The sequence below is a fragment of the Lotus japonicus genome, chromosome 2, assembly GCF_012489685.1.
Source record: "Lotus japonicus ecotype B-129 chromosome 2, LjGifu_v1.2".
Taxonomy (NCBI): domain Eukaryota; kingdom Viridiplantae; phylum Streptophyta; class Magnoliopsida; order Fabales; family Fabaceae; genus Lotus; species Lotus japonicus.
The window spans coordinates 77367378-77507609 of record NC_080042.1 but is presented as its reverse complement, the minus strand read 5'-3'; the positions used below and the strand labels follow the sequence as shown (position 1 = coordinate 77507609).

Genomic DNA, 140232 nt, shown 5'->3' with positions numbered 1-140232 from the left:
CATCCTACGTGGCGTGACACGTCATTAAAAGAAAATCAGAACTTGGTAAAAGGAGGTGGGAGGATTTGAACCCATGACCTTGAATTAGCAAAACACAGACTTTACCAGTTAAGCTACTCAATCAAATGTTGAAATTATGACCAACGTTTTATTTATAGCATACTTATTCATCAAAATGTAATGAACTTGAACCCAGATAATTCTCATCATTTCGTTCCCTTCATCTTCATCCATGAACTTCTTCTTTATCCTGATCCACATACAACATTCTCTCCTTCTCCTTCACTCAATAACCGAAAGCAACAACTCCATCATCCCAAAAACCTCTTTCTTCTCCTAATCTCCATTTTCATCTTCAAATCAGAGCCCAAACCCATGACCCATAACCAGAAAGAAAAGGAAGATCAAAGAAATCCTCATCCCTGCCAATCATCAACAAACCCAGATACTGAGCCGCGTGACCACCATATTCTTCGTCGGGTCATCTTCACGCTGTCGTGGAGCCTCCTCGATCTCGCCTTGTACTATTGCTCAATTTCTCTCCTCCTCCCCTTCAGGTCTCAATTTGGTCTCTCTCTCTCTCTCTCGTAAACCCACATGATGGTGGCGGGTTTGCAATGAACGGAGGGTGGAGGCTTTTGAGTTCTGACGATGGGGGTTTCAGTTGTTGGTTATGATAGTGGCTGGGGCGAAGGTTGGTGTGGCTCTGGATGGTTGGGTTTGTGCGGTTGGAGGTTCTGGGTTCAATTTATTCAGGTGTTGGAGAATGGTTATGGTGATTGGGAATGGTTGTGGTGATTTCCGTTTTCTGATTTCTGAGATTTTGGGTTGTTGTTCTGGTAGTTTTGGTGGCTGTTGGTGATTATTTTGGCGAGGTTCTGGGCGATGGAAGAAGGTGGTTCAATTCGGTGGTGAAGGTTTTCAGGATGCAGGGGAGTTGTGGTTAAAGGATGAGAGGTTTTGTGATGATGAAGGATGAGGTTATGACATGGTACAGCTTTGTGATTTCCATAGATTAAAGGGAAGGAAACAGTGTTGATTCTCGTAAACCCAACAAGGGTTTTGTTGTTCGAAATCGGAATCAGATGGGGGTACTCGGATTTTGGGGTGAGAAGCTTCATGGGGTAGTTTGCTGAATTGATGTGTATAGGTTTAAAGGAGGGTAGATAATATAAATAATATTGTGTTGTTAGATATTACAATTATCTATCTAGTTCAGTTGGTTAAGTGTTGTTTTTGACACTTGCATGGCCTGGGTTCGAATCTCACTTGCCCTTTTTTCTCAATTTTAAACGTAATTTCCACGTGACAGGTAAAAAAAAATTAAAAAAAAACCACATCAGCCCCTTCCGTTAATTTTTTAACGTCAATGTGACAGAGGGGTACTCACTACACCTTTCAGTATCATTAAGGCTTCGTTTGGATTGGGGGAAGGGGATGGAGTGGAGCGGAAGGGAGAGAGGGGTTTGAAAGATCCGTTGTTTGTGTAATTAAAAAAAGGATGGAATCAGATGGAAACCAATGGTATCAATTCCATTACTTTCCCTCACTTTTGCTCCCTCCCAATTTGGGAGGAATGGAATGGAGCAAAAGAACTGATGTCTTGTAAAATTATAAAAATACTAATATACCCCTCATTAACCCACTCTCCCACGTTAAAAATAACCCCTTTCCCACGTTCTGCTATCTGCTACTTACCTGCTAAGTTTTTTTTGGCCTTTTTTTTGTTATTTAGTTGTTCGCTCTCATTATCTGTCTTGCTCTTCTATTTTATTTTTTTTACATTAATTCATCTAAATCTTGTTTATTAATATTGGAGTATAAACAACCATAAGAAATGAACACCTAATCGTAAAATTGGGATGGTTCTAAATAAGAAAATAAGGGTGTCACTATTTCTACTCGGAAAAAAGAAAAGATGAGTGAAGATATTTTTTTTGAAATAGAGCAATTAATAGTTAATAGTTTTATAGTAAGGATAATATAGGAAAAATAATAATAATAACTTGTACCACTCTGTCCATAACCCAAACAATAGAGTGGTAATTTTCCTCCGCTCCATCATAAAATACCCAAACAATGGAATAAGAAATTTACTCCGTTCCATTCCACTTCATTCCGTTGCTTCGTGTTCCATTCCGCTCCGTTCCATTATGTTCCATCAATCCAAACATACCCTAAGGGTACAAACATGGACGAAAATAGATGGGGGGTGTCAGTTGCACAAACCTGAAACATCAGGGGCAACAAATGCTTTTAAGCCAAAACTTTTATTCACTTGTGAGAACCTGAACAAAATAACTTCCGAGCAAATCCAACTCCAAAGATGACAGCAAATAGATGACAATAAAATAAAATGGAGACACAGAAAATTTTAACGTGGAAAAACCTCAATAAGGCACGAGCTAGAAAAGTAATTCACTGTAGAAAAATAATGATTACAAAATAATGTCTCATGTCATCAAAATCTTCACCCAAAAAGCTGGAAATAAACCCCCAAACAAAAAGGGAAAAACTACACCAAATAAAGGTGGAAATCGGAGATAGAAAAGAAACCACAACAAAAGGGTAAACCACCCAAACAGTAGAGAAGATAAAATCCCAAATAAAAAGGGTTAGAATAAAGAACTCACAGACATGAAGGACATACTAAAGTCTTACCCAAAACGGAGAACAAACGATGTACCAGAAAATCTGTCAATGACTTACAAAATCCTTCTATATCGTAGGAAAAAACCAATGCTTTTTTATTTTTCTTCTAAATGATGGTTCAATTTCTAATTTGATAGTCCAAAAATGTATTTGATATGCTTGTCTTAAGTTGAATATGACATATGACAAGATTAAAGAAACAAAGTTAGGAGCATTTAGAAGAAAAATAAAAACTTCTAAGAAGAGGAGAATTAAAACAATGCTTGTCTTAAGTAAATTTTTTTTCTGATTTTTTTTTTTAAGATTATTTATATAGAAGAGGAGTATTAAAACAATTTTTTTTTCCTATTTTGTATTTGTATTTCAATTCCAAGGTCGGAGTAACGCTGAAGGATGGAGAAGGCCCGAAATCAAAAAACAACAAGAAAAAACTCCTAAACTTGATATGTTTGGGTTAAGGCTTCTTATTTATTTTTGTGTATCACAAGGACGTCATCCCTTCGAGGAGATGTCGTCTCTTGACACATGTCAAGGGAATATTGACCGAAGGACAACGTCTCTTAGTAAGAGTGAGTCTTCTTAATAAGAATATAAGTGTTGAAGCTAAAGATTTAGTTACTCATCTATTAAAGGTTGATCCGAAACAAAGGTCATTATCATTCTCCTTCTTCTCATTGATTGATGTTGAAACTATAATTTGTTATTTGTCACTATTAGGTACGCTTATTTGTGTGTTTGTTGTGTAGGCAGGATGTATCCGTTGTTGTCTCTCATCCTTTCTTCAGGACTCCAGAGATGATATTAAACTTTTACGCAGAAGTTGCAAACAAACTGAACTCAACTCTAGCCCACAACAAAGCACTAGAGAAAAAAAAAAAAGCGTGATTGTCAACTTGACCAATACTCATGGACTGTACATTTCGATATCAATCACAGTCATTACCTCGAAGAGTTCAACGAGAAGCAACGGAAAAATATTTTTGTCCATTGGTCTATGATTTGGATAATGAACTTGTGATGCCACTTGTTGGGAATTGAGTGGCGTAGTGGAAAAATAAGAAGCACAAAAACTTCTATTCAGTTGTGAGAACCTGGACAAAATAACTCCAGAGCAAATCCAACTCCACGATGACAACAAATAGATGACAATAAAATAAAATAGAGACACAGAAAATTTTAACGTGGAAAAACCTTCTCAATATGAGAAGTAAACAACCACGAGCACGAGCTAGAAAAGTAATCCACTATAGAAAAATAATGATTACAAAATAATGTATCATGACATCAAAATATTCACCCAAAAATGTGGAAACAAACACCCAAACAAAAAGGGAAAAACTACACCAAATAAAGATGGAAATAGAAGGCAGAAAAGAACCCACAACACAAGGGTAAACCATCCAAACAGTAAAGAAGATAAAGTACCAAATAAAAAAAGGTTAAAATAAAGAGCTCACGGACATGAAGGACATACTAAAGTTTTAGCCAAAACGGAGAACAAACGACGTAGCAGAAAATCTGTAAGAAAAAAACCAATGCTTTTTATTTTTCTTCTAAATGATGGTTCAATTTCTAATTTGATAGTCCAAAAATGTATTTACTTTGCTTGTCTTAAGTTGAATATGACATATGACAAGATTAAAGAAACAAAGTTAGCAGCATTTAGAAGAAAAATTAAAAACTTTGCTTCCTGAACCAGTGTGAATCTTGTTAGCTTCTTTTGTTGAGCGAGATTGCTGTTACTATGCCTTCTTCTCTGTCAATTGATAGTAATTTTGTTGGTCATTGCCTTAGTTTTTTTATACATACTATTTGTAACACATTTGATACATATTATTTGGGCTTTATACCCAAGCTCGTGCAAGCCTAGGCATAAGAGATGGCTTGTTGGTTTGTCGTGAGAGGCCTAGTGTCTACTGTAAATCATCGAGTCGTCACTCAGATTGTTACTGACCCCTTGATTAATCAGTGGATAAGGGATACCTACGTTTGATTAATCTTGTGGCCAAGACCCCTCTGTGTGACTAGGGTAATCTGCAGACCAAAGTTTAGAGGTCAAAATGTCCTTCATCATCTACTTGCATGATTTAAAATTAATAATATCTTTTGTAATTTAACATTTTCAACATATTTGCATGTTTTCTTGTGCCTAATTCAATAACATTTTTTTCTTAAGTAAACTCAAAACGAACATGTGCTCAAGTTTTTGACACAAATGTTATCATACAATGTTATCCTTATCCCCTATTAGGACGAAACCTACTTCTTCTCACAAATTCATTTAAATTGTCTCATCATCTACTTGTATGATTTAAAATTAATATACTATCTTTTGTTATTAAACATTTCCAACATACTTGTATGTTTTCTTGCGCCTAATTCAATAACTTTTTTTCTTAAGTAAACTTATTTATTTATAATAATAAAAACAGTGAATCCCATAACTGAAAGCGACGTGCTCAAGTTTTTGACACATAATGTTACTCCCTCCGTTTCTTATTATAAGTCATTTTCTATTCTCTAGGAAACATTAAATATTTTTTTTCAAATCCACTCTCATATTTTATATGAAAGAGATGATGAACTTTCGAAATATTAATATGGAGAGAGAAAATCATAAGAAAGTAAATAAGGGTAATCTAGGAAAGTTAAGCATTTCCTTTACAAATTTATTACTATTAACTACTTTTTTTTTTAATATAAGAGAATTAGTTATTTGTTATTTATATATAAGAGCCGAGGGAGTATCATATAATGTTACCATTATGCAAACCATGCTTGCACATTCAATAACTTTTTTTTTCTTAAGTAAACTTATTTATTTCTAATAATAAAAATAATGAATCCCATAACTGAAAACAAACACTTGCTCAAGTTTTTATGCATACCATGCATAACACCATTCTTAGGTAAATTTATTTCTAATGTGAATCCCATAACTCAAAACGAACGCGTACTCAAGTTTTTGACACATAATGTTGCATCATTATGCATACCATGCATTTGCACCCTATTTTGCTTCATCTTTCTCATTCACGTGTTCCTCTCTTCCCTTTCGTTCATAGCTTGAGGTGATGGACAACAACAAACTTGTTAAAGGTACTTTGATTGCCACTACTCGTCAAGTCGATAGTTACGGTGGAGTGTGGAAAGGCAGAAATGTAGTATTCAAGTGCCCCCGAAATACAAGCAAGGTTACTGAAGAAATAAATTGTTACATAGACAACGATTATTATCGGACTATAGTTCTTCTACATGATTATGTAGAAAATGATGGTAAATTGGAGCTTATTCTAGAAAAGTCAACTTGTACTCTTATGGAACTATTCTCGTTTCTTTGAGAAGAAGGCCAACTTCCTTAACAACCTCGGAAAAAATCTTCTGTGGGAAAACAATTGGGAAATAGATGGGAAAGAAAAATATTTAGGTAACCCATCTCCCAAATTACTTAGTATAATAAGGTAATAAATTAACCTATATTTAATCAAATTATAGAATTGTTTATTTTTTTATTCAATTTCTTGTTTTTAAAACAGAGATATAGTTGATGCGGTGGTCTACTTGCATCGTGAGAAACCAGGGCTTCGTCCAAATTTTGAGCCAAATCATATTTTTATTTTTGATGATATGCGAGCCAAACTTTCAATGAGTAAATTTTTTTTTTCTGAATTTTGTTTTTTTTTTAAGATTATCTATATAGAAGATGAGTATTAAAACAACTTTTTTTCCTATTTTGTATTTGTATTTCAATTCCAAGGTCGGAGTGACGCTGAAGGATGGAGAAGGCCCGATATAAAAAAAACAACAAGAAAAAACTCCCAAACTTGATATGTTTGGGTTAGGGCTTCTTATTTATTTTTGTGTATCACAAGGACGTCATCCCTTCGAGGAGATCTCGTCTCTTGACACATGTGAAGGGAATATTGACCGAAGGACAACGTCTCTTAGTAAGAGTCTCTTAATAAGAATATAAGTGTTGAAGCTAAAGATTTAGTCACTCATCTATTAAAGGTTGATCCGAAACAAAGGTCATTATCGTTCTCCTTGTTTTAATTCTCCTTCTTCTCATTGATTGATGTTGAAACTATTATTTGTTATTTGTCACTGTTAGGAGCGCTTATTTGTGTGTTTGTTGTGTAGGCCGGATGTATCCGTTGTTGTCTCTCATCTTTTTTTCTGGACTCCAGAGATGAGATTAAACTTTTACGCAGAAGTTGCAAACAAACTGAACTCAACTCTAGCCCACAACAAAGCACTAGAGAAAAAAAAGCGTGATTGTCAACTTGACCAATACTCCTGGACTGTCCATTTCGATATCAATCACGGTCATTACCTCGAAGAGTTCAACGAGAAGCAGCGGAAAAATATTTTTGTCCATTAGTCCATGATTTGGATAATGAACTTGTGATGCCACTTGTTGGGAATTGAGTGGCGTCGTGTAAAAATAAGAAACACAAAAACTTCTATTCAGTTGTGAGAACCTGGATAAAATAACTCCAGAGCAAATCCAACTCCAACGATGACAACAAATAGATGACAATAAAATAAAATAGAGACACATAAAATTTTAACGTGGAAAAACCTTCTCAATATGAGAAGTAAACAACCACGAGCACGAGCTAGAAAAGTAATCCACTATAGAAAAATAATGATTACAAAATAATGTGTCATGACATCAAAATATTCACCCAAAAAGGTGGAAACAAACCCCCAAACAAAAAGGGAAAAACTACACCAAATAAAGATTGAAATAGGAGGCAGAAAAGAACCCACAACACAAGGGTAAACCATCCAAACAGTAAAGAAGATAAAATCCCAAATAAAAAAGGTTAAAATAAAGAACTCACGAACATGAAGGACATACTAAAGTTTTAGCCAAAATGGAGAACAAACGACGTAGCAGAAAATCTGTAAGAAAAAAACCAATGCTTTTTATTTTTCTTCTAAATGATGGTTCAATTTCTAATTTGATAGTCCAAAAATGTATTTGCTTTGCTTGTCTTACAAGATTAAAGAAACAAAGTTAGCAGCATTTAGAAGAAATAAATTGTTACATAGACAATGATTATTATCGGACTATAGTTCTTCTACATGATTATGTAGAAAATGATGGTAAATTGGAGCTTATTCTAGAAAAGTCAACTTGTACTCTTATGGAACTATTCTCGTTTCTCTCTGGGGTGACCTGTCAAATCATCAAGAAAATGTACCTGCCCCTTTCTTTGAGAAGAATGCCAACTTCCTTAACAACCTCGGAAAAAATCTTATGTGGGAAAACAATTGGGAAATAGATGGGAAAGAAAAATATTTGGTAACCCATCTCCCAAATTACTTAGTATAATAAGGTAATAAATTAACCTATATTTAATCAAATGATAGAATTGTTTATTTTTTTATTCAATTTCTTGTTTTAAAAGCAGGGATATAATTGATGCGGTGGTCTACTTGCATCGTGAGAAACCAGGGCTCCGTCCAAATTTTGAGCCAAATTATATTTTTATTTTTGATGATATGCGAGCCAAACTTTCAATGAGTAAAATTTTTTTCTGATTTTTTTTTTTTAAGATTATCTATATAGAAGAGGAGTGTTAAAACAATTTTTTTTTCCTATTTTGTATTTGTATTTCAATTCCAAGGTCGGAGTGACGCTGAAGGATGGAGAAGGCCCGAAATCAAAAAACAACAAGAAAAAACTCCCAAACTTGATATGTTTGGGTTAGGGCTTCTTATTTATTTTTGTGTATCACAAGGACGTCATCCCTTCGAGGAGATCTCGTCTCTTGACACATGTCAAGGGAATATTGACCGAAGGACAACGTCTCTTAGTAAGAGTGTTCTTACTAAGAGTCTTCTTAATAAGAATATAAGTGCTGAAGCTAAAGATTTAGTCACTCATCTATTAAAGGTTGATCCGAAAGAAAGGTCATTCTCATTCTCCTTGTTCTCATTGATTGATGTTGAAACTATTATTTGTTATTTGTCACTGTTAGGTACGCTTATTTGTGTGTTTGTTGTGTAGGCCGGATGTATCCTTTGTTGTCTCTCATCCGTTCTTCTGGACTCCAGAGATGAGATTAAACTTTTATGCAGAAGTTGCAAACCAACTGAACTCAATTCCAACCCACAACAAACCACTAGAGAGAAAAAAAAGCGCGATTGTCAACTTGACCAATACTCATGGACTGTCCATTTCGATATCAATCACGGTCATTACCTCGAAGACTTCAACGAGAAGCAGCGGAAAAATATTTTTGTCCATTGGTCTATGATTTGGATAATGAACGTGTGATGCCACTTGTTGGGAATTGAGTGGCGTAGCAGAAAAATAATAAGCACAAAAACTTCTTCTCAGTCGTGAGAACCTGGACAAAATAACTTCCGAGCAAATCCAACTCCAACGATGACAGCAAATAGATGACAATAAAATAAAATAAAGACACAGAAAATTTTAACGTGGAAAAATCTTCTCAATATGAGAAGTAAACAACCACGAGCACGAGCTAGAAAAGTAATCCACTATAGAAAAATAATGATTACAAAATAATGTCTCATGACATCAAAATATTCACCCAAAAAGGTGGAAACAAACCCCCAAACAAAAAGGCAAAACTACACCAAATAAAGATGGAAATATGAGGCAGAAAAGAACCCATAACAAAAGGGTAAACCATCCAAACAGTAAAGAAGATAAAATCCCAAATAAAAATGGTTAAAATAAAGAGCTCACAGACATGAAGGACGTACTAAAGTCTTAACCAAAACGGAGAACAAACGATGTAGCAGAAAATCTGTTAATGACTCACAAAATCTTTATATACTGTAGGAAAAAAAACCAATGCTTTTTATTTTTCTTCTAAATGATGGTTCAATTTCTAATTTGATAGTCCAAAAATGTATTTGCTTTGCTTGTCTTAAGTTGAATATGACATATGACAAGATTAAAGAAACAAAGATAGCAGCATTTAGAAGAAAAATGAAAAACTTTGCTTCTTGAACCAGTGTGAATCTTGTTAGCTTCTTTTGTTGAGCGAGCTTGCTGTTACTATGCCTTCTTCTTTGTCAATTGATAGTAATTTTGTTGGTCATTGCCTTAGTTTTTTTTTTATACATACTATTTGTGACACATTTGATACATATTATTTGGGCTTTATACCCAAGCCCGTGCAAGCCTAGGCATAAGAGATGGCTCGTTGGTTTGTCGTGAGAGGCCTAGTGTCTACTGTCAATCATCGAGTCATCACCCAGATTATTACTGACCCCTTGATTAATCAGTGGATAGGGGATACCTACGTTTGATTAATCTTGTGGCCAAGACCCCTCTGTGTGACTGAGGTAATCTGCGGACCAAAGTTTAGAGGTCAAAATGTCCTTCATCATCTACTTGCACAATTTAAAATTAATAATATCTTTTGTAATTTAATATTTCCAACATATTTGCATGTTTTCTTGCGCCTAATTCAATAACATTTTTTCTTATGTAAACTTTTTTATTTATTTCTAATAATAAAAAACAGTGAATCCCATAACTCAAAACGAACACGTGCTCAATTTTTTGACACATAATGTTATCATACAATGTTATCCTTATGGGCCCCTATTAGGACGGAACCTACTTCTTCTCACAAATTTATTTAAATTGTCCTTCATCATCTACTTGCATGATTTAAAATTAATATACTATCCTTTGTAATTAAACATTTCCAACATACTTGCATGTTTTCTTGCGCCTAATTCAATAACTTTTTTTCTTAAGTAAACTTATTTATTTATAATAATAAAAACAATGAATCCCATGACTGAAAACGACGTCCTTAAGTTTTTGACACATAATGTTACTCCCTCTGTTCCTTATATTTTATATGAAAGAGATGATGAACTTTTGGAATATTAATATGAAAAGAGAAAATCATAGGAAAGTAAATAAGGGTAATCTTGGAAAGTTAATCATTTCCTTTACATATTTATTACTATTAACTACTTTTTTTAATCTAAAAGAATTAATTATTTGTGATTTATATATAAGAACCGATGGAGTATCATATAATGTTACCATTATGCATACCATGCTTGCACATTCAATAACTTTTTTTTCTTAAGTAAACTTATTTATTTCTAATAATAAAAGTAATGAATCGCATAACTTAAAACAAACACTTGCTCAAGTTTGTATGCTTACCATGCATAACACCATTCTTAAGTAAATTTATTTCTAATGTGAATCCCATAACTCAAATCGAACGCGTTCTCAAGTTTTTTACACATAATGTTGCATCATTATGCACACCATGCATTTGCACCCTATTTTGCTTCATCTTTCTCCTTCACGTGTTTCTCTCTTCCCTTTCGTTCATAACTTGAAGAGATGGACAACTACAAACCTTAAAGGTACTTTGATTGCCGCTACTCGTCAAGTCGATATTTACGATGGAGTGTGGAAAGGCATAAATGTAGTATTCAAGTGCCCCCGAGATGCAAGCAAGGCTACTGAAAAAATAAATTGTTAAATAGACAACGATGATTATCGGACTATAGTCCGTCTACATGATTATGTAGAAAATGATGGTAAATTGGAGCTTATTCTAGAAAAGTCAACTTGTACTCTTATGGAACTATTCTCGTTTCTCCCCTGGGGTGACATGCCAAATCATCAAGAAAATGTACCTACACCTTTCTTTGAGAAGAAGGTCAACTTCCTTAACAACCTCGGAAAAAATCTAAATGTGGGAAAACAATTGGGGAGAAATTGAAGGTGGGTGGCGGAGCATGAGGAAGAGAAAACTTACGATCTCGACCGCCACAGACGCCGCCTCTTGTTGGATGATACATGGTGTTGTTGTTGTCGATGGCCCAACTTCACGATTGCGAAGAGAAAATTCTGAAGACTTTGCTTTTGTATGTTGCTTGTTCAAGTATATTCATGCATAAGGGCTTCTTGGATTTTTGTATTTATTTTAAATAACCACTTATATAAATTGTGGAAATTTTTTGTGTCTGTTATGATAAAAATAGTTTGATATAGCTGATTTGTGCGATGATTTGTCATCACCACGAAACTCTAGCACAACTGTTAGATAACTTGACTCCTTAAACATTCGGTCCAAGATTCGATCCTTAACGGCGGGAATGAAGAATGATTAATCTTAGAGTCTCGGTATGATTAGTCTCATGGATTTTTCTAGTTACGTATGGAAGATTAAACAAAACTAAGCAAGAACGTCCTAACAAAGCAGGGGCACAACGCTCATAGGCAGAAGTTTCCAAATTTACTAGCAACACCTAACACTAGTTGTATATTTATTTAACTCCTCTGCAACCTTGTTACACTCGTGTGGAAGATAGTCCACAGACACTTGCCAATTGCGTTGTAACACCTCCTGAACTTGTTGAATCACGACCCTATGCTAGTATTGCCCCACATCCTGAGCTCCCACCACCACCTCCACCACTTCAGCACAATTCGAAAAAGACGACACCTTACGAAAGTTAAGCTCCCACACATGTCATAAGCCCTCATAGAGAGCTCACAACTCAGCTAAAAACGCATCGCCAACACCGCAAACCTCGATAACCATCTTCATCATATCAGAAATTGAGTAGTTAGCTTAATTAAAATAAAAAATAATGTAATAGTCTGTCGCCTTGTGATCATATCATAATTTGATTTGTTAGGTTAATTAAAATAAAAAATAGCATACCTAGTCATGAAATATTATGGTCTTATATGCCATAAAACAATTGGATATCCTCATTGTGTAAGATTAATTTAACACATCTCAGTTAACGCATTAATTAAGTGGTAAGAGATGGTCAATGGACTTTTTTCATTCACAAGAACTATATAAAAACTATACTCAATGTCAAATTTTTAAAAAATAACAATTTAAAGTAGCTTTCAGTTTGACTGAAATATAGTTTTTTTTTAGTGTTGTTGAGTGTCAATTTGATTCCTTGGATGCGGTGACCTTGATGAACTTTGTTCCGTCATCGGGACATGCCTATGTTTCTCTAATTTGGGATATCAAATATTTGATGGGTCGTTCTTAACATGTTATTCTGCATCACACTAGAGAATGTGTTGCGGGCTTCTTGGCCGCACAACAGGACGATGCTCTTGTGGTTATTGATCACTCTCTACAGGACGATGCTCTTGTGGTTATTGATCACTCTCTTGAGAGGATGAGTCCTCTGGTGTTGGCGGATGCCATGGGTACATTCTCTGTGAAACCTTAGTAAGGGGGCCGTCTTTCTTTATAAATGGTAAAAAAAAGCTTTTATCTATTTATTTTAAAGATTTGACTGTAATTGTTATGATTTTATTAGTTTTGATCAGTCAACAACTTTTGAATAAAATTTTGCGACTCAATTAGTATAAATTAATTTTCTCTTAATGTCCTTTAAAAACAATAAATGTTTACCTATTACATTATAAAATAATTTTAATACATAGAATTTAAAATAAGCCCCAAATAAAACATTACCAAACTTAATAATTTACCCATAGTCAATTTTGTTAATCTGCTTAAAGAAAAAATAAAACAACCAACATGAAATAAACCATCTTCAATATACTACAATCACCACTGTTTGAAGCCATTTGCTAATCTGAATTTGTTATTCTTCTCAGCACACAATCATGTTTGGATTAAACCCACAACCCCATTTGCCAATTCTCCTTCTAGTTCTTGGATTGCTTTCACATTATTCAGTTCAATCCTTGAGGTTTGAAGTGAAATCTGGTGAAGTCAAATGCATCCATGAAGACATAAGGAAAAATTCCATGTCAATAGGCAACTACAGCATCGTCAATCCCAACGAGGGTCAACCCTTACCTGAATCCCACAAACTCATCGTTCGGGTACCTATCTACATCATTTGAAACAGAGAAAAAAAATCCAAACTGTTTTTAATGTCCATTTGTTCATTTTTTGTGCATAGATATAGGGAATTTGGATATGTTGGTTCCTATGGTCACAAACGGTTAAGATTCGCACTTCCAGAACATCAGCGTCTGAAATTGAAATTACCTTCCGCAAGTGCAAATCTTGATTGCAGTGACGGCTGAAACTAATGACTATAGTGAATTCATATCCGAATATTGAAGCGATGAATTTAATTTTCGGTTAAAATTTTTTTTTTTGGTACATCGGAAAATTATTTTCGGTTAATAATTTGATTTGTTGTTAGGTGGATACGCCTAGTAAGATGTCGAGTCACTTTGCAAATCATGTTGAGTCAGGACAGTTTAAATTCGAGACAACGGAGGAAGGTAATTACGTAGCATGTTTTTGGGGTGTGGAACACCATCCCAAGATAACTCTCTCCGTTGATTTTGAATGGGGGACGGGTGTGGCAGTGGCTGCCAAAACTGGGTTCAATAATGTTGCTAAGAGAAGGAACGTTGATGTAAGTCAATTTACATATGAACTATATTTTGAAGCTTATTTGAATAACTTTGTTTGTTGAATAAACTTTTGAATATATGATTATGTGATATATCTAAGTGAATGGTTAGATTGATTCTTAAAAATGTTGGTAGCTCACAAGTTTGTATAGAAGAAAGAAATATCTTTGCAGTTCTTTATTGTGTAAAATGTTGATTAAGTTAGTTTATGCAAAACTAACTAACTTGATTGATATTTTATACAATTAAGGACTGCAAGATGTATTGAAACAAATTTGCTAGTGCCAACACTTCAATAACCAATTTAACCATTCATTGATGAACATTTTACTATAAGTACTTAGTTAATGAAGTTATTAGTTTGCTTGTACTCAATGGAAGAAAACTATTTGTAGATCCTTGTTGTTGGTTTTTTCTGGTTTAGCTGGTTTACCTTTATGTTACTGAACTATATTTTTCTTTGTCTTTGTCTTGCTTTCTCTCTTTTTATTGTATGAGGGATTGAAGTACCTCTTGCACTCCTATTCTTAATTCATTTTGTATTATTAAAAAAAGTGAAAGAAAAATATTCTTCAATGATTTGTTTCACGTGTGTGACAGGCAATGACAGTAAGTTTATTCAATTTGGTGGAAACTGTCACTTCCATTCATGAAGAGATGACTTACATTCGAAATCGGTAAGCTATCTCACATTTGTTGGTGTCTTTTAATTAATCTAGTTTTCAAGTGCATTACTCTTATAATTATTATCATGAACCATTTTTTCTTTCAGAGAATTTGAAGATCTAGAGTTCACCTGGGCAACCAACACCAGAATGGCCTGGTTGGGTTTGCTATCATTTTTTGTCTGCTTCTCAGTAGCAGGGTTGCAGCTATGGCACTTGAAGACCTTTTTCGAGAAAAAGAAAATCATATAATTTTTTGTGATAGTTTATACACCTTTCTCATGTGCCCCTGTAACATATACGGTCGCCAATTTATAAGGATATGCTATGGGGTTCTCTAAATTATCTAGGACTATTCCCTTTTTATTAATGGAAAAGCAGTTTTTGTGGCAAATAAATTGAAAGGACTGTTAATGTTTTTTTAACTGAGAAATTGTCGTATATCCCTCCTAATTTTTATGTGATTCAAATTCGTGCTATCATCAGTAAGAGTTTAGTTTACTAACGTCTTGTTGGTAATTATTAATATAGTTAAACACATAACTATTTTGTAGCTTTTTTGGTACAAGAGGATAAAAACATAAATACAAAACACTCAAGACAACTAAGTACCGGAAAACTAGTTCCTATAACATCCGTCAAGAGATGAGGAGCAAGATTCGCCGGATCCTATACTAGAACAAAGCCACCGCCTTGACGAGCCCTGACTTTGACCAAAAAATCGGCACACACATTGCCCTCCCGTAGAGAATGGGCAACCTGAACGTCCAATTGTTTATCAATGAGGACTACACACATATGGAAGTTCGTGGGTGGAGTCCCGATTAAAGATATAACAAAAAGGAAATCTGAGTAGCAAATGACCATTATGTAGCCTTGATCACAAGCCACGGAAAATGCCCCAACACTCCATATGAAGAATATCATCATAACCACTAGCTCCCATGAAGCCAATGATCCACTCCCAAGGCCGTTGCGAAATTGTTTTTAGTTTGTTTTAAAAAGTTAAACAAAATTGAAATAAAAAATAAAAAGTGATGGCAATTTAAAACTGTTTTTTTTTAAAGAAAAAAGAAGAAGCTGTTTTTATAGTTTGACTGTACTATAGCTTTTATCAATTTATTTTGAAGATTTAATTGTAAATGTTATGATGATTAATGTGAAGTTTTGACTTTTGATGGATCAATAACTTACCCTTTTACCTACATTCAAATTTGTTAAACTGCTTATAAAGAAAGAAATGAATGCCAAACCAAACGAATCAAATTTGTTAAGCGTTATGTATCATATTATCAAAATATACGCGATTCACTTCCTTTTCATTCTTCTTCTTGTCAGCACACAATCATGTTTAGCTTAAACCCACAACCCCATTTGCTAATTTTCCTTCTAGTTCTGGTACTGTTTTCACATTCATCAGTTCAATCCCTGAGGTTTGAAGTGCAATCTGGTGGAGCCAGATGCATCTCCGAAGACATGAGGCCCAATTCCATGACAGTGGGAAACTATAGCATTGCCAATCCCAATGAGGGTCACCCCTTACCTGAATCACACAAACTCATTGTTCGGGTACCAAAAATTCTAAACTCTTTGTTCAATTTATGTGCTTGAATATTGGAGTTGTGAATTTAAATTTGATTTGTTGTTAATTGTTAGTTGGTTTCGCCTGGTGAGGAATTGGGTCACTTTGGAGATCATGTTCAATCAGGGCAATTTGCATTTGAGGCAGTGGAGACTGGTAACTACATTATATGTTTTTGGGGTGCAGATCACAATCCCAAGGTAACTTTCTCTGTTGATTTTGAATGGAGGTCGGGTGTGCCAACCAAGGATTGGAATGTTGCTAAGAAAACCAACATTGATGTAAGTCAAATGATTGCAATTTTTAGTTCAATAAGGAATCTAGCATAATTTAACATGTGCCTTAGCTTTTGTTAGTGCATATGTGGTGCTCTGTCCTATTGTTTTCATTAGAGTTTGATTGCCATTGATTTGTATGTGTCGTGTGATTTGGTATTTCTTCCGATGTACCTAAAAAGAAACCAATAATTTGATATCTAATTTCCATTAACAAAAACAATCAGATAAACAGCATGTAGTATGTTTTGAGTTTTTCTATTGATTGTGTTTGTAAAATAATAGTCCAACTCACTCTCAGTTGGTCCCAACTTAATCGAATTTTATAAGTTTAGTTTATAGGATAAGACTTATACACGTGTTTGTGTAATTGGATGAGAATAGATTATGACTTAATTATAAGTTGTTTTGAACTTATATTCATAAATACCTACCCTAAGTTGTCAATATCGGCGGGATGTCGAGGGATCCCGAGTTCCCATCTCAGCCATGCCTTGGGATGAATTTTTCAATCCCTGCTTAGTTCATTGTCCCCGCCATCCAGCTGGGATCCCGACCTCCTGTCAGGATGGTGAAGGCCCCAATATTCCAAAAATATGCAAACGTTGGAGGTTTTATTTAGAGGTATTTTTTTTGTTTTCGCAACGGAAAAAACCCTAGCAATTTGATTTTGTTCAATATTTTCCTCTCTTCTACCCACTTCAACCCTCTTCTCCTATGCTCTACCTTTGCGCCTTCTCTCTCTTCGACCCATAACCGACCGACAACGACCACGATAAGACCTTTGACCTTTCTCCAATGAGTGTCACTTCTATACTACCAACTTCGACTCTCTTCTCCTATGTTCTATCATGTATTTATCATTGATTTAGTATGTATATATGGTACAACTAATATAAAACATAGATTAACTTTCACTATCCTGACCATCCCGCTTTCTGGGATCCCTCTATCCCAGTTTTGAAGTCAATCGCAACGAGCTGAGAATTGGGATTGACAACATAGTACCTACCTATGTGTTACTTTGAGCTTTTTTAATTTCACCGAGCTTGTCAATTAAACTTATGAATAAATGTTATGTAATCAGCGTTATTACCATAAACACTTACTTCAATCCAAACGCACCATTTGTAGATGTATTGGTAATCTTTGCTAAATGCGTGTTCAATGAAAGAAAAAGATATTCTTAAACCATTTGTCTCACATGTGTTACAGGCAATGACATCAAGTGTAATGGATTTGCAGAACACGGTCTCTTCCATTCATGAAGAGATGTTTTATCTTCGACTTCGGTAAGCTATCACATTTGTTTGTGTCTTCTTAATTCAGTTTTCAAGTGCAGTGTTCTTAAATGTACAATTTTTCTTTCAGACAAGATGAAAATCAAGAGTTCAACTGGGCAACCAACACCAGAATGTTCTGGTTGAGTTTGCTCTCACTTTTTGTCTGCTTCTCAGTAGCAGGGTTGCAACTATGGCACTTGAAGACCTTTTTTGAGAAAAAGAAAATCATATAATTTTTTTTTGTCATACACTATGGGGGCCTCTAAATTATCTAGGAAGACTAGGATTATTCCTTTTTATTATTGGAAAAATGGTTTCCATAGCAAATAAATTTTAAGGATTGTTAATGTTCTCTTAAAAAACAAGTTAAAATCAACAAATATCCCCTGATAGATTATTTTGATGCCCTCAAGTGCAATTCAGCCACGCATTTAATTTCCATTGGCAGCATTCTGATCCCATATGCATGTTTGGATTTATTTTTTAAACTCAAAATGGATTATAAAACCTAAAAGCTACAAAGGTGAAATGTGGGGAAGAGTTTATGGATTTTTTTTTGTAATTGATGATTTTCTAGGTTTATTGAAGAATTTCTTGGTTTTTTAATGATTTTTGTGTGTGTTGTGTGTTTGTGAAGATGATAGCTTATAATGTCATTTTAATTTTTTTTATTTTGGTTCCTCTCCAAGTAAGAATTATTGGTATCGGCGCCTGAATAAAATTCATATCACTAGAAATATATATAAGAGAGAAGATAAAAAAGGCTTTAATTGGTATAACCAAACACAAATTATTAAAAATATGCAAAGAAATTCAATTTTTAGACCATTAAAAATTATTTTTTTAATCTGAAACAAATGCACTCTAATTAATTTTTTAATTAGAAAAAAAGTAATCAATTTGATATATATTTTTAAATGTAGAAATTTAGAATATAGATTTTATCTACTTATTGTAATTTGAAAAACGATAACAATTTAAAGCTGCTTTTAGTTTTACTGGACTATAGCTTTTAAGTTTTATCTTTTTTTTCGATGCATCGGAAAACTCTTTTAAGTTTTATCTATTCATTTTAAAAATTTGATTTGTAATCTTTATGATTTTATTAGTTCTGATCGGTTAGTTAGTGCAAATAATTTTTCTATTAGTTCAAATAATTTTTTCTTTTTGTTATTTCAGTACAAATAAATTTTCTCCAGGATTTCCTTTTTACTTAAAATCAGAAAATGAATAAATGTTTACCTATAAATATAAATTAATACACGTAATTTAAAATGAGAACCACATAAAAACATTTCCTAAGTAATTTCTCATGTTTCAAAAAAAAAAGTAATTTGCCCATATTACCGTCAAAATAAAAAAATAATTTACACATAGTCAAATTTGTTAAACCTGTTTAAAGAAAGAAATGAATGCTCCAAGCCTCCAACAATCAACAGGAAGGAAAAATGAAAGAAGCATTACGTGCATGTTCCAATGAAAAACAACCACGTAACAATCAAATTTGGACATAATTATAACCATCTTCATCAAATCAAATATTTGTACCACTCTTACCAGTTTGAAGCCAAACGAATCAGAAACACACTTGTTTCAATTCTTCTCAGCACACAATCATGTTTGGATTAAACCCTGAACCCCATTTGCTATTTCTCCTTCTAGTTTTGGGATTGCTTTCACATTCAGTTCAATCCATAAGGTTCGAAGTGCAATCTGATCATTTCAAATGCATCACCGAAGACATAAGGTCCAAATCCTTGACAGTGGGAAACTACAGCATCGCCAATCCCAATCAGGGTCAACCCTTACCTGAATCCCACAAACTCATCGTTCGGGTACCATGTTCGATCTACATCACTTGAAAGAAGAAAAAAATAATCCAATCTTTTTTAATGCCCATTGTTCAATTTTTGTGCTTGATTATTGTAGTGATAAATTTGATTCTAGGGTTGTGAATTTTGATTTGTTGTTATGTTAGGTGCTTTCTCCAAGTGGGAAAGTGAATCACCTTGGGGATCATATTCAATCTGGGCAGTTTGCATTCCAGACAGTGGAAGCTGGTAACTACATAGCATGTTTTATAGTTGCCGAGGATAAAGATAAACACGATCCCCATATAACTCTCTCCGTTGATTTTGATTGGAAGTCGGGTGTGGCTGCTAGGGAATGGACCAATGTTGCTAAGAAAACAAATGTTGATGTAAGTTAAATACTAGTACTGAATTATATGAATCATGATAAGAAATAGGATGAATTCCTCAAGCTCTTTACTAGCAATTCTTACCTGCATAACATAGTCAATTTAACCTTAAAAAATGCAATTTCTAGGTCAATGGCCATGTAACTCTTCCCTCCCCTTCATTTCACCACACATGTGTGGTGCTTTCTCATATTGCTCTTATTAGGGTTTGATTACACTTGATTGTAGGTGTCCTTTGGCATGACTTCTGCATCTAATTTATGTTAGAAATATAACTAATCATATTTTCACTACCCAACAACTTAAGCTTTTGGAATAATTAGTTCATGACATGGTATTATAGCCTTTATGATTAAGGGCTAAAGAGTTCAATCATTACTGCCTCTAATTCTTCATGACATGTATGAGTAGTCTTTGCCAACTTCGTGTTCAATGAAAGAGGAAAAATATTCTTAAATGATGTCTCATATGTGTGACAGGCAATGGCATCAAGTGTAATGAATTTGCTGGAAACTGCCTCTTCCATTCATGCAGAGATGTCTTACCTTCGATATCGGTAAGCCATCATATTTCTTCGTGTCTTCTTAATTCAATTTTCAAGTGCAGTATTCTTATTATTATTATTATGAACCATTTTTCTTTCAGAGAAGATGAAAACCAAATGTTCAGCTGGGAAACCAACACCAGAATGTTCTGGTTGAGTTTGGTCTCACTTGTTGTTAGCTTCTCAGTAGCAGGGTTGCAGCTATGGCACTTGAAGACCTTTTTTGAGAAAAATAAAATCATAATTTTTTTCTGATAGTTTATGCACCCCTGTAAAATATACTGACATCAATTTATAAGATACTCTATGGGGGATTTTAAATTCTCTAGGATCATTCCCTTTTATTAATGGCAAAAGAGTTTCCATGGAAAATAAATTTTACATAATGGATGATTTGAGGGGAATGGAGGAGAGGGGAGATATTTTTTTAAACTTATCTGGTATTTCTGGATATTCTAATGCTCCAGGAATTTATGAATTGAACAAGCTCCAGTGATGATCTGAAGGTAAATTTTCTTTGATCTTTTCAAGCCGTTTAAGGATATCTATGAAGGAAGGTCTTTGATTCATGTCAGCATCCCAACATTGCTCTGTTAACCTATGAACATGTGAGGTCAGAGTCCATAAGACAACTCATATGATTATAGATAACAAACCTAACCCTGACCTGATACACATATAAAAGAAATACTTATTGAACTGAACTTGAACTTCTAACAGCCTAATTTGCAAATCATCCAGAACCTATTCATAAGTGATCTCAAAATGAGAGATGTCATATTTATTTATACTGGTCAATTATGCTCGAAAGTGGATGTACCAAGTAGCTAGAGTAAGCTAAGTTTTATAATGTTCTTCCATGTATATACTGAAGAAATAAAAACATAAACATCCCTCATATTCTATTAATCTCGTTCATAATGAATCAGATCATAAACGACTTAAACATACGGTTCACACACATACATATAGAAAGTACAAGAAAAAGAGGAAAATGGATGCTTAAGATATTTGGTTCAAGATAAGAATGATGTTCTCAAACAATTAACAAACACATAGGAGAGCAGACAGGTAAAGGACACAAAAAACAAAGGGAAAATGGATGGAGGGAAAAGAATCATACTCTCGTAGTTCAGGGATATAACCCTTTGCCCTAAAATTAGGCCTGTGTCCTTCTGCTACACATTTGGCTCCCTCATAAGGTTCATAATTTGCAAAAGGTGGTTCACCTTCAAGCATCTGTGCCAAATAAGGATTTTTATTGATTATGAATTAGTTAGAAGTTAGAACTAGCTTCAAATTTGATCACACAAAATGCTAAATCTTGAGCAACAAGAATTACCTCATAGAGAATCATTGCAAAGGAGAAGACATCAACTTTCTTATCATATCTCCGGTGTTTGAAGACTTCAGGAGCCATATACCGGTCTATTAATTTTTTCAAATAAAGGAAACAAACTAGAGATTATCATTCGTATTAATCAACATGCAATGTGATGCTTGATTATAACTTTAATTAGTAAACAAAGGGGTCTATTAGTAAATTTTCGGAAGTTAAGGACTTCATTCCAACTTGAAACTTCAAGGTGGATATTTCAAGATAAGGTTAAAGTTCATGGCAATGGCACGTCTATGCATTTTTAGATAAATGATAGCAACACTCTCTTTCCTGGACACTCTTATTGGTTGAAATTCAAGCATAACTCACTAGCTCATATGGGTTCCACTCCTTATTTAGTAGGACCCACATGAATTTTAACTAGTAAGAGAGACTGTGTTGGAAAAAGAGTGTTGCTAGTGCTCCTCTTTCCCTTATTAACTTGAAGGATCCTCTGATACTTACAGCTTCCAGTTTCACCCGTCATCTTGTATATATCATGTGAACTTTCGACCTTAATAAGCTTACTTAGTCCAAAATCCCCAACTTTCAAATGGTCAGCACTAGAATTGACTAAAAGAACATTCCTGAAATTTCAGGGACGAAAAATGACATTAAAACATGCAATGCATACACATAAATTCCACCTAGATGTTCTAGATGACATTAAATATATATTTTTTATATCTAGAAGAAAGAAAATCATGGAATAGTATGTGGCATGTCATCCATATCAGGATAACATATATAGGATACAGACAAAGATCTGACCTAGGTTTTAGGTCTCGATGAATTACAACATTCGGTTCATTGTGAAGATAGGCCATCCCTCTACAAACAATATCACAAAATATATATGTTAGCATAATGATTAGATTCAATGAAGCTTCATGCTTGCAGATGTTTTCAGATTACCAATGCTGTTTTCTCAATGTCAAAAAATTACAGGATGCTCTGAGATTGGCTCAGTTATACATCAAGAAACATTTTTGAGGGAATCCTCCTACCCCCCCCCCCCCTCCATCAACCGCCTCCAAAAAAACTAATCAGTTTCCTGAAGTGAGAAATAACGAGAATTTCAATCCCTTTTTAAGTCAATTTGTGAATTCAGTTCATAGCCATTGTAGCTTGATTCATGCTTATTTTCAAACAAACAAAAAGTCGGGGTTAGCTTTTTAGGTACTATTAATACATTATACATACAAACTATGACAACAAAGAAACAAATATCATATAAGATTATGTACTTATGTATGTATCTAGGGTCATATGTCTTAACTTTTCATACTTTTACATTTTTAGAGATACTGTTATTAATTATTAAATCCTCCAACTTAACTGTTTTCTATCCTAGCTATCGACTTTGTTTCTTCAATGACCTGCCAAAAAATGAAAATTCAAAATCCTTACACAGGAAAATTTGGTTGATGCATGAAATAGCAGAAAAGGAAACAACTTCATGGATTTTCACAAGGTCATTTTCATTGTCGTGAATGCAAGTGTGAGTTTGTGGGACTCTAAATTCATACTTGAATTCACAACAAGCTCAACAAACTACATCCTAGTTCCTAACAAATATCTCAGTAATTTCTTTTTTGTTTTATTACGTTTTTAGCAGAGAAGAAAGTACATCTATGGGGATTAGGGAGTGTAATATATGGTCCAAAAGAAGAGGAAAAAAGACCATAGAGCATGGGAAAATTCAGAAAAGCTTCTCAATCTGTATGCATATCTGAAATGATAAACCCTTTGATCTGTCCATAACCAGAGAACCAAAGAAATGCCATAAACACAATCCAATTAAAATGAGTTCAGGGAAAGAGAGAGACACCCATAAACATGCAAGATTTTTACAAGGTCATGGATGGTTGTTCACAGTAACCTACAGCAATTACGTCACAAAGCAAGAGGCTCAGACACTATTTTTATCTCAATGTTTGTTTTATTTGATTTCAGAGTTCAGATAGTCATTTTTCAAATTAGATTATGAGGTTGCTTTGCAGCTTTAAAATGGCTTTTGAATTTTTTTAGAAGCAGGTTGGTCATCCTTCGCAGAACATATTTCGTCCATCTAGTCAGCAGCAATGGAAGATTCAAAAGTGTAGGGTCCTTTGTAGGAGTTCTTTCCTTGTGATCTCAGATCAGGACAGGATAGACTAGATTCTCAGTAACTGTCCTGTTATAATTATATCCATTTTAGAGGGAGATCATATAACAGATTCACGAAGAGATTGAAGAGCTTTTAAGAGCAAATGTTCCTTTTCATTTTGTGATTTTCGGTCTGTTCTCTTTATTTATGAATTTAAAAAGAAAAATGGTTTCTGTTTGTTCTCTTTGTAATGAAAAAAAGGAAACAGAATGTTACCATACCTGGCAATGTCCAAGCCAAAGTTTATGGCTGTTGAAGGACTTAGCGAACCTTTATCCTTGAGGTGCTTATAAAGATCACCCTAATAATGGCATGAGATAGCAATTTAGTAAAGTTTAATCTTAAAGCACAAGATTGCATAAGTCCAGTGCATCAGAACCTAAGTGTCTAGTGCTAAGTTGGGAGGATTTAGATGCATTCACATACTCCTCTTAGATACTCCGTAATTAACATAAGGGGCTTCCTGTGAGTAACAGCTCCGAGAAACTGAACAATATTAGGGTGACGAAGCTTCACAAGTAAATTAACCTCATGCCTGAAGTCTTGACTGTATTAAAAAGCAACAGAAAAATTAAATGATAAGTGATTAAGGCATGACATGGCAGAAAAATCCAAGATAGGAAAATGTGGTTTACTTATGAAAATTACAGCTCAATCGGAAGTCCATATGCCCTTCCCCCCACCACCTCCTTTAGTTTTGATTATTCATTGATAAACAAGAATACTTATACATGTTTTAGAATAAATTATTTTTGCCCAAAAGAGGAAGTAAGTTCAAGCAGAATAAAATATTATCATCAGAAACAGATCAACTACAGAAATGATGGAGCCATTGGAAGATTGTGACAGGTCACAGTAAGAAAAAATTAGTTTGGAACAGCCAAGTTAAAAGAATTTGAAAAAGAAAACCCATGTAAAAGCCAAGTTTTAAAAAAAATAAACTGAAAAACTGTTGGGATCATGCTCCCCTTCTCTGGCACCAAGAGGAGCCACCCTGCCTGCATCTTCATGTAAGGCTTGACAGGGGACGGGATAAAAGTTCATCATAAGTTTAAGCAGATTCACAAATGACATGCAATAAGAAGATTTCTACATCACACATCGTCTTGAAACTCATAGCAAACAAATTGAGAGAAATCCTAGAATTAAATAAAGAACATTACATCACCAATCTATCATCTGAAAGAGATGGAAGAATGCGTTTGACAGCAACAGGTGTTCCACGCCAATGGGCTATTATAATCTCACCAAAAGATCCCTTCAGGAAACATATCCACAATAATGCCAAACATAATATGCAGATTTAGTCCATCGACTGTGCAAATGCAAAGTATAAGTAAAATCATATGAGCAGCAAAGTAATCACACAAAATCATGGCATGAAGCACTGTGTGTACAGAAAGCAAATTAAGACCCCGTTTGGATACCGGCATATTAGAGTTTATTGGAGCTTATTTACTAAAAAAAAGCACTAAATAAGTTCCAATAAGTGCTTTTTTGTTTGCATCCAAATGGACTCTAAGCTAGAGCAGAAAAATGTGTAAAGATATTTCTTTTAGTGAGATCATCATCCATCAATGAAAAATAAAGAAAGACAGCAATTAAAGCAAATTCAGAAGCAAGATTTTACTATAAAGACTGACGGTGGCAGACTCACGATCAATAAATTTGTAAGCCAAGGACCCCAAGCATTATAGCATTAATCTCAGAGTGATACATATCTAAATGAGATAAGATACAAATCTAGAACCACTAGTCTTCAGAATGAACAGCTGACCACAACACAGTGCAATGCAACTATTTAGAATTTGTTGGAAAGATCTTAATATGCTAATGCCAATGATATCCAGAAAATGCAGAAATGTAGAAAAGACCTTTCCAATACCAACTGACTTCGAGAAGTCCAGCTCGGAAGGATCAACTTCCCAATCACACTTGTTAGGCACCGGGGGCGCAATAGGATTTTGATCAGAATGGCTTCCACTTTGGCCCTGTATCATCAAAGATCAGTTCAGAGCACACAACAGTGAAAAAAACAAAATTCATCAGCACTTAAAAATGCTTAATGAAGCACTCTTGGTTAAACTTGCATTATCATTTATATAATGTTAAACCACTGAAATCTTCAGAAAAATGATTGACATAATAGAATTAACTTGTTAAATTATTGAAAAAAATTAAAAGGCTTACATAAGAGGAGCCACCATGTGATTTCAAAAGCTCAATCACTGCAGTTCTTTTAGCTCCTTCTGCATCTGCCAGAGGCTTTCCACAATAAACAAACAACAATGAATTTCAGAGCAAACAGAAAAGAAAAGAAAAACTCAATTGATCAATCAATCACAGAATGGAAACGAAGAGAGAGTGTGAGTTCGTGTACAGTGTTTTTCCAACGATCCTGGGCGTTGACGTCAGCGCCAAATTCAACCAAGCATTTGGCGACGGCGAGCCAGCCGTGGAGGGAAGCGACGTGGAGCGGCGTGCGTTTGTCGTAATCAGTGGCCTTCACCAGCGACGGATCCTCCTCCAGTAGCTTCCGCACCGCCGCCGCGTCGTTCTGGTGCGTGTGCCACAGTATCAGTGATGTCCGGCTCACCCTCGCCTTCTCCGCCGAGCCTCCGCTGCTGCTGCTCATCGCCGATCGTTTCTACACTGGTTTCCACTTCTTTGGAATCCAAATGCAAATGGAATAGGATTTGTGGCGTTCTTTCTAGTTACTAAGTGTGGTATCTGAATGTCATTGTGAAGTTTTGTTTGTTCTCTACGTAACAGCTATTCTGCTTTGAATAATTCAACATCATTTTCTTCTTCTTCTCCCGGATGTTTTAATTATCAAATAACCAATTAGATTTTCAATCCAATTTTATATAATCCACGGATTAATCAATTCAACTATGTCCAAAATCAATTATAAGCTTCTCAATACCATTTTATATGCTTGAAATTGTGTCGATAGTTAATAGATAGCTGAGCTTCTTAAATATGTAGTTTATTGTTCAATTTCTATTCTCGCACAAAACAATAAGATTTACGTATACTTTTTCTTTGTTAAATTAGTTAGTTGTAATGTAATGTGTAGACCATAGACATCGTTTGTTGGAAATTATGGCCTTGTTTAGAAGAATTTATTTGATCTTATTTGATAATATAAGCTCTTATACCAATGTTTGGGAGAACTTATGCAAACAGCTTAATCTTATGGCCTACCATAAGCTGTTTTGAGCTTATTTTCATAAGCTACTCAAGATAGCTTATGAAAAAGAATTTATGCTTATATATAACTTATTTTCAACTTATTTCAATAAAAAAATTAAAATAGCTTAAGAATAAGAGCTTATGACCAGAAGGGCTTAATTGAATTGTGTTTCCAAACGGGGCCTTATGTCCATGTTGGGTTAAGAAATTGTTCGTGTTAATGCTAAAGTGGATAAGATTTACTGATTTAGGTATTCATTTTATCAGATTATCACTTCCTCAAATTACAATCGGATATTCCATGTTCCAATAGGTGAGCAACACCTTTGACATTTTATGGATGCAATGTGGATTTATATTGGATTTCATAGTCCACTTTCCATAGGTGGCATCAAATTCTCAATGAAAAGTCGGAAATTTTGAACACGAGAATGGAGAACACTATATATACATGCTATATTCTTTTTTCTTTTACTATACTGATGAATGAATATGTAATCATTATGTATATTTGTGTTTCTTTTGAGGGCTAGCCAAATTACTATATTAACATACAGTAGCTTCCCTCCCATTGCAAGGGAATTGAATTTCATATCAAATCATCTTGGTCTTCAAGGGACCGCTTTCGAGCTCGCAGATTGAGCTTAAGACTTTCAGGTAGAGGAGGTGTCCTCCCTCTGCGGAATATAACTGCAAGAGCCCTCATTTTCTTGCAGAGATCAAATACCTGCAAGACAAAATGCAAGTATTATGCTTTAAGGCTTATAGTTTTCGAACAACCATGATAAGTGGCAATTAATTGGCTAGTTATTTACCGATGAGGCTTCTATCTCAGCAACACCCTCACAACCTTGACCTCCTCCTTCTAGCAAGTCACAATACTTCACTGCCTCATTTTCATCTTCAAATACCTGCAACCATATTGTCAAATTAAGTGGTTAAATTGTGCGTATGGAAAAAAAATTTACAATCAACCATGAGGTATGTTATAGACCAGATTGTTCGAGTATAATCCAGGAATTTATAGGTTCCATCATAGCACATTTAACAAAAGCAATCAGATTCCAATTGCGTTCAAGTAAAATGGAAGTGAACAAACTTCAGTACTTCGATATTTTCTGATGTATTTCACGTTAAAAATATTTGAATGATACTGAATGAACAAAGAGTTTAGACACAATTTCATGTGTGTGTGTCTAATAGAATACATACCAGCACTCCATCCCTAATATCTTCTACAAGCATTTGAAACTTTGTCCCTTCCCTCACTTTTTTGGATTGATTTCCAATTCCAGATCTCCAGCTGCCTCCTTTGGGAAACAATAAGCCAAGCTCTCTTTCAACTTCACTGTTACAGAAGAAAGAAGTCAGGTATAAGAAATTCCAAATATTACTTGCAGTTGCAGGGCACAAAAAAAATAACAGAATAAAATGAATCATACCTTATATTTCTCCGGGTTTTCATTGTGCACAATTGATTTTCCTTTTGAGTGAGGACATACACAGGCTTCGAAGTTTCTCTCCAAGGATTGTCATCTAAAACTGGTGAAACGGAAAGGATAAGAAACGATAAATCAATAATGCTTTAATTCCGGCATTCCTTTCTACCCATTACCATGAAAACTGCTTATATTACTAAAACCCTTAAAGGAGAAGAACTGGGGAGGGGAGTGGGGGGGGGGGTGGGGGGGGGGGGGGCTTGGAAATGAGCAATATAAGCAGTTTTCATGATAATGGGTAGAAAGGAATGCCGGAATTTTCAAGAACGAATTCTTGCCACTGCCTCCCTGTGGGAGTGGTTTTCTTAGCCTCTTTATGTTGCTCAGCTAATGGATGCTACTGATGATACAAATATGGAAATCGGAAAAAAAAGGAATACGGATAATACAATTTTATTGATATAGCACTTACCCTTATTTATACTAAATTACTAATGGTAGACACAGACTTTTACTCCTAGTCCCATAGGGAAACTAACTAAGACTCCTAAACCCTAATTAAACAAGGAAGTAAAACAACATAAATAATAAAATAAAGAAACCAAACCCAAACAATAATATCCTAAATTTCTCTAATTATTAGTCAACATATTGTAAGATATTTGTTTATATTCTAACTATAACAAGGGGTTACTTTGTTGAACGGGCAAAGAGTTTAGCTAGCTAGCTTAATTTAGTTGATGAGCTGGCTTCTCTTGTTTGCTCTTTCTTTTAGAGAGGATTCTTATCTTGTGCTCTTTCACTTCTTTCTTTCTCCCTCAGAGGAAACCACTAATGAGAAGAAGAAGCATGTAGCTCAAGAGAAGGAAACCCTTAGTTAGCAGTTAATTAGATACTCCCAACTCAGCCACTAGCTTCTGTTAGTTAGTTAGCTCATCGGTAGCTACTATTCACTCAAATATATAATATACCAGAAGCTTCATATATATAAGCTATCTGCATATTTAGAGTACTCAATCAATGAGAATATGAGCACAACAAGTTACTCTCTCTCTCTCTCTCTCTCTCTCTCTCTCTCTCTCTCTCTCTCTCTCTCTCTATTCTTTATCAATTCAATTTGCTTATGCTTAGACTCTCATTTAACATTATTGTCTTCTCTCTTATCCAAAAAGCACAAACAGATATCAAGAACCAAATATGCTACACAATCATGTAACATGAATCAATCTAGTATCAAATAATCTAAACATACACACATCTCTTCTAAGTTGTAGCCAATAATATAGACCGACCTAAGGCCTTATTCACAAAGGGAAAACCAGCAATTTCGACTTTGACAGACATCAATCAAATTCAATTCATAAACGAAAGTTCAAGGTTTCAACAGAATCATACAAATTCAGTTAATTAGGGCAGGCAACGTATCGCGTCAAAAGGGGGGAAAAGAAGATACCGTCGTAGCTGCTGGTATCGAAGGACTGATGGAGGTGCCTGCGCATGTCATAAGCGCGAGAGGAAACGCGTTTGAGGAACTCGTCGGAGTTGCCGGGAATCGCACCGTCCATGTGAAGAGCCCTCTCCACCTCCTCCTCCTCGTCATCGCTCTTTCCTGCGCCGAGGCTGCTGCAGGAGATTTCGTTCGTCCTTCTCCTCCACGTTCCGGGTGCGGAGGCGAGCCTCGGAGGAAGACGGTGGTGGCGGGAGAAGAAAGCGAGGCGGCGGGTATGGCGGTGGAAAGGGTTAGTGGGAGGAAGAACCATGGAGGGTGAGACCGAAGGAAGCGAGTCCATGGTGAAAAGAGAAGAAGAAGAAGTTGGTTTGGTTGGTAAGCTGCCGAGTGGAAAATAAACGGGAACAAGCAAAGGAAAGGGAAAATGGAAGGAAGTTGAGTTCGTGAATGCAAATGAAATGAGGAGGATTTTTTCTGTCTAAGGTGCGTGGGGTCCACGTGAATCTTGTTTGATTCTCACCACTATAGTTTCCTTTCCTTTCATTTTCACCGTAGCACTTCCGGTACATAGTTGAACTCCTTAAGTACTCACTGCTTAACGTAATTTCAAAGTCTCGAGGAATCATAGCTACTGGATGTGAGAATACCTTGGGGGGAAAAAGTTTTCTTTCATTTCATTTAGACATGGCATACCGCATACGTATATTGCATTCATTCCGTGCAAATTATATTAGAGTGAGAAATGAAAAAAAAAAGTGATTGATGTGATATGTGATTAATATAATAAAAAGATAATAATAGAGAAAGAATATTCGTGGAGTGTTTAACTGTTTGAATACATTAAGCATTAGTTTCCATCACATTTCACGACTAAGTTAGGCTTGCCTTAAATTGAATCGGCTGCTAATTTACTAGTCAGACTAACCCGATCAGTCTGGCTCGTTCATGCTTGCCCATTCCGATTATTTTCCTAGTCTGCCCCATTTTGCTTGGCTCAAGCCGTTCATCCAGCCCGTTTTGCGTATTATGGCCTGGCACCAACTCGCTCGTTTCGCTAGGTTTGGCCCGCTCGTTTTGCTCGGCCCGACTAGTTCGTTCCGATTTCAACGCCTACGCATCGGCTTGGCCTGACGTCGTCCTGCTCTCCCCAACATCGACTAGTACAGTTGGGCTCATTCATGTCGTCGTTGAGCCGCCTATATTTCTTGACTTGGTCGGGGCCACTCGTTGTTTTGACCGGCCTGGCCCATTTGCTCGTTCATCTCAAACACATTTTTTAGGTCGCTTCCGCCTAAGTTTGGATTGACACGGCTGCCATTTATATCTCTCTTAATTATTATAAAAGAATGTAGGAGTAGGAATTGCTCTCTGATTACGGTTTCTTCCAAAGTTTAGACTGTGGCTCACCAATCAAGAAGCTTGTTTCATTTTGGCATCAACTCAACTTCGTGATCATCTTGTACATCACTTACTTATACCACTCAACTATTCATTCGTATCACTCAATACTTCATTCCTTATTCAACGGTTTGTATCACTAGTTCGTGGTTGATGGATCATTTTATAAATAGAAAATTAAATGAAATAGACATAAACAGGAGGACATGGAAAGTTGGGAACCTTTATAACAAGTACAAAAAAGTTACATATTCAGTTTTTTTAGGCAATTCAGCCTGATTCAATAGAGATTAATAAATGAGCCAGGCGCTAGCATAGCACTAAAAATTGGAAATTATTAACTTTCAAAAATGCTAGCAGCCTAGCAATGCATCATGTCAAAAAACTGAGTACACACGTGAACTTAACGCTCTTCCAGTTCAAATGGAAAGCAAGATATCAAAGGAAACTTCACCAATCATAAGAATAACCATGAAGAAACAATTGCAGGGTTGTGACCAACATCACATATAATTCCTATATACAACCAATCACATACAAGTATAAAACATTGCTTGAATCCTGTCGTATCTTGCCCCGATTAGCTAATGGGATAGCTTGTAAAATAGAATCACAACTATAGCTAAAACAAGAGCTCCAATCACAGATGCAAGGATCCATTTGTGTCTAGTTATTCTGCGAGACATGGTGGTTAAAACCTTCTTACTCTTGTCAATAGCATCATCTACCCCATGAAGCTGCAAGCGATAGAAAAATTACCATCACACAACAATTATCACCATTTCAACATTGCACTCCTTATGCTTAAGGCTTGCAATCTTATTCTCCAAGGAAAAAGTATCATTTTCGATTTTAATACTTCTCGCCCTAGAGAATAAGATCATCCCATGATTCCTTCCTAGTCCTAGTAAATGAAATGATGACCCAAACTAAAGTTGAGATAAGCAGAACCATTATAAAACATAGCATTCACATATCAACCTACCCTTTTATGGGAGCTCAGGAGAGTCTCACGCTGCTGGTGTAAATCTTGGAGGATCGAGACGCCGAGTTCTTCAGTCTCCAGAATGGTTCTTCGGCTCTCCCTAATTCTCTCACTCGAATCATTTATTCTCTCCACCGACATAGTTAATCTTTCTCTCTGATCAGCAGAAGCCTGCAATATTTTCCACATTTACCCAATATATTAGCATCAGATCAAGTGCACTACTTGCCTTACAAGTGCTTAAAACTAGAAAACCTCCTAATTTCAAAACTCAGAAAACAAAAACATGGGGATAGGCCTAACATAGAACCAGATATGCATTTGCAACAGAAATACTATTATGACAAGTATATCCAATTTCAAAAACCTATTAATTTCAAAATTCAAAAAACAAAATACGAAGACATTCTAAACAGAGCCCGATATACACATGTGCAGACATCTGCAACCTTATATACAAGAAACAACCAGTCTCATTCTCTTTATGGGCATAGCACTGCCACTATCAAACATAATATATATGCCGTGTTTAATAATCATTATAATCATAATTCACAGACAGCAGATGGAATGGAAAACACAACTATTCTACAATAAATGGATAACATAGACACTAGTAAATTAGTAATTAGAAATAGTGTGAGAAACTAAGGAAATATCAAATATCGATCAAGAAAAAGGTCACTTCTCTTAATGGTAGTTACTCTGATTAACAGGTCAAGATATAATCACTCACGATCCCATGAAGGAGTAATAGAAGTGAAGAAAACATTTTTCACAGACAAATAAGAAGGAACATAATCACAACTAGAAACAGAACTTTTCCCCAAGTTGGAGCTCTCTAACCAAGAAAGTTACTAGCTTCCTACTTTCCTTTTTTAAAGAAAAATATGCTATTAAGTAATACAAACAAGAGTTAAAGGTATACCAAATGTGCATCTGCCATTCCAGCCTCCAGCAAATCTTCACGGGCAGCCTGATCAGCACTAGGAGATGTTAACCTTTTAAATTCTTTTTTCAACTTGGTTAGATCGGATTTGTATTCCCTCAACTTTGCAAGAAGCATTGCTTTTACACTCGGCTGCAAACTTCTCGCCTCGAGGTCCATCTTCCGAATCTGAAGAGAGAGAAGAGGGAAATAAGCAACAAATTCAAAGATAACACCAATCAAAATAAAGCATGGAGTTGTAGGAAAAATATTTCAAATACCAGAACATCGGCATCATCTAGTCCAGCTTTGATCTCAGAAAGCTTTTGTTGCTTCTGTTCTGAAATTAGGAGTGATCAAAATTAAATTCTCTACCATTATTTACTGTGAAATTAAAGGACAAGCCATCGTACATCCTCAAGTACAGAAGCAATTTCAAGAGAACATTTGACACCCGACAAAGTAAATATCCTTAGGTTATCCAGAAACTTTGGTTAAGATTAAAACAAAGAAATACATGACCAAATATGTGTGACTAGCCGACTAGGGATGGCATCAAATTGCAAAGAAGCAACAGTCAAGCATCAAGTCAAGTCTAAGAACATGCATAGTCCAAAGTAATTTAAACAACTCAGCTGCTAAGTAACTAATGATATAGGAGACTTCAAGCCCATTAGAGTACAAGCTTCTTGGAGCTTATATCCTAGAAAGAACACTGAATAAACTCCAATAAGTGCTCTTTGATTTGCTTTCAAACTGGTTGCTTCATCAAATCATTAAGCAATAGTAGCACAAAATTATTCAATAACACAAACTTATGATTTTTTAATTGTATTGGCAAACTTTTAATTGTCTCTCTCGCTCATATCCAATACAACAAATCTAACATAACCAATCATCAGATCAATGAAGCTTCAGTAGAAAAAAACAGCACCCAGAGGCCAGAAAACACAAAGGGCAGTTCAAGACATCAAAGAACAGCACAAAAAAACAGGTAAACGACAAGGAAGACGTGGAAAAACGAAAAAGGGGTTCTCAGAAACGACAATTTTGGAGGTAGCAAACCTACCCAGGTCAGAAACAAGAGACGCGGAGCTGCATTTGCGGGAGAGATTAGCAGAGAGGTCGCAGTACTGGCGCTCATACCCTTCGAAAACCTCGCTCATGTTGTTTGTTTGGAACTGAAAAATTGGAAAAATCAGAAACAAATACCAACATGTTGTGCTAGTGTGAGTTTTGAGGATGATTGATCTTCCCTTACCTTGGATCGATCGAAACTGAACAATATTGAGATTTGGTTGATGATTCTGGTACTTTTCTTCAGGAGCAGAGGAAAATGGAAACAACAGTGCGTGCGGTTGGGATTTTGGTCTTGTGGGTTAATCAACAGCGGTTGCCGGTAGCAGATTGCAATTGTTGACCTGTGTCTGAGGTGGGAACAGTACAAAGTCAACAGTCAAATTTTCTTTTTAACTTTTTACCACCATTTACTAATTACTAATTCAGTTTATCAGCTCATGGAAATGGAAAGTCAACCCAAATTCACCTTCTTTCCGGAGGAATTTAGCATACACAAATAGAAGCTTGTGTAAGGTTACACAAGTGCCTTTTGACCTATGGTAGCAGGTTCAGCAGGTTTTTTTAAAAAAAAATCAAAAAACTTAAAAATTAGTAAATTAGTTAATGAGGATTAGGTTAATTATTATTCAATATTTCAAAAAAAAAAAAGAATTTAGGGTTAAAAATCCGTTGAGGATCTTATTCTTCCCTGAAATCTCTCCTAATTCACTCATCATCAAACCTTTCCTTTTTCCTTCAAAATAAATTTAGGGTTAAAATTACAACCTAATCTCTTATTCTGGAGAGATCTCAGGGGAAGATTTCCACAACCAAAATCAGATCTGTTTCTTCTTCTTCTTCACTTCTTTCTCTTCTTACCCAGAAAACCAACTTCTCCTCTGTTAATCAAAATTCAAAATTTCTGTGTTTTGCTTCCATCTCCTTCCACCAACATCAAAGTTTTTATTTTTACCCAGATCCACACCCTCAGTAATAACATTTCCAGACCTTCAAACCATTTGGACATATCATAAAATTTGTAAACAGAGAAAAAGAAGAACTGTAGCCTTGGATGAATTCATGTTGAAGCTTCCCTTCCTCTTACAATCCTGAATGAACAAACGAACACACACAACATGCTTCTCAAAGCTGTTGTTGTCGTTCCTTCATCCACCTTCAACGCCGAGCGTTTGATTCCATTCAGCCGCAACAATGGGAGTGCGTTGGTGGTTTGCGCCGCCATCAAAGGGTGAGGAAGATGGAGTCGGGAAAGGAGATCTGGCTTCTCCGAACGAACCAGATCTGGGAAAAGCGTTTGGGTGGACGAGATCTAGGAAGCCGGCAAGAAAATGGGTTGATCAGAAGCTTCCATGGCCGCACATCCTGTCACCGGCAACTGCTCCGCCGCCGGGAACCCCAATGACACTGGCAGAATGGAGATGCAGAGAGAAGGGAAAAGGTACAGAGATAAGGAAAAAGGGTTATTTTGTGATGAGGTGGTGGGGATGAGTTTTGGGGTTGAAGTACAGCTGGTGGTGGAGTTTTCCGGCACGGAGGTGTTGAAGAGAGACATGTCTGAGATTGATAGAAATTTGAATCTGGTGTTGAAGAGAGAAGAGGTGAAGAAGGTAGAGAGAAGAGGAACATATTAAGGATATATGTTTTTTTTTTTGAAATTAATTAAAGATAAATATTTAATTAAGAAAATATGTTTTTTGATTTTTTTTTAAAAAAACTTGTTATAATGGGTCAAAAGCCTATTGTGTAACCTTGCACCCTTCTTTCCACCCTTGTTTTTAGATACTTCAATTTTTGCACTCATTTTGTATTACTACTTTACATTTATTTTATTTTCTGGTTTTCCTTGTATGATTTACATCATTTGTCACTACTTTTTTTCACCTTTTGTTTTGTTACACCCAAAAATTGTGAATTTTTTTTATTAGGTAAAATGATTGTGTGTTCATCAATGTTTAGAAAATTGGATCATGTCGAACATTTCGATTGATCGGATTGAGAATCAGGCCTATAATTGTTTGGGAGTATTGTTGGTTATCTGTAAAGTCACATATTATGTAATTTCAATTAATATTATTTGGACTTTATTTTTATTATATATTATATTATATTTGTATTAAATTTGATGTAGCTGCGTTATCATGTATACTTTTGAAAATTATTGCATATATTTATGTATTTTCACATATAATTTAACTTTTAAAAAATTTAATGACATTTCAGCTTTCCATGGGGACTTGTGGGGAGGTTGGGAACAAGGATGAAGTAAATTTCACCCACCATGGAGATGGGGATGAGAATAGGGACAGAGGAGAGATGCGAGGACAGGGACCGAGCGTCATCCTAACTATTTTCCCTTCGCCACCATCAATTGTTTCTATTATCGTTCGTCCCTCATCAGAACATGTTCTACTACCACCCATTAAACCCCTACCACCACTCCCCTACCTTCCCCACATCCACTTGTTGTGCAACTCACTTCCACTTCCACCATTGGCAACGACAACTCAACCACCACAAACATCGTTGAACTACCCTAACAAAAGGCACCACCTCTTTCTAACTTTCAACCAACAGCAAACCAAACACCATCGAAGCGACCTCCACCTACTCACCACAACAATTAAAAGTTCAAACATTTCAAAAATTGGGTATCCACCACTCGTAACAAGGCACAATGGTCAAAGAATGAAAAGGATGATTACCATTGTGGTAAGAAATGAGAAAGCTAATGACTTGTCATCTTGCTCAGATGCCTCATGTGAGGAAATATTCCAAACTTGCACGAACATGACAACAATGGTGGGTCAAAGATTAGAGGTACCTTGCTAAAATGATACAATGCAGTGGTCGTCCATAGTTGGACGATGTAGTGATGCTTCTGACGAAGGTGATGGTTGGAGATTAGAAGGGATGGTAAAGTTGTGGTTGCTGGAAAAAGGATCGAGCAAGAAAGAAATATGTGAAGTTAAGCTCATGGTGGTGGCGACAAGTGTTAATTCATTTAGAGCGATGATGTGGGTTGAAAGGGGATTGGGTTTCAAGGGTGGTAGGGAGTGCTTAGGAAGTGGAGATTTGACGGGGATCCAACGTTTTTAGGGTTGAATGTAATGGAAGAGAATGACATATTAGTAATTTAACCTCTTAATTCACAATTCCCAAGACAAGTGTTTTAAATTTTCTTAATGCATATCACTAGATCGCTTAAAAATTTATTCATCGGCGTGCCTTTGAATTTTTGTGAAACTCCGATTCACATCTTTATTTCTCTATTGAGACGTGTATTTTTAATGTTGAGGGAAATAAGATTTCAAAAACATTATCCATAATCAAACTTCTGTCTTTGACTTTGAGGGCGATCGCGGATGCAACTCCTGCTTCTGGTTTAGCAGCTAATGTGAGGTGGGTGTCACCATCTCAAGGGAGGTTCAGAGTTAACTTTGATGTTGCGTACAATGAGGATGGTATTGCTGGTTTGACCTTCGTGGCTAGAGATAGTGAAGGTTTTTCGTTGGCTATGGGTTACGGGTTGTTGATGTGAGCTTCCTCCCCCCATGACAAAGGCTTTGTCTTTCAGGTGGGTGCTTGGTATTGCTACATAGTTGAGTTTTATGAGTGTTCTTTTTTAGACAAATTGTCAAGCCCTATTCAAGGCTTGACATGAGTTAGACTCCAGTGTGTCTTACTTGCCTACTATTTTGTGGGATTGTCAATTGTTAGTGTCTTCTTTTGATATTTTTAAGGTGATTTGTGTAAAGAGAATCACCAATCAGACAACTAGTTTTAGTTCAAAATTAGTTTTTTGAAAATGTTTTCCTGAAACTATTTACTTTTCTTCAAGCGAATGTAGGGAAGCCCCGGGTTCTTTCGTAAAATATAATTTCGTTGCATTTCTAAAAAAATCGAAATAATGTCATTTAAAATTATAAATTTATTTTACTTTATTTCCCTAAATTGGCAAGCTTCATGTTGGGTAGCAGCGCGAGCTAGCTAACTGTTAGAGACTGATAGTTGGGGACTTGGAAGCCGTTTGCTAGCTAACTGCTATAACAACCTTTCTACTCCATCCAAAAAAATATATATATTATTAAATCAAACATAAAAAGTGGTCGACATGAATTTGAACCCATCTGCTGATTCTCTAGAGCTTTGTTAGTTTGGAATATTTCCACATACCAACATGTTCTAGGTTCAAATCCTCCTAGCTATATATCAATTTTATCGGAGAAGATAATATTAAAATATAAGTTATTGAAAATAATTGCAAAATTCAAAACATTAACAACTTCAAATACTACATGTTATCACAATCTTAAAATTTCAAAAAAAAGTTTATTATCTCTCAATGCTTTGCTTGAACAGTTGACCCTTCTCTTTGCTTCTGAGCAGGGAAATGCGATATTCTGAGTATTCAGCCACAACCACAGTCTTCTCGAAGCTACACACAAACGAGGAACGGGTAATCATTCTTCTCTTTCTCTGTTTTGGAGCCACTGGGTGTTCTTACTCTCTACTCCACATTGCAAAATTGGCCTCATGATATCAATTTATCTTATGTTTCTTACAGTAGCTGAGTCATATAATTTTCTGGGTTCCTGAGAAACATGATTGTGTCTGCTCTTCTGACATCTGTTGGGATCAATACTGCTCTATGTGTGTTGTTCTTTACATTGTATTCTATATTGAGGAAACAACCAAGCAATTATGAAGTTTATGTACCGCGCCTGCTGGCAGAAGGAACTTCTAAGAGGAGAAGTCGTTTCAACTTAGAAAGACTAATACCTTCTCCAGGTTGGGTTGCTAAAGCCTGGAGCCTTTCTGAGGAGGAACTGTTATCATTGTCAGGGTTAGATACTGTGGTTTTTATGCGTATTATAACCTTCAGGTATATATACCTTTCCATTTCATGGTTTTTTAAATTTGTGCATGAACCTTTTCCATATCCATCCCTTCCAAAACAACAAAAAAAGGGAAGCAGGTAATTAAGCATTTTTAGACTAAATTCTTGTATTTATTGTATGCAGTTTGAAAATATTTACTTTTGCTGGGACTATTGGAATCCTAGTGATTCTTCCAGTCAACTGCTGGGCAGATCAGCTACAAGATTTTGATGGTGCAGATTTCACCAACAGCTCCTTGGATGTGTTCACTATATCAAATGTAAACAGTGGCTCTAACTGGTAAATACTACCTCTATATTTGATTGTTCTAGTTGAGCTATGCCTAGAGAACCCATGGGGGAGTTTCTATTCAGCATTTATCTTTTTTAGCTTCTGGCATGAGATTATTATCCTCTATGATATTTGTTTCAGGTTATGGGTCCACTTCAGTGCCGTATATATTGTCACTGGTTTCATATGTGTACTTCTTTTTTATGTAAGTATATTTTGTCTAACTGGTTCAGCAATGAGCAATCCCCATAGTTTTATGCCTTTTACATTGAACTTAATTATGGTGTTTTAAGATGAATATGGAATATAAATAATTAAATATCTATTATAGCTTCGGCCGGTATAGTTAGACTAATTAGAAGGATAAAAATTACCTCTAAATTCTACAGAGGTTGATAACAAGGGGTTTCCTTTCTTTTTAGTAATTTTCTCTTTATCTTTACTAATTGAGCTATAGCTTATGCAAGAGCCAACATACTTACTCATTTCTCAATATGATTTTAATCTTCAGGAGTATAAACACATATCTTCTAGAAGAATTTCTTATTTTTATTCATCGGAACCGCAACCTCATCAGTTCACCATTTTAGTTCACAGCATTCCAACTTCCAACTCTTGCAGCATCAGTGACAGTATTGATAGCTTCTTTAAAGAGCTTTACCCTTCTACATATCTATCACATGTGGTTATTCGCCGTACAAGCAAAATCGGAAGTCTCCTAGTAAGAATTGTATTGAAGTTTAGAGTTCTTTCTTGTTAATTTATTTTCTCATCTATATTTTATATTTCCTTGGAAACTTGTAGCCTTCTAAAAGGCTGTATAATTCTGTAGGTTTGTGCATTGTTCTCCATATTTTTGCTTTTAATTTCAAAATTTAAGCACCAAGATATGTCATTTAGAGTTTAAGGACATAGATACCCATACATAAGTACCCATTGAGTATGAGTGTAAACACTGAAGTTGATACTGATGTAATTTTCGATTAGCGAGTCTTTATCTTAAATCCAAGTACGAATGTCGACACTTTAATACCCTTGTCATGTATGTCATTTTCATTTTCCAGAGAGAGAGAGAGAGAGAGAGAGAGAGAGAGTTATTTGTGCTCAGAAGCTGTATCTGAGTTCCAGAGGGAGCCAGCCTTGAGCTGAGTTTCATGGCCAGGCTTAGAGTATGTGGGAGGTTGAGAGTTGTTGTATCACAGAGACTCAGAGTATAGGTGAGGCCAGATATAGAGAGAGTGATGTAATCTGTTTGTCAGATAAATGAAAACACAACTTCTCCGTGGATGTAGGCATTTAGGCCGAACCACGTTAAATCTTGGTCTCTGTATTTTTCCTCTTCTCATTCCTATCCTAATACTTAAACAGAAGATGGATTTATTACCCAGAAAGTCTTCTGAAATGTTCCATTACACGTAACCTGACTAACACAAACCAAGCCTGATACCACATGACCAGAAAATTCAGAATTCATAAAGTACTTCTAGGATTGGAAGTATGAAACTGTGCAGTTAAATGACAACTTTCTAATGTTAGTAGGTAGTAATTTTAAATAATTTTAATCTTTTTGGACCTATTAAGTTTTATTACAATTAGCCCAATAATCATAAATACACCAATATTCAAGTCTTTTGGCCTTTAAAAACATTGGCTCACTAGATGCTAGTATGTCCTGCATTAGCCGTCCTCTTGCCTTTGTATACATCAGATTATACAAAGTTGATTGAAGTTGGGCTCTTAAAGAATTTTCCCTGCATGAAGTTTAACAAGCCTGTTAATACATATTACTTCTCACTGACAGCCCGGGGAACATTTTCAATTTTTCTTATTTGATTAAAATCTTCAAAGCGCTTGCTTTTGTGCTACATGAATTCCTATACTAAAATTCCATAATTTTGCAATTGCAAAAAGTTTGTGATATTGCCCAAATTGAAGTTTGCTGTTGATATAACATAAAGGGTTAAGTCAGCACCAACTAAGAGAGTGAGGATGGTCATATTTCTCTGTGCCTTCTTGATCTATATGCATTCTTGATCATAGTTCCTTTGACTGTACATAATTGGCACTGACTAATTAGCAGGAGCTAATGATCTGAACTGTGTGTAAAACAATCTACCTATTTGCTTTCCATACTGGAGTGATTAAAACATATTTGGCCAGATGTTACTATTTTTTTGTTTTGTTTTACCTTCTCAAATACTTTTAATATTTAAGCATCACAATGTTGTGAGAGGTTCCCTTTTGAAGATGATTTAAAATGTAAATGAGATATTCCATTGAGAAAATATTGTTCCTAAAGGAAAATTCCATGAGACAATCTTAAATAATCAGTATTAATTTTAACATACACTCTAGTAATCCAACTATCATTTCAATAATATGTATAAAGTGGCAGGCTGCTATGTTCTTGATCATTTAAGTGTTTTGATAGACTGCTTCTTTTTCACTTTTTAAGAGTTTGCAACTTATTTCCCTATCTTTCCATTTGTTTAATCTAGAATGAAGCAAAGAATTTGTATAAAAAGGTTACTCAATTACGATCAGACCCCATTCAGCAAAAACATAAGCATGGTGGTTTTCTTGGACTATTTGGCAAAAAAATAAATAAACATATAGAGCATTATGAAAAGAAGTTAGAGGACATTGAGGTGAATGTAAAATTGCAGCAGTCAGAGGCTTCATTGGCAGGTGAAGTATGTGGTAATCTTTGTAGTCTTTTCCTGAAAAAATAAGCATTTTAAAAGTAGTTTTAATCTTGTTGAACTATTTTTATTTTTCTTGTCTCTGTTGGTATAAAGTGCATGCTAATAATCTCCATTCTTTTTCAATATTCAAGGAGGCTCGAGCTGCCTTCGTATTCTTCAAGGCTCGGTATGCTGCTGCTACAGCTTTACATTTGCAGCAATCAGTCGATCCTACCCAGTGGGTTACTGAGTTAGCTCCAGAACCTCATGATGTTTACTGGCCTTTCTTCTCTAAATCATTCATGAGAAGATGGATTTCGAAGTTGGTGGTTGTAGTTTTGTGCATTGTTTTCACTATTATGTTCCTTTTACCTGTCGTATTGGTTCAGGGGCTTACCAACTTAAGTCAATTGGAAACTTTGTTTCCATTCTTGACAAGTATCCTAACCATGTAAGTTAACTTGGTTTATTTATTTATTTATATGTTAATGCCTAACCCCTCTCTCTATTTTATGGTATCTTGCATCTCTTGTGCTCCTCATGGCCTCATTATCCTAGCTAGGAGTTATTTTCAAAAGAAAAACTTTCAGAGTTGCATGGGAATTAGGTCAAAATGATTATTTTGCGTTTCTGAAATATATGCTTTCAATCATTGAATAGGCCTCCACTTGGTGTGCTGGTTTTTATGTTGCCTTGATCATTTGTACAGTCAATTATGAAATATCCATTAGTTCAGAGGAGGATAAACCCAGGAAGCTGTAAATATAGTTTAAGGGTGTGTCTGATGCACATCGAGGAACATCACAGGTAGAACTACAAAGTGCAAGTAGTTGAGTTACAGCATGATTTTTTAGGGTTGTCTTGTATATGGTGATCGGTGTGCAAAAAAAAAATAGTTGAGAGAGAAAAGGGGAAGAAAAGATAGAGGAGGAGGGTTGAGCGAGGGAAGGGAACTCAGGGAAGAGGGCTGTTGATGAGAAAAGGAAAGAGTTGGATATTTGTCTTTTGATGTTGTTGTGTGGGGAATAAAAGATTGTGTTATGGTTTGTTGAGTAACAAGTTTAAAACTTTGTCTTATACTTCATCTTTTTTTTTTGTAATGTCCAATGACCATTTTTTAAATCAAACACGGAACAAGTATTTTCGTGCTGTCCTTTCCTTCATTTTTTAGAATACAAAAACACTCTAAAGCATAAACCAAATTAAGAAAACAAACTCGGTGGTCAGGTTTCAGAATTGTGGTGCCATTTATTGGTTGTAAGAAAAAAGTTTCATGGATGTCTATACTTACTGCAATCAGATTTCTTGTGTGCTGCATACCCATAGCATTTTTGTTATACCTGCTTAAGTATGGTTTTGCAATCGATAAAGGAATGGTTACTAGAAGATCATTGTAGTTGTTATAGAAGCCAGATTTACTCAATGTTCCAATTTCTTTCTGCTACAATGTTTCAGTGTTTCCAATTTGTTTCTCATAAAATATCTGCATGTAATTTTATCTTTCCAGTATAGTCAAATTCATTCTAACTATCCAATTCGGTTACTTATGATGCTATATCTCTTCTCCTCCCTGTTCAATGTACCGGGTCGAAATCCCTATTACTTCATATCAATATATTTGGTCTTTACAAAAAAGAAGAAGCTTTATCTCCTTAATTAGGTTGACATGCTAGCTTTAGCTTTATGTTTTATTTTTCAATTGTTAATGCAAAATCTCTAAGCCTTTTGTGAATCTGCTTGCAGAAAATTTGTCAGTCAAATAATTACAGGATACCTTCCCAGCCTTATTCTTCAGCTGTTTCTGAAACTGGTTCCACCTGCCATGGAGTTCCTTTCCTCTATTCAAGGATATATCTCACGCAGTGCTATAGAAAAGAGCGCATGTACTAAAGTGTTGTGGTTCACTATATGGAATGTTTTTTTCGCGACTGTATTTTCCGGGTCATTTTTATCTATGATATTTATCATCCTCGATCCCAAAGGCATTCCTGAGAAACTGGCAATTGCAGTTCCTGCACAGGTTAGACAATGTTTCTCTCCATTGTAACCTTTCTGATAGCATATTTTTTAAGGATACAAAAATACTGCTGATGGTAAGAACTTTTCCCCCCCTAGTCAAATTTCTCTTAATGAGGCCTACAAAAATAATGGGTAAGGCTTGAACCATGTTGGTGGAACTGAATCATGCTTCATGTTCCATAAGTTAATCTGATCTCTACATTTCTTCTTGTTGAGATTCCATATTGACTAGAGATATGGCCAAAGTAGTTTCTGCTAAGGTTGGCCAATCCCCATACTTAAGCTAGTTTTTAAGGGTAGAGTTAGACCTAGACCCCAGTTTTTAAGATGGTATCAGGAACCCCGAAACGCATGTGGTTCGACTCCGAAATAGGTCATACGTGATCGTCTCAGGAAACCTGTGATTTTGACATTCTGTCCACTTCTTTAAGATCTGGCCAAACGCATGTGGTTCGACTCCGAAATACCTCATACGGGATCGTGTCAGGAGACCTGTGATTTCAACATTCTGTCAACTTCTTTAAGATCTGGCCACTGAAAAAATTGTTGACCCTCCAACACACACACATAACCCTAATAATAACTCATAGCAACTCAAATTATCTACAAAAATACAAGTCTAATAATAGGAATTTATGGCAAATTATGAGTATAATATGCCAAAGAAAAAACCTCTACAGAAGAAACATACCCCAGCTAAATGTCCTCCCAAAATTTTATACAAGCACACATCATCATTTATTCAATCACTTTAAACTTATTATCAAGTAAAAAATCTGCATGCCAATTCTTAATAAAACAATTTTTTATTTCTGCTGGAAAGCATCTCGGATTTAGGGAAAATGTCATCTATTTAGGATGTGTTATGTGTATATATTCTGATATAATTCTGACTTGATTTGTATAGTTTCCATATTTCCTTGTTTCCTAATATATGCGCTCTCCTATTATCCGTGATTGTAATATTTGTTTAAATAATGGATCTTTGCTGAGGTTAATCCTCAATCAATTCAGTAAATCATATGTCAATCTCAAGAATTTCTATCTTTTTGATGCAGTTAACTTTGGTTTGATTGTAGGCATCATTTTTTATTACTTATGTTGTCACGTCAGGATGGACAAGTACATCATCAGAACTCTTCCGTATAATGCCTTTCATTCTCAGTTTGATAACACGACTTTTCACAAGTCCAGACGATGAATTTGAAGTTCCATCCATTCCATACTACAATGATATTCCAAGGATCCTTTTCTTTGGACTTCTAGGCCTTACATATTTCTTCCTAGCACCACTAATTTTACCGTTCTTGTTGGCCTACTTTTGTCTTGCATACATCATTTATCGAAACCAGGTAAGCATTTATCTGGATCCTATTTTGAAATATATTCTAGGAGTGTTTAATTTTCTGAGCTTATATTATGTCATGCTTGCGTTTCTACCCTGCTTCTACCTATAAAATTGAGGGAGAACTATGACATTGGAACTCCTGACAAAATATTTCCTATGTAGGAAGTGTTCAAGATACAGAACCATTTCTGGGCCTCTATCTATTGGGCTAAATTAATATGGTACCAAAGCTTCTATGACTAAATGATAAGAAGTTATATCCTTGTTACCCCTATTCCTTATAATTAAATTAAAGTACCAAGTAAAGTGGGAATGATTTCCATGCTTCAATTCAAAAGGGCTCTCAGTGAGTGGACATGTGGTGATATAATTGTTCCTGTGTCCCCACCTAACAACTAATTTCCCAATGTTGGCTAATTTTTTTCATTAATTGAAAATGTGTTCAACAGGAATTCCTAAATTTGGGAAGATCTGCATGATGTAGCTTAAGAAGAATATTTGTAATCAAATAATAGAACTAAATAGATGCCTTAATTTTTTTGGGGTGTCATAGTGTGGATATATGGTTTCCAAAAGTTACTATGTAATTAAGCCTTTTATGTTATGGAGAAAGTTTTGCAAAGTGATCATGGCTAGATTACTATGTTAAGGAAAAGTTACATTGTTAATCTATCCAAATAGAACTAAATAGATGCAATTTGGGAAGATCTGCATGATGTAGCTTAAGAAAAATATTTTTAATGCTCTCTTGAAATTTTAAAACTGACAGATAGATAGGAACAATAACAATCTCAAAATAGTGATAGAGCGGATGGAGTAATATTGATTGCTGATTTCGTACAAGGATTACTTTCTTTTGGTTGACTCTAGAATTAAAGTAATTTTATCTATGAAAATGTGAGACCCTTAAAAAACATCTTTTTAATTGACTTGCACTGATGCCTCTCCTTTGTATTATGCAGTTTATGAATGTATATGCACCAAAGTATGAAACTGCTGGGAAATTTTGGCCCGTTGTGCACAATTCAATGATATTTTCTCTAGTACTCATGCACATCATTGCAGTGGGAATATTCGCATTGAAAAAACTCTCCCTAGCATCTACCTTGACGCTTCCTCTACCAGTTGTCACGCTTTTATTTAACGAGTACTGCAGAAAACGGTTCCTACCCATATTTGTTGCATACTCTGCAGAGGTATATTTCAAATCCAGAAAGTGACCAAAACCTGAGTGTTCAAATGTTCAATTGAGAAGGCAACAATTCTCTCTGAAAGAATAGAATAGAGTTGTTGCATGTTTAATTCAATTCATGAGCTCTGATTTTTATTTGGTTTTTTGTTTCAGACTTTGATAAGGAAAGATAGGGAAGACCAGAATGATGCTGCAATGACTGAGTTTTATGACAATTTGGTTAATGCTTATGAAGACCCTGCTTTGCTTCCAATTCAATCTTCATCAAACACTGACAATCTTTCCAGTCCTCTTATATCTGAAGCTTAAAGTTGATGCAGTGTTATTCAATATTAGACCTGTTGTTTTGGCTCTTTCCTGCATGTGATTGAAGATTCATATTTCAAGAGCAATGGGATGCAGAACGTGCTTGTATTAGACCAATTATTTGTTATTTTTATTGTATTGTAATATTAATTAATACATATTGTATATATTGAGTTACATATAAGTTGTGAAAAAAATGGACTCTGAGAATATTATGAAAATTAACTACCTAATATGATAATTTCAAAATATTAGATCCATTGATATAATTTAAAGTAAATGATTTAAATTTAATATACTTATATTATGAAATAATTAATGTAACTTAGAGATTTCATTTTACGTGAATTTAAAAATTACCATATTTTATGATGTAATTTAAAATGAATAATTTTAATTTTAATTGAAAATATTAGAAGATAATAAGTATAAGTAACAGATGTCATTTGAAAGTAACTGTGAATTTGATAAATTTGTGCGTGTGTGTGTATTAAAAATGGTGAAATTTCCTCTCATTAAAACTAAGGGACTAAAAATTCACTTTAAGAAATTTAAACTAAGACAGGTAGACAAACGACAAATAGGTAGCACTATAGATTTTCTTTTATTTTCTAGGGCCCTCAAATATCTGACTTTGGACTGGAACTTCAACTAAATTCTATAAAATGCAAATGCTCTCTTGCACATAAAAAAGCAAATCTAAGCCTTTTGGATTGTGAGATGGTCAAAAGAAGAAAAGGAAAAGGAAGAGAAGGTGAACAAGGGGAAAACAATAGTGAGGGAAAAATTCAATGGACCAGCTACCATTAGGAAGAGGTAGCAGCTAATGCCATCTTCAACTGTAGTTTGTAATGTAGTACTAACTTTTAGCAGCAATTTAATTTGAACAACTGTTAAAGGATGTAAATGAAATTGTTCAGTAAATGCTCAGTTCTAATAATAGCATGCAACTGTAAATGTGATTTTCAATCAAGTCAAGTGCTACATAACAAAGTAAAACAAAGATAATAATAAAATATATGGACTAGCCGGATTTTATAACCTCCAGCATAAACACATCAATTCTATGGAGATCACTAGTGTTTCAGATTTTTTGTTTTTTAAATATCTTGTCCATGTATGTCTATCAGTGATGATCGCGACTTTCGTACGTCTAACAGACATTACTGTATGAAAAATTATAAAATTTATTTGAACAACTCATGAAAGTTGTTATGTTCGAGATGTTTTGACACCAAGACAAATTTTGGACACTGTCAACTTTCTGATACCATTCCAACCCCTTCTGGCTCTACTTCTGTGGTTAACGTTTTCTTACCAACCAACATGAGCAAGAAATGAAGTAGAGCAAGAACCCAAATTATATCACTGAATAGAAGAAGCCCACATTGGATATTTTCTAGGTAATTAATTAAGAGCAGAATGGGATAGTTGCAAAAAGTTAAGGAAGCTATAGCTTAGTTATGGCTATGACTATATTTGGATACACATTGACTGATGCAGATAAGGGCAAAGGAGAAATTGAAGGCTCATTGGCTTCCCGTTAATGGAGATAATGTGTGATCAATTTTTTACTTTTCTTTATTGAGATGCAATGGGGGATGGTGGGGTCAATAAGAAGATTATGATGTAAATGAGTCAGCATTAATTAAAAAACCTCTCAGGATGAAGTGTGATTATTAATGGAAAATGCTCTGGGGCACGACCTTGGGGCTCGTGCACCACGCACGAAGCATTTTCTGGCGGTTAGAAACCGCCAGAAACCGTAGCTTTTCTTTTTATTTTGACAGTTGTAATTTTGTGGCGGTTTTGAACCGCCAGAAATAGTAGGTTTGCTTTTTTTTTGACAGTTGTAATTTTCTCTCGTGCATTCTTCGTACGTGCCCTCTCGTACTATATAGCATTGCTCAGATTTTTGGCTAAAGATTGAATCAGAAAATCCATAAGGATTAGAAAAGTTTTGAATTATTTATGCTTGTGAGTTATCTTCTTGATTTTCCTTCTAATTTAGCAGAAATCAATTGAATATTTGTGTAAACAAATTTTACGCTGACAGTGCACCGCTCTTTTATTCGCTAATAAATTGGAATTGCATAGATTAGTCCAAAGTTTGGCATCTGTCCCATGTTTCCTCTCTTCAAGACTTTCATAATTTAAACCACAGTTGTTTTTCTATATAAAAATTAGCAATGGTTTTGTCTTCTAATTCTTGTTTGGTTTACAGGTACAACCAAAACTATAAACAACTGCACTTGAACTGGTACTTATGACAACCATCACTACTTATTTCACCTATCAATTATTGACATCGATTTTTGTACAATTGGGAATCCATTATCCGACAAAAAACACGAGGGGAGTTTATTTATGATTCCCAATACTACTCCTTTTCAAAACAGAATTATGGGCAATGAATTCAAACATGTCATGAGCAATGAATAAGAGAAGTGACTAGTAGAAACAAAATTCAGCTCGCAATCACTTGGATGCCAATCTGGAATTTTTTTTGTTCTTATCTCAATGTATGCATCACCATTTTGAAAACTGATGAAATGTCCTATGAAGCAGAATATTGATGCTTGCTTTAGAACCATGGAAAACTAATCGGATAAGGATTTCAGAATTTCATATAAATGTTTTACATATATGGTAACAGAGATAAACACATTTAGACTACCAAACAGAACACCAACGACATGTTGGGAAGGCAGGCGCTGATTAACCTGCGAGGGTTGCCCACCAAATATATTTAGATTCAAAATTTGTTTTCTACTTTCCTATTAGTTTTTCAGCTTTCTTAAAAAAGAGAGAGCACCCTTCAGTGCCTTCACCTGGCTAGATGTATTTAAGGTAGAGAGAATAAGACAAAAAAATGGAATGTATATTTCTTCAATTTTCTTAGAGGAAATGCTATCAAGCAACAACTCACCTAATAAAACCAATGACCATCATACTATCTCCTTTTTTTTCTTCATTAAAAATCATGACTAACTTCATTTCATGTGAGCTGTGTGTGTGGGCATGACACAAACTACCAATTCCTAGCTGTGTGGCAGGATAGTAATTAACATATACTTAAGTACTCAAAATGACCAATACAAGATCACAAATTATAACATTATTAAATTTTCGTTATTTTCGTTGAACTCAACATAAATTTACGGTAAAGTCAACGTGTAAATTTATATTTTGTGAATCTACATTAAATTTAAGGCGGTAACTTCTAACTTCTTTACTGATGTATGAAGATACATAAAATCACGTTAGTGTTGATAATTTTGAAATTTATTCTACAATTTATTCTAAAACTAAATCAATTATAAATAAAAGTTTACGTGACTTTCGTGTATCCGTATTGATTCTACGATGAAATAAGTGAATCCAAACCTGCTTTAAAAATATCTACCAAAATTGCATTAAAAGATTTAAGATTGCCCATAAAAATTCACATTGAGAAACATCATTCTGGACTGGTAGCTTAGAAATTTAGTTGAAATCACAATATGATGCCTTAATTTGTGGGACAATAGTTTGAGTTTATTTTATTGAAAGAGGCACCTTCATCCCCAGCAGCAGTGATATTAAATTGCTTCCCTATTACTGAAGGTTAATCCTAGCTACAAACTACGAAAGAAAGGAATCTTGTATGTGGTGTGGTGATTCTGGGAATTTGCAATGAATTTGGCAGACACAAAACCATGAAAAGGGAGGGATTCCTCATGCTGTATCTTTCATGGCAGGCACATCACAAGTACGTTAACAATAAATTAAAGTTTTGAAATTTGTGGGGTTATGCTTATGCCTGCAGTAGTGGAGTGGACTCTGATCTCACTTTTCACAAACTATATCTTATATTCATATTCCATCGAATGTACAGAAGAGTAGTAGTCATCAACTGTAACAGTTGAATCAGTAATAGAGCCAGCAATGGATCAGCATCCAAAATCACTTTTGGGTTAAAAAAATTCGAAAAGATAAACTACATGCAACCTTTTAAAAAAGTAAGCTGTGTATTTGGTTTTGCATTTAATGTTGTTATATACTTTGTAACTTTTAATTAAAAGTCATTTTAAAGCATTTCGTATATGTGGGGTTTGAATGCGATAGACAGTTGGTAGTCATTCGTAATCAAAGAGATCCTTTGACGCTCGAACATACCACTAGAGCAGGTCTATGCTTGCCTCCAAAGGGTAATAGATGAGACAATTCTCTTTTGTTGAAGAATTGTAATTTCTAACATAGAAAATCAATTGTTTTGAGATTTTTAACTTAAAACTCAGATGCATTGTGAATGTGAAGCTAATTCCATCCCTAAGTTTGAATGCGTTGGAATTTGAAGTAGGGTGACATTCCTACTTAAAGAGATACTTTAACGCTCAAGTATGCCACTATTTATCTGCCTCCACAAGGATAATAGAGGAGGATCTCTTCTATTGGAGGATTGTAATTTCTAACCTGGAAAATCAGTTATTCCACTATTGGAATTCCTTGACTTAAAACCAAGATGCATTGTGAATGTGGAATTAATCAAGTTAAATTATTTAGTAAAAGAAAAGTAAAATTATTTATCAAAACTGACAGTTTAATTAAAAACTAACAATTACTCATACTTCCAAAAATTTGAAATTATTAATATGAGTTTATTTTCTGATTTGGCAACCCATCATTGGATGTTTGTGTAAAAATTGTTTACATTAACAATGCATTATCATTAAATTCTATTAATATTAATATTCATGCTGGTACTATTAATTATGAATTTCATATCTTATTATTTAAATTACATTTGTCATTTCTGAATATAAAATTAGTAAAAAGCGAAATTAAAGGCAGAATTTTTCAAAAGCCATATAGTAGGGAATACGTTGACAAAGAGCAACCATCATCACAAATTTAGGGCTGGCTAGATTAAAGTCTGTGACTTTCACCATCTGCGCCTCCCTAGGATGCACGGGTACCGGTACGGTACCCGGTACGGGTGCGGTACCGGGTACGTGGTACGGCAATTTCAAAAAATCCTAGGTGCGGGTACGCCTGGGTACGTTAATGTAGATATATGTATATTTATGTATATAGTGAAGTAAAAATAGAAAATATAGGCTATATCAAACCTCTAACATAGACAATAGCACAAAATGAGAAATAGCTCATAAACAACCCCTAACATTGAGCTTTAAACAAGAGACAATAACACCAATTAAAATAACATTCAAGAGACATAAGATATAGATACAACAATTTTACAGCATGGATTATGATAACACTCAACAAATTGATTGCATTAGAAGGCAAGAGAGAAGAGGAGAAGAGAGGTAGCTGTAGAGAACTTACGTGTTTCTGAGAGAGAAGAGGAGAACAAAGGTTGAGCATAAGAAAGGGGCTTAAATATGTTGGAGGCCCCTATAAAATAGGGTTCCTTTGGTTTAAGCCCCTACAAAATTTTTTCTTGGGAATAAGCTCCTAATGAGAAAATAATATATAGTGATAAGCCCCTGCCGTCAACTTCCGTTAAAAAATATATGAGTCAGCAAACGGAGCTGACGTGGACCTTTGCCACCTCATCAAGTGGGCCCACAAGCTGTTGACGTGGAAATGAGAAGAGAAATATGAAAATGTCAAATGTGGGATTTGAACCCAAGACCTAGAGCATAATGGGCAACATCCTTCCCACTAGGCTACAAGCTGCATCTTTAATACAAGTGCAAAATTTGATATATATCTCATTTAAACTAACAATTTTTTTTAAAAACACCATAATCAGGATTCGAACACCATAAATGGAGGATCATACTCAATGTCCTTACAATTGAGCCACTGGCTCATTTTGTTATTCATGCGCACAACAATATATATATATATATATATATATATATTATGTAAAAAAAAGAACAAGAATTCAACCCCACTTAAATCATAAAAAACTATTATTTTGTTCTTTCAGTATATATACTCATTAGTACTTAAAAAAAGTCAATATATGAACTCTAATAAATTTGTAAGATTTAACTTTTTTACGTTTTAAAGTTTTGTAAATATGTTTTTCTATTTACATTTAATATTTTATTTTGTTTCAAATTGATACATTATATAAGAGCGTCTAAGAGCCTAAAAATGTAATTTTTAGATCTACCACATCAAATTTATTTAGCATTATCAGTTTGTTTTTAAATATATATTTAGTTTTGCGCTAAAAATACATGCATAAATTAGGCATTGACTTAGTGGTTAGAGCCTCCTCCATGAACCTCTATGTTTTGGGTTCAAATCATGCTTAGGACATTTTTAAATTTTTGGTTGAAATATTAGCAGCTTCAGTTTAAATAAGATATATATTAAATTTTGCACTTATACTAATGATGCAGCTTGTAGCCTAGTGGGAAGGATGTTGCCCATTATGTTCTAGGTCTTGGGTTCAAATCCCACATTTGGCATTTTCATATTTCTCTTCTCATTTCCACGTCAGCAGCTTGTGGGCCCACTTGATGAGGTGGCAAAGGTCCACGTCAGCTCCGTTTGCTGACTCATATATTTTTTAACGGAAGTTGACGGCAGGGGCTTATCACTATATATTATTTTCTCATTAGGGGCTTATTCCCAAGAAAAAATTTTGTAGGGGCTTAAACCAAAGGACCCCTATTTTATAGGGGCCCCCAACATATTTAAGCCTAAGAAAGGAGAAGAGCGGCGTCAAGTGGAGGAGAGGGTAACAATTGTGAACGTGAGAGTAAATTAGGTTTAGTTACTAACTTACTATCTGTGGGAAAATATTTTTGAATTATTTAATTAGTAAAAAAATCAATTTTTTACACTGAAGTACCCAGCGGCCGCACCGCTGACGCACCGCCGACGCACCCAATTGCCCGCGACGTACCCAGAGATTTTCGGTGCGCACCGGAGCGCACCCAAGGCGTACCCGCACCCGGTGCCGGTACGGAAGCCAATTTGGCGTACCCGTGCTTCACAGGCGCCTCCTCAACATCATTACAATAAAGAGATGCATACAGTGAACTGTAGGTTTTACTGCATATCAACCTGTAGTTCAAATAAAAAAGTTCTCTTTGTAACAGCAAGTGATTCAGATCAATTCAAATGAAATCATTTCACATATCAAGTGTCCCAGTAAATTCCGTTATGCTGGAAACTCAAACCACATAATAATATGTTGTTTATTCAATTTAGTTTTCAGAAACTATGAATGTGTTATGGTTTTATTATTATCTAGGATGCACGGGTACCGGTACGGTACCCGGTACGGGTGCGGTACCGGGTACGTGGTACGGCAATTTCAAAAAATCCTAGGTGCGGGTACGCCTGGGTACGTTAATGTAGATATATGTATATTTATGTATATAGTGAAGTAAAAATAGAAAATATAGGCTATATCAAACCTCTAACATAGACAATAGCACAAAATGAGAAATAGCTCATAAACAACCCCTAACATTGAGCTTTAAACAAGAGACAATAACACCAATTAAAATAACATTCAAGAGACATAAGATATAGATACAACAATTTTACAGCATGGATTATGATAACACTCAACAAATTGATTGCATTAGAAGGCAAGAGAGAAGAGGAGAAGAGAGGTAGCTGTAGAGAACTTACGTGTTTCTGAGAGAGAAGAGGAGAACAAAGGTTGAGCATAAGAAAGGAGAAGAGCGGCGTCAAGTGGAGGAGAGGGTAACAATTGTGAACGTGAGAGTAAATTAGGTTTAGTTACTAACTTACTATCTGTGGGAAAATATTTTTGAATTATTTAATTAGTAAAAAAATCAATTTTTTACACTGAAGTACCCAGCGGCCGCACCGCTGACGCACCGCCGACGCACCCAATTGCCCGCGACGTACCCAGAGATTTTCGGTGCGCACCGGAGCGCACCCAAGGCGTACCCGCACCCGGTGCGCACCCGGTGCCGGTACGGAAGCCAATTTGGCGTACCCGTGCTTCACAGATTATTATTAATATGATTAACATGTGATTTCGAAAAGAGGAAAAAAAAATGTAAGGATAATGATTGCTTTAGTGTATTTGGACCAGGGTAGCATAATTTATTATGAACATAATTGATTCTACTAAAATTGTGTATGGTAAAAGTAAGTTATACCTTTGTTAAAAAATGATTATTATAGAGTAATATGAAATTTCTCCGCAATCACATACTCTCCATCATGAAATGGAGGATGAAGTCAAAATCTTCGATGATGCTTTCATCTCATGGGGATCTGAACACGAAGAAGGGGGAGAGCGGAAGAATGGGCTGAATGCGAAGAATGAGGGGAGAATGGACATGTGGGATGGAAGGGGAAAAGGGAGAAGAAGGAGGCCATATGCTCGAAGCTTCAATTTCTTCATAATAGAAAGAATTAGGGTTGGGAAAAAATTAGATCAGTGTATTTTGGGATTGAATTAGGGTTACTTAATTTATAGATTAAATATTTAATTAAATGATGTGTAATTCATTTAAACCCACATAGATGCTATTTAAAGTCGTAAACTAAGTGTATGTTTGGGTCAGCATTTTCACCCTACCAACACATATTTTTCTAGAAGTATTGCACTGGTCCATTCCAATATATCGCGCCTTCTCCCCCTCCCACACCAAACCAAACCCACCCTAAAGAGTTACTTCAGTAAATATAGACAATATTTATAACAAAGAAAATTAGTGTAAACAGCACTAAACCAATGAAGATTAGAGGAGTTATGTGGTATGATCAGATCGAACTAAATATATCTGAAAGCTCCACACATATAATATTGTCTCATCATCACATTCAATTGATGTTTACCTTACAAAGTGCATGAAATGACCCTTACCGCCTTACCGTCCCACCACCACTGATCATGCAGACTAAAGATGGGGCAAAAGTAAAAATTAAAGATGGGATCAAACTAAATTATTATGAAAGGGAAACTGGAAAGAGATAAGCTAGTTTATGTTCTTTGTATAGAGCTATTTATCTTTTTTTCAGTTATGATTATAAGTCCTCATGAAAGATCTCACACTACTTCTTGAATAGACCAGGGGTTGGACCGCTGAGACAATTTTGCTTTCCATTGTTACATGCACTGAACCAAAGCTTCATCCAGGGGAGTTGAATCGAAAGGGAAAGAAAATCATGTCTCATAGACAAGAAATTATAAACATTGACTTTGGTTATATAGGCTTATAGCATCTTTGGATCCTCTTTTTACTTTTTTTCAGAACTAATTATGAAATCTGTAAGCTACTCATAGAATTGATTATGTTTCGAATTGGTTCTGTTTTTATGTTTTAGATGGATCTCTTTCAAAACTCATAAACTACTCATAAAAATTTGAAACTAGGTTCTGCTTCAGAATTGATTGTGTTTGAAAAATTTCTTTAATTTTCTAAGGTATCCACCACCTATAGTCATGAGAGTAATTCCATTAAAGCTTGAAGATCATATTAATTGAGTTTGGAGCCAAAATCAATTATGGATTATGGGGAAAAAGAAAGTGATACAAACCTACTAGTATTTGGATTTCCAAAATGAACTGTGAGCTTCTTTTGTAATTTATTTTCTGCATGTGTGCTTGAGGCTGAACATTCTCATGTTTCCCATTGCAAAAGCTATGTTTGAAAAATAAATAACTCAAAATGGGTAATTTTCAACACAGCAATTTTCAGGCTAGCAAAATGGTCCCAATTATCTGAAATATATCTCTTTGTTCTGTTGAGGAATGAGGATTTTGAAGAATCAGGGTGCTAATGACGAAACAAGAGCAAAGACTTGATAAATGACAAGCAGGAAATTCAATGTGTGAAGTTGATGGAAGCCTGCAGAAAATAGACAAGAATAGTGACATAACAAAGGGATGATGATGTTTGAGAATTTTGGTTCATAGTGAAAATAATGCTGCTAAAGAGAGACAAAGTGTGAACTCAAATTGATTGGAAGGTGAAACCTCAATCCCCATAAGCATAATAAATGTAAGTTCCAATAAAATAATTGAGGTAAATAAAAAGGAGGGAGAGGGCTTGTTTGGTCCTTTTGACCTAATTTGACTTCCAATGGTAAATGCTAGGTCAGTCTTGTGTGGAAGACAGAGTCAAGGACAATGTAAGATGATATTAATGCCTCTAACACACAAGATACTCTTATACAGACAGATTGCAAACTGCATACAGACAATACCTCTTTTGTGAATGGCATTTTCTACGCCCCCATTTAATGCAACTCAAATGTGCCTGCCAATTCTCTTTTTAATTTATTTTTTTCTATTGAAGTATACTGCCACGCATCTAAGAAAGAGTACTTCAAAACAAACAGATGATTAGTTCAGTTTGTAAGTAACTACATATTTGAATACTCGGTCAAAAATTGGGGTAAAATCATAATCATAATTTTTGTCTAACAGTCTTTGTTATCATGTATCTAAACATGCATTAAGATTTTAAGTTTTAGTTTGTGAATGAAGAAAACTCATTAACCTTGAAAGAGCTCATCTATATATGATATAGATATTTACGAGTTGATTACACATATAAAACATACATGTATTAAAAAAAGTGAATAGCAAAAAAAACTGCCAAAAAATAATAATGCATATTTGATTCCACTTTCAAAATTCACATTAGTCCTCAAAATCACATGAAACTATAAACTACAACGTTAAACTAGAATCTACAACTTGTGACTTTCCAAACATGTTTGTGTGGAACACACATCCGAACACAACATAAGAGTGTGGATAAAAAAAGTTTACTAAAAAATAAAATAAGAAAAGTGAGATAATATTTTATGTGAATTAATTAATATGAGAAAAATTGAAAGCATAAGCTTTATACTTTCAATTCCTTTTTATCTCAACCAAACATAGTATAAGTTTTAATTACCTCACCTTCTTCCCACTTCTCACTAACCTTTGGTTTGCTCTTTCTTCCTATTCTGTCTCTCTTTGAACAGTTCTCTAGTTTCTTGTTGTGGCATCTTCAACCTTGTATTCAAGGCATAGAATCCAAACCAACCCCATCTTCTCATATTCTCTTATTCTCTCAAAACTCCCAATCAAATAATGGAAGAGACAGAGGATTCCACCAATGCTACCCAGAAACTCACCACAAAAACAAGAAGCTTCATCAATGGAGCCAACTCTCATGAGCATCACCACTATCATCAGCATCATCATCTGCTACAGTACTCAGCTCAGGTTGGCTTCTGCAACAACAACAACCAGAACAAGTATCAGAGGTACTACCCAGCACTTCTTCCTCTACCTTCTCTTATACCTCTTCAACAACTACCTCTGATTCCACCCTTCCCTCAAAACCAGAGCATCAATTCAAAAACCCATTTGCAGAAACCTCCATGCAAACTCAATAGTTCTCCTTCTTCGGATTACAAGCTCTCTGAACCAGCTCTTGCTCCTGGTAAGTAGGAGCATTTTCCCTTCCATTTCAAACTCACCCTTTTGTTTGCAATCTTGTTTTGTTAGTAGAGAAGTTAAGAATTTGTTCTTTAGGCTTGCTTGTTTGGTTTACCTGGAAAAAAAGTTTCCTAATTTTCTTGAACTTCTCAGAGAAAAACTACTTCCTGGTTGTATCATATAGAAAGGAACATTGCATTTAGGTTGTAATTTATCTCTGAAGTTCAATGATGTTCGATTTGATCCAGATTTTGTTTTTATTTTGCTGCTTTTAATGTGAAGGTTTGCATGAGGACTCTGTTTTTCAAACAATAACAAGGCCTAACTACATTAGTAACTATGAATCTTTATTTACTCTCCTCTATATTGATGCTACCATTTTTTTGAAGCTTTAAGTGTGTGTTTGATTGAGCATTCTCAACCTTGAGCTTACCTATTGAATTGATTTTGGTTAAAAGTGAGATTTTAAGTGAAATGATTTATTTTTTGATACCTCTGGCTTTTTGTGATTGTGAAGAGTGATAATTTCTAAACTTGTTGATGCCAAAATAATTTGTAGTTGTTTCTTAGCAAACTAAGTTGTGGCTTAAATCAATTTTGAGCTAATATGTAAACCCAACTACTGCATGAGGAGAAGTAAGTTTGAGCATTTCAATCCAGATTAGCTTAGTGAAACATACATCGAAACATAGGTCCCAAATTTCTGTGAATTCACCAAGTGTTTGAAGTGCTCAGCTTAGGTTCCAAAATCCACACTTCAAACACTTGGTCAAGTTCTCAGAATTTGGAGAGAATAGTAATGATTAACTTGTGAATATTGGAGCATGAGAAAAGTTTATACAATCTAAAGGAAATTCTTTTAATAAAAGATTGTTTCTAAACACACAAACAACACAATGTTATGTAACTATAATTTATTAGAAAAATTTATCACCTCAACTTTTCTAGGTATTTTGTACTTTCTGTGGAAGCAAAATAAATTGGAAAAATGATGAACCATCTTGTTTCACATACAGATTCAGCCCCAAAGGAACTTCAGCGGCAAACTAAGGAATCCTTTAAAGGAGATGATGGGAGGAAACTCATTCCAACAAGGAAGCAACAGGACTTAATTGTTGCAAGGAGGCCAGACTCAGGTGGAAAAGAAGGTTCTGTGATCTCTCTCCTTGCCAACCACTTTTTGGTGCAGTTTGATCCATCCCAAAAAATTTATCATTACAATGTTGAAATTACTCCTCATCCCTCCAAGGATGTGGCAAGGGAAATCAAACAGAAATTGGTAAATAACAATTCTGCTATGCTCTCGGGTGCTCTGCCGGCATATGATGGGAGACAGAATCTTTACAGTTCAATTGAATTCCAAAACGATAAGCTTGAGTTCTACATTAGCCTCCTAATCCCAACAAGCAAACTGACTTCACCTTATGGAGAAATGTATGACTTGAAGGAGAAGAAAGAACAGCATAAACTGTTCCGGATAAATATCAAACTAGTCTCAAAGATTGATGGGAAGGAGTTAACTAACTACTTGAGCAAAGAGGGTGATGAATGGATTCCACTTCCACAGGATTATCTACATGCTTTGGATGTAGTTCTGAGGGAAAGCCCGACTGAGAAATGCATACCTGTAGGGAGATCATTCTACTCAAATTCAATGGGAAGAAGCAAAGACATTGGGGGAGGAGCTGTGGGATTGAGGGGATTCTTTCAGAGTCTTCGACCGACCCAACAAGGACTTGCTCTCAATCTCGATTTCTCAGTAACTGCATTCCATGAGAGTATAGGAGTGATTTCATACTTGCAGAAACGCCTCGAGTTTCTTCGAGACCTTTCTCAAAGGAAGACAACTCAATTAACTTGTGAAGAAAGGAAGGAAGTGGAGAAGGCACTGAAGAACATCAGGGTCTTTGTTTGCCACAGAGAAACAGTTCAGAGATACCGTGTCTACGGCTTAACTGAGGAGGCTACTGAAAATCTTTGGTTTGCTGACAGGGATGGACAGAATCTGAGGCTTGTGAATTACTTCAAAGATCACTATAACTACGACATACAATTCCGAAAATTGCCATGCTTGCAGATTAGTAGGAGTAAACCTTGTTATCTTCCTATGGAGCTTTGTGTGATCTGCGAAGGCCAGAAATTCCTCGGGAAACTGTCGGATGATCAGACAGCAAGAATACTCAAGATGGGCTGCCAAAGACCAGGAGAACGAAAAACCATCATCGAAGGAGTCATGAGAGGAAATGTTGGGTCTACCAGGTAACAAGATACAATAGTTGTTTCACTTTATTGAACATTGTGTATAATCTTGTACATTATTACTATGGAGCATTTGCTTTCTTTCTTTTTCATGTTTATGTTGTTTTGGTTTCTAATGCCTTAAAAGTAAAATCCTTTTGACAGTGGTGAGCAGGAAAGAGAATTCAAACTCCAAGTCTCAAGAGAAATGACAAAGTTGACTGGGAGAATTCTTCACCCTCCCAAACTAAAGCTTGGAGATGGAGGTCATGTGAGAAACCTTACTCCTTCACGCCATGACCGTCAGTGGAACCTTCTAGATGGCAATGTCTTTGAAGGAACTACAATTGAAAGGTGGGCACTTGTAAGCTTTGGGGGCACCCCTGAGCAGAAGTCTAATATCCCTAGATTCATAAACCAATTATGTCAAAGGTGTGAACAACTGGGCATTTTTCTTAATAAGAACACAGTTATGAGTCCCCAGTTTGAATCAAGCCAGGTTCTTAACAATGTCACACTTTTGGAATCTAAGCTCAAGAGAATCCAGAGGACTGCCTCAAACAATCTCCAGCTTCTTATTTGTGTAATGGAGAGAAAACACAAAGGGTATGCAGACTTGAAACGGATTGCTGAGACAAGTATCGGTCTCATAAGCCAATGCTGCCTGTACCCAAATCTGTGCAAGTTAAGTTCACAGTTCTTGGCAAATTTGGCCCTCAAAATCAATGCCAAAGTTGGTGGATGCACAGTTGCCCTCTACAACTCACTGCCTTCTCAATTACCACGCCTCTTTCACATCGATGAGCCCGTGATATTCATGGGAGCCGATGTGACTCATCCTCATCCTCTTGATGATTCCAGTCCATCTGTTGCTGCTGTTGTTGGTAGCATGAATTGGCCAACAGCAAACAAGTACATTTCAAGAATAAGGTCCCAAACACACAGACAAGAAATTATCCAGGATCTTGGTCCAATGGTGGGGGAATTGCTTGATGATTTTTATCAGGAGGTAGAGAAACTCCCCAACCGAATAGTTTTCTTTAGAGACGGAGTTAGCGAAACACAATTTCACAAAGTGATGCAAGAGGAACTGCAATCCATAAGACACGCATGTGAAAGGTTTCCTGATTATAAACCTCTCATTACCTTTGCAGTTGTGCAGAAGAGGCATCACACAAGGTTGTTTCCCTTTCCCGGTGAAACTGATCCGTCTTCCCCTCAGAATAACTTTTTATACGAAAACATTCCTCCCGGGACCGTGGTCGATTCAGTGATTACTCATCCGAAGGAATTTGATTTCTATCTCTGTAGTCATTGGGGTGTGAAAGGAACAAGCAGACCAACTCATTACCATGTCTTGTGGGATGAAAACCAGTTTACTTCTGATGAGCTTCAGAAGCTGGTTTACAATTTGTGCTACACTTTTGTTAGGTGTACAAAGCCAATTTCTTTGGTGCCTCCTGCATATTATGCACATTTAGCTGCATACAGAGGAAGACTTTACCTTGAGCGATCAGAGTCCTTAGGTTTGTTCAGAAACACATCTACATTATCAAGAGCTGCTCCTCCAAAGACAGCACCACTTCCTAAACTTAGTGAAAACATCAAGAAGCTCATGTTCTACTGCTAGTGATAACTCTTCTGGACATGCCATTTGATTTTTAGATAGTGTTAATTACATGACCAGCCTTTAGTTTGTGCAGGATAAAATATCAGTGGAGTATAAGAAATTGAAGAATATGTAATCTTTTCTTTGTCAAGGCCAATGATTCAAGTTGTTCAGAATGCATTTCTAACTGTTCATTTATTTTCTTGTTTAATTTTTACATTCATAAGATAATTAGTACTAATTTACATTTGATGTTGAAAGTTGAAACTGAATTACATCTGAACCATCTTTACACATCTGTGAACAAGATATTAGTGACACATGTATTCTGATTATTCTCATTTATTTAAACTTAAATTCTTCGATCGATCAACATCAAATATAAAGAAATATTTATATATTTTTGTTAAATTATTTCTAGCAAAAAAAAATGAAATGGCAGTGTCATAAAGCTCTGTCATGTGTGAGGTTTAAGGAAGGACTGAATCTACTTTATGAATCTAATGTTATCAATTTTACCTTGTATTTTTTGATGAATTTTATTATACTTTTTGAACATGTATCATAAAGTCATTTGATAGTAACCTTACTACTGATCGATGTAAAATTTGTATATGAAATGTCTAAGATATTCATATTCCTTATTTTTTTCTACTTCACAAAATATCTGCACAATTCTCTAGATAGTTGATAGAAGAAATAGAGAATCTTCAAATCAATCTCCACGTTCAGGTAGTTAAGCATCCAATCGATTATCGATGCATGTGGCTTGTCCATGCAGCTTTAACTTGTGAAACTAACCAAACATGGAACCACCATGGTACAACTAGTATTTGACATCACTGTAAAGACTAAAGACGGCTTCATCTAACTAAAATTATTAATGAACAGCAATGTCATGTCAAATAGAGGTAGATATGATGCTTTAATTTGCATAAATTTAAAACTAACTGGACCATTTTTTTCACCATGTCATGCAACCATCAAAGTGTAAATGGCAGAGACAAAGAATCCAAATATCCAAGCAAAAAGACAAACAAAGTTTATGGGTTTGCTGAAAAACCAAGTGTGTAAAAGAGTGTGGTAGGGTCCCACATGGAATGGTGGTACAGAAGCTCAGCTACAGACACGGCAAGTGCCAGCCCAATTTTATAATTAGAGATGCATTGTTAGAAGACCAGAAGAAGAAAAGATGTGCGTCATTTTAACTTAAGCAGAAATCTTGAGTTTAAGTCACTGTGAACTGTGAACGGTAATGGAGATGCGATAAATACTTTTGTGTAAAAAGCATAAAAGTTATATCAGACTCAAACATAATTTTGATTTAGTGAATGATACCATGTGATTTAAATAAAAGAAATAAAATTTTTTGGAGGGATAAAACAAAACAAGAGAGAGGAAATTAAAGAAGGGTTTGAAAAGGTGTTGGAGTTCCCTTTTTGTCCCTTGGAGCTTTCTCTCTTAACCTCTGAATTTGGGTCAGATGCTTTTCAGCACTGCACGTCCATGCAATGCAAGGGAAGGGACAGAAAGACTGGTAAAAAAATGAATATGGTTTCTGGCACTGACACAATGCATTGGCATTACTGAGATCCTATCACACTAGGAGGCTACTGGAGCAGTACATTACAAAGGGTTTGGGGGACCCCCTATGTACGGCACATAGATTCTTAAATAATGTTGCCCAATTTATTTTATTTGAAAAATAGGATTAGTGATAGTCGTATGAGTTACGTTGGCTAAAAATATGTTATGATTATCTAATCGAGTAATTAGGCATTAGGTTTATAAATGATGGGTTAACTTAAATGTATTCATTCATTAACAATGAGTTATTAAATGTATTCAAAAAATGATTATGATTTAAAAATAATCCAAACAAATCTAAAATGCATAACAATTATTTATAAATGATATAAATTGAAGTGCTGGTCTGCTTCTTCTTTTACAAAAAGAGGTTTGAACCCTAAAATTCTACCGTTCATGTGTAAAGAATTTGATTAAAATAATTAATCACTAGGCTTCAACAGTACGTAAAGTAAGCAAAAGAGAAGCATGAGAAAGAAAAAAAAGAAACAAAAGATACAGAGTGTAGTGTAGTGTTGGTGAAGGAATCAATGTTGATGCTTGTGTTACATCAGATGCTGCGATGCACAACAACCCATAAAAAGCAGCAACAGCCTTATGATCAGATATGATAGCATCAACCAAATGCAAAGAAAACCAGTGAGACAGATAAGCTAAGATATGACGTTGCTGCGCTCTATGCATTTGCATTTGTATTTTTAGTTCCCATCAATATCCTTCCATCCAATATCTCATGAATAAGTGATATAATATGTGATGTGACATAAAATATAGAAAAATAAAAAGAAAAAAGAGTGAAAACCGAAATGAAAGAAAAAGTGAAGTGTGAATAAATCATTACTCTATATCTCACTCCAATAACTCCTAGTAGAGCTACATTTATTTTAACCAGTTTCTTGGATGTCACTTTGAATGGTATATCTGTTTGGGTGTGGAGGGAGGAAAGGAAAAGGAAAGAAAGTCACATGATTGTTTAGATAGTTTGATAATTTTTTTTTGGTTACATGTGAAGTAATTAGATATATAGTTTGATATGAGAGGAGTATAAAGAAAAACGAAAAGAAAAAAATTAGTTGAAAAAAATTATAGTTTTGAAATAGAAAATTAAAAATATTTTTTATTAGTATGAATAATATTTAATTAAATTCTTATTTTTAGTAAGATTTTTTAATTTTAATGTAAAAATATAATCTAAGGGATTTTTGTCTAATCACATCAAAGGACCCTTCCTTCACCACTTGTGTCTCGATTAGAGTAGATTACTTCTATTGTGGGTAGGGATGAAAATAGGCTAGATTTTGCTTAAATAGGCTGACTTGTTTCAAAAATCTAAGGCCTAATTTGGACTTGTTATCTCTTATAAGCTTTTTTTTTCGGTCTAAGTCTTGATCTGTTAAATGTCTGGTCTGACCTGGTAGCCTATATAAGGACCTGATTTAAACATATGACATTAAGTATACCAACAATTCTATTTGTAAACATGTCAACAAACTTATAGCTAATGAGAAAAAATATAATAATATCATTATATCGTCTAAGTCAAAGTTATCAGTCTCTATCTATAGTGGTTTATATGGTTAAATAATTTTATAGTCTAACATGCTTAAACATATAAATAAGTCAATGAGGGGGGCGTATCAAGTGAGAGCAATGTTTATTGTGAAATATGAGATCATCAAATCGTGATCATTAAATTTAACATGAATGATCAAGATTAAAATATAAAGTCACATGACTTTTTAAAAATGTATGATCATTAAATGACATTAAATCTCAATCATTCGTATATAATTGTACGATCACGATTTGATGCTCTCATCTCTCACTATAAACATTACTCTCACTTGATACACTCTCAGACAATAAGTATATAATTTTGAGATATTATAATAGAAATTCGATGTAAAAATAATAAAATAAAATTATTTTTTTAAATAGGCCGGCCTATTAGGCTTATAATTTATAAGGCTTTTTGAGTGGCCTAAGCCTTACATGTTTAACTAAAAAAAACTTTTCAAAAAGCCTGAGTCTTGTCTATTTATTAATTTGGTCTGGCCTGACCTGGACCTGATGTAGGCTATAGGTCATAGACTCTTGTCGACGGCCTGACCTACTTCTATCCCAAGTTGTGGGTCCCCTAGAAATTATGCCCTCCTTCTCTTACTTTGAGCTCAGTTTGGTATTCTGAGGCCCAAAAAACTGAACTTTTCTTCACTCTTTTTTTTTGTGAGACAAGAGTTTTGAAAACTTGCCTCTAAACCTTATCAATATATTGACAAACATATTGACAATGGTATGTCATTGGATCACCTTTGGGCCCATTATTATTATGTTACCTTACTTCGATAAAAAAAAAACTTGTCTCATAATGATAATTTGGATTTGACCCAAAAAAACAAGAATGATAAATAGGATATTAACAAACATGCTCTTTCTCTACTAGCGGGGAATAAGGAACGGGTTATGACGAATTTTAGTTGTCTTTCATCCGATCCTAAATATTCACCAGACCAATTTATAGACCGTAATCCATTCACCCAAAACAATCGTTAATGTTAGAGTTTAACTAATACCTGTCAAAGTAAGATGATACCGGATTCGCTTGAATGGCACTAAAAAGAAAAAAAGTTATTTGACAAATTTTACCCTAAAACTTGCGATAATTACATTAAACCAACCATTTCACTGCTTTAGTAAGAAGTAATGCTAAGAAATATACCTCTACAAACTTAACAACACTGTACAAAGGCCATAGAAAGAGACGCAATCTTTCACAATCACAATTTTACACACTTGCATATCTCATTTTCAAATTGCAACTGACTAGAAAAGACTTACATAATGGGTACTGATCAACTATCAAAATATCCGTTATGTTCTAACCTAAAAATATACTTATAATAATTTAAAATAAAATTGAGTTACGGGCTATAGCGTTCACACTTCAGTTAAATTTTGGTCACATAATACTAAATTTGCCACATTAATCATAATATGAAGTGTCACTCTTACTTTGCTTTCCAAATTCTCTCGGAAGCACAATTCTATAATCTATCTCTTCATGAAAAAATATTCATAATTGTTATTCTAAATTAAGTTCAAAATAACAATTACACATTAAAATAATTTTATTCCTAATATAACATGAAAGAACTCATACTCTAGAAGAAAATTACTAACCAGGTTGGGAAAGCTTCATTCACAAGAAGAAAAAAAAGCATCAACCCAATCTCCAATCAACACAGATTTTGACAAGGAAAACCAACACAAAACCTAGATGAGGAAACACTATTCACAGAACAAAGGAAGCGCCAAGGCTGCAAAAAATTATGGATAAGGTTTGGCTTAAAAGGCACTACTACATAAAAGCTTCACCTCTTAGCGTATTGATATCACATTTAATATACAAGATGGAGGAGGAAAAATGGAGATTTGAACACGGATGTTTCAAGAGGAAAAACCAAGGACATATTAGCACATGAACCTTAAGCCACTCTCCCTCACAATGGCAAAACAGAATAATAACAAAAAGATATATGCAACAAAAAAGCACAGTATAGTAGAAGAAACTATTGTGTAATGTATGTGTCATAGATACAAGCAAGATAGGAAAACCTACTAAAGAAAATATCAACACTATGCTGGATGGTGAACAAATTCAAAGTAACAACTATTGCATAGAGAAAACATTCACAAGTAACAAAATAAATATAACTTAAAATGGGCTTGGTATGTATCAAAACAATCTCATTTTTCGGACACACAAATAATGACGACACCTTGTATACATCATAATTTTCATTTATCTCTAACTATCATACCTATTCATGTTCCTTCTTTGGGTGTCCACGCCCACTTCAGGTGCTAATCTTACTTTCTCATGTATGAAAAGTACAAGGAGAGATCGAATCCACAATTTGAAATAATATTGATAAACCAGAAACAATAATAAAAATTGGCTCTTTTTAAGATTTTCAAGAACTCTGAAAATGACATGAACAAGAACATTAGTAATGATGAAAAAAGAAAGAGAAAAGAACAATCTGAATGATTAAAGTGCTAAAGACAATGATAATGCAGAAAGAAAAACAAACAAAAGTATGATAATAGAAGGAAAAGGGAGCTAAATGCAAGGTCTCGGGGTTCCCTTTTGGAAGACAATCAAAACCATCTAAAACCAAAAAGAAACAACACACTCTTCGTCAGCACAATTTTTTTCTTTGCCAGATGTGAGCGAGCGCAACTAAACCAAAACACCAAAATAACTCAGATGCAGATAAACTAGAGCAACAAAGTAGGGGCACCAAGCTAACATAATGAACCATGCACAACTAAGTAAAAATGAACTGCATGACAGTTTAAGCATAGACAAATAAGTGGGGAGCAATAGCATTCGTTGATGTCTCATAAACTTCAACGATTTTTGAAGTCAACAATTGCATGAGGTTCAGTGGTCCTTTTGGTACCAAACCAATGTTCTTTTATAGTTAAGAACAAGAATGAGAGATAAACATTCAATGATTTCTGTAATCCAGTTCCCCTGGCTTTCCTGGTATTTAGCAAAGTAAGAGCAACTTACAAACCAAGTAACTCACAAATTATCAGAGTAAAGGTTACACAATCTGACTTAGAAGTATGTCTGAAGCATATCAATATTCTAATCAGATGGTAATTGATATAAAGGTTATTATCAAGATACAATACACTGCTTAAAATGCAGGCCATTGGTCTGTCCATCAATCCATAATCCCCTCTCATTAAATTATTTCTAGATACCAAACAAACCAGTCTAAGATATAAATGGAAGAAAACTTTATAGTTTCAAACAAAAGGCATTCAAGGATCCTTAACTAGTATTGAAGAGAAATAGGATAACTGGCATATTGTCACAATAGCTTTGGTATGAAATATAAGAAAAAAAACATATAATTCACTTTGTGTCTTCCCAGCTAGTATCAACTTCCTTGCTGTCACATCTTCCACTACTCTTGGTCATCACAAAAAATATACTTCAGAAATGAGTTCCCACTGTCCCACCTGAAAAATACTTGAAAATTCATAACAGAAGCTCCTAGTCAGTTACTAGTAATTACAAAGTGCAAACAAGTACCTCTAGAGGTAGATATTTGTGTAGAATTTCTGGCGAAAGGATACAATAAGAAACACAAGAAGATGGCATGAAGAAAGGGACTTTTTGTGTAAAAATTTATTTTGACAGCAGAACAAATTTTATTGAATGAAAGAATGATGGGAACAAACTCTCCCATCTAAGACGCCAACCACACCCTTACCAAAACAACATAACCCAAATACAACACAAACAACAACCACAGTAAAAGATGTTTCAATCAACTGAAAGGTGTATGTCTATTTTAGTGATTCAAAAACACCAAACAAGTTCTCATGGTATTATTATGAACTTATGCCCAAAAAGGAAAAAAAAAAAAACTATATCATAGGCTCATTAAGAATTATGTGCATGATAAGATTTAGTTTGTTTAGTGCATAATGTATTATGCAAGATTTGAAGCAAAAATGAATTTTGTGAGCAGTTAAGTGACATTTAAATAAGCATACTAGTGACTTGGCATCACATCCAGATCTTATTCCAATTTGAGAAAACTAAATTGACCACCTAATGAAATGCATGATTTCAATAAACAATGATCAAAATAATTAGAACAAACATGAAATGAAAACATGTAAGGTACTAAGAACCAGTTCATGGATCGAAGGATTCTTCAGACATACCATTTTACATCCCAATATCAAAAGCAAGGTGATATCAAACTTTCTACATAGGCCCCTGAGAACAGAGAAATACAACCATCTGGAATTTGTATTTGGAGACTTTTCAAAGTGCCATCTCTGGAATTGTAAAGAAATAACTCTGAACAGAACTTCACCACCAGTACTTGATCATCCTCAGAAATATGAATTGCACGAAGTCCTTTGTAATGGGGCAATAGTTCCGTCGCAACACTGAATAGTTTAGTCCAAGAGTTCTGATTTCCATACTCCTTCATAAGCCAAACATTCCAAACCAGGGCATCTCCACACAGGACGCACAAGCAATCCTTCAACACCCCCAAAAAATTCTCAGGCTCATTTCCATCATCAGGAGGCAAAATCTTTTGATAACTCTCTTTCCCCAAATTAAGAGAATTAATAAACCAATTGGACTCATGAGAAACCAACCAATTAAGAGTGCCATTCAGAAATTTTCCTGTTCCAGTGAAAGGGACACATGAAGGGAAGTCTTGAATCTCCCTCCAAGCATGAGTACCTAAAGTATGAACCTGGACTTGTGTTCTGTAAAACTCAGCATCAGTTTTGTTTTTCTTGTAACCCCCAGTATCAGAATCAGTTTCATAGCAGAGAACAGCAACTACTTTGTATCTATCAGCAAGATTATCGTAACCAAACCCGTATGTTATGAAAGTACCTACTAGGGGTCGATTTCTCAAACGCGGCAACTCTTTGAATATCCGAGTAGAAGGGTTCCATAGAAGAATACATCTCTTATAATTGAAGCACACCATGATGATGCCATGGCAAAAATCCATGACGAAATTGAAAATGTTACTCAGAGGGTAACCTAGCTCTGTGGCGGGGGCAGGCATGGCGGCGTTGAAAACGGAGAGGAGCGGGTAATCCTTGAGAAGGAATTTGAATCTGTCGCCTGGGAGGGTGTTGTAGCTTAAGAAGAGGCGGTGGCGGGTGAAGTCCGTCGACGAACAGCGGAGGTGGTTTTTGGCGAATTTGGGATCGGAGATTAGCGATTTCCAGGACTTGCAAACGCAGCGGAGTTGCAACAGCGATTTCACTGGGAGCCTGCATAGGATTTCCACTCCAAGTTCGAACGGAAGAGTTGGAAACGGCGGCGAGTCACCGGGAGGGTTGGAAGAGGAAGGAAGTAACCGCGGTCGTGTCCGTATTCGCGCCATTGATGAGCGGCGGCAGCAACAGCTAGATGAATGAAGACGCGGTTGCAGCAAAATCAATTTATATGCACTTTTGTGGTCTGGATAAAGGAGACATGATTAGGATTACACAGTGTAATCGTCACATAACACAATCATGTCTCTTATCTTATCTTATCCATTTATGTGTAAAAGTTATACTGATGAGGAGTTGAGTCAAAACTAATATTGACGGGATAATATGACATTTTGTTATTCTGTTTTAGAAAACTAATTTATGTAATATACTAATTGTATATAATTTATAGTAATATTAATGACTAATAAATATATAAAAAAATGATTTTAGTAATATACTAATTTCATTAAATAGTAATTAATAAATAATAAAATTAGTATATTACTAAAATTATTTTTTTATATATTTATTAGTCATTAATATTATTATAAATTATATACAATTAGTATATTACATAAATTAGTTTTCTAAAAAAAATAACAAAATGTCATCTTATCCTGTCTGTATTAGTTCTGACTCAACTCCTCGTCAGCATAACTTTTACACATAAATGGATAAGATAAGATTAGAGACATGATAAAATAAGAGACATGTTGGTGGTACTCTTTTTTCTTGCTAGGTTTTTATCCCAATGGGTTTTTCCTAACAAGGTTTTAATGATGCCCCTTCATGGGATACGTTAGAGGCCTTTCCGTGGGTTGGTGGTGGGTTTTGTGCACTGTTCAGTGTTGCACTTTGTTCTCTTTTTCCTTGATAAGATTGTACTTTACTCCAGTCTTGAGCTGTATTTTGGTTCAGACTTTCATTATAATAATATTCATTTCGTTTTCAAAAAAAATTAATTACTAGCTGTTATTGCTAAGATAAAACTATTTAATTAGTTACTCATAAATATAATTAAAAATAAAATAAGTTATAAGCGGTGAAAATATTGAATTTACTCATTAAAAATAATTTTTTATTATCATTTGCTGCTACTTAGCTATCATTATATTCGATATTTCTATTACAATAACAATAAATAAAATGGTTTAAAAAAACAATAAATAAAATAATTCTTCAATAACAGTAAAATAAACTATTTTATACCATTTAAAATTATTTATCTACTTATATAATAATTTATGATATAAGTTTGGAGGTTGGGGGGTCCTCTTCGTTAATTCAAGGATCGAACGAGTTAGAGGGCCCTTTGGCAGTGGATGAGGGATCTACTTTGGATTCAGATTTGGCCTCTTCTTCATCTTCATCGCTGGATTCGGGCACCGTTAGTGGGGGGGGGGGGTTTCTTCACGCGATCGAAGAAGGCGTGGCTTCTCGGTAAGGTTGTGGATTTAGTGTACGAAAGGAGCGACATGGATGTTATACGAGGTCTTGAAAAGGTTCTTGAGGAACATTTCATGCCATGATATGCTCTATTGGGGTATGCAGCTCTGCTGCTAGCACCTTTGAGGGTTTTTTGTGAGTTCCCTGCGGAGGTCGTTTCCCTTTTTTAGGGGTTGTTCTGTTGAGCGGGTGTTTGTTGTTCTTTGTTTGCTGGATTTTCTCGCTCTTTTTTGACCTTGGGGGTTCTGTCGTTAAAGGTTTTTTTGTGTGGATAATAATACAATCCCTTATTTTTCAAAAAAAAAATCTTTGAAAAAATAATACTTTTAAACCACGAGAAGGAGTCCTTAAAATAAAATTAACACGGGCTGGTCGGGGAGAGATGGCCAAGGCTATGGTACGGTGGTTAGGGATCATGTAGGGGAATGTGTCTTTGCAGTTTCCAGTTTCTCACCAACACGCACAGACCCAATGATTGGAAAAGCGGGGGCTTTGCAGATGGCATAGAGATTGGAGGTGGAACACCATGACTTTGTTAGCTGATGTAAAAAACCACCACTATGAAAAGTTGATATATATATATATATATTTGGGACCACCATGGACCACTACCACCAAGTGAAAATTAAAACATTCAAAATGAAATAGCCCCATTTTACTAAAATGTCCCTCTCTTCAACCTCTTCTTTCGAACTCATTTCTCTTGGCCAAATCTCCTCTTTAACGGAGACGGAAGATCACGTTAAGTGGGTAAGACCATTTCCAACAAAATGCTTCTCCATACGCATGACTCAGGGATTGAACCCTTGACTAGATGCTTAAAGAAGTTCAACTATCTATCGGGTGTGCTACACCTTATTGGTAAGAATACACTAATCTTGATAGTAAATTAAGTGTCTTATCTTACCTATTTTTTCAACGATAACAAGCATTTGAAACATGAAACAAAACAATCACAGAAATTATGGTCACAGAAATTATGCTTTACACTTCAAAGATGTTTTTTAGACACGAAACCAATCACACACTTAGCAAGTTCTGGTCAAAAGTAATTATGGATAGGGCCCCTAACTATACAATGCACTGCTTAAAATGCAGGCCATTTCAATCCACAATTCCCACTCAAAAAGTCATTTCTAGATACCGAATAAAACAGTCTGAGATAAAACAAATGAGTTCCCACCGTCCCCCCTGAAAAAGAATTGAAAAGTCAGAACATAAGCTCCTGGTCAGTTACTAATTTCTACAAATACAAAGTGCAAACAATTACCTATGGAGGTAGATACTATTGATGTAGTATTTCTGCATAATTATTGAACTTGTGCCTCATTGAACAATACAGTCTAAATTATTTAGGAAAATACACTAACAGAGTAAAATATGTTTCAATCAACTGAAAATATATATTTACTTACTTTAGTGATCCAAAAACCAATGAAACAAGTTCTCATGCAATTATTTTGAACTTGTGCCAAAACAAATCACCACTTCATTAAAAACCATGTGCATGATAAGATTTAATTAGTTTAGTGCATAATACGTGAAACTTGTGCAGCAATTAGGAGACATTTAAATAGTTAAGCTCACTAGTGACTAGGCATGATCCTGATCATAATTCTCATTATAGAAACATAAACCATTGACCACCTAATGCAATTCATGATTTCAATTCACAATGATCAAAAGTACAGAAATAACACATAAATAGTCCGGGGAGAGAGATCTGGAGGCGACGACATGGAGGTTCGATCTGGTTTGCACTTGCCAGTGCTTCCAACCACGTCCAGAGAAGAAGATGAACACGGCAGAGAAGATGATGATATACGGTGGAGGAGAGGAGGAAGGATTAAGTTAATAGATTTGCCCCAAATCAGCTTGAAATATTTAAAATTACTTTTAATATAGGTTAAAATCAATTCAAAAACCATAAAATAAATATTTTTGAAAAAATACTGTATTTTTATCATGTTGTAAAATTTATAATATAAATAGTTGGAGTCCCAATTTAAGAATTTTATAAGTTAAGATGACATGGAATAAACCTCCACTTGGCATCCATTTATTGGATATGAGAGAAACATCATTATAACCATCCTTCACCAACCATCATGTAAAAGTTTGCCTTAGAACAAACATGAAATGAAAACATGGAAGGTCCTGTTATTGGAACATACCATTTTACATCCTAATATCAAGATAAGGTGATATCAAACTTTTTACATAGACCACCGGGACAACCCAATGAGTGATATTATGAATTTGAGGAGTTTCCAAAGCAGGAGCAGATCCAGGATTTTAATATCGGGGTAGCCAAAGATTAAATACAAAATTTATTTTCTTTTCTTTTAAATAAACAATATTCATTTTCTTAATTTACTTTTATATAATTTTTATACACATATTCAATCTAATATCCTTCATTTTATCAAACTTCATTATATCAAACATAATTTTATCGTACAATAATCCAAACGACTTTATATGTGTTATGTGTAAATCAATTAATTTAATTGATTTTTTTATAAGCATAAGAAATATATATTATTTTGAGTTTGAGTATAGGATATACTAACCAACTCATAAATTTGTCAAAAAACTGAAAATTAGAATAAATAAAATAAATCGTCAAATGTATACCATACATAGGACCTAACCTAGTTGTAAATTACTCTGAAGATAGCATAAGTGTAGGAGTCAACTCTTGAACTCCTCCTATCCAGAGCGGGTTTTTTCTATAGCCTTTTTGTTTAAAAATAAATAAAAAAATCAAATGTTGTAAGGGAGATTCAAACACGGGACCAGTGGGGGACTTTTCAAAGGTTACTACTACACTACAGTGTGCTACGTGATATTTATTGTCGGACAATATATATTATCTTTATCACCGAGGCTATAAGAAAAATATACATAGTATCGGAAAGAAAATCGAAAAGATGCGGGGGGCCGTATAGGGGAATAGTTCCGTCGGGACACTGAATAGTTTAGTCCAAGACTCTTGATTTCCATAATCCTTAAAAAACAAAACCTTTGATATGTTAAAGGTGAAAAACAAGTTTTTTTAAAAGGACTAAAAACATAAAAAGGGTATATTATAAGGACCAAAAACATTTTAAGGAAAATTGTAATTTGAAAACCTAAAGCCTTAAATATGTTTTTTTGTCCTTTTAATATACTCTCTTTTTAAAATGACTAAAAATGGAAAAATGGTATATTATAAGAACCAAAAACTTAAGCCAAACTTAAAACAAAAACATAAAACATATCTGAGTTGTTTTGTTATTTTAGTTTTAAAAATTTCGAATAAAAACTGACATTTTTAAAAAACAAGTTTTAAAATAAAACAAGATTTTTTTCAAAAACAGTAATCAAATTAACCCCTAATCAATTTTTGGTACATCAGAGACATAAATTGCACCATTTGAGAATTTATCCGTGAACCTTCTCCACCCAACCCATATGTCTCCTAGTTCTGCGGTTATCACAAGAACAATGACATCAACGTGTTAAGGACTTCAAAGCCTCATCGGGTTTCTCAAGTTCACAATAAGCCGTTATAAGCGAGCATCAAAGACTGATCAACGACTGATGCGGGTGGTGTTGACGTTGAGACACTCCCTGGAACGTGTCAGTTCGTCGTGGGTTGGCAGCGCCGGTGAGAATCAGATTCACAATAAGCCGTTAGAATATTTATTAGAAATTGGGATGCCTATACTCAACCACAAAAGCTAGCTCAAGAGTTGAGGTTTGCACTACCCTTATAAAGACCATCTATGCTCTATCCAATGTGAGACTTCTAACACACCCCCTCACGTCCAGGACTGAACAACGTGGGATCAACAATAACGGGTGCCCCGAATATGGGAAGTCTCCACAACAAACAACAAATGGATCTAGGATAGACTCTGATACCATATTAGAAATTGGGAGGCCTATACTCAACCACAACTGCTTGAAAGAGTGTGAACTCAGTGATGGGTGGTGGGAATGGGCGTGGGATTGGGAACAGCAACAGAAACGGAGGAGAAAGAGCGAGTTAGGGAGTTGAGGATGTGGAATTTACGTGACAAGGTTCTAGACAGACGGAGGAGAGAATAACTGTTATGAGAAATTTGGGGGAGCGAGTGATAACAAAAGAAACAATTTCACATAAAATAAAACTAGACATTTTTTTGGCTTGCTGCGGGTGTGCACTTTATGTTTCTTTTATTGGGTCTGGACATGCTTCTTGGGATTAGTTGGGTCTGTTGGCACAATTTTCTTTGGCTGTGTTGGTTTCATGCGTTTTGCTTGCATGCTCGGCTTTCTAGATTGTTTGATTAGTTTTGTTTTATTGTATTGTAGTTTTCTAGCTACAATAAATCAATCTTTGTATTTAAGTCTAGCACCCCTTGTGCTAAGTTTAAATACAATAATTGATTTATAAAAAAAAAAAAAAGATAAAACTAGTCACCCGGCCCAAATGGATGAAGCCCATGAATTAGATCTTTTTGATTTGTGAGTGGAAACAACCTATGCTGGCCTTACGTTATAGAATTCTCTGGAATTACTTGAACTATCAATTTTGAATTACTGCTGCCCACACTTACAATTCTCTGGAATGAATGATTACAGGTTTACTTATATAACATGTCCAATTCTAAGTCTTCAGAATTTCATGCGATTTTTTTTCGGAATAATGTAAAAAAAAATTAATTAGCAAAAAGCCGTAAAAAAAATTTATTTGCGAATTAGGGTAGTTTTGTACACGTTGGAGCTGACACAATTCGCAAAAATAGTTGTGAATTGATGTGAGATTCATGCACTTTTTTATTGGAAATCATAGTGATATGATGGGCACAAGTGAAATTCGCATTTTAATTTGCGAATTGCATGTTTTTCACTTTCAGTCCCGTACACATGCTTTTCACGTGACAGATATGTGCAATTCGTGAAAAATCTCGCGAATTATAAATTATATATATTTAATACTTCAATGATTAGAACAAAATGAATGTTGTCCTAATGGTAGTTGCACATCCAAATTATTCACAGGTCTTTCGATAGTTAGAGAAAAAATTATAAAATTGTTAAACTCTTTGGTATAATAATAATAATAATAATAATAATAATAATAATAATAATAATAATAATAATAATGGAGTAAATTAAAATAAAATGCCTTGGGTTGGAATAGAAACTAAGATCTCCAAGTTGGTTGAGTATAATAGTATATCAATACCACTGTGCCACCATACATTTCATTTATGTTGACGGAGAAATAAATAATAAGTTTTGCCAATTCGCGGAAATTATTGTGAATCCCACTAATTGTCCGTCACCTCTGACTAGGAAGCTGTCATGTCCATACAGACAGTAATTTGCAGAAAAAATTGCGAATTCAGGTATTTGTCAACCTTTTAAGAAGCCTCGAAAACACGCAAGATTCTCTATAATTCGCAAAAAAACTTGCGAATTCAAGAGATCTCATACACGTCAGATCCTGTGTCAAAAACTACCCTAGTTTGCTAAATACTCCCTCCGTCCCTAATTATAAGCTAACATTGAGACTTTTTTTGTGTCACTAAATATAAGCTAACCTTGCAAAAGTTAATATTTCTTTCCATATTCACCCTTGCATTTATTGGTAGTGGAGCACCACCATTAGTAGTACAATGATGAAAAAGTGTTATCATAAATAGGGGTAAACATAGAAAGTTGTACATTTTTTTTGAAAACCAATGCATCAATTAAGGCTTTCTTAATAAGTGTGATTTTTACACCTTTAACTTATAATTAGGGACGGAGGGAGTAAAGTTTTTTGCACCCTTTTTGCTAATTATTTTTTTTTAAACATTATTTAGAAGAAAAAAAAATCATTTCATGCATCAGTATGTTATATAGTGTGGTGTGACTAGCCAAGCTCAGAGCCTCAGAGTCAGCATGGTGTCAAGTTCATTGCGATTTTGTGGGAAGTGGAAAAATAACATGATTATTTAGGATGGTGAGTTCATTATGTTCTTGGATCCCAATAGAATGGAGGCGGGCAATGTGCTCATGTGCAAGGGATGGTTTTATGGCTTCCACTCCTATTGGACGGCACAGGGTGGTGGTTTAACTCGTGATTGTCAGGGGTGATGGTTGTATGGCATCCAGTCCTATTGGACGGGGGACAATCCCCTTTTGACTGGGGCAAATGCTTTGAGGGATGACCTCTTGTTTTGAGTCGTGGCCATAGGGATGTCATATGTGGGGTTTATTGTGCTGATCTTTTGGCTTCGTTAGAGGATGAAGAGAGTACAAGGTTCATGCTAGTCCTTATGGAGATTCGGGTCTAGCTTGGGAACGAAAGGACAATGGCTCTGAAATGTATTCAAAGAGATTGTAATAATGTTATAGGCTGCCTTGCTAAATTGGGGGCTAACTCTCCTCCTTCGAGTGACTATCAACTAATATTAAACTACCTCAAAAAATCAGCTAATATTAAACTAATAAGCTTACATGTCATTCCTTTCTATAGTGGCTACTTCCATATTTTAATGTTAAACTAATAAGTAATTAAAGCATTTGACAGTATCTGGTTTTCTTTACTAAGAACAAAATCAATATCTAGTTCCTTTATCAATTCATTACTGGACTCATGAAATCTATAAAGTTTCACCATTACCAAAATCTGCAACTAAAATGCAGAACCTTCTCTAAAGTAACTGATGCAGGACCTTCTCCAAAAATAAATTGCATTCAAATAATAGCTGGCGCGGCTGACTTAGCAATCTAGCTACACTAGCCAAAGGAGGGTCATCATCTGGTTTGACTAGATCGGAATAAATATTTGGCTATCAAAGAACATAATTAAAATCAAGAAGAAATAGGAAAACAGAACATGCATTCTTTTGAATACAAGAAAATAAAACAAATTATTTCATATATAATCAATAATGTAGCCGACAATGCTTTGCTACTAGCAGGAGCAACTTACAACCAAAGTAATTAACCCTCAAACTATCAGAGTAAGGGGTTATACAATCAAACTTAGAACATAGAAGTAAGTCTGCAGCAATCCTATGTTCTAATCAAATGGTAATTGCTATAATGAAGGCTATTGCAACTATATAATGTAATGCTTAACAACTATATTAATGCCTGCCTATCAACTCTATTAAGGCTATTATCAACTATAAAATGCACTGCTTATCAACAGTATTTACATCGTAGTATCCAGGTTAAGGCGATATCAAACTTTCTACATAGACCTCTGGGACTATCCAACCAAGGATGTTTTGAATTTGGGGACTTGTTAAAGTGTTGTCTCTGAAATTGTAGAGAAAAAACTTTGAATCGAACATCAGCAGCACCTCATCATCCTCAGTAATATGCAGTGCCCAATCATAGGCAAATAGCTCCCTCGGGCTAGGAGCACTGAATAATTTAGTCCAAGACTCTTCATTACCATACTCCTTCATAAGCCAAACATCACAAACATCGTAATCGCCATAAAGGATGCACAAGCAATCCCTTAAAACCTCCAAAGACCAAACCACTCCACCGCAATCCGGGGGCGAAAGCTTTCGATAACTCTCCTTCCCCAAATCAAGAGAAATAATAAACCAGCTCGACTCATTAGATGCAGACCAATTAACAGTTCCACTCACAAATCTTCCTGTTTGACGACAAAAAGGGACACACAAAGGGAACTCTTGAATCTCCCTCCAAGAATTTGTACCCAAAGTATGAACCCTAACCAGTGTTTTATAAAACTCACCATCATCAGTTTTATATTTTCTGTAACCCCCAGTAACAGTTTTATAGCAGAAAACAGCAACTACTTTGTAACGATCAGCAAGATTATCATAACCAAATCCGAATAATGTGCAACTACCTTGAAGCTGTGGATTCTCCAATGGCGGCAAGTTTTTGAATATCCGAGTGGAAGGGTTCCATACAACAGCAGAGCGACTTTGATCGATGGATAAACAGAGGATTCCATCGCAAGAGCCAACGATTGAATCAAAACGGTAGGGATTGTTGAGAGGGTAGTCGAGCTGAGTGGCGGCGGCAGGCACGGCGGCGTTGAAAACGGAGAGGAGCGGATAATCCGTGAGGAGGAAATCGTTTGAGGAGTTGGTGTGGCCTAAGATGAGGTGGTGGCGGGTGAAGTCCGGCGGCGAACAGCGACGGTGCATTTTGGCGAATTTGGGATCGGAGATTAGGGAATTCCAGGATTTGGAAACGGAGCGGAATCGCAGCAGTGGCTTCACCGGGAGCCGGCAGAGGATTTCGACGATGAGGTCGAACGGAAGAGATGGAAGCGGAAGCGCCATTTGCGAGAGTGAGAGTGGAAGCAGCTACAAGAAATGAAATGAATGAAGAAGTAGTTGGAATCAATTTATGTGAAAGTTGAAATCAAATTGCTTAGAAGACAAGAAAAAAGGAATAAAAGAATCAAATTACTTGCAATTTTAAAAAGTGAATGAGCCAATTAAAATTTCAAAATCACATGCATTTTTTTTTTACTGAAAACCAGATTATATTGCATTAGGATAATTAAAGTTCAACAAAGGTCCAAGTCCCTCTGGAACATCCTCAACCCAAACATGGTCTGGATCAGTATACCCCATACGAGACATAAAATTTGCGGCCATATTACCAACACGTTTAACAAACGACAAATGAAAAGAAACAAACGAACTAGACAAAACAAAACAATTATTCAAAATAGAAGCAAAAGGAAAATCACATGCTTTGAAAACAAATTAACGAGGATAATTCTAATAATTATGTTGTGGACTACCTGATTAAAAGCTCCAGCCTTTTTCTGATTCAGTTTGGGTTGAAGAGGCGTCTCTCTCACTTATTCGACTTGATGTAATGACTTCTATGTCTATGCTGGCATGATCGTTTTACTGGTAGATTTTTTCAAAATAAAGTAAATTGGAGAATAAATAAGTAAATTGATTCGACTTATAAAAATATTAATTAGTTATTAATAAAATTTTATATTATACCAATATACTAAGGAAATATAATAAATATTTATGTGTATATATAAATATCAAATATCAGTATCAATAGCTATAAGTAAAATTGACTTTTTTTTTTTGAAATGAAATTGACTTGAATATACAGTAATAACAATTGTAATTATTTATTAATTAAATTTTATGCTATTCATTATACTAATTATGAATGGAAAAATCATTTTCTCATATTCAAAAGTAATTATTATTTAAATTTTAATTATTAACGACAAAGTGAAATGGATGTGAATAAATATTAAATGCTATATTTAATATATAAATATTATAAAGAAATAGAGTAGAATGTATATATATATACATATATATATATATATAATTGATATTGACTTGAATTTTATTAAATGTTATATTTAAAGTACTAATATATGAATATTGAAAAAAAAAACCATAAGCAAATCAATATCAATATTACTATAAATATCAATATATATTGACTTGTTGATAAAATAATATATATATATATATATATATATATATATATATTGACTTGACCTTTATTAATAAAAATATTAATAAGTTATTAATAATTTTCATATTGATAAAAATATATATACAATTTACTCAATTTTGCAGAATCATTTGTCTCATCATTAAATTCTTCCAAAATGGTATTCTCACCTTATTATCTAGTAGTTAAATTAAAAAGTAGTGCATGTGAACATTATAACACCATAAGTACGAGTTAACATGTATACCCTGAATTGAGAAAGTCATAAGTGAAGAGCTGTATAACCAACGAAGTAGACAAGTAAAAGAACAAGTCTCTTTTAACGAGTGAAAACTTTCGAAACATTAATATTTTAGATAAGGACGGGATAAAATGAGGAATGATAAAGTGTTTGTGAGATGGAGATGATAAAGACAAGACAATATATTAATAACATGATATTAATAGTTTCATTTAGTGGTCAAAATAAGGATAAAAATTTGCTAAAATAAGAGATTTGTATAAAAATAAGAATAAGATAGGAGTAACATAGACTTTTATCATTTTTTTTACCGGTAGACTTTTATCATATTTTGTGTTTGAGTTTGACATTATAAAAATAATATAAACAATGAATAATCTATCAAATTACCTCTCAGAAAAAACTTCATAATATTTTTTAAAATTAATTTTACTAGTCTCTCCAATTTTCGCATGATCTTTTTCAATTACATGTAACCTTACTTGATTATGTTAAGATTGATTACCCATTTGTGTTCTAATTGATCGCTGAGTTATAGAAGAAAAGGTTAGTTAAACTTAACCGCCATAATCCATAGAATCCAACGTGCATGATGCAGATTAAATTGAAGATTAAAATGATTATTGTTTACAGTCCTGTTTTACTGATTGAATGAGTTATTGAACATGAAAATGTTGTAATAATTGTTAAAACTTGCATCCTAATGATGCAAACTAAATTAAGGCTGGGACTCTAGGTCGGAGAAAACACTTAAGAGTTTGTGGTTGCGAGCCAGGTGTGACCATAATATAGGCACCTGTATATTCTTCAAAGTTGCAAACAATTTGCATATTAAGCATATATCATCCATAAAGACTTGATTAAAATTTCATTAGGAAAAGGTGCACAAAACAATATAGGAAGGTCAGGCTCATCATCAGTTACTGTGACCTAAAACTTTTGTACATGGTTTCCCACTGAACCTGCCTCCAAAACTTTTGAGGACCATCAACTTCAACCTCAGGAAGGTAAGGGTTAAGGGGATGTTGAATTACCTTTGGGTTCAAATCTCAAAGAATGAACAATTCCCAACAAATAATCTCAGAGATGGTTGTCTCCCAAATCAGTCACCACTTTCTATGCTGAGCCAGGCTAGATGATGAATTTGGCTCATAAGTTCTGTCATCCTGATCAGCACTGAAAAGAAGATTAGACCAATTTGTTGATCTCTGAACAATCCTTGTGGGAACCTGGTCACTATCTTCCCCACCAGAGGCCTCATACCCATCACTTGTTGACCTTGACAGTGGGAATTCCTTCAGTGTTGCAGTACCAGCAGCAGCGGAAAGACCTCCAAGCCGTCTTGCTTCTTCAGCTCCGGTTGAAGACACGCGAAATGGGTGAATATCAGGCGAGTCTAAACTGCTTTCAGGAGAAGAAGCAACAATCCCAGCTGAGCTTGACACTGCTTGACTTGTTTGAAATCCACCCTGTGCTTCAAGCTGGAGAGATGCTAAACTAGATGTTCCACTGAAGCCTTTATTCATATTACTAGCAGAAAACCTTGTCAGGGTCTCCGTAGGTAAGTCAGCTGGCATGCGAGCCCGTTTACCTGGCCGCCTTCTGTTATCAATCCTGGGGGCCATTCGTCGCCCACTGCTGCCGGAGTTGTGATCTGCTTCTAGCCTGAAAGGCTCATTCTGTCTTACCACAGGCTGCAGAATCTTCGACTTTTTCCTTGCTTCTGCAGCAGCCTTGGAAACTTCTTCTGCATTTAACCTTGCCAATGCCCATGGACTAATTTTGACTGCTGCAGGATTCTTTTTCTTAACTGGTTCTTCTCTGATAGACTTCTTTCCAAGTGAACTTACAGATGCTGTTTCTGGGGGCACTACATCAAACTGCATAACACAAACAATCACATTTTATCCAGAAAGCTAAAATATACTTCTGAAGTCTATAGTTGATACTTGATACACCAAAGCATGAGAAAACTTGGTTTTCAAACAACATCAAGAGAACCTGGTTTTCAACTAAGAATGTCTTAATCATTTCCCTCCATCACTGTCTTGGTCAATTTTGTTTTTTATTGGCAATAACTTTCAATAACTAAGTACTTCATTCAAATTAAACCCAGCATGCCTATCAATATTTCACTTTTCAAGCAAACAGAGATTAGGGAGAAGAACAAATAAGTTCTGCCTTATATGAATAATTATATAAGACGCTTTTACAATGAAATTGGTATGGAAGTAAAATTTATGGCACAGATCAGCTGCCAAACGTACCTTTTTTATGAGAAGAATATGAAAGAAGAAAAGTTGAGCAAGAGGTAAAGTAGCAAGCATAGCCAAAATGGTGCAGACTGCCTGTGAAAAGAAAAATTCACCAAGCATAAGAATAACAGCAATAATGATTTTTATCAAATCTGATTTACCATATACACTTATTGCATAAATGAACAGGGAAGAAAGAATTCAAAGAACAACTAAACAAAGAGCAAAAGAACAAATAGTAAGTGTGCATAAGATGTCTGAATAACCAATAAAGCAGTCCAGTAACCACATTATATACCCCAAGAATGTAAGCAGAATGCTCACCACCACAATAACAAAGGGTGCCAGTGTGAAACTGCTTCCCAACTTGGACGAAACATCCACTGAAAATTTGTTAGGACCCGAAAATCCTAACGTGGAGAAACCATAGAGAAAATAGGGAAAAAGGGAATATTTTTGGTATTTTATTATAAAAGACTGGAAAATAAAGATAGATAAGAACTAAGAGGCTGGTTCCTCTTAGAACCAAGAGGCTGGTTCCTCTTCAATAGGGCTGGTTCGCTTTACAAACTCAATAAACTAATCCATGACTCTAACCTAAGGAGAGCACTCCTATTTATAATAACTAATCCTAATATCAATAACTTAATCCCTAAGAAATACAGAAGATATAATACTAGAATAAGAGATAACATCTTAATATAAAAGATACTATAAAGATAGATTCCTAAATTAAATACTAATATAATTAATCCTAACAAAATTGCTTCCTCTTAATAAAACAGCAGATGAGCACAAGTATTCCAGTCAACCATTGAAGAATAAGCTGCAATCTCCAGCCCAAGGAGCACAAACCATGTATATACCTGTCAATAGTTAATCAAAATGAAAATAACTAGGAAATTAAAAATGCTAACTCAGGGGTTTTCTTTAGGTTCCAGCATGTTGCTTCCAACAAGAAGTAAGTTGGGCTTAGGACAGCTCAACTTTTGACATTTGGTTGGGAGAATATCAAGTGTATGACTAGAAAACTAGGGCAACTGGGGAACCAAATATACTCCTTAAGGACATTCCTTAGTTTGGAGAGCATATATAAAACCATATATACTCCATGTTCAACTACCCCTTAAATTCTCTACAAGTATAAACCACTATTTGTTTACAAAAATCTCATCTCCTATTAAAGTTCCAGTGTGATGGGGGACTAAAGTAAGATCCTGAATAGAATGAGGGAATGGTGTTGAGAATGGTGGGTCTCAAAATGCCAGTTATCTGGGGCATAATAATATTTGAATTGTAGGGTAGGATTTGTACAGGTGGCAGAGGTTTTATTATGATAATACTAGTAGGTTTGAACATCTAAATGATAAGCAAGGCATAAGTGAACAATCGTGCTTACCAAGAGGAGAGCAGCAACCATGAGGGTGAAAAACTGTCGGTAGTTCTTTTTTCCAATACAGTTGTTAAGCCACTGAAAAATCCAAGAAGTAACATTTTTCAGAATGCATCAACTTATAAGCAAGGAAGAGAGAAATCAGATAGTCATACCCTGCAGTGATGATCAAAGCGATCAACACACTTGTCACAAACTCTACAGTGCTTGCTGTACTTGAATACCTGCAACACCGTTATTCCAACAAGATATTTAACTTCTTTTATTATCAATTTTGACAAAAGAAACCTCAGCATCCATCTAATGCCAGAATAAAATCATTTGGAGAAGCAAGATGTTAACAGAATTGGTAATATTGTCAAGTATTAGATCAAGAAATGCACAAATAGTATATCTGTGTTATGTGTGCAAGACTCTGTTCCACGATAATAGAGGATGAACTGCTACAATATTCTTCAAGGAACAAAGGCTTTTACTCAAAACTCTTCAGCGTACCTCAACTTCACAAAAACTGCAATAGAACATGCCATCTTCACTTGTTTGTTTATCAGAAGATTCTTCACTTGAACTAGAGCAGGAGCAGATATAAGCGCAAGGAGAGCAAACTAATAGTAAAGGTGATGATGCACTTTTCTTCTCTATTGAGATAGCAGCATCTTTAAAACTTGCTTCTGTTCCCAATGCTTCCTTATCCACAGATTTTGGTCCAACTGTTGAAGCATTTCCATCATGCATTGATGAAGTCGAATCCGCTCCAAGTTTAGAATCCTTCAGTCCACCAAGCTTTTTGCTATCCGGAATTTTAAGGTACTTTTTGGACTTAAAAACCCCTGAATCTGCTGGATCAGCTGCTGCACACCAAATGTACAGTCCAAAGACACAGGTAATCTGGCAAGAGGTGAGATGTTACCAAAACAAGACAATATCCTTCATGCAGTTTAAAACAAAGATAGTTATGTCCCTTCTTTTACAACTCTACACTAGTTTGATTTCAAAATGAAATTTTATTACAAACTAATCATATTGATGAAATGTGCATGTGTATGTTATTTCCTAACCTTGCTATTACAAGCAAATTTAAAACCAGATAATAATATTGATTCACACACACAAGGACATAGAAGCCCTAGTAAGGTGCCATCTACAGCAAGTGGAACAAAAAATGCAAACAGCCATAAGACATATCAGAATCAGTTCATAGATGCGAAAAGCATATCATCCTTCATATTTGGATGTGTCATTAGTTCTACAACTGCAGATAACAGGAACTCAACCTAGTACCAAATTTCACCCATACTCGGAAACTGACAGATAGTATATTTAAGCAGAATGATGAAGCTATTGCAAGATTTAATGTAATTCTCTAAGCCACATTCGAGGTACCTTGGACAAAGGTAACCGGGTTTCAACAAATTTCTTACACTACATGCATGATAATTCGAATATTAGATATCCCCTCCGAAGTTGGTGTAGGGGATGCCAGCATTATGAAAAAAGTTCAAAAGGGAATATTACTATATTAGAATGAGATAAGAATAACTCTGAGTTGTCTTGGATTTCAAAAACTCAAATTTGTTTGAATCTATAGCATTTCCATCAAACATACATGTGCCTGAGTAGGCATTAAATACCCCAAGGCCAGTATAGTTTAAAGCCTTGATTTCTAGTTTACATATCTTCATATGGCTATTTCTCAAAAGATGCTTAAAAATTAATTTAATAATCAGAGTGGATAATTTATTTAAGCAGTACATAACAAGAAACCAAATAGCCTCTCATCAGGTACAGAAAAAGCCCCATATCACACTTTCCAAATTGAAATCAATCTACAAGCTAACAAAACAAAATGAATAAAGGAGGAGAAGAAGCTCAGATTGAAGAAAAGGAATACAGACATACATAACCAAAAAACATGAATCAGAAAGCAACACTCACAGATCTCATAACCACTTCCCCCAACCCACTTTAAAATCAGTAAAATGAACATCAAAAAGAAGACAAAGCTCAGAAATTGGGTTACCAGGGGTGTGTAGAGGCCCATAGCAATGTACTGATACACCTTCTTCCCAACAAAAGGAGCAAAGAACACATAAAAGGCAAACCCTAGAGCCAGAAATACAGCAATGGCCACCACCATCACAACAACAAACAGTCCTAAAAAATGTCGAACCCCCACACAAAAAATCTGGGAAAAAAATTAAAAATTGAAACTTTACACCGACCTGAAGTGAATGGTAAGGTAGTTGCCATCCATTCTTCCTCAACTTTCAGGATGACTGCAGAGGCAAAGGATGAAGACAAGACCAAGCAGAAGAAGTAAGTAGAAATGGGTGTAGCTGAACAATTGGTTTCAAGTATACAATACACTGCTTAAAATGCAGGCCATTGGTCTGTCCATCAATCCATAATCCCCTCTCATTAAATCATTTCCAGATACCACCCAAAGCAGTCTAAGATATAAATGGAAGAAAACTTATAGTTTCAAACAAAAGGCATTCAAGGATCCTTAACTAGTATTAAAGAGAAATAGGATAACTGGCATTTTGTCAACTGGTCATATAGACAGTCACAATAGCTTTGATATGAAATATAAAAAAAAACATATAATTCACTTTGTGTCGCCCCAGCTAGTATCAGCTTCCTTGCTGTCACATCTTCCACTAATCTTGGTCATCACAAAAAATATACTTAAGAAAAGAGTTCCCACTGTCCCACCTGAAAAATACTTGAAAAGTCAGAACAGAAGCCTCCTAGTCAGTTAATAGTAATTACAAAGTGCAAACAAGTACCTCTGGAGGTAGATATTTGTGTAGTATTTATGGCGAAATGATACAATAAGAAACACAAGAAGATTGCATGAAGAAAGGGACTTTTTGTGTAAAAAAAAAATTCACAGCAGAACAAATTTTATTGAATGAAAGAATGACGGCAACAAACTCTCCCATCTAAGATGCCAATCACACCCTTACCAAAACAGCATAACCCAAATACAAAACAAACAGCAACCACAGTTAAAGATGTTTCAATCAACTGAAAGGTGCATGTCTATTTTAGTGATTCAAAAACACCAAACATGTTCTCATGGTATTATTATGAACTTATGCCCAAAAAGGGGAAAAAAAAACTAAATCATAGGCTCATTAAGAACTATGTGCATGATAAGATTTAGTTTGTTTAGTGCATAATGTATTATGCAAGATTTGAAGCAAACATGAATTTTGTGAGCAGTTAGGTGACATTTAAATAAGTATACTAGTGGCTTGGCATCGCATCTAGATCCTATTCCTATTTGAGAAAACTAAATTGACCACCTAATGAAATGCATGATTTCAATAAACAATGATCAAAAGTAATTAGAACAAACATGAAATGAAAACATGTAAGGTACTAAGAACCAATTAGTGGATTGAAGGATTCTTCAGACATACCATTTTACATCCCAATATCAAAAGCAAGGTTCTACATAGACCCCTGCGAACATAGAAATACAACCATCTGGAATTTGTATTTGGAGACTCTTCAAAGTGCCGTCTCTGGAATCGTAAAGAAATAACTCTGAACAGAACTTCACCACCAGTACTTGATTATTCTCAGAAATATGAATTGCACGAAGTCCCTTGTAATGGGGTAATAGTTCCATCGCAACACTGAATAGTTTAGTCCAAGACTTCTGATTTCCATACTCCTTCATAAGCCAAACATTCCAAACCAGGGAATCTCCACACATGACACACAAGCAATCCTTCAACACCCCCAAAAAATTCTCAGGCTCATTTCCATCATCAGGAGGCAAAAGCTTTTGATAACTCTCCTTCCCCAAATCTAGAGAATTAATAAACCAATTGGACTCATCAGAAACCAACGAGTTCAGAGTGCCATTCACAAATTTTCCTGTTCCAGTGAAAGGGACACATGAAGGGAAGTCTTGAATCTCCCTCCAAGCATTTGTTTTTCCTGTAACCCCAGTATCAGTTTCATAGTGAAGAACTGCAACTACTTTGTACCTATCAGCAAGATTATCATAACCAAACCCGTATGTTATGAAAGTACCCAATATTATTGAGGGCAATCCAAATTCTTGGGGTTTGCTTTAATATTATTCACACACCCAATATTTTTTTCAAAAATAAAATTAATTCCTAAATTATCCTTCAATTCAATTTTTTACACTTCCAATAAGTCGAATTTCAAGAAACTTCTAAAAAGAAAAAATTTATACTTTCAGAACATGAAATTTTCAAAAGCAAAACTTTTGCACTTACGGGAGTTGAAATTTCAATAGTTTTAACAAATACAATGGTGTTATCTAAAATCGACCGGTTAAAATAAAAAACCTCCTCTATGAAAAGTTGATATATTAGATAGCTTTGCAAAATTTGGGACCACCATTGATCACAACCACCAAATGAAAATTAAAACATTTAAAGTTAAATAACTCTCATTTTACTAAAATGTCCCTTTCTTCAACCTCTTCTTTCGAACTCATTTCTCTTAATGGAGACGGAAGATCACGTTAAGTGGTAAGACCTTTCCCAGTAAATTTGTTTTCCATACGCACGGCTAGGGATTGAACCCTTGACTAGATGCTTAAAGAAGTTCAATTATCTACCAGTTGTGGTACACCTTGTTGGTTAGAATACACTAATCTTCTTTAAAAAAAAATAATACACTAATCTTGACAATAAATCAAGTGCCTTACCTCACCTATTTTTTCAACGATAATAAGCATTTGAAACATGAAACAAAACAATCACAGAAATTATGACTTACACTTCAAAGCACGTTATTTTCTAGCTAAATGTGTTTTAGACATGAAACCAATCACACACTTAGCAAGTTCTGGTCAAAAGTAATTATGGATCCCCTAACAATACAATGCACTGCTTAAAATGCAGGTCATTTCAATCCATAATTCCCACTCAAAAAGTCATTTCTAGATAACTAATAATAGTTCTAAACAAAAGAGGATCCTGAGCTAATATTGAAGGAAATATGATTTGGGAACTTCTTATCGAATAATTAAGACGAGAAGTTGGATGAAAATATAATCAATACTTTCCAAGTCACAATAGCTTTAATATGACAATATAAAAACAGATAATTCACTTCTGTCACCCCAGCTAGTACCAGCTTCATTGCTGTTCCTGTTGCATCTTCCACTACTCATGGACATCACGAAAAATATACTCAAGAAATGAGTTCCCACCATCCCCTGAAAAAGAATTGAAAAGTCAGAACAAAAGCTCCTGGTCAGTTGCTAATTTCTACAAATACAAAGTGCAAACAAGTACCTCTGGAGATAGATATTGATGTCGTATTTCTGTATAATTATTGAACTTGTGCTTCATTGAACAATACAGTCTAAATTATTTAGGAAAATATACTAACAGAGTAAAAGATGTTTCAACTGAAAATATATATTTACTTTAGTGATCCAAAAACCAATGAAACAAGTTCTCATGCAACTATTTTGAACTTGTGGCAAAGCAAAAGCACCACTTCATTAAGAACCATATGCAAAACACAAGAAATTTGTGCAGCAGTTAGATGACATTTAAATAAGCTCACTCACTAGTGACTAGGCATGACATCGATCCTAATTCCCATTTTAGAAAAATAAACCATTGACCAGCTAATAAAATTCATGATTTCAATTCACAATGATCAAAAGTTATTAGAACATACCATTTTACATCCTAATATCTATCAAGAGAAGGTGATATCAAACTTTCAACATAGACCCCTGGGACCACCCAACCAGTAATATTCTGAATTTGATGAGTTTTCAAAGTGTTGTCTCTGGGATGGTAAAGATATAACTTTGAACCGCACACCAGCAGCAGTTGATCCTCCTCAAAAATATGAAGTGTATCAAAAACCTGGTGGTGGAATAGTTGCTTGGCGACACTGAATAATTTAGTCCAAGACTGTTGATTTCCATACTCCTTCATAAGCCAAACATCACACACCTGGTAATTGCCAGAAAGCATGCTCAAGCAATCCCTCAACACCCCCAATCCGTCAGGTCCAGCTCCATTAGGAGGAAGCAAAAGTTTTCTATAACACTCATTCCCCAAATGAAGAGACATAATAAAACAATTTGCACCTTCCTCGTATGACAACCAATTAAGAGTGTCACTCACAAATATTCCTGTTGTTCCAACGAAAGGTTCACAAGAAGGAAGGAAGTCTTGAATCTTCCTCCAACAATGAGTACCCAATGTATGAACCTTGACTTGTGTTTGGTAATCACTATAGCAGGAAATTGCAACTATTTTGTAAGTGTCAGAGAGATTATCATAACCAAATCCGTACAGCCGTGGACTTTCCATAGACGACGGCAGTATATTGAATCTCCGAATGGAAGGATTCCATAAAATAATAGAGTTACCATAATCAGCGACGATACAGATGATGCCATCGCAAGAGCCAACGATTGAATGTAAATTGTTTTGATCGAATTTGAACTGTGTGGTCGTGGTCGTGGTCGGGGTAGGCATGGCGGCGTTCAAAACGGAGAGGAGTGGGTAATCCGTGTGAACGTAATCTTTGCGGCGGCGGCGTGAGGAGGTGTTGTAGTGTAAGATGAGGTGATGGCGGGTGAAGTCCGTCTTCGGCGAACAGCGGAGGTGCTTTTTAGCGAATCTGGGATCAGAGATTAGTGATTTCCACGACTTACAAACGCAGCGGAATCGCAACACCGGCTTCACAGGGAGCCTGCACATGATTTCCACCACGAGATCAAACGGAAGTGATGGAAGCGGTGGCGCTTGGAGTGAGTCGCCGGGAGGGTTGGAAGAGGAAGAAAGTAACCGCTGCCGTGTTCGTGGCGGAGCATCAGCCTCGTTAACTGGGGCCATTAGGAAGATGCGGTTGTAGCAAAATAATTTATCTGAAACGGCATCGAATGAATGGGTTTAAATAAATAATCAAAAGGGTTGTGACAATAGATAAGGAATTTTTTTTTTGAAACCATAGATAAGGAAGTTAAATTATGATAATTAGTTTGTTTTGTAGGTAGTTAGTGTCTGTTCTAAGGTTAGATCAAGTGATAAGAGATATGAGACATAAGAGTTTGAGAGGGTGAATGATCCAGGATTTAAACTAGGTAAATAAATTACCATTATATAAATGGATGTGGGCCAATCCCTTTATTGCTAATTATAATTTTTTTAAGCATATATTTTTCTAGGGATAAAATTATGAGCAGGTCACAACTCTCACAACGTTCTCCATTCTTCATGGGCAAAAAAAAAAAAAAACACATGATTATTTGCAGCTATTGCTACTGAAATTGGTCCACCTTCCATGTGATGATGAACTCGGTGGAGACTATATGCACGAGAAACTAGAGTAGTATCTTTCGCAAAACAATAATAACAACAATAATCTATATCTATATATATTAAAACACTACGCTAAAGAACATTTGTTTCCCGTGATGTATCGCGAATGTGCTAAAGTCATCCCGACTCTATTTTTGTCGACGTTTGTACCTTTAAGGTTTTGAAAAAGTATAGCGAATACACCTCCATCAGATTGACGTTAAGAAACTAACGAAGGGGTTAACGTGGCTTTTCCCTTTTAATTTCCCTTTATTTTCACAGTTTTCACGTGGATTTTTACAACGAAAAATATAAAGAAAAAGAAAAAAAGGATTGCACGCTGAACTCACGTGCTAATCCGGTTTCAATTTGGGGATTAGGGTTCTATAAATCCCCAAATCAAAAACCTCCATTGGTTCCATCAAAGAACAGAAGGTGTGGCTGCCATCCCCGATTTGGAAACCCTTGTGCGTTCTAAGCCCTATATCTTCATCAAAGCTATTATTGGTTACAAGTCCTGATCTTCGAATCCCTCACATGGCTGGTGGGTCTCCTAATCGAGGTCGAGGTCGAGGTGGGAGAGGAAGAGGGTCCCCGAGGCAGAAGAAATGGAAAAATGTGGTCCCTGAAGAGAGCACGTGTGAAAAGCCAGCACATGATCCTACATTATGGTTTGGGGAGAAGCTTCCTGATCATTATCGGTTTAGGTACAACTTTTCAAGATTCTTGACCAAATTTTAATCATCTTTTGTTTGTCCTTTTGTTTAACCATTATCGGTTGATGAGTTTGTCCAATTTTTAATCATCTTTTGTTCTGTTTTATGTTAGTTTATGTTTGTTTATTCCCTTCCCTTATTGCATTGCATGTTCTTTTCACTGCAAGCCCACTAGTCGGAATTTAGCAACAGTGAATGTATGGCATGGTGGAAAATTTGTGTGTGAACCTAGGGTAGATTATATAAATGGGGTTTGTCTTTCTCTACCAAACTGGGATATAGATGAGATTAATTCAATTGATTTAGTCAAAGTTGTCAAAAGCGTCGACTATGTGCACTTTAATGTATGGTATAGACACCCTGCCCTAGGACTTGACATAGGGTGTAAACCTTTCATGAATGATGCAGATGTGCTTGTGTTTCTCAATGATGTGAGGGGTCATGATGTAATTAACATCTATATTGAGCATGTATTAGAGGAAGAGCCAGAGATTATTAAAGAGCCTTATTTACTTGAATTTACACCTGTTGATGTTGATAAGGGTAAGGGAAGTGAAGTTGTGAATGAGCCACATGGTACTGCAGACGAGGCCCATGATAGTGATGTTGAGGCATTGAATACTGTTCAGGGTACTGTTGAGGGAGTTAAAGAGAAGGAACTTTCTATTGGGGCATTGAATGAAGGACAAGGTAATGGTGAGGGGGTTAAGAAGACTGGTGAGGGAGTTAATGTTGTTGTTCAGTTGAGGGAGTTGTAGAGGGTATTAAGGATGGTGTTGTTGTTCAGGTTGAGGGAGTTTTAGAGGGTATTTAGGAGGGTGTTGTTGTTCATATTGAGGGAGAACAAGTATCTCAGGAAGAAGAGATACTTACTAGTAGTGGAGACAAAAAGGGGGAGAAAAAAAAAGGGTAAAAATAAGGAGAAGCAGAAGGACAACAAGAATGACAAAAAGAAGGAAAACAAGAAAGGTAAAAAGAAGGAAACAAATGAGAAATAGGGGGATTGTAAGGCCTAGATTTTAGGGCAATTATTTAATTAATTAAATATATTTGTTCAGGTTGAGGGAGTTGTAGAGGGTATTAAGGAGGGTGTTGTTGTTCAGGTTGAGGGAGTTTTAGAGGGTATTAAGGAGGGTGTTGTTGTTCAGGTTGAGGGAGTTTTAGAGGGTATTTAGGAGGGTGTTGTTGTTCATATTGAGGGAGAACAAGTATCTCAGGAAGAAGAGATACTTACTAGTAGTGGAGACAGAAAGGGGGAGAAAAAAAAAGGGTAAAAAGAAGGAGAAGCAGAAGGACAACAAGAATGACAAAAAGAAGGAAAACAAGAAAGGTAAAAAGAAGGAAACAAATGAGAAAGAGGGGGATTGTAAGGCCTAGATTTTAGGGCAATTATTTAAGTAATTAAATATATTTATATTTATTCGAAATAATATAATTACAGTAGAAATTACCGTGCGATGTGGGCTTAGCTTACGGTAACTGTAAAGTTTCTGTCAAGCTAATACGGTAATCTCAGAGTTTCTGTTTAAATTTGACAGTGACAGCTGAGTTACTGTTTAACTTCTACAATAATCTTAGAATTACTGTTTTGAGGTTACAGTAACCTTACAATTACTGTTTTGATTTTAAGGTAACTTTAGAGATGTTGTTTTGATGTGACTCGTGTGATTTTATGTGGTTTGTGTGATTTCGGGCATTTTGCCTGCGCTGTGATTTTGATTAATTTTAATCAGTAGAGTTTTACGTCATTAGAAATAATGCGTAATTGAGAAATGAGTTATGCAAGAGTGCATAAGATGAGAAATTTCGAGATGATGCCCTAAGGGGGAGTGTTGGGCGTGATTTTGCATCATATGTGAGGAGAAATTTTATTATTTTGTGAATAATAAAATTAAGGGAATTTAAATGAATTAAATTAGTTATATTTAATTTGTGAGACTAAGGTTGTTTGTTAGAAGTTATAGCAAATTAAGATTTTAAGGTTGTTGTGAAATTTGGTGAAGATTTGGCCTAAGATTATGCCATGGCCGAATTTGTTAGGAGAAAATGAGGTTGTTGGAGTTTGTTATCTTGTTAAGGTTGTTAGGTGATCATACTTGAAAGATTCACTTAATAATTAAAAGATTTAATCAAGATTTATTTTAATTATGAAAAAAGATGAGGTTGTTAATTTGTTATGAGGTTCAAATTTTGAAAGATCATAGGAGATGAGGGAAAAGTTTGAAAAATCTATCACATGGAGAAGGTGATGGGCGGCCATGATAAGAAGAGATAGGGATTTTGATCATTCTTGATGAGTCTTGAGGATTAGTATAAATACCCGACCTTAGAGAAAATAAATCATAAGTCTCCATAACTTAGAAAAATTGTGAAACACTTAGAGAAGAGAGAAGAGAACTCGTGATCTTAAGGGAAGGAGAAGAAGAATTCGTGGATCATCAAGGAAGGAGGAGAATTTCGAAACCCTAAGAGGCTAGAGGAACCTTGACTTTCTTTCTTCTTTTCAACTAAGGCTAAGGTGAGGGAACCGCTTCCAGGATTTAGGTCCCTAGAGTTTGTGAATATGGATGCTTACTTGTTTTGTGTGATTATGCATGCTATGTGAAATTTTCTTGAATCTTGATGAATTCTTGTTGAGTCTTTATGCATGTTTGATGAATCTTTATGAGTCTTGATGAGTCTTTATGCATATGTGATGAGTCTTTATGATTCTTATGTCATGATTATGTGTGTCATGTTCCTATCTTCATATTTTCCTTAAATGAAAGCTTGGTAAAATGGTTTGTCACAATGAAGGGGATTCATTGTGACCATCTTATTTTCCCCAATAATAGAATAAACCTCACACTATCAGTATCACCATCTTAACCTAAGAGACGAGGGTAAAAAAAACTAGAAATTATCCCGGTCGTGATAAATGCGTCGCCAAGCCTGCCTCTTGTATCGTCCAGGGAGACTCCCTACAGATCATGTCGTTATGTCACTTCTAGAGACCTCACAGGCACGCAAATTTAATCTCATTGTAGCTACAATCTTGGCTACGAAACCAACCTAAAAGGTCCAATATTTATTTTAACATTTCTAGAATTTTATTTAACACTTTTTAATTTAGCAAAATCATAAGATCATTTTTCCCACCGCGCATCACGCGGGTTTGAGTCTAGTTATATGTAAGTTAGTTACTCAAAGTAACATTAATGGTTATTTATAAAGAGCTAATTAGGTAGAGATACATAAAAATATTTAAGAGATAAATGATGGTAAGGAAAACTGAAAGGCAGTGTATGAATTAGGAGCTAGAAAGTGGATGAATATCAAGTTAAAAATGTTGATGCTTTTGTTTTTGGTGTTCAGAAATACAGAAACAGATATACAAGATAAACAGAAACTAAAGTCCCAACATCCCTAGAAAGCAGATCCTGGACACACAGTTGAAGGCCTCCCTTGTTAACTTGTTTTGCTAATTTATCTGCAACCATATTGCACTCTCTTGGAATGTGCCAAAACTTAATCTCCCAATAGAGTTACATTGCAGGAGATAAAAAATATCAGAGAAGTAAGCCACATGAGCATGTTGTTAAGCTTCCTTTGTTGGAGAATAGATATAACCTGAATATTATCAGATTCACATTCTACCTTTCTAAATCCCAGCTTTCAACAAAGATTTAGACCCCTCAAGACTGCAACAGTTTCAGCTAGAAAAATATCTCCCATGCCTTCCTTAGTGGCAAACCCCTTTATGCAAGCTCCAGAGAAGTTTCGAATAACTCCCCTCACGAGCCATACTTGTCGATCCATAGAAAAAGCTTCCATCTAGTATCTACATTCAATTTCATGCACAGGGTTCCAAGAAAAGCGAATACCTGCTCTTAGAAAAATATTCTGGCCAAAACCCAAAGGTCTTGAATTGAGTTTGTAATACTAGGAAAGGAAGAACAAACTCTAGTGTCCAAGTTGACTGATCTAATACAACATTATTCCTCAACCTCCAAATCCACCAAACAAAGTTGTGGAATGAGCAGATGAAAAAATGAAACAAATCCAAACAAAAAGTGTTTGACGAACCAGTCTGCTGGACCTCAGCCACACCTCCATAGAGTGAAGGCGGTCTCTACGACAAAGGATTATATCCTCGATAATACTTGAACAACGACTGCAACTTTGAGAGGAAGCCAAATTACATTTAAAAAGAGGACAGTTTGTTGGGAGCCGATGTTGTACAAAAAGTCAAAAACCCTTGGAGACATTTGATATTAGAAGCATGACCAAAGAGAAGGACATCACCTGCAAAAAGAAGATGTGAAAGACCTGGAAACCCCTAGCAATATGTATAAGTTTTCAAATCCCCTGCTCCACTTTGTATAAGTTTTCAAACTATGACAGCTTCTCTCCATGCATAATACAAAAAGATAAGGAGACATGGGGTCTCCTTGTCGCAATCCTTGGTTGGCTTGAAACCCTCCAAGCGGGAGCCATTCCAAAGAACAAAGAGGCTAGTAGATTTAACACACCACATCATTTGTTTTATTTATGCATACCCATAATTAAAGTAAACATGATAGTGAAGTTTAATTTTCATGTTATGAGTAATGTTTATTTTAATCTTTTGTTAATATTCGTTGATTATTTACACTAATCTTTATTTACAGAATGACTTTATATTTATGAAGAACCTTCTTCAACCATAAGACCCGTTGAACACAGGTCAGTTTACTAGTATTTCAAGACAGCCCAAAAAATGGAAATAACTCAGAACTTCACTTGGCAAAAAGTTTTTCCACCTGATGCTTCAGTTACTTACAGCATCTCTCACAGTCTAACCACTTCTGTTGACAGCAACTTCATTGCTGTAAGTGAAACTAACTGTTGTTTGACCTTGAGCAAAGTCACTAGAAAATCAACAGTGAATGCACATAGGCAATTTTTTACATCGTAGAGAAAACAAGGAAAGCAATTCAAACAAGAAAAATATGTAAATTAAAAACTAATACACTACGAACTTGGAAGAGAGTTATCTTTACTAAATTATGGGCGTGGAGGGAAGAGACATCAACATCAATATAACAAGCAAATTAAAGCCATGTGATAGCAAAATGTTCCTTAAACAACTTACAACATGACATAGTCCTAAAAAGTGTGGAACACCAATAAATTCTATAACATATTTACATCTCTTTTCAATTTCTATTTATTGTTTTAACACTGAAGGCCACTTACAATTATGTTTTGTATTGTATCAGTGACAGCTCTCCATGATTATAATCTCATATAAATTAGTAATGTTCAGAATTTCATGAAGAAAGTAAAGTCATTGCCCATCACTATAAGTGATATAGTAATATGCAGCATATGAAGTCTCAACTCAGAACTGCTATCACTAAAGAAAAAATATGAGGCTAAGTCAATATACTAAACCTGAATTCCTGAAGATACAAGTCTTGGGAGAAGAACATTATCTTGTGGCAAACCAAGTTTAGAAGCAAAAAACATGGAAAGAGAAAATCAAAAGCAATGAAGTTTGCAGAGATGCAAGATTCGGGTCTATGATATTGACCTCTACTAACTATGTATTTAATATGCCTTAATGTTACATGTTTTCATCCTTCATAAATGTTTAGCAAGAAAGCAGTCAATCTTTTGAAATAATTTTCTTCTTCTGGGGGATTAACATAATGGAGGAAAAGATACATGTTTCTCATAATGGAAGATTTATCTGGATAAACTAATTAAAAGATTGACAATTAATTGCTTTGTATAACATCAGGAAGAAAAAAGAGAACAGAACATTGTTGCGTTGAGCAGAAACTACTAGTCCCAAACTGACAGTTATTATCCATGTAAATAGAAAAATGTTAAAATTGAAGTGCTCTAAAGTCAGTGAAATTGTAGCTCACTTCAAAAGATCATGCGAGGTTGAATCCTTCCTCAACTGTCATTTTGAGCAGTTTCTTCCAGGGACAAGTATGTCTGATCATTTGGCTCAAATTGCAGGAAATTCATCCTTCTAAAAGTCCTTCTAGCATCTTCTAGTCTGCCAGCTTTACAGAAAGAATGAATGATAGAATTCCAATCATGAGTACCGACTTCAATACGAGGATCCCCAACCACCTCATCTAAGAAAGCTGCCATCAACTCAGGTCAAGGATTCTCCATCAAACCCATCATTATAGTCAAGTAACTCCCTTTCAAATCAGGAACCCTTGCCTCCCTCATCTCCCTAAACAGGGAAAACGCTGACTGAAAATCTTGGCCGGACATGGATGTTTCTATCAGAGCATCATAGGTTTCCACATCCAACTGGAGACCTGAACTACTAATCTCCATCACCAATAGAGTAGCCTCAGAAGTCCGATTTTCTTTGCAGTAAGCCTTCAAGATAGGTACATAGACTGATAGACCCCAAGCCCTACTGAGCCTCCCAGAGCATTCATCTCATCAAGAATGCTGTGAGCTTTGTCTGATAATCCCATACTAACACAAGCATTAACAATACCATAACCTATAGAGTTATCAGCTTTAATGTTAGAAGGTTCTAACTTCTGAGCTTCGTTGATCAGATTAGCTAAACCCTTTATATTTCCCTTCTGAAGATATTCCTTAACTACTGCACAGAATGTCTCTCCTCCAAAATTCCAATCTTTCCCATCTCCATCACTCGGACTCCTGAGAATCGTCGACTCCATAGAAGCTAAATTGCCTGACTTAACATAACCACTAATCAAATTAGAATAAAAAACCTTTTTGTTTGAGTAACCAAACTCACCCATCAAAACTTCTAACTCATTTATCTTTTCTTGTAACCCCTTTACTGCATACAAATAACCAAGAAATCCAAAAGTCAATTCATCAGGCCTAACACCAATATTTGACATTGTTCCAACAACCCTCTCAGCATCAGTCACTGATTCAAGCTCACAACAGCAACCTTCCAGTGCTGCATTACAAGCAGCAACATCAGGTTTCATGAACTCCATCCTCTCATCCAAAGCAACCCTACAACTCTCTTCAAAAACAGTCAAGAAAGCAGCAAGGTTACCACTTTTCCTACTAATCTCAACAAGCACATTACCCCACATGGCAAAAGGGACAAAATACCTATTCTTAAACATGCACCTGACAAGAGCAAAAGCAGGGGCAGCAGTGTTGGCACCCTTCATGGAATCAAGCATGGCATGGATTGTTTCATAGTCCAACACCATTGGATTCCTCTCCATGAGAAAAACAGCAGAAGCAAAAGCCCTCTTGAGATTATGAATGTCACCCAATGGAGGACAGGTGAGTGATGAGAGAATTGGTGAGGGGTTTAGATGGAAAGGCTTGATGAGAGGTAAGAGACTTGAAGGACTTCCAAGCTTCATCAGTGTCACTGGTGATGAGGGACTTGTGAAGGGTGGCTTGGAGTGTGGAGACTTGGTCAGGGTGAGAGAAAGGGATTGTGGGGGTGAAGTTGGAAGCTTTTGAGGCTCTTCACAAATGGGTTGTGTCCTGTTTCTGTTGAGAGCAAACACTAAAGGTTGGAGGAAGGAGTAAAGGCTTGGAATTTCAGGTATTGATGATAATTGTCTGTGGAGAAGAAAGGTTAGAATTTTTTTGGAATTTCAGGTATTGATGGTGTTTCTCTGTGGCGGCATCGGTGGAACGAGGAGGTGACGATGATGGTGTCAAGGTTAACCACAAGGTTGGAGATTCAGCCTCAGTTTCTCTGTTTTTCACTTCGATGCGTGTGAGAGTTTTGAGTAAACATGAAGGAATTATCAGAAAACTATACTTGTCATTATTATTAATTTATCTTAGCAATATAATTGCAACTTGGAAAAATGCGTGTGAGAGTTTTGAGTAAACATGAAGGAATTATTAGTTTGTGAGAGTTTTGAGTAAACATGAAGGCCCTAAAAAATCTGCAACTTGGAAAAATGCAGAACCTTCTATAAAGTAACTGATGCAGGAACTTATCTAACAAATATTTGCATTCAAATAGTAACTCGTGCAGCTGAGATAGCAATCTAGCCATTGGTTATCAAAGAACATAATTCAAATCAAGAAGAAATAGGAAAACAGAACATAAGAAAATAAAACAACTTAATGTTTTTGATATATGAATCAATCATGTACGAGATAATGTTTTAATAGCAAGAGTAAGTTAATTTAATTGCAGGAATAAGTTAATACATATAGACACCTCATATTCAAGTATCACAGGTATAAAAGGGAGAATGAATCAACCGTCTGAAATAATATTGATAAGCCAAACAAAATAGTAAAAAATGACTTTTTCTAAGAATTACATGAACTACAAACTTCCAGTGTTACTGACAAGAATACAGACATTAGTAATAATGAAAATCGAAATGACAAAAGAACAATCAGAATGATTAAATTGCTAAAGGCAATGATAATACAGAAAGACTTACAAACTTTTTCTTTTCTGCCTGATGCTTGAAAATTTTAAGTAAACAATTGTATGTAAAGTACTCAGAACGGGTTAATGGATTGAAGGACCATTTGCATCCTAATCATCAAGGCCAGGTGATAACAAACTCTCTACATAGACCACTGACTCCAAGAGTATAGGCCTATTCGGAATTTGGAGCCTTTGCGATGTGTTGTCTCTGGAATTGTAGAGAGAAAACTCTTGACCGGACGTCACCAGCAGCTGATCCTCCTCAGAAATATAAAGCGCATACCGTTTCATGTGAAAGCTGAATAGTTCCGTCGAAACCGTAAATAGTTTGGTCCATGAATTTTTGTTTCCGTACTCCTTCATGAGCCATACATCAATAACCTCTTTATCGATAGAAAGTAGACTCAAACAGTCTCTCAACGCCGCCAAACTGTCAGGCTTTCTCTCACATCGGAATCGCACCAGTGTTTTCACTTTTCATGGGGAGAGTGCATATGATGTGCTCAATGAGGTCATCCGGAAGTGGTGTAGCAGAAGAACAAAGAGACAAAGGGAGCTTACTTTGGAAGATGGAGGAGGAAGAGAAGGAGCGGCCGGAGGAGGAGGAGGAGGAGCGGCGGGGTACCAAGAAACTCCGGCTAGTATTATCTTTATATAAATGAAATTATTTATTACCTTGAAAAAATAATCATTACTTAAGTAAAAAAAATTATAATGATTCTTTTAAACATTGAAAATATAATTTCATAATAAAGTTAATGTAAATTAACTCCGTATGTAGTTTCAAAAAAAAGAAAACTTTGTATGTCCAAACCGGTGATGATCGTAGTGATAAAAAACGGTTGATTGAACTCATTGCACCTCCATTTTATGCTTCTAGTTTTTGGCCGAGTTATTTTAATCATTTCACATTTCCTATGATTGGATGACTAAGTTCAAATTTCTTTAGTTAGATAAAACATTGATTTTTCAATTTTTAACTACAATTTCTAAATTGAATTTGATTTATTTAGATAGAAATGTGAAAGCTTCATTTTTAAACCAAAATGATCCTTTAAATTTGCACGAAAATTTAAACATCTTAAATTAAAATAACATATTAAGTTCTTCATAAAAAACATAAGCCAAATACATGAAAACATGAAATACTTAAACAACAAACATAACGCTTAAGCCAAATACATGAAAACATGAAATACTTAAAAAACAAACATAACGCCTAAAAAAAGGAACATGAAAAGTTCAATACATAAAATTAACATCCAAAATATGATTTGTCAATTCTTCTTCTTCTTAATCTTCTTGATCAGCTTCTTCTTGTTATTAGTTGAACCAACTCCTTCATTCTCCGAGTGAGTGCTCCGCTTGCATGGGGGTACTTCTTCTTTTTCTATGTTAGGATCAACAACATTGTTTGTCACCAGATCAACAACATCGTCACTCGCAGCAGCAACAAACTCTTCATTAAGATCCTGTTATGTAGTAAAATCGTAGATAATCGCACGGGTTAACATGTATACCCTGAATTGAGAAAGTCATAAGTGAAGAGCTGTATAACCAACGAAGTAGACAAGTAAAAGAACAAGTCTCTTTTAATGAGTGTGAAATTTTGAAGCATTAATATTTTAGATAAGGACGGGATAAAATGAGGAATGAGGAATGATAAAATAAGTGTTTGTGAGGTGGAAATGATAAAGACAAGACAAGATATTAAGAACATGATATTAATAGTTCATTTAGTGGTCAAAATAAGGATAAAAATTTGCTAAAATAAGAGAGTTGTATAAAGATAAGATAGGAGCAACATAGACTTTTATCATATTTTGTGTTTGAGGTTGACATAATAAAATTAAGATAAATAATGAATAATATATGAAATTACCTCTCAGAAAAAACTACGTAATATTTTTTAAAATTAATTTAACTAGTCTCTCCAATTTTCGCATGATCTTTTTCAATTACATGTAACCTTTACTTGATTATGTTAAGATTGATTACCCAATTGTGTTGCTGAGTTTTAGATTATTGTTTACAGTCCTGTTTTACTGATTGAATTTGAGTGAACATGAAAATGTTGTAATAATGATGCAAACTAAATTATGGTTGGGTCTCTAGGTCGGATAAAACACTAAGAGTTTGTGGTTCCGAGCCAGGTGTGACCATAAGATAGGCACCTGTATATTCTTCAAAGTTGCAAACAATTTGGATATTAAGCATATATGATCCATAAAGACTTGATTAAAATTTCATTAGGAAAAGATGCACAAAACAATATAGGAAGGTCAGGCTCATCATCAGTTACTGTGACCTAAAACTTTTGTACATGGTTTCCCACTGAACCTGCCTCCAAAACTTTTGAGGACCATCAACTTCAACCTCAGGAAGGTAAGGGTTAAGGGGATGTTGAATTACCTTTGGGTTCAAATCTCAAAGAATGAACAATTCCCATCAAATAATCTCATAGCTGGTTGTCTAATTCACACCCAAATCAGTCACCACTTTCTATGCTGAGCCAGGCTAGATGATGAGTTTGGCTCATAAGTTCTGTCATCCTGATCAGCACTGAAAAGAAGATTAGACCAATTTGTTGATCTCTGAACAATCCTTGTGGGAACCTGGTCACTATCTTCCCCACCAGAGGCCTCATACCCATCACTTGTTGACCTTGACAGTGGGAATTCCTTCAGTGTTGCAGCACCAGCAGCAGCAGAAAGACCTCCAAGCCGTCTTGCTTCTTCAGCTACGGTTGAAGACACGCGAAATGGGTGAATATCAGGCGAGTCTAAACTGCTTTCAGGAGAAGAAGCAACAATCCCAGCTGAGCTTGACACTGCTTGACTTGTTTGAAATCCACCCTGTGTTTCAAGCTGGAGAGATGCTAAACTAGATGTTCCACTGAAGCCTTTATTCATATTACTGGCAGAAAACCTTGTCAGGGCCTCCGTAGGTAAGTCAGCTGGCATGCGAGCCCGTTTACCTGGCCGCCTTCTGTTATCAATCCTGGGGGCCATTCGACGCCCACTGCTGCCGGAGTTGTGATCTGCTTCTAGCCTGAAAGGCTCATTCTGTCTTACCACAGGCTGCAGAATCTTCGACTTTTTCCTTGCTTCTGCAGCAGCCTTGGAAACTTCTTCTGCATTTAACCGTGCCAATGCCCATGGACTAATTTTGACTGCTGCAGGATTCTTTTTCTTAACTGGTTCTTCTCTGATAGACTTCTTTCCAAGTGAACTTACAGATGCTGTTTCTGGGGGCACTACATCAAACTGCATAACACAAACAATCACATTTTATCCAGAAAGCTAAAATATACTTCTGAAGTCATTTGATACTTGATACTTGATACACCAAAGCATGAGAAAACTTGGTTTTCAAACAACATCAAGAAAACCTGGTTTTCAACTAAGAATGTCTTAATCATTTCCCTCCATCACTGTCTTTGTCAATTTTGTTTTTTTTTGGCAATAACTTTCAATAACTAAGTCCTTCATTTATTTTATTTTGTTCATGTGCTTCATCTCAAACACATGCACATGTGCCAGTGCTTAAGATAGGAAATCACATCAGAACTTATTTCATGCAGAGGTCCCACTGTAAAATACAGAAATTGAAAATTAATAAATTAAGCAGGACTGATTTGATAAAAAGTTACCTGATCTTCAAGGAACAGACGTGGTGGTGTACACCATGCACCGCGGCGGAAAGTAGTAAAGGAGCTTGCACTACTCAATCCAGTAAGTGAGCTAACAGGCGACATTTGGGGACTCTGCTGACCTCCAACTCCTTGCTGCTCCTGTTCCTGCTCCCTCAAAGCTATGATGTAATCGTATGTGGTGATTCCCTGAGTCACTCCCCAATAAACATAATATTTAGCACTAACATTGTCATTTCTTAAACAAAACTTGTAATGCAGTCTGAAGCAAAGGGGTCTATATATTCAACCATCAAATTAAACCCAGCATGCCTATCAATATTTTACTTTTCAAGCAAACAGAGATTAGGGAGAAGAACAAATAAGTTCTGCCTTATATGAATAATTATATAAGACGCTTTTACAATGAAATTGGTATGGAAGTAAAATTTCTGGCACAGATCAGCTGCCAAACGTACCTTTTTTATGAGAAGAATATGAAAGAAGAAAAGTTGAGCAAGAGGTAAGGTAGCAAGCATAGCTAAAATGGTGCAGACTGCCTGTGAAAAGAAAAATTCACCTAGCATAAGAATAACAGCAATAATGATTTTTATAAAATCTGATTTACCATATACACTTATTGCATAAATGAACAGGGAAGAAAGAATTCATAACAACTAAACAAAGAGCAAAAGAACAAATATTAAGTGTGCATAAGATGTATGAATAACCAATAAAGCAGTCCAGTAACCACATTATATACCCCAAGAATGTAAGCAGAATGCTCACCACCACAATAACAAAGGGTGCCAGTGTGAAACTGCTTCCCAACTTGGACGAAACATCCACCGAAAATTGCTTCCTCTTAATAAAACAGCAGATGAGCACAAGTATTCCAGTCAACCATTGAAGAATAAGCTGCAATCTCAAGCCCAAGGAGCACAAACCATGTATATACCTGTCAATAGTTAATCAAAATGAAAATAACTAGGAAATTAAAAATGCTAACTCAGGGGTTTTCTTTAGGTTCCAGCATGTTGCTTCCAACAAGAAGTAAGTTGGGCTTAGGACAGCTCAACTTTTGACATTTGGTTGGGAGAATATCAAGTGTATGACTAGAAAACTAGGGCAACTGGGGAACCAAATATACTCCTTAAGGGCATTCCTTAGTTTGGAGAGCATATATAAAACCATATATACTCCATGTTCAACTACCCCTTAAATTCTCTACAAGTATAAACCACTATTTGTTTACAAAAATCTCATCTCCTATTAAAGTTCCAGTGTGATGGGGGACTAAAGTAAGCTCCTGAATAGAATGAGGGAATGGTGTTGAGAATGGCGGATCTCAAAATGCCAGTTATCTGGGGCATAATAACATTTGAATTGTAGGGTAGGATTTGTACAGGTGGCAGAGGTTTTATTATGATAATACTAGTAGGTTTGAACATCTCAATGATAAGCAAGGCATAAGTGAACAATCGTGCTTACCAAGAGGAGAGCAGCAACCATGAGGGTGAAAAACTGTCGGTAGTTCTTTTTTCCAATACAGTTGTTAAGCCACTGAAAAATCCAAGAAGTAACATTTTTTCAGAATGCATCAACTTATAAGCAAGGAAGAGAGAAATCAGATAGTCATACCCTGCAGTGATGATCAAAGCGATCAACACACTTGTCACAAACTCTACAGTGCTTGCTGTACTTGAATACCTGCAACACCATTATTCCAACAAGATATTTAACTTCTTTTATTATCAATTTTGACAAAAGAAACCTCAGCATCCATCTAATGCCAGAATACAATCATTTGGAGAAGCAAGATTTTAACAGAATTGGTAATATTGTCAAGTATTAGATCAAGGAATGCACAAATAGTATATCTGTGTTATGCGTGCAAGACTCTGTTCCACGATAATAGAGGATGAACTGCTACAATATTCTTCAAGGAACAAAGGCTTTTACTCAAAACTCTTCAGCGTACCTCAACTTCACACAAACTGCAATAGAACATGCCATCTTCACTTGTTTGTTTATCAGAAGATTCTTCACTTGAACTAGAGCAGGAGCAGATATAAGCGCAAGGAGAGCAAACTAATAGTAAAGGTGATGATGCACTTTTCTTCTCTATTGAAATAGCAACATCTTTAAAACTTGCTTCTGTTCCCAATGCTTCCTTATCCACAGATTTTGGTCCAACTGTTGAAGCATTTCCATCATGCATTGATGAAGTCGAATCCGCTCCAAGTTTAGAATCCTTCAGCCCACCCAGCTTTTTGCTATCCGGAATTTTAAGGTACTTTTTGGACTTAAAAACCCCTGAATCTGCTGGATCAGCTGCTGCACACCAAATGTACAGTCCAAAGACACAGGTAATCTGGCAAGAGGTGAGATGTTACTATAACAAGACAATATCCTTCATGCAGTTTAAAACAAAGATAGTTATGTCCCTTCTTTTACAAGTCTACACTAGTTTGATTTCAAAATGAAATTTTATTACAAACTCATCATATTGATGAAATGTGCATGTGTATGTTATTTCCTAACCTTGCTATTACAAGCACATTAAAAACCAGATAATAATATTGATTCACACACACAAGGACATAGAAGCCCTAGTAAGGTGCCATCTACAGCAAGTGGAACAAAAAATGCAAACAGCCATAAGACATATCAGAATCAGTTCATAGATACCAAAAGCATATCATCCTTCATATTTGGATGTGTCATTAGTTCTACAACTGCAGATACCAGGAAGTCAACTTAGTACTGAATAGTGAATTTCACCCATACTCGGAAACTGACAGATAGTATATTTAAGCAGAATGATGAAGCTATTGCATGATTTAATGTAACACTCTAAAGCCACATTCGAGGAACCTTTAATTAAGGTAACCTGGTTTCAACAAATTCCTCACACTACATGCATGATAATTCGAATATTAGTAGATACCCGTTCAAAGTGGGTGGGGGATGCCAGCATTATCAAGAAGGTCAAAAAAGGAATATTAGAATATGATGAGAATAACTGTGTTGCCTTGGATTTCAAAAACTCAAATTTGTTTGAATCTAGTATTTCCAACAAACATACATGTGCCTGAGTTGGCATTAAATTCCAATGCCAGTATAGTTTAAAGCCTTGATTTCTAGTTTACATATCTCCTATGGCTATTTCTCAAAAGATGCTAAAAAATTAATTAAATAATTGGAGAGAGGATAATTTATTTAACCAGTATACATAACAAGATACCAAATAGCCTCTCATCAGGTACAGAAAAAGCCCCATACACACATTCCAAATTGAAATCAATCTACAATCTAACAAAACAAGATGAATAAAGAAGGAGAAGAAGCTCAAATTGAAGAAAAGGAATAGAGACATACATAACCAAAAAACATGAATCAGAAAGCAACATTCACAGATCTCATAACCCTTTTCCCCAACCAACTTTAAATTCAGTAAAATGAACATAAAAATGCAGAGAAAGCTCAAAATTTGGGTTACCAGGGGTGTGTAGAGGCCCATAGCAATGTACTGATACACCTTCTTCCCAACAAAAGGAGCAAAGAACACATAGAAGGCAAACCCTAGAGCCAGAAATACAGCAATGGCCACCACCTTCACAGCAACAAACAGTCCTCAAAATGTCAAACCCCCACAAAAAAAATCTGGAAAAAAAAAATAAAAAATTGAAACTTTACACCGACCTGAAGTGGATGGTAAGGTAGCTGCCATCCATTCTTCCTCATCTTTCAGGATGACTGCAGAGGCAAAGGATGAAGAAAACAGAAAGCAGAAGAAGTAAGAAGAAATGGGTGTAGCTGAAGAATTGGTTTCAATGGAAGGGATGAAAAAAGCAGGGGTTTTTAGTACTCCGGGACCAGAAAAAGGAGGTGGGTTGCAATGACATGTTGTTAGCAGGAAGAGCTGGCAGAAAGAGATGTAACAGGGAGAGGATGGGGTGATGAGAATGAGAAGATTTGTCTGGTTCAGTGAGAGACAAAGCTTGAATTCATGGAAGATGTTAAAGAAATGGGAATGAATGAATGGATTGGCTTTTTAACTTTGACAACAGAGAATGGAGATCTATGACTGAGTGGTGTGGTGTGAAGAGTGTGTGTGTGTGTGTGTGTGTGTGGTGTTTCTCTCTCTCTCTCTCTCTCTCTATTCACTCCATTCATTCCATTGAATGTGAGTTTTTACTACCTCATGACCCACTACACTACTCACTGTGGTGGTACCTTTAACTTTTTGAATGAAGGTGAAGGAGGTTACTAGCTACTCATGTGGTGTGCTGTGTTGATAATAGCGTTACCTTTTTGAATAGGCAAAATCATGTGTTCCAAGCCACCGTAACGGACAGTTGTTTGGTTGCTTCTGCTTTTTCTTAATTTGCCAACAACCTTTGCTAGCTTGCTCCCCAGGCCCAGATATGTCACTACACACTCTCTCTGCTTCCCCTCTTCATTCAATCACTATCCATAAATCATGTATACTTTATAAACTCATTTTTATCTAATTATACAGAATTAATAAAAGCAGTTAAAATTAGTTAGTAACAATACGTCCTACATATGGTCTATTTACATAAGGTCATATTTATAAGAATCAAAAAATTAATTTACAAAGTTTAGGAAATAGGAGTATGTAGTTAAGTATATTAAATTTGTTATCAATTGATATTGACCTTTCAAAATTGTTCTTAACTCGCTTTTTTAAATTTTAATGCATCATTAATGTTTAGAAAAGTCAAGAGAGAAAAAGTTTAATTATATAAGAGCATTCTTGTCTAAAAGTAAATATTTCATTTGGTATTTCAAAAAAAAATATTTCACTTGGTTCTTATTAATATGATAGGAGGTACCCGCTTTAAAAAAAAAACTTTCTCAAATTACTTTCAAATGAAATTCTCCTTCCGTATTAATATTTCACTATCTTTAAATGATAATGGTCTTGGAAATCAGACAAATTTTTTAACAACATGAAAATTCTTTGAATGTTGGTATTAAATATGATGGTAAACATGAAAAAAAAATTAATTAATATTTCATATAAAAATATAAAGTGTCTTATATTACGGGATAAAAAAAACTCAAAAAAAATAAATTATAATGAGGGATATTGGGAGCAATTATTTATGAATATAATTAAAATCTTGAAAGATGTTGTGATTTGTCATTTTAATCGGAATAAACATTAAAGATTTGGTCAAACTTGTCACTCAAAATTTCTCTTGTCCATTTTGTGTATGGAAAAAGATATTTGCACAACAACCTCATTCTAATATGGTTGTAATATGGGCAAATTACATTGATATCCCTTTGAGGTTTATCATTATTGCATTGATTTCTACTCTATTTTTTTTAAGTAAGACACTAATCACATTTATTTAATTGGAAACATTGCACATTTGCACTAATTTCATCTGAAGTTTATGTCGAGTTTCATTATTCCATGAACTAAATGGCGTAGACACTTGTTGTAAACTAGAGTTGAACCCAACAAAAATAGGTGGAGTTTCATTCAATGAACATGGCAAGTAAGGTGAGACAAGTCATTTGATTTTCTTGCAGGGTACAAACCTTGGCTACAAGCAAACAAATGCTCACTGGATGGCAAAATATAGGAGTGTTACTCGTGAGTGTAAATTCATGGAGTTTGACCATCCCACTTGATAAACCTTGAACTCTTGATTCCAGCTTGTGTTATACTTTAAAACATGTGCATGGAGCATATGTACATTTTTAACCCATAGTTTGTCCTTTTCTCAATTCCTTTATCTCCCAGAAAGCATCTACAAGGAGGTTGAGCACTCCAAATGTCAACAAGATTCTGAAAATTGAAAAAGGTTCTTACATTGCAATACTAGCTTCTATCCACAAACATATTATTTATATGCACACACTTACATTTAATAACCGACTAAAACAATCACATAGAACAATAACAATTCTAACCAAAATCAAAAGGAAAAGGAAAATAATGTTCATTTTCCCATCTCTTGTTTCCTCAACAGCAACACTAGTAGGGTCGGTCCCGACATTTTGGAGGCCCTTGACAAATAATAAAAATGTACCTTAATTAACAAATAACATGTCAAAAGTCAAAAGGTGGGATTCAAACCCGATACATAAAAGTACCATATACAATTATTAACCACTAGATTAGTTCAACTCATTAATAGTATCTTGAACATTAATTATTATAACTAAATTTTATTTTAGGGGAAAGTTTAATGAGATTTTTTTTTTGGACCCCTTTTTTTTGGAGGCCCTGGACTGTGGGCATGCTTGCACATGCCCAGGGCTGGCCCTGAGCAATACGATGTAATTAAGTACTCTTAATTGTGCATGAATTACATAGAAGCTTATGTTGGTCTTGCATTTATTATTCTGGCATTCAAATTTCAAAATATCTTTGCAAAATACAAACACAATCCTTAAAAACAAAAGACTAAAATTCCTTAAGTATTTAGTTTTATAAGCATGCAGTAGTATGTATGAAGGATGACTTGTTGGCGGTACACCTATTTACTTAATGTTATAATCTCTGAGACTCTAGTGAATTAGTCTCATAACTATTGGCAGTAGAAATACCTTAAAAAAAATTCTCTAATGAAAATGCAACCAAGATACAACATTCATTCATTTGTAATTTTTCAAGGATGATAATGACCGTAAGAAATAAATAGAAAAATGCAAAGATCAAAGACAGGGACTTAACAGAAGGGCACAAATGGTATAATATTATCTGTCTACACCCAACAATTGTGTTGGTGAGTGAGAGCAGTGAGTAAACTCGGTCTTAATGAAACGTCGACCCCGTATTTGTCGTTTTCTTGTCAGACACCGCAACCCGAGAATAATACCCTGTTCCTGCGCGTAGATTTATTCCCTTACATCCACTAATCCTATCCGTTAAAACTATAGCAAGCATGTTAGCAATAGTATCCTGTGGCTGTGAACAATGCTTTAGCTACACCTTCTTGCACTTGATGAAATCTCAGAATTTCTTTTTTGTTTTTCAGTTTAGCAGATCGAGTGAATTGAATTTTTATGGATGTCGTTTTGGGGAAAGCAGTAAAGTAATTAATATGCGTTTTTTTGAACAACATAATAACATACCCTTCGATTTCTTCCAATCACGAGTTCCAAACACCACATGCATTTCTAAATTCCGTTGACGCACCGGTTACGTTTCACCGTCGATGCTACCACCGCGTATCAATTATTCAATGGTCGTGATTGATCGTAAAATATAGTAACTAGCTAGGTGAACAGTGTAAATAATTTAACCCGGCCACAAGCATTTTTTAGTGACACAATGAAAAGCGAAAAAAACAAACTACTCAACACATTTGACATAACTTACACATGCATGAAACCACTCATGACTCTCTCCTTTTTTTTTTTTGTCTATATTGTATTTCATGCAGTTTTTTTAGCTAAAGTATTTTCACATGTGGTAGCTATATACAGTATGAGATTAGTTCTCAATCAATGCACTTAGTAGTAGGGGTTGATTAAGGAATATAATTATCCTCAATTCAAATTCTTGCCAACAAAAAACACTCTTATAACTTATTGACCAGTTTTAACCTCTTAATGTGCTGATGGTGGAGCAATAGATTAATGAGATATCTCATCATCGGATAGGTACCTGCTTAAAAAAAATATAATGCTCGGGATAAACTAAGATATTAGAATAGGGTACAGAATAAAAATTTAGGAGGAATACCATAGTTGCAAAGGTACGAAAAGAAAAGACAATGTAGAGTTTTTTTTTTTCTTTTGAAAGGGACAATCCAATATAGAGTTAAGAATTGAAGTTGTAACTTGGAAGCAACACATAAGTTGACCGGCTCATATAAGTGAAAGTATCAATACATATTTTATTCATTACGATGTATAAGTCCTAGATTAACGCAATGTCTCAACCAGTTATAGATGGATTGTTCTTATCCATTTTATTTTATTTGTACAAGCTGTTTGTTCTTCAAAACTTACATAACTTAATATTTGATAAAAAAACTAATGAACGCCAGCCAATAAAAATAAACAAGTGATATACAAGTCAAAAAGTACATTTGATCCGTGACTATTCTTATTGATTGGCTGGCTGCTTTTATTGAGGGGAGTTGGGTTTGGCCCCCTATGGGGCTCCGCGCCCCACTTAAAGTGGGGAAATTACGGAAAAACCCCCATTTAAAAGAATACGGAATATTAAATTTCGTATTCAATACGGAATATAAAGTTCCGTATTATATTACTATGTAATCGACAGGGGTTTTTTCAAAACCCATTTCAGCGCTCCAAACCCATTTCCCAACCCTTGCTCTGCAATCTTCGAGACCGACGCTCTCCTTGCTTCAATCATCATCTGGACAGGGTACCATCGTCTCCATCATCAACCCCATTCTCCCCATTCATTGCATTGAACCTAGAGGTAAGTAAGTTTGGATTTCAACTTGAATTCACCATTTAACTTGAAATTATGGAATCTTTCAACCCTAGGATAGTCGATTTATGCTTAAGTAGATGTTAGGTTGGCTGAAATTGTATAAATTGGTCTTTGGGGCGAGTTCCAATCATGCAATGTCGTTAATGGAGTTCTGGTTCGATACGGAACATAATATTCCGTATTCAATATGAAACTTAATGTTCCGTATTGGATATGAAACTTAATGTTCCGTATTTGGTGTCTGTTTAGAGTTATAAACTTAATTTATAAAATGTTTTTATAAAACTTAATATAATTAGCTTAGTTTATTTATAAAACCTAATCTAATTAGCTTAGTTAATTTATAAAATGTTTTTAAACTTATAATTAACATCGTGAATTATTTAGTGATTTTATTTAGAGATTTAGTTGAGAAATTTAGTAATTGAGCGAGTATAATTTATTCAGTGAATTTATTTAGAAAATGTTTGCTCTGAATATATAGTGAGAATGAAGAACAGAAAGAGGTCTCGAGCTAGTGAGGATGCGGGGCCTACAGAGGATAGACACCGGCGATTACATGCTTCTAGCCGGCGCGGCGATCATGCTGCGACCTCTCAGGCGGTTGAGGCTTCAGCTCCAGCTCCAGTTGATTCTATGCAGTCGCCCATGGTAGAGGCTTCAGCTCCAGCTCCAGTTGAGCCTACTGATCAAGTTCCTACTCCGCCGTCTCCCATGGTTGATGTACCTCGCCATGAGTCACCAGGAGAGGAGTCATCAGGCGAGTCGTCATCCGGCGATGAGTCATCTGGCGATGAGTCATCCGGCGATGAGTCATCCGGCGATGAGTCATCCGACGAGGAGTCATCCGGCGAGGAGGGGTCATATGACGAGGATAGTATTCCTCCTCCTGATGTTGATGCTGATGTCGTGCCAGAGGCACAGGGTGGCAAGGAGGACCTGATCCAGAGGTTGCCGCCGTTTCCGGGGGGGCCTGTTGATTTGTCGCTTCTCACGCATTATGCTGATCACAAGGCTCCCTGGACGTGGCATGCACTCCTACGCACAGACGAGCGGTATGTGGACCGTCGACACTTGAGGGTGGCCACAGCTGGGGGGAAGGTTTGGAACCTTGCTTGTGATGGTGATTCAGACAGTCACAGGAGGGTTCGAGAGTTGATTGAGCAGACGGGTCTTCATCAGCTACCCTGGTGCAGCTACTCGGAGACAGATGCAGGCCTCATTTTGGCCCTTGTGGAGCGATGGCATGAGGAGACTAGTAGCTTCCACATGCCGTTTGGGGAGATGACCATCACCCTGGACGACGTGTCGGCTCTTCTCCATCTCCCCATGGGGTCGAGGTTCTATACGCCTGGGAGGGGGGAGAGGGACGAGTGTGCAGCGCTATGTGTTGAGTTGATGGGAGGATCTGTTGCTCGTTATCATGCTGAGTTTGATAAGAACAGGAGCCAGACTATTCGCTTTGGGGTCTTGCAGACCCTGTATGATGCTGCGTTGGAGGGTATGTCTTAATTATTACTTGATTAAATAGTATCTATTATTATTGTATTGTTATAAACTGTTAACTCAATTCATTTCATTGTAGAGCACCGATATGAGGACGCTGCACGGATTTGGCTGGTGAACCAGCTAGGCGCGACGCTCTTTGCTAGCAAGAGCGGTGGATACCACACGACCGTCTACTGGATAGGTATGTTGCAGGATCTCGGTCGAGTGTCCGAGTACGCGTGGGGCGCGATTGCGCTCGCTACGTTGTACGACCAGCTTGATCGAGCGTCCAGGAGGGGGACGGCCCAGATGGGAGGTTTTAGCTCACTCTTGCTAGGATGGGCCTACGAGTACCTTTCTAATCGCGTCATTATCCGGAGGGCGGATCCGGAGTACTCGCAGGCCCAGCCTAGGGCGCGGCGGTGGGTTACGTCCCGGGTCGGGCATGCAGGCCTCGATGAGAGGCGAGTCATGCTCGATGAGCTGACGGTGGATGACATTATATGGACCCCATTTGAGGACCATCGGGCTCATCCACCACGGGATCAGAGGGCCATGTATTCTGGCTACATCCGGACGCCATTTGGCCGTGTTGTTCGACGACATCTACCAGGGAGGGTTCTGCGCCAGTTTGGCTACATCCAGGATGTCCCTCGACACCCCTCCGAGATCCAGACGACTGGGTCCCTTGCTGAGACCGCAGATGCTGCCTATGCTGATTTTGTGCCGCACCTGCGCCCTCAGGGGATCCCTGCTACTCATTCGGGAGAGGCTGTGGAGGAGTACATGAGGTGGTATGGCGGTGTGTCCCATCGGTTCATCATCCCTGATGATAGGAGGGAGGAGTTCAGTGCTGTGGTAAGTTTGAATTTTATTTTTCATGCAATTGTGATTTTTTGTTCATGATATTTTATTTGTACACTCACATTTATGTACATTATTTTTGCAGACGGTTGTGCGTCGGGTCGTGGACTTGTTGGAGCAGTCACTGGAGGTGTCAGATGCTCTTGCAGTTGGCACGCATGCCCGATCCCTCACTGAGAGGGCGCTGGATCTTATTAGATCCAGCGCATTCATCGGTACCCAGGGAGTAGCCTTTGCTGCTGTCCGAGGAGCTGGAGCTGCAGGAGGCAGAGGTCGTGAAGGTAGAGCGCGTGGAGGCAGAGCCCGTGGAGGCAGAGCCCGTGGAGAGGGTGCACCTGCAGAGGGCGCTCGTGGAGGCAGAGCTCGTGGACCTAGAGGTCGGAGGGGTGGCGGTAGGGGTCGGGGCGAGTGACTGTATATTTGTATATTTTTTTGTGTACTTTTATATTATGACATGTGACGACATTGTATGGACTCTTTTTATATTAACCACGCTTTCTATTTCCACCTATTATGTTTAGACTCTTATAATGAAAAATAACCTGTATAACTACACCGTGAATAATGAAAGGCAAGATAAGTAACATAAGGCCCATCAATATACCAATGACCATCAAATTACTATTATTAAAAGCAGCAATGAACAACATAAGGGCAAGGCCCATCAGATTAATATTACAGAGCGTTTACAAATGAATATTACACAAAGTGTGGTGTCAGTCTGTGGTGATGTCTACATAGCTTTGGTGACTAAGAGGAACACCAAAAGTAACAAGCCAAGCTTCGAATTCTTATGTGAACCTGTGTAAACGTGTAACATATGGGACGCACCAGCTTACTGATATAGGATCAACATACCGTTCCCACTGGAGAGCAATTGGCGGCATAGAATGTCCAGGAGTTAGATGGAGCTACATTATAGAGAATAACAATAAAATTAGATAGCTTACAAATACAACAAATTAATTCACAAACTGGATATTAGTGTACGCAATAAAAAAATACATGTACAAAGTGATTTATCACATGACCAACAGCTATAACACGATGTACAGGAGGTGGACCTTCTCCTCTTAGTGGAAGGTATGACCAACAACCCTGAGAAGAGATGGATATGAAAACCACTTAGAACCTGGTTGCTACAAGGTATCCCATCTCTGGCAGTTGCATCCATTTATCCTCGGTAGCCGGATGACCAGGAGTAAGAGTGAGTCGAGAATGTAAGGCATTAACCACATGTTTGGACCACATTTCATCATACAATCCTCTGTGTCGTTCAAGTTCGTCTATCAACGCTTCCCTAACACATGACCAACCTTCCTCACCTGATGGTAGTCCCAGTAATGCAGCAATGACTCTATAGCCACAGTTACCATCGTCCTCAACATTCTGAACTGTGTGTATATATGGGTGGAAAAAGGATGGAAAATGACCCATGAAATAGCTTGTATCAGACTTCTTCACACGCTTCTTCTTCTTTGGTGGTTGCGAAGCCTTCTTTGCCTCTTTGATCTCCCTATCAACATGCTCAAAACCTGAAGGATCACGAGTCAAGGATCCTATTGCTTTAACCTTGGGTGGTTTTCTTTCGTTCGCCTTAAGAGTGCGCTTGGACCTTATCTGAACCTCAGGAGTACAAAGTGAACTGCTTTCAGGACAATAGATAGCTTGAAGCTTCCTCCTTACCATACTCTGCTCTCCAGTATCCAAAGAACTGAAATAATGTGTCAATGCCTCAACTTCTGGTTGCATATCTCCATGGTTCATGCCGCAAATATGGTTGCTGATAGTATCTGCAACAGGTTCAGGTACATGCTCCCAACTCAGTCTCTTCCAGAATGGATGAATTGCCTCATATGGAATTCTTTCATAACCTGTAAGTTCACAAAAGTGTCACTTTTAATAACAAATAGAATTAATTGACAAGAGAGTGGTTGACCGGTGACCTGCAAGTTCACAACCGCAAGGCAGTCCTTGAGTCTCTCTCAACAAGCAATCGCATCGGCCGTAGGACTTCATTCTTATATGTTCAGCATCAAGGAGCTGCAGGCATTTGTTTGACACAAATCCTCTAATATTTGTGTAAAATGGGCACATGAAAATGTGATCAATTCTGTGAATACTGCGCTCAAACGATGCTAATATTTCAGTATGTCGATTACATGTCAAACTATGCGACGCATCCCAAGAAGTGGCTAGGTCACCCTTGCAATCCCGCAACATCTTCTTCAAACTGGCATGTGCACCCTCAGCCCTGCAAACAACAAACAGATATCTTATTAACTCTCCAATGTAAACAATCTATCAAATGAAAAACATATAACAAGGCATAAATTAAGCTCATATAATTTTTGTACCTGTTACTTGTTGTTGTTCCAAAGTGCATCACATGATTTGTCCATGCCTTGGCAAATTTTTCCTTGTGGACCAACCATGTAGTAGAACAATAGGAGGTAAAGTTGTTGTATTTGTCCTTGCACATATTAAACAATTGCATCCATTGAACTTCAAATTCTTCAACTGTTGCAGCATCCACCACCTCTCCCCACTTCCCCATAACCAATTCAGCAAAATCATCTGTACCAACATAGAGTTTGCACTTTGCCAAAACACACTTGTTGATGTGCCACAAGCATAATAAATGGCTGGTGTTGGGAAGGCTTTGCTTAGCAGCACTCAATAAGGCAAGATCCCTGTCAGTAACAATCACCTTAGGCAACATGGCTTGATCAGCTAATAGAGACTTCATACACTCCAGTGCCCAAACGTAGTCATCTGTGCCCTCATTAACAATGTAGCAAAAGGCTATGGAGTATGTCTTATCTGTGGAAGTCAGTCCAACAATCTCAAGCAATGGAATTTTATATTTGTTTGTCTTGTATGTGCAATCCATAATCACTACATATGGAAATGTGTTGAACAGTTTGATAGCATTTGGATGAGCCCAAAATACATCCCTAATGACTTCCGATCCAGGCTCATGTCTTTCAAAGTGGACGTACTTGCCACCGTCCAACTTCTTCAACAAGTGTTGCATTTCTGTCAATGACCCGCGGAGGGATTTTCTTAACCTCTTGCAAGCACCATAAATCTGAGATATGGTATTCAAGTTTAAAGGATTGTTTTCCTTCAAAGTCAACAGCATCTTTCTCGGTGGAACCCAACTCTTTGACATTTTTTCCACTTGCTCCTTCTCTTCGGAATTTAGACGACCAACAAAATTGTGGCCAAGTAGTGACCTAGCTGGTTCATGGTTGTGTGTACCTTCCATCACCTTTAGCCGCCAATCTCTATCTATGCCATTTTTCATAGGTCGTCCTTTTAGTCTAAAAGGACATTCTGTCTTTTGTGTTCTCGTTCCTTCAACAAGGTCAGGGTCTCTGTAGGGAACATACTTACCATGCTTCTCGCACCCCAACATGACATAAGCTTTTCTGCTTCCATTCCCACCGCTATCTGACTTTGTGATCAACACAACATATCCATTTTCAATAGCAATTCCATGAACCCAATTGATAAGATCATCACGGGTAGGGAAAATCTGTTCAATGATGCATACCCAACACACAAACAAGGCATAAACAAGGGTGATCAAGACATAATAAGAATTGATATATTACACTTTCAAAACAATGCAAAAATCTGTTCAAAGAATACCTGATCAGTTGTAAATAAATGCGAGACATCTATACTTATACACGGGGGTACAAATGCTGGTGGTGGCACCTCTTCAGGTTGAGCATTGTTCAATCAATTGGGATTCATGAAATAAAAATGATTCTGTCATCCCTGGAAGAGAATACGGAACTTTATTATCCATATTGAATACAGAACTTTATAATTCGTATTGAATACGGAAATTTATAATTCGTATTGAATACGGTATATTAATTTTCGTATAGACTCCGAAACTTTATATTCCGTATTTTAACACATCTCAGAATTCAGAAAATCATCATTCTAACTACTTAATCTACTTAATCTAACTACTTAATCTAACAACTTCAACTACTTAAACTAACAACATACAACAAACAACTAACAACACTTACCTCAAATGCTATCTTTTTGCATCCAATGGTGGAGAGCTTGCCAATGAAGGAGTTGGTGGTGGTGGTAGGAAGAATGGAAGTGAGGTAGGAGAGGGTGAGAGAGAGGGTGGTCTGGAGGCATTGAGGGGGTTAAGGGGGCTGGTGAGGGGTTGGTGACGGAGGAGTAATGGTGGAGGGGTTGGTGGAGGGAAGAGTAATGGTGGAAAAGGTGATGACTGTCAGAGTTATAATACGGAATTTTAACTTCCGTATTCTATTTTATTGAATACGGAAGTTTAAGTTCCGTAGGGCATTTATGGGTTAAAAAAAAATAGGTGGGGCGCGGAGCCCCATAGGGGGCCCCAAACCCAACTCCCCTGCTTTTACCGTTTTCTGTTTTGGAGCATGCCATATTGCCATTGATGCCCGTGACCTCGATCGATCTTATATTACTCTACGTCTATATATGTTTCGTTTTAAAATCTGGACATGACACTGAATAGGTGAAGAAAGAATGGAAGATAAAGGTTTAATTTACAGCTTAATTGTCTAATTTTGATTAAGACATAAATCCTGTTTATTGTGTGTTAATTCGATCTAGATACCAACAATCGCGTGAAGGTTGAAAGTTTGATTGTGACCGATTTTCATATGTTTTGACTCAGTTCTCACCGATTCTAACATCTATCAAATTTTTTTCAAATAGATTAATCACTTAACGATTTTCAACACAACAATCGACCGATCCAATTCACAAACTAAATGTATGTGTGAAATACCCCTACATAGCGGTACGCTTGTTATCTAAATTGTAGAGTACTGTAGCTTTATCTACCACAAAGCTATATGTAGACTGTAGCTACCAAAGCATGTAAGGAAGTAATTTAAATTCTAAGATTATTAGAAGAACTCAAAGCAACAAAAAGATTGTTGTGTATGTATTGCCATAGTTGGAGTGCATTGCACATTTCAACAAAAAAATACAACATTTCATTTCAAGAGAAAGCATATAAGAGTTCAATATTATTCTGTCAGCAAGAAGGGGATCTGTTAGAAATCTGGTTGTGATAATCCTGGATAAAGTCAAGAATCGTGAGCGTCCACTTTCCGAACAAATTATTTCGACCCTATAATTGCCTGGGTTCACGAAATCTTTGTTGGGATAATACTTGACAATCAATCTGTTTCTTGGCACAAGAAAACAGATAACGAAAAGTAGAGATATTCTGTTTCTGATTTTCTGTATATTTCCTTAGGCTGCAAGTAACCTTATATAAGAGGCTGCACGAATGATCACAACTGTTCGAAATAAGTCACAATTTTTCAAACAATTTCAAACTAGGGTCACAACCGTTCATAAAAAAATTCCCGCCAAGGGGCTCCGCCCCTTGGACCCCGGTTCGTATTCGCGGTCAATTATGCGTTGGCTCACCAAGCGTGCACTCCGCACTAACCTGACTCGATTCCGAGCCTAACGCGTAATTGCATCAACCTATAGTAGATCACATTACTACTAAAATACATTGATGATTCTAAAATCACCAACATGATCGACTAGCAACTGTTTATGTGCGAATCAGTCAAGCGTGCAATGAATTGGATCAGAGCTCTGAAAAATAAGAACAGAGTTTTTAATCCAAATAGTCTAAGAGAGACCAAATCACCGAAAGTTCATAACCCAAAAGACTTGCTTCATTTGAGGGCAAAGAGGGTGTAGGCTCATCACTCATGAAAGAAAAGAAAAGAAAAGAAAATTTGCTGGGCCATCATTTTAGTTATGATCACTGATCATAATATATAAGTGAAAGTTATAGAGATTGATGGTTTTCCCTGAAATGATATAGCCTTGGTCAAGATAAAGGGTCCACCGTGATATCACATTGGCATTTGAGTGTAAAAAAATGGCCTAATTGAGCAAATTGAGAAGCTGGCCAAAGTATGATAGATAATGGTGGGTGAGTGCATCCTAGGATGGAAGCAACAGTCAGGTGATTCATTTTAATTAGTATTTTTTTTTCCTAAACCCACTGAAAATTGTACGTAGCATTGAATAGGTGATACCAACATTCACAAAGAGAAGGCAAAATGTTTGGTTTTTTCTATTACTCCCAAAATATCCATGGTTATGAAGATTTTATCATCAGCCTATGATCAATCAAAAGAAAGTTCAATTGATTGGCATGTTCTCTCATTAATCTAGTTTGTTTTTAGGCTGCTAAGCAAACTAGTTTGAATCAAATTTGATTATTTGTGAGTTCATTTTATACATTAGTGAAGTTTGTGGTACTTTTTAAGTTTAATTGTTCAACTAATTTAGATAAATATAAGATAAATAGGTTATTTGCATGATGAAATGAACTACGGGACATGCCGGTGAAATTAATTACCGATCAACACATGTAAATTGCCACAATTCGCATACTAAGTAAAAAGAAACATTTTTTTTCAGTTTAGAAAGCTGTAAAAATGTTGCAAGTTTATTTTGCGGGTTTTAAAATGTCGTCTATTACTTTTTTTAAGTTTTCTAATAATTTAGAAATGTTGCCCAAATCTTTGCCCAAACCGCCACAGAATAAATATTATATTTTGCAGTGATTTTAAAACATTTGTTAAACACTAGTTTTTTAACTTTTCATATTTAGTGGCGGTTAAAAACTAATCCATTGTATATCTAAAAGCAAGAAATTCACGTATGAGCGCTAAAGCAAGAAATTCACGTATGAGCACTCGGTGAATTATTATCACAGTAGGCAAGCCAAAAGAAACAAAATGCGCAATCCATGGATAAAAGGGAAAAGTGGAACAGATAAAAAGGTTCAAAATCACTCCAAATATAGTTTAAAATGGTAGTCTACGATGTAGAAAAATAATTGGCAATATAATCCCATCTAATGGGGCTTAACTATAAGCAAAAGCAGTGGGGCCCATGCTAATGACACAAGAGGCATGAGTATATAAAACAATATATAGGCAAAGGGTAAGGGTGATATGTTGTTGATGATATTCTTTACTTGATGGGGAGCAAAAGATCAAAAAGAGAAAACAAGTGGTGGATGTGAAGGTCCCTAGAGGCTGGTGGGTGAGATGGGTGTGTCTCATTATGCAACTTTAGACAAACATGTGATGATGCATTTAATTATGTCTTTGCCTCTAAATGCTATGATGTGGCCCATCTATAACCCTCTTCATTTGTTTACTTCCTCTTCTACCTCCACTTTATATATCATTAACGAGATATGTTTTAGTAGTAACTTTTAAATCAATTTTTTAAGTTATGTAGTAATTTATTTATCATATTTAATGCTGAATATTAATTTTTGGATTTAATTTATATGACTAAATTAAAAGTGTAAAATGTTTTTAGTACATCGGAAAACAAGAGGTGTAAAACATTGTGCACATTTTTTTTTGGTACAGTTCAAAAAGAAAGGAAAAGAGAAACAAGAAAACCTGAGCTTAGGCCTTACATATGAGACACTCATAGAGTCAGCTAGCAATAAAAAACTCATCTCATCCAAGGGGTGATCAATAGTCACAAGACTGCTATCATGTGAGGCACCAAACTTTGCAAGAAAATCAGCGTAAGAATTCTCCTCCCTGAGAGTATGGATCACCTCCACACGCCAATCTCGACCCAGAAGGTCCTTTATATCTCAGATGAGAGAAGCATACAAGTGTCTCGACGGAGGAACATAATTTACTAGAGTAACTGCATCAAAGGGAGTCAGATTGGCATGCATATAACAATTCTAATTGGACAAATGTAATTTTTTTTTTCACTGCACATGTTCAAAATTTCAAAATGGTTTAATTTGAAATTTGAGTTGGTAAAACGTATGTTTCGTTTTTATTTTTTTTGGAGATGAAACGTTTTTTTTTTGTCAAAGTGCTGAAACATGTGTTACATAGTATTTTTTTTGTCAAACATTGTGCAATCCCATTCGTGGGCCGAATTCACATTGGTTTAATTACAAGGCCCACTTATCTTCCAAAAAAAGTCACTTGGTAATTGAGGAAATGGTGAATCCACTGAGGGCCCAATATAAATCCCTATCACGGAAAATGGAAAATTTGAAAAAAAAAGAGAGAGCCACCAATACCACGGATTCCGAGTATGTAATACTCCATCCGTTCTACAAAGTTTGTTGTTTTGAACCTTCTTTCAATATTTTAAAATGTTTGTTGTTTTAGATAATCAATGTATTTTTTGCCAATTTTTTTTTTCAACTATCCCATCATTTAATAAATTTTCTCTCACTTAACACCTCTCATATCAACCAACTACAACTCTTCTCTATTAACTACATTCTTCTCTATCAAAGTAAAATTTAATTGTTGCACTTAGTACTAGTAAAACTAAATAAGGGTATTATAGTAATATTATACTATTAATAATTGTCATCTTATAATCTTTGGGTGCCCACTAGGGTGGGCAACCTTTTTTTCTGGTCCACCGGTGGTCCACTCTTTAAAACTGTCAGATCTTGGAATAAAAAAATATTCTATAGATAAATGGTTATGATTGAAAGCATAATAAAAGGGTAGAAGTGTAATATACTTTCTTTTATTATTTAAAAAAAAATTATAAGATTTCAGATTCAATCAAATTCACAAACTTCTCCAGATTCCAACAAATTCAAGATTTCTAGATTTCATCAAATCAATTCAAATCCCAGATTCCCTGTACCAAAACAAAAATTGGTTGGAGGAGGAACAATGATGGTGCAAGAACTTCTTCATCTTCATCACTTTATCTTCTTCAGACCCAAAATCCCAAATTTGTGACTCCGTCATGCTCAAAGACCCAAAGCTCTCCTCTTACATCTCTGCTCCCAGTTCCTTCAGCTCATCTCCTCACCAGCGACTCTGACACCAAGCATCGATGCTGGCGGCGGCGGTTCTCCTCCTACAGATCCCGAACCCATACATTCAAACCCTAGAATTGAAAAAAATTAGGGTTATGCTAAACACGAAGGATACAACCGAGAGAGCAAGGGACATGACACCAAACACTGAAAATCTGAGAGAAAACAAGCAAGAAAAACGACTGTTGAAATATGGAACCAGCAAGAGCTTAAAAGAGAGGGTTTTGAAAGGGAGAAGCAGACCACGAAAACAGATATCAGAGAATGGTACTTTTCCCATGAATCCCGCTCCACCACCTCTATGTTATGGCCAATTGGGTTCGTTCTGGTTGGCTATTACAGCGGAAGCCATGGAGCAGCAGAAATCACGACCGTTCGGTGAGATTCCGGCGTAGCTCCGGCATGATTCCCAAATGCAACTTGAACACGCCGCCGGTGGAAATGGAGGTTTGGGATCAACGACTTGGTGTGGGTGATGTTGAGGTCGGTGAAAAGTTGGTGAGTAAGGGTAGCACTTTGGGGTGGTTGAGATGAGGAAGGTGGAGGTTTCTAGGTGGAGGTGGGTAGGTTTGGGGATCTTGCTTGTGCAAGAGGTGGCTGAAAATTGGGAAATCATTGGGGTTGGGTTCCATTTTCTTCAACAGAGGAGGAAGAATATTGGCGAGAAAGGAAGAACAAGAAGATGCTAGAGTAGAGATAGGTTGCTTTTGGTTGGTAGCATTGGACGTTGTTTAGCCAATTTCACAAATTCAATTCAGAGGAAGAAGATTGAGATGGAGACTCAGAAGGATCTAGATCTGTTCTTTTTTTTTTTTTAAAAGATCTGGGTTAGATCTGATTGGAGGTATGAAATGTTTAGGATTTAATTTTTATTATTTATCTATAGTAAATTACTTAAACACCCATGGTCCATGGGTGGACCAAAAAAAAGGTTGCCCATCCTAGTGGGAACCTAATATTTGTGCCACAACCTTAAACAATAAACTTTGTGGAACGGAGGGAGTACAAGTTTAGACATTCATTTATTTGAACACGATTTATTATATAAATTTTGAGTTCTTTTTAAACTTTGAGATTCTTCTTACCCTTTCACTAACTTAATTATCGAAGTTGTATACCTCGAAGTCATTATACCTTCAATACGCGACGAAGAGATTCTATCAAGAATAATTTTCTTTTTCTAATGGAAATTGTTGAAATGGAAGTGTATGAATTAAATAAGAGGTCACAAAGTCTTTTAGTGGAAATCTTGTTAAGGTTGATAGTGGCTGAGTGCCTAAACCAATGATTGTTTTGGTGTGGATGGTGATGGAAATCTATATATATCTTGAATCTTGTTGGGGCCGCTTAATGATTCTTAAACAACAATTTATATATGAATAATTTGACAATGGCTTTTAGGTTATTAGGCAGAGCAGGTTTTGATCATTTGATTTGGTATAGAAAGCCTTACATAGCTTGCAAAGGTTAGATAAAGATATTTGAGATTATTGTGGTTGATATTTATTTAATTAATGTAGTTGTTAGCTGCTGTGCTCCCTAATTATATGTCTTTGTTACAGAGGTGATAGGACACAAACTCGATCAATCATGAATTCTTCTTCTTTCTTTTATTCTTGTTCTCTCTTCCTAGCTACTAGTATATATATTTGTTATTGCGGTCCAATGCTGCCGGACCTTCTCACTTGCAACCACCGCACGCAACCTCCTCGCCATAATTCATCAGTGTTAAGATTCTAAGAAAGACAAAGAAGAAGAAGATGGTGAGAGTGATAGTTGTTATTGGGAAACACGAAGTGTTGTCCTAAATTGCTTTGTCTTTATCACTCGTATTCAAAGAACGTGGAGTCCAATGTGTCATGTAGTAATTAAGAACATAACCCGCGAACTCTCACACCATGACACGTCTGCTTCAAAACACTTCCTACTCTCCTAACTCCAGATATTTTAATTAGTCTTTGTTTACACAAGAATAATTTGTTAGTATATTTTAATTTGCTTACTTATATATTCATTTTTATATGCCACTTTAAATTTTTGAAATAGTTAGCAACTTAGCACACGAGAATTTCTATACTGATATCTGGTACCATCAGAATTGTAGGGCCCGGATCGAATCCAAATAGAATATTACAATCACAGAAATTAAAAAGAAGTAGTCACATGTATTTGTTGATAATTCAAGTGTGATGTCTAGAACATACAACTCACACTAGTTAAAAATGTATTAAATAAAATGTAAAAAAATGTGACTCTTAAACATAAAAATGTTTGAAGGCGCATTGGCTAATAATGCGTTAGATGGAAAATAATCCACTATTTGTTGGTGCTTTAAAGTTTTGTGTAAATATGAGGTTTTTGGTTTTCTTTATAATGATCATCTTTATTAACTCATTGATATATTTTTATTGCATTGTCTCCTTGCCTCTCCAAGTAAGATCAAAATTTATCTCCATTTAATGTTTCACTTTTTCTCCCATTAAAAATTAATTGTCATTTAAAAAACACGAATATAAAATTATAGTTATCATATTCATGCATACATTAGTTCAAAAAATATTCATACATACATAATATAATTTTATTGATGAAATATAAAAGATGATGCTAAATGGAGATTGAATATTTTCACCCCTCCAACTAGTACATCTATAGCATATTTTACTTCATCTTATTTTGTTTGTATTATGTGGTATTAAATTATTGATATAGCAACTTTTGACTCACAAAAATATATTTTAGAAATCATTTTTCTATTTGATATAAGTATTACATGGTACTGTATTAATTTTATTAATATGTGAAAAAACAAAAAATATAAATCACAAAAATAGGATAAAGTGGTTTTATAGTAAAAAAATCAATAAATAAAAGTTTAAATAAGTTTGGGGTTAGTCACTACCACGAGGCAAAACATATCTCTGAGACCAAATATTACATAGAGATATACTTACAGATTGTTGATCAACAGAGACATGCCCAAGTATCATAGAAATGGGGTGGTCAGCCTATGAAGATTTTTTTTTCCTTAGTAGCATAGTATTGTTGATGAGAACTTGTATGTCCTCACCAATCGAGTCAGTATGTTTTGCGAAATGCTAAAGAGATATGGATTGCTTTTTGCAACAATCACTTTTCAAAAAAATATTAATATTTATGTTTTAGTGAGTAATGTATGTATTATGTACATAAAACTAAATAAAGGACCTTATATTTTGAGCACTACTAATAAATGTTAAGAATAGTTGATGAGAATTGAAAACAGAGGAAGATGGAGAGACAGAGAAAGAGAATTGAAAGGAGAGGATAAAGACTCTGTGACAACCAAGTAGGATCCGAATACACCGGGCTCTGTGTTGGGTTGGTTGGGTTGTGTTTGGTGCAGTTGTGAAAATCCTTTCTTTCTCTCTCTGTCTCTCTCCATTTTCGAAGGAATAACCCTCTTATCTTCTCAGTTTACATCTCATAATCAATTTCACATAAACACCAAGGATAAGAAGGAATTCAGGAAAATACAGAGAGAAGAGAAAACAGAGGAATCCTAGTTCCTTTCTGGGAACCAAGGTTCCTCATTCATGCTGCAGCTTCCTCCTCTTTCTGCATGCCCCCAAATCAGGTCCTTGATCTTCTCTATTAATTTCTGTTCTTTCCCTTCATCACCCTTTTCATATATAATCATGATCAGCAATGAGAATGACCCTTTTATTTTTCTCTGCATGCATGTTCTTTCCCATTCAAATTTTCTCACCTTGTAGCTATGCTTTTTGTTTTCACGTGACAATGACATGCAAACAGTACTTGTTTTGTTTTATGTTCATGTTAGTTACCCCCTTAAACTTCGCAGCACGTGTTGTAGGTCTATGTTCATGTGATGATGCATCGAGGCCAATGTTGTTTTTTCTTGCTTTTCTCTGTTTCTTATGTTGCATTTTGTTTGTTTCTCTTCTGCCGTGTCAAATCCATGTTGATTTTCTTTATTTTGTTTTTCTCAGAGAATCAATTTCAGGTTCCTTTGCAAAGAGCTTGCCTTTTACCCTCAAGATTTATTGATGAATTCATATATGCATGTTAATGTATCTATTTTTATGATTGTTTTCTTGATGGTTTTTTCTTTAATTTTTTTTTTCTTCTTCAAAGGTGATTTGCAGGTACAGCACAGCTATGTAATCACCTCTATGGGATGATCAATTGTTGGTGTATCTTGTCTATTGGTTCAGGACATTAAATTCTAGAGTGTTGGTTTTCTAAGGTATGTGCTCATGCTCAATTTTATTCATTGTTTGGAAGAAACATATTCATTGACGTCTGTTTTCCAATCAGTAAAACTATCACCTTTTTCAATTTATTTTCTTCCAAAATTTAATGATTATCTATAAAATAAACTCAGATAATTTCTTCCAAACAGGTCTACAAGTACAACTACAAGCATGTGGTTTAAGAAAAACTGAATTTGTTCATTTCTGATTGGTTCTTCTGCATTCCCCATGTAAAATTGATTGTTTTTTGTGACTGCAAGGTTTTGTCTTCTCAGGAGGATCAATCATAGTCACAGTGCCTGGTCTTTTTAGTGGGATATCACCAATTTTGAAAGATACAATGTGGACTGGATTAGTGAAAAAGTTAGCTTCATCCACAATGGGAAGCTGTGCCTCAAGGCCAAATGGGAAGAGCAGTGGCCAAAGAAGAAGAAAGCACAAATCTGGCAAACGCAGAGCAAACATTTCCACTGCACTTCCTGATATGCCTTTGAAAAGGCTTAGCAATGCTGGAAGCCGTGTTGGAGACCTTACTATGAGTGACTTTGTTCACATGGACTTTGACAAGGGTGCTTCAGGCACTTGCAGGATTTCAGAGGTTTCAAACATGAAGTTTCATCTTACTCAGGTCCAATACCATAGTCAAATGGATGCAAATGGTATCTTTTTTCTCCCTCTCCTTGATGCAATGCAAAACTACTAGGAGACTTGTGCTAAAGATTGTCCAAAAGATTTTTAGTGACTACTTAGTACATTGTCATGCATTTGTGTTGTCATTTTGGTTCTTTACAATTAATTTTTGTCTTTGATGATGTTTTTATGATGGTTCTTATGGCCTTCAACATGTTGGATTTCCTGGAGTTGACAGCTATCTCTAATAAACATGCTGACCACTTAGTGTGTGTTGGGGAACTTTGGAATCAATTATGATAGAGTAAAATCAATTTTGGATGACAGTATAGATGCTTGGGAGTTATTTTAGAGAATTGATTTCAGTCCCAAAATCAATTATGTGTTAAACATAATCAGTTTTGAGACTTTACAAAAACCACTTTTTTCATAAATATATCCAAACATAAATCACTTCACTTTCAACTAACTTTTAATATAATAGTTTCATCCAAAATCAATTGTGACAACACTGATCCAAACACATGCTTAATATACATTCTGCAGGAAATTACCAAGAGGATGCATGGTTTGACTCAACTAGCATTCTAGAATCTGATTCAGATGAAGAGTTCAGTAGTGTGCATGGAGGTAAGTAATGCATTTAAGTCTTGTAGCTCAGTGAGGCTATTTCAGAATTGATACTAACTATCGCTTTTGAATGTATCTGTTTTTTCATTTATGGTTAACAGATTGTTTTCCCTTTGTGGGCAATGCTTTGGGAGGTGTCTCAAATACTCAGTTACTCCAGTATGAAAGTGCATCCTGCTTTGTAGATTCAGGGTGTAAATATGAGGAGTATTATGAGAGCTACCTCAAAATAGATGGAGGTATCTGCAAGAATGGAGAGAAAACTCAGGAGAATAGCTCAAAGCAATCAACAGTTATCATGTATTCTGTAACAAGGAAATCCACTGATGGTAATGACAAGACTGGATTATATAAGTGCACAATATGTGATATTTTCCTTGTTTTTATTCAATTATTTGCTTTTTGTTAGAATATAGATTTATGGTGCGTTTTGGTGAACAGCTTAATTAAGCACTTATTCATAAGCTGATTTGATAAACTTATAAGTAGGTATATGCGCGAAAACATAAGCCAATCTTAGCAACTTATGAAAATAAGTCTAAAACAGTTTACAGGTAAGATGCATAAGCTAGTTTTACAGGCACACTCAAATACTTGCCATAAGAGCTTATGCCATAAGATAAACTCATATAAGCTCTTCCAAACACAGTTTTAATAGATCTTTGAAAATTCGTCAATGAGGAATTTTTCTTTAGAAGTTTTACTTCTACAACCATGAGAATGTAATCTCTAGTTTTGTACTTGAATCAATCAATTGTCTTTTCTGTGCTGCACTTTTTGTTACATCTATATTGTGAGTTAGTTTTCTCTATTATTTGATCTTGTCAGAGATCATTGTTATAATACTTATTTCTATAAGCGCTTATCACATAAGCACTTAAGACTGGATTATGTTAGTGCATAATATATGAGTATCAAAGTTATAATACTAACTATTGGATGGACAGATGCATCTGAGAGATTTCTATATCGTCCCAGAGCGGGGCTTCAAATTCCCAGATCAACTGAAGGAAAGCCGTTCGCTGGTTCCTGGTCTGCAATTTCCCCTTCCTTGTTCAAGCTCCGTGGCGAAAGTTTTTTCAGGCATGAGAGAAAGTTTTATCTGTCATTTTTCATCCATTTTCAGTCCATTGATTGTACTTATATTTCGTCTTAAAGATTTGATATCATATATAATTATATATGATAATTTATGCAGTGATAAGCAGAAGTGTCCTGCTCCAGACTTCTGCCCTTATACACCAATAGGTGTTGATTTATTTGTTTCTTCAAAGAAGATAAATCACATTGCTAAGCATCTTGAACTTCCATCTGTTCAAGAACATGGGAAAATACCCTCACTCCTCATTGTTAATATACAGGTTTGTTCTCCATCTTAAACTATATATTGGCTTCATTTTTACTCACAGCAAACTCAATTCACTCTTTGATGTTTCTACTTTAACAACATCAAATAATGCTTCCATAATCTAATTGTGTTCACTTTTCCCCAGTTGCCAACATATCCTGCTAGCATATTCCTTGGTGATGCCAATGGTGAAGGTTTGAGCCTTGTACTATATTTTAAATTGTCCGAGAATTTTGAAAAAGAGATCTCGCCATGTTTTCAGGAGAAGATCAAGGTATTTCCTCTTATCAATCGTTACTTGACTGAAATCTGATTAAATCATCATAAAATAAACTATTAAATTCCTCCATTGAAGTTTTGGCACTCAAGTGCCTTTTTCATATCACTAGTTCCACTATATTTTCTTAAGGGTTAACCTCTTTTCCTGTTTAATCTTCTCATCAGTGACATTCTATATTTTCAAGGGTTAATCCTGTTAAATAATCTCATTTAAATAACACTATTTATTGGCTTGGCAGAGATTAGTGGACGATGAGATGGAAAATGTGAAAGGAAAAAAGGATAGTCTGGCTCCCTTTAGGGAAAGGCTAAAGATTTTGGCTGGGGTAGTTAATCCAGAGGACCTTCATCTGAATTCTGCAGAGAGGAAACTTATACATGCCTACAATGGAAAGCCAGTGCTTTCTCGTCCTCAACACGAATTCTTTAAGGTATATATAAATCTATTTTAATTTGTTTAACAAGAGCATTTTTTTTTAGAAAACAAACATCTTGCTGAATTTGTATGTATCTTTAACATTCAGCATAAAGCTCATTTTACCATTTGGACGGATTATTCTGCTGCATATAGTTTTTTACACATTATTCGTGCATCTTAATTCCAGGGACCTAACTACTTTGAGATAGACCTGGATATACATCGCTTTAGCTATATATCGAGGAGGGGACTCGATTCGCTCCGAGACCGTGTAAAGCATGGAATACTTGATGTTGGCTTAACCATCCAGGTCAGTATGCAATGCATCTATTATCAATTTGATTGAGTACTCTTTCTTGAAATGACAAGCATGCATTTCTCATAGTATTCTTCAATGAGCTTTTCTTTCTTTTCTCAGAATTATACTTGGCATGTCACATTTTGAGACTTTCATGAATGAAAATTCACATGGAACTGTGGAAGTCACTTTCTAAAAATTCTGCATTCATTACTCATCAATAACAAATATTGAAATGGAATGAGCAAGTACTCTACAAGAAAAATATTTTAGCACTTGGTTACGAGAAAAATCTTTAGAAAATATTATGCTTCCATATGTTAAGATCCCTCCTTTCATGCTTATACAGGCACAGAAGCAAGAGGAACTTCCAGAGCAAGTGTTGTGCTGCTTAAGATTGAACAAAATTGATCTTGTTAACCATGGCCAAATTCCCACTATTGTGACTTTTCAAGAAAACTGATTCAGCAAGTATGAGTTGAACAAAGAGGGGACAGAAAAGAAAGGATAAAAATCACTGATATGTAGAAAGAATTGGGAGCCACATCTAAACCACAAAAATAATTAAATAAAAATATGTAAATATGAAGAAAATTGAGCCTTCTGTGTTTTCTTTTAAAAAAAAGTCACTGTGATGATGGTACTATTGTCATTCATGTTACTTTGCAGGCCAATTCTCTCTTCCTCCTTTTGTTGTGTCAAATAGATGATTTCTGTTGATGATGACTAATTAATTGAAACGATGACAGTCTAAAATAAAAGGTTTATTGGAATGTTGAATATATAATTATGATTGGATATTCTTTTAGGCAAAATTATGTTTTACTTTTTAGACTTCTTATTTTGTACATTTATATTCTTTTAAAAATCATATCACGAGAGGGGAGAGGGTTTATGATTAGGGTTCTTTCACTGAATGGTTATTATGCCTTTCTTCAAGTGAACAAGAAAAGCAGCAGATGAATGATACAGTTAGCATGGCAGTTGAAAAGGTTCAATGAAAGTATGTGTTTTTCAAGTTATCGGTTTGCATCAGTGTAATCGAAGCGAACAACATCACACTTGAGTTGAACGCCTATTCATATTGCAATAAACTCGTATCCAAATACACACTAAGTATGATCTGTTTGGATTTTAAAAATATAAATTGAAGTCCTTTTTGTCTTTCATGAAAATGCTTTGCATATTTGCATAGTGTTTCAGAAACACTTGCACTAGAAACCATCACTACAAAAAAATACTTCCTTGAAGAAGATGAAGATCAGTAGTATCTAAAATTAAGTGGTTAAACTTTTATGTTAACATTCTTGAAGTGTATTTGAAATTACATTCCAATGCACTTTTTGTTCATAAAAAATGTATTTGGATGCGTTATTTTTCATTTTCATACTGATAGGCCCGGGAATCATACAAGCAGCAGCCCAAATGACGAACCTTTGGCCCATCAGCAAGCAAACGGACCTAAGCTATGGAGAGTCTATTCTAGAAGGGGTAAAAGGGGGAATCCTAAGTAGGTCCTAACAGAATGGTGAGGGAGGGAATCTTGATTGTACTGCCAGCTAACAATATATGGGGATGAGAGAGAGGTTGAGAGGTATCGAGATTATTGGTTATTTTAGAGTCATGAGTAAGAAGCTTTGAGCTTCTTATAGGAGCAGTGCTCTGTGTCAGAATCGGATCCATTCCCTTTCTGTGTAATCCCTTTTCATTCATAAATAAACAATCAATTGCATATTTGCCTTACCTGTTTCCTGTGTTGTGTGACTAGTGAAGTTGGGGTTCCCAACAATTTGGTCCGACCTGCCGGATTCCTTTGCCGGAGACGGTGAATGCCACCCAAAAAGTCTAAGCAAGGAAAACATCACATGGAAGCGAAGGTGGACGCGTTGGAGAGCGAGATCGTGGAGATGCGGGCTTCCTTAGCTGCGGTGACATTAGCAGTAAAGGATCTTCCATCATCGTTGGCTCTCATGATGGAGCGTGCCATGGGGAAGAGGATCCCAGGCGACGACACTGGTAGCGGGAATGGGGAAAAGACACCGGAGCAATCGGGAGAGAAGGTGAGTACCCCGCGACACCACTCTTTGTACGGCGAAGCACTATCTGAATTCCGGCAATCGGTTAAGAAGGTCGAACTCCCGATGTTCGACGGGAGGGACCCTGCTGGCTGGATCTCGAGGGCAGAGATTTACTTCAGGGTGCAAGACACGTCGCCGGAGGTGAAGGTGGGTCTAGCACAATTGAGCATGGAGGGCGCGACGATCCACTTCTACAACTCACTTCTGGAAGCTGAGGAGGAATTGACCTGGGAAAGACTGAGGGATGCACTTCTGGAACGCTACGGCGGTAACGGCGATGGTGATGTGTACGAGCAATTGACAGAGCTCCGGCAGCGGGGAACTGTAGAGGAGTACATCACAGACTTTGAGTACCTCACAGCCCAGATTCCTAAGCTACCTGACAAGCAATATCAAGGATACTTCTTGCATGAGTTGAAGGAGGAGATCAAGGGAAAAGTGCGAAGCATGGCTGCCATGGGTGGAATCACCAGATCTAAGCTGTTGTTAGTGGCCAGGGCGGTGGAGAAGGAAGTGAGGAGTGAGAGCGGAGCGGGTCTGAATCCAGGTAACCGTTACACCGGGTCGGGTTTCAAAACCGGTAACGGGGGCCCAGTTAAAACGGGTGGAGCGGATTGGGTTTGGGTTAAAGGAACCAAAGAACCGACCCAAACCACCCGGCCCGCAATTACAGGTTCAAATGGGTTCAAGAACGAACAAAAAACGGAGGGAAGGCGAAATGGGCCTAGAGATCGTGGGTTCAATCACCTAACATACCCTCAACTTCTGGAACGCAAACAAAAAGGCTTGTGTTTCAAGTGTGGAGGTCCATTCCATCCAAATCACCAATGTCCAGATAAACACTTGCGGGTATTGATTGTCGAAGAGAATGAGGAAGAAACTGAGGACAGCAAGATACTGGCGATGGAGATAAACGAGCAAGATGAGGAATCGGAGGGAGAGCTCAGCTTGATGAGCCTATCCAATTTGTTCAATCTGTCTGGGAAGTCATCAGAACCACCCAGGACCATGCGACTCCAAGGGACCATTGCCGGAGTGCCGGTGTTCGTTTTGATCGATAGTGGAGCGACGCATAATTTTATTGATCAATATCTGGTACAGAAAATGGGGTGGGCAGTCGAAGATACGCCGGGAATGATGGTAAAATTGGGGGACGGTTTCAGGGCACGAGCTCAGGGACGATGCAAGGACATCACGATACAGATGGGAAATTACCAGCTTCAATGTAAGCCTCAATTATTCGAATTGGGAGGACCCGATGTAGTTCTTGGGATTGAATGGCTGAAGACCTTGGGTGACACGATTGTCAATTGGCAAACACAGCAGATGAGTTTTTGGAGTGAACAGAGATGGATACAACTTCAGGGAACCGAGTCACGCGTGGAACCTCTCAATGCATTACAGAGTTTGGTTCACCCTGTCAGAGTTGGAAAAACTGGGGTGCTTTGGGCCAGCGCGCAGACGGAGCAGGGAACGAAATCAAGTATCACACCAGGTCAGAAAAGGGAATTGGATGAATTGTTGCTACGCTACAGAGAAGTGTTTGAAACAAAACAGGGCTTACCACCTAGCCGGGGGAAAGAACACCAAATCAACATCAAGGAAGGTCAGGGACCTGTTAACGTGCGACCGTATAGATACCCACATTTACACAAAGATGAGATCGAAAAGCAAGTCAAAGAGATGCTTGAGGTGGGAATCATAAGAAATAGTTCCAGCGCATACTCCAGTCCGGTGATCTTAGTGAAGAAGAAAGACCAATCGTGGAGAATGTGTGTGGACTACAGGGCACTGAACAAAGTTACAATCCCTGACAAATTCCCTATTCCAGTGATTGAAGAGCTTCTGGATGAACTTTATGGGGCCAAGTACTTCTCAAAATTGGACCTCAAATCAGGTTACCACCAGGTATGGATGCGAGCGGAAGATGTTGCCAAGACAGCATTCCGAACTCACGAAGGACACTACGAATATCTTGTTATGCCATTCGGTTTGATGAATGCTCCCTCAACCTTTCAAGGCTTGATGAATGAGGTTTTCAAAACCATGCTGCGAAGAGGAGTGTTGGTATTTTTCGACGACATTCTCGTATACAACAAGTCTTGGGAAGAACATTTGAGGCATTTGGAGCAAGTATTGCAGCGTTTAGCAGAACAAAGCCTCACAGCGAACCAAAAGAAATGCCATTTCGCTCAAACTTCTGTTGAATACTTGGGACATCTCATTTCAGAAGAAGGGGTGGCAGTAGACCCCAATAAAATTGCCAGTGTGGTTCAATGGCCAACTCCCACCAATGTGAAAGGCGTTCGCGGATTCCTGGGACTAACGGGGTACTACCGCAAGTTCATCAAAGACTATGGCAAGGTTGCCAAGCCATTAACCGAGCTCACCAAGAAGAACGCGTTCTTATGGGGACCGGAAGCTCAACGTGCATTCGATGAACTCAAAGCAAGGTTAACAGAGGCTCCAGTTCTGGCTCTACCTAATTTTGATGAGGAATTTGTGATTGAATGTGATGCTTCGGGCAATGGGTTGGGCGCGATTCTCCAACAGCACAAACACCCGATTGCATACTTTAGCAAGGCGTTGGGAATGCGAAACCTGGCAAAATCCGCTTATGAAAAAGAACTCATGGCAGTCGCCTTGGCCATTCAACACTGGAGACCTTACCTTTTGGGACGCCATTTCACGGTATCAACCGACCAAAAGAGCTTAAAAGAATTTCTCCATCAAAAAATTGTAACAGGGGACCAGCAAAATTGGGCAGCGAAGTTATTGGGCTACAATTTCGAGATTGTGTACAAGCCTGGAAAATCGAATCAAGGAGCAGATGCCCTCTCCCGCATCAATGAAGGAGGGGCTCTCAGGGCCCTAGTATCTTTTCCAGTGTGGGAGGATCACGGGGTACTGGAAGCAGAGATACAGGGAGATTCCAAATTGCGCAAACTGATCACTGACCTTGAGGAAGATGTAGGTTCACATCCTGGATACTTATACAACCATGGCGTCCTCACTTATTATTCGCGGTTGGTCTTGCCCTCAAATTCTTCCCTTATACCCAAGATGCTGAGTGAATACCATACCTCCCCGCAAGGAGGACACTCCGGTTTCCTCCGCACTTATAGACGAATTGCAGCTAATGTCTATTGGCGAGGAATGAAGGCTACAATTCAGACCTATGTGCAGAACTGTGATGTATGCAAGTGGCAAAAGTATGTAGCTTCAGCTCCTGCAGGGCTTTTACAGCCACTCCCAATCCCGGAGAGTATTTGGGAAGACCTCTCCATTGATTTCATAACAGGGCTTCCCAAGTCAAAAGAATATGATGCAATTCTGGTTGTTGTTGATCGTCTGTCTAAGTATTCCCACTTCATTCCACTCCGCCATCCATACTCTGCTCGCCGCATTGCAGAGGTGTTCACTAAGGAAATCATACGATTACATGGCGTACCTTCATCGATAGTCAGTGACAGGGACCCAATTTTTGTCAGCCATTTTTGGAAAGAACTTTTTCGCCTCCAGGGAACGCAATTGAAGATGAGTTCCGCGTATCACCCGGAAACGGATGGCCAAACGGAAGTCGTGAATCGCTGCCTTGAGACATATCTGCGGTGCTTCTCTGCTGATCAGCCTAAGACATGGGCAATTTGGTTGCATTGGGCAGAGTATTGGTTTAATACCACGTTCCATTCTGCGACTCAACGCACCCCATTCGAGCTCGTGTATGGGCGGAAGCCACCGGTCATCACCAGATGGGGCATCGGAGAAACCAGAGTAGCTTCTGTTCAGGGAGATTTGTCTGACAGAGACGAGACTCTTCGCCAATTGAAAGTTCATTTGCACAGAGCACAAGACCGCATGACGACTTATGCCAATTCTAAACGTGTAGACAAGTCCTATAATGTCGGTGAATGGGTCTTCGTGAAGCTCCGGGCTCATCGCCAAAATTCAGTGGTCACTCGCGTTTTTCCCAAATTGGCAGCGCGCTACTATGGGCCATACCCAATTATCGCCAGGATTGGAGCAGTCGCTTACCGTTTGCAGCTCCCGGAGGGAGCTCGAGTACACCCTGTGTTCCATGTGTCATTGTTGAAGAAAGCAATAGGAGATTATTCAGCGGAGCCTGAGTTACCAGATCACTTGGATGGCGAGGATGCACCCGCGCTGCCTCCTTCCTCAGTGCTTGCCCATCGCTCCATTACTAGACAGGGTACAACAGTTCCTCAAGTCTTGATCCAGTGGCAGGGCACATCTGTGGACGAAGCAACCTGGGAAGACCTCATCACAATTCGAAGCCAATTTCCCGCTTTCAACCTTGAGGACAAGGTTGTAGCTTCAGGGGATGGTATTGATAGGCCCGGGAATCATACAAGCAGCAGCCCAAATGACGAACCTTTGGCCCATCAGCAAGCAAAGGGACCTAAGCTATGGAGAGTCTATTCTAGAAGGGGTAAAAGGGGGAATCCTAAGTAGGTCCTAACAGAATGGTGAGGGAGGGAATCTTGATTGTACTGCCAGCTAACAATATATGGGGATGAGAGAGAGGTTGAGAGGTATCGAGATTATTGGTTATTTTAGAGTCATGAGTAAGAAGCTTTGAGCTTCTTATAGGAGCAGTGCTCTGTGTCAGAATCGGATCCATTCCCTTTCTGTGTAATCCCTTTTCATTCATAAATAAACAATCAATTGCATATTTGCCTTACCTGTTTCCTGTGTTGTGTGACTAGTGAAGTTGGGGTTCCCAACA

At 36.1% G+C, this 140232-nt stretch overlaps 18 protein-coding genes and 1 pseudogene across 30 annotated transcripts; 8 read left to right on the top strand and 11 right to left on the bottom strand.

The window, feature by feature from the left end:
- Positions 1 to 12559: 12559 nt before the first annotated feature.
- On the top strand, positions 12560 to 15099 carry LOC130737067 (transmembrane emp24 domain-containing protein p24delta9-like; the record flags this gene model as incomplete). The annotated part of the gene is made up of 5 exons (XM_057588836.1): positions 12560 to 12584; positions 13332 to 13507; positions 13837 to 14055; positions 14654 to 14730; positions 14826 to 15099. Coding segments are annotated over 5 exons (642 nt in total), but the record flags the coding sequence as incomplete, so codon positions are not given.
- A 966-nt stretch (positions 15100 to 16065) lies between these two features.
- LOC130735708 (transmembrane emp24 domain-containing protein p24delta9-like) lies at positions 16066 to 18216 on the top strand. The gene is made up of 4 exons (XM_057587618.1): positions 16066 to 16287; positions 16375 to 16581; positions 17791 to 17867; positions 17947 to 18216. The coding sequence occupies exons 1-4, from the start codon at positions 16066 to 16068 to the stop codon at positions 18089 to 18091; spliced, it is 651 nt and encodes a 216-aa protein (XP_057443601.1). The 3' UTR covers positions 18092 to 18216.
- A 693-nt stretch (positions 18217 to 18909) lies between these two features.
- Positions 18910 to 20857, top strand: LOC130737066 (transmembrane emp24 domain-containing protein p24delta7-like). The gene is made up of 4 exons (XM_057588834.1): positions 18910 to 19693; positions 19837 to 20058; positions 20538 to 20614; positions 20704 to 20857. The coding sequence occupies exons 1-4, from the start codon at positions 19475 to 19477 to the stop codon at positions 20855 to 20857; spliced, it is 672 nt and encodes a 223-aa protein (XP_057444817.1). The 5' UTR covers positions 18910 to 19474.
- Positions 20858 to 20911: 54 nt separating this feature from the next.
- Positions 20912 to 26920, bottom strand: LOC130739796 (serine/threonine-protein kinase VIK-like). Its single transcript, XM_057592208.1, has 11 exons — positions 26510 to 26920; positions 26320 to 26394; positions 26004 to 26120; positions 25293 to 25387; positions 24556 to 24676; positions 24351 to 24430; positions 22752 to 22811; positions 22446 to 22567; positions 21945 to 22030; positions 21726 to 21841; positions 20912 to 21200 (listed from the first exon to the last, which is right to left on the bottom strand). Exons 1-11 carry the CDS (start codon positions 26762 to 26764, stop codon positions 21074 to 21076), a joined length of 1254 nt encoding a protein of 417 aa, XP_057448191.1. The 5' UTR covers positions 26765 to 26920; the 3' UTR covers positions 20912 to 21073.
- An 836-nt stretch (positions 26921 to 27756) lies between these two features.
- LOC130739797 (uncharacterized) lies at positions 27757 to 30656 on the bottom strand. The gene is made up of 5 exons (XM_057592209.1): positions 30217 to 30656; positions 28767 to 28866; positions 28537 to 28672; positions 28140 to 28235; positions 27757 to 28051 (listed from the first exon to the last, which is right to left on the bottom strand). Exons 1-5 carry the CDS (start codon positions 30551 to 30553, stop codon positions 27914 to 27916), a joined length of 807 nt encoding a protein of 268 aa, XP_057448192.1. The 5' UTR covers positions 30554 to 30656; the 3' UTR covers positions 27757 to 27913.
- A 1272-nt stretch (positions 30657 to 31928) lies between these two features.
- On the bottom strand, positions 31929 to 36227 carry LOC130739794 (vesicle transport v-SNARE 12). The gene is made up of 6 exons (XM_057592207.1): positions 34786 to 36227; positions 34594 to 34705; positions 33806 to 33864; positions 33525 to 33713; positions 32597 to 32767; positions 31929 to 32348 (listed from the first exon to the last, which is right to left on the bottom strand). The coding sequence occupies exons 2-6, from the start codon at positions 34688 to 34690 to the stop codon at positions 32196 to 32198; spliced, it is 669 nt and encodes a 222-aa protein (XP_057448190.1). The 5' UTR covers positions 34691 to 34705; positions 34786 to 36227; the 3' UTR covers positions 31929 to 32195.
- A 1932-nt stretch (positions 36228 to 38159) lies between these two features.
- Positions 38160 to 47542, top strand: LOC130739793 (CSC1-like protein At1g69450). Of its 3 annotated transcripts, none has more exons than XM_057592205.1 (12): positions 38160 to 38178; positions 38991 to 39060; positions 39169 to 39486; positions 39626 to 39781; positions 39914 to 39977; positions 40284 to 40493; positions 42271 to 42465; positions 42609 to 42907; positions 44200 to 44476; positions 45555 to 45827; positions 46786 to 47019; positions 47169 to 47542. In XM_057592205.1, the coding sequence occupies exons 3-12, from the start codon at positions 39206 to 39208 to the stop codon at positions 47322 to 47324; spliced, it is 2145 nt and encodes a 714-aa protein (XP_057448188.1). In that variant the 5' UTR covers positions 38160 to 38178; positions 38991 to 39060; positions 39169 to 39205; the 3' UTR covers positions 47325 to 47542. The 3 variants fall into 3 exon arrangements, with proteins under 3 accessions (XP_057448188.1, XP_057448187.1, XP_057448189.1); XM_057592204.1 differs by lacking the exon at positions 38160 to 38178 and adding an exon at positions 38709 to 38790; XM_057592206.1 differs by lacking the exons at positions 38160 to 38178; positions 42271 to 42465 and having other exon boundaries at positions 38877 to 39060.
- Positions 47543 to 58182: 10640 nt separating this feature from the next.
- On the top strand, positions 58183 to 62844 carry LOC130739792 (protein argonaute 7). Of its 2 annotated transcripts, none has more exons than XM_057592202.1 (3): positions 58183 to 58720; positions 59733 to 60975; positions 61120 to 62844. In XM_057592202.1, the coding sequence occupies exons 1-3, from the start codon at positions 58366 to 58368 to the stop codon at positions 62582 to 62584; spliced, it is 3063 nt and encodes a 1020-aa protein (XP_057448185.1). In that variant the 5' UTR covers positions 58183 to 58365; the 3' UTR covers positions 62585 to 62844. The 2 variants fall into 2 exon arrangements, with proteins under 2 accessions (XP_057448185.1, XP_057448186.1); XM_057592203.1 differs by having other exon boundaries at positions 58411 to 58541.
- A 5946-nt stretch (positions 62845 to 68790) lies between these two features.
- Positions 68791 to 71165, bottom strand: LOC130739791 (F-box/kelch-repeat protein At3g23880-like). 2 transcript variants are annotated; one of them, XM_057592200.1, is made up of 2 exons: positions 69902 to 71165; positions 68791 to 69197 (listed from the first exon to the last, which is right to left on the bottom strand). In XM_057592200.1, the coding sequence occupies exon 1, from the start codon at positions 71095 to 71097 to the stop codon at positions 69919 to 69921; it is 1179 nt and encodes a 392-aa protein (XP_057448183.1). In that variant the 5' UTR covers positions 71098 to 71165; the 3' UTR covers positions 68791 to 69197; positions 69902 to 69918. The 2 variants fall into 2 exon arrangements, with proteins under 2 accessions (XP_057448183.1, XP_057448184.1); XM_057592201.1 differs by having other exon boundaries at positions 68791 to 69187.
- Positions 71166 to 79302: 8137 nt separating this feature from the next.
- LOC130739790 (F-box/kelch-repeat protein At3g23880-like) lies at positions 79303 to 80766 on the bottom strand. Its single transcript, XM_057592198.1, has one exon. It carries the CDS (start codon positions 80713 to 80715, stop codon positions 79618 to 79620), a length of 1098 nt encoding a protein of 365 aa, XP_057448181.1. The 5' UTR covers positions 80716 to 80766; the 3' UTR covers positions 79303 to 79617.
- Positions 80767 to 82878: 2112 nt separating this feature from the next.
- LOC130739788 (probable protein S-acyltransferase 22) lies at positions 82879 to 90982 on the bottom strand. Of its 5 annotated transcripts, XM_057592194.1 has the most exons (9): positions 90897 to 90982; positions 89198 to 89723; positions 87992 to 88484; positions 87790 to 87872; positions 86265 to 86657; positions 85925 to 85993; positions 85776 to 85847; positions 84389 to 84469; positions 82879 to 84001 (listed from the first exon to the last, which is right to left on the bottom strand). In XM_057592194.1, the coding sequence occupies exons 3-9, from the start codon at positions 88017 to 88019 to the stop codon at positions 83228 to 83230; spliced, it is 1500 nt and encodes a 499-aa protein (XP_057448177.1). In that variant the 5' UTR covers positions 88020 to 88484; positions 89198 to 89723; positions 90897 to 90982; the 3' UTR covers positions 82879 to 83227. The 5 variants fall into 5 exon arrangements, with proteins under 5 accessions (XP_057448177.1, XP_057448176.1, XP_057448179.1 ...); XM_057592193.1 differs by lacking the exon at positions 90897 to 90982 and having other exon boundaries at positions 89198 to 89773; XM_057592196.1 differs by lacking the exons at positions 87790 to 87872; positions 90897 to 90982 and having other exon boundaries at positions 89198 to 89773.
- LOC130737065 (F-box/kelch-repeat protein At3g23880-like) lies at positions 89215 to 90942 on the bottom strand. The gene is made up of 3 exons (XM_057588833.1): positions 90865 to 90942; positions 90469 to 90473; positions 89215 to 89773 (listed from the first exon to the last, which is right to left on the bottom strand). The coding sequence occupies exons 1-3, from the start codon at positions 90940 to 90942 to the stop codon at positions 89215 to 89217; spliced, it is 642 nt and encodes a 213-aa protein (XP_057444816.1).
- Positions 90520 to 92694, bottom strand: LOC130739789 (F-box/kelch-repeat protein At3g23880-like). Its single transcript, XM_057592197.1, has 2 exons — positions 91455 to 92694; positions 90520 to 90981 (listed from the first exon to the last, which is right to left on the bottom strand). The coding sequence occupies exon 1, from the start codon at positions 92627 to 92629 to the stop codon at positions 91466 to 91468; it is 1164 nt and encodes a 387-aa protein (XP_057448180.1). The 5' UTR covers positions 92630 to 92694; the 3' UTR covers positions 90520 to 90981; positions 91455 to 91465.
- Positions 92695 to 97124: 4430 nt separating this feature from the next.
- On the bottom strand, positions 97125 to 101821 carry LOC130737064 (pentatricopeptide repeat-containing protein At1g69290-like; annotated as a pseudogene).
- Positions 101822 to 104431: 2610 nt separating this feature from the next.
- Positions 104432 to 110262, bottom strand: LOC130739787 (probable protein S-acyltransferase 22). Of its 4 annotated transcripts, XM_057592188.1 has the most exons (9): positions 109548 to 110250; positions 109345 to 109458; positions 107824 to 108216; positions 107484 to 107552; positions 107334 to 107405; positions 106632 to 106760; positions 106322 to 106402; positions 105864 to 106052; positions 104432 to 105477 (listed from the first exon to the last, which is right to left on the bottom strand). In XM_057592188.1, the coding sequence occupies exons 1-9, from the start codon at positions 109587 to 109589 to the stop codon at positions 104704 to 104706; spliced, it is 1863 nt and encodes a 620-aa protein (XP_057448171.1). In that variant the 5' UTR covers positions 109590 to 110250; the 3' UTR covers positions 104432 to 104703. The 4 variants fall into 4 exon arrangements, with proteins under 4 accessions (XP_057448171.1, XP_057448173.1, XP_057448172.1 ...); XM_057592190.1 differs by lacking the exon at positions 105864 to 106052 and having other exon boundaries at positions 109548 to 110259; XM_057592189.1 differs by lacking the exon at positions 106632 to 106760 and having other exon boundaries at positions 109548 to 110254.
- A 5027-nt stretch (positions 110263 to 115289) lies between these two features.
- On the top strand, positions 115290 to 116150 carry LOC130737062 (protein MAINTENANCE OF MERISTEMS-like). Its single transcript, XM_057588832.1, has 3 exons — positions 115290 to 115801; positions 115886 to 116104; positions 116140 to 116150. Exons 1-3 carry the CDS (start codon positions 115570 to 115572, stop codon positions 116148 to 116150), a joined length of 462 nt encoding a protein of 153 aa, XP_057444815.1. The 5' UTR covers positions 115290 to 115569.
- A 48-nt stretch (positions 116151 to 116198) lies between these two features.
- LOC130739786 (uncharacterized) lies at positions 116199 to 117243 on the top strand. Its single transcript, XM_057592187.1, has 2 exons — positions 116199 to 116646; positions 116738 to 117243. The coding sequence occupies exons 1-2, from the start codon at positions 116260 to 116262 to the stop codon at positions 117062 to 117064; spliced, it is 714 nt and encodes a 237-aa protein (XP_057448170.1). The 5' UTR covers positions 116199 to 116259; the 3' UTR covers positions 117065 to 117243.
- Positions 117244 to 117762: 519 nt separating this feature from the next.
- On the bottom strand, positions 117763 to 120156 carry LOC130739785 (PKS-NRPS hybrid synthetase cheA-like). Its single transcript, XM_057592186.1, has 3 exons — positions 119010 to 120156; positions 118599 to 118906; positions 117763 to 118526 (listed from the first exon to the last, which is right to left on the bottom strand). Exons 1-3 carry the CDS (start codon positions 120071 to 120073, stop codon positions 117778 to 117780), a joined length of 2121 nt encoding a protein of 706 aa, XP_057448169.1. The 5' UTR covers positions 120074 to 120156; the 3' UTR covers positions 117763 to 117777.
- An 8608-nt stretch (positions 120157 to 128764) lies between these two features.
- LOC130739784 (uncharacterized) lies at positions 128765 to 134233 on the top strand. 2 transcript variants are annotated; one of them, XM_057592185.1, is made up of 11 exons: positions 128765 to 129164; positions 129686 to 129797; positions 130080 to 130463; positions 130981 to 131064; positions 131166 to 131393; positions 132012 to 132147; positions 132263 to 132425; positions 132558 to 132686; positions 132931 to 133122; positions 133297 to 133419; positions 133757 to 134233. In XM_057592185.1, exons 3-11 carry the CDS (start codon positions 130145 to 130147, stop codon positions 133868 to 133870), a joined length of 1488 nt encoding a protein of 495 aa, XP_057448168.1. In that variant the 5' UTR covers positions 128765 to 129164; positions 129686 to 129797; positions 130080 to 130144; the 3' UTR covers positions 133871 to 134233. The 2 variants fall into 2 exon arrangements, with proteins under 2 accessions (XP_057448168.1, XP_057448167.1); XM_057592184.1 differs by having other exon boundaries at positions 128766 to 129164; positions 130065 to 130463.
- The last annotated feature ends 5999 nt before the right edge of the window (positions 134234 to 140232 follow it).

Coding starts and splice junctions, on each gene's coding strand:
- LOC130735708 (XM_057587618.1), top strand. CDS start 16,066: ATGTTTAGCTTAAACCCACAACCCCATTTGCTAATTTTCCTTCTAGTT. Junction 16,288..16,374: donor CACACAAACTCATTGTTCGG/GTACCAAAAATT, acceptor GTTAATTGTTAG/TTGGTTTCGCCTGGTGAGGA. Junction 16,582..17,790: donor CTAAGAAAACCAACATTGAT/GTAAGTCAAATG, acceptor CATGTGTTACAG/GCAATGACATCAAGTGTAAT.
- LOC130737066 (XM_057588834.1), top strand. CDS start 19,475: ATGTTTGGATTAAACCCTGAACCCCATTTGCTATTTCTCCTTCTAGTT. Junction 19,694..19,836: donor CCCACAAACTCATCGTTCGG/GTACCATGTTCG, acceptor TTGTTATGTTAG/GTGCTTTCTCCAAGTGGGAA. Junction 20,615..20,703: donor ATGTCTTACCTTCGATATCG/GTAAGCCATCAT, acceptor TTTTTCTTTCAG/AGAAGATGAAAACCAAATGT.
- LOC130739796 (XM_057592208.1), bottom strand. CDS start 26,764: ATGAGCAGCAGCAGCGGAGGCTCGGCGGAGAAGGCGAGGGTGAGCCGG. Junction 22,568..22,751: donor CATCGAGACCTAAAACCTAG/GTCAGATCTTTG, acceptor CTGAAATTTCAG/GAATGTTCTTTTAGTCAATT. Junction 21,201..21,725: donor TATATCCCTGAACTACGAGA/GTATGATTCTTT, acceptor ACATGTTCATAG/GTTAACAGAGCAATGTTGGG.
- LOC130739797 (XM_057592209.1), bottom strand. CDS start 30,553: ATGGACTCGCTTCCTTCGGTCTCACCCTCCATGGTTCTTCCTCCCACT. Junction 28,236..28,536: donor ATATTAGGGATGGAGTGCTG/GTATGTATTCTA, acceptor ATATGGTTGCAG/GTATTTGAAGATGAAAATGA. Junction 28,052..28,139: donor CTGAGATAGAAGCCTCATCG/GTAAATAACTAG, acceptor TTTGTCTTGCAG/GTATTTGATCTCTGCAAGAA.
- LOC130739794 (XM_057592207.1), bottom strand. CDS start 34,690: ATGAGCGAGGTTTTCGAAGGGTATGAGCGCCAGTACTGCGACCTCTCT. Junction 32,768..33,524: donor GAATGGCAGATGCACATTTG/GTATACCTTTAA, acceptor AAAATATTGCAG/GCTTCTGCTGATCAGAGAGA. Junction 32,349..32,596: donor TCCTGAGCTCCCATAAAAGG/GTAGGTTGATAT, acceptor TATCGCTTGCAG/CTTCATGGGGTAGATGATGC.
- LOC130739793 (XM_057592205.1), top strand. CDS start 39,206: ATGATTGTGTCTGCTCTTCTGACATCTGTTGGGATCAATACTGCTCTA. Junction 39,487..39,625: donor ATGCGTATTATAACCTTCAG/GTATATATACCT, acceptor TATTGTATGCAG/TTTGAAAATATTTACTTTTG. Junction 39,978..40,283: donor TATGTGTACTTCTTTTTTAT/GTAAGTATATTT, acceptor TTTAATCTTCAG/GAGTATAAACACATATCTTC.
- LOC130739792 (XM_057592202.1), top strand. CDS start 58,366: ATGGAAGAGACAGAGGATTCCACCAATGCTACCCAGAAACTCACCACA. Junction 58,721..59,732: donor TGAACCAGCTCTTGCTCCTG/GTAAGTAGGAGC, acceptor TTTCACATACAG/ATTCAGCCCCAAAGGAACTT. Junction 60,976..61,119: donor GGAAATGTTGGGTCTACCAG/GTAACAAGATAC, acceptor TCCTTTTGACAG/TGGTGAGCAGGAAAGAGAAT.
- LOC130739791 (XM_057592200.1), bottom strand. CDS start 71,097: ATGGCGCGAATACGGACACGACCGCGGTTACTTCCTTCCTCTTCCAAC.
- LOC130739790 (XM_057592198.1), bottom strand. CDS start 80,715: ATGGCGCTTCCGCTTCCATCTCTTCCGTTCGACCTCATCGTCGAAATC.
- LOC130739788 (XM_057592192.1), bottom strand. CDS start 87,906: ATGGTGGTGGCCATTGCTGTATTTCTGGCTCTAGGGTTTGCCTTTTAT. Junction 85,994..86,264: donor GCAGTTTTTGTGAAGTTGAG/GTACGCTGAAGA, acceptor ACGGTGTTGCAG/GTATTCAAGTACAGCAAGCA. Junction 84,002..84,388: donor ATATTCTTCTCATAAAAAAG/GTACGTTTGGCA, acceptor TGTGTTATGCAG/TTTGATGTAGTGCCCCCAGA.
- LOC130737065 (XM_057588833.1), bottom strand. CDS start 90,942: ATGTCCATGAGTAGTGGAAGATGCAACAGGAACAGCAATGAAGCTGGT.
- LOC130739789 (XM_057592197.1), bottom strand. CDS start 92,629: ATGGCCCCAGTTAACGAGGCTGATGCTCCGCCACGAACACGGCAGCGG.
- LOC130739787 (XM_057592188.1), bottom strand. CDS start 109,589: ATGAGGAAGAATGGATGGCAGCTACCTTACCATCCACTTCAG. Junction 106,761..107,333: donor TGGTTGCTGCTCTCCTCTTG/GTAAGCACGATT, acceptor TTGAGATTGCAG/CTTATTCTTCAATGGTTGAC. Junction 106,053..106,321: donor ATATTCTTCTCATAAAAAAG/GTACGTTTGGCA, acceptor GGAGTGACTCAG/GGAATCACCACATACGATTA.
- LOC130737062 (XM_057588832.1), top strand. CDS start 115,570: ATGCCGTTTGGGGAGATGACCATCACCCTGGACGACGTGTCGGCTCTT. Junction 115,802..115,885: donor GTATGATGCTGCGTTGGAGG/GTATGTCTTAAT, acceptor ATTTCATTGTAG/AGCACCGATATGAGGACGCT.
- LOC130739786 (XM_057592187.1), top strand. CDS start 116,260: ATGCTCGATGAGCTGACGGTGGATGACATTATATGGACCCCATTTGAG. Junction 116,647..116,737: donor GGGAGGAGTTCAGTGCTGTG/GTAAGTTTGAAT, acceptor TTATTTTTGCAG/ACGGTTGTGCGTCGGGTCGT.
- LOC130739785 (XM_057592186.1), bottom strand. CDS start 120,073: ATGTTGGGGTGCGAGAAGCATGGTAAGTATGTTCCCTACAGAGACCCT. Junction 118,907..119,009: donor GGAACAACAACAAGTAACAG/GTACAAAAATTA, acceptor TGTTGTTTGCAG/GGCTGAGGGTGCACATGCCA. Junction 118,527..118,598: donor TTGCGGTTGTGAACTTGCAG/GTCACCGGTCAA, acceptor GTGAACTTACAG/GTTATGAAAGAATTCCATAT.
- LOC130739784 (XM_057592185.1), top strand. CDS start 130,145: ATGTGGACTGGATTAGTGAAAAAGTTAGCTTCATCCACAATGGGAAGC. Junction 132,426..132,557: donor TCCTCATTGTTAATATACAG/GTTTGTTCTCCA, acceptor ACTTTTCCCCAG/TTGCCAACATATCCTGCTAG. Junction 133,420..133,756: donor ATGTTGGCTTAACCATCCAG/GTCAGTATGCAA, acceptor ATGCTTATACAG/GCACAGAAGCAAGAGGAACT.